Here is a 143,603-nt window from a genome sequence, read left to right as displayed (position 1 = left end):
ATGTAATAATTATATATAATACTATTAATTATTTAATAATTATTTAGTAAACAATTGTACTAATTTTTTACACTTTTTTGGAGATAAGTTATGAAAATTTAAAATTTTTGTGACCTTTGTCTCATCAGTATAATTGCACACCTCAGCTACGTGGCATGAGGATTAAAAGATTCTAAAGACCCTCACGCTTATATGGTATCCTTTCATGCATTTACCTTTAAACCAGGAGTGCTCAATCTCAGGCACATGGGCCAAATGAGGCCTACACAGCCATCACATCTGGCCCATAGGGCTCCCAATGGGTCAGGAATTTTGGCAGTGGGGGTGATGGCAACTAATATGGTCACCTTCCCCTGCCAAATTCCCAAGCCCCAAGTCCTACATGGTTTGTTGGAGCTAGGCTGTGCCTCCTTCCCTACCTCACCCTCTTCCCCCCTCTCTTACAGCTGCATCAGGGCCAGATCAAGCCCCCTTTTCCTGCACAGCCAGGTTGGGGCTGGGCTGACTCTCACCCACCTCCATGTGGCCAGATAGTGCCTGCTGAACCTAACCCAGGTGCCAGATTGGGACCACCAGCCAGATCTGGTCTGTGGATGGACAGCGTACTGCCTATCTTCTCTGCCAGGCAAAAACAGGTTGAGCACCACTACTTTAAACTATTACCATAAAACTAACCAAAAGTAAGGGGAAAAAAAAAATCACCTGAGGAAACTAGATTCCTAGTTTCTCCTTGTGAAATTTTGTGGAACAAAATTCCACAAAAAAGGTCATGGATGACGATTTCCCTTAGCCTTCACTGATGTCAGCATGTTTGGATTTGGCCCAAGAGAAAGAAGAAAACCAGAAGTTATTCACTTATACATTTCCAATATCTTTCCATTTCAAAACTAATGAATCAATTATTGGAGAAATTATTAAAAGGTAGGAATTGGATATATATTAGAAAGATATGCACTGGAATAAAGCAGTTCCTTTGAAAGGTTAAAGATAAACTAAACTTGATCATGTGCAGGGAATCTTGTGGTAGTGGATAAGGAAAAAAGGCTAAAATGTTGATTTGTAAAAGCATCAGGACAGTTCAGGCTGTAAGACTAAACAATACAGTTCTGGGCACTCCAGTACCATACCACAAATGGAAGTAATTTCAAAAAACCGTGAGAATTAAAGATCTCAAAACTTAGTATAAATATAATATAATTAATCTGCAGTGAGGGCAGTGACAATACACTATTACAATTTTGTAAATTTTTTTCATTAAGCCTCATCTTAGCTCTCTCCAAAAATCTAGGAGTCTCAGCTGTAAGAAGAAAACAATCAATATGAAACAGACCCTCCCCCCACCTTTTTTTTCTTAAAGAAAAAAATTAAAAATTAAGCAAATGACATCCTAAATGCAGAGACATTCACTCAGGGTCAAGCCTTAAGTGGCAGAAAACAGAAATTAGAAGTCTAGTGCACTATGCTTCATAACTCTTCCCTAGTGCATGATGCCAGAGAGTATCTTACTTCAAGGGTTATTATCTCTAATTAGATACCTGGCAGGGGTCTGCTGGTTCTGGAAACTAGGTAATAATTTTAATATTCACTAGTCCTTTCTAATGGCAAAACTAAAAGCATAATCCAGTAGCTAGGAGGCTTGTCATCTGAGAGAAAGTTGTGTTCCTATCAAGAGGTTTCAGGGAAGTAAAAGTTGACACCTGAGTCACACAACTTGTTTTCCTCAAGCAAAGAGGCAGAAGTTCCACAAAGTAGAAAGCTTCTTGTCTACTCATTTTAGAAGAAAATGTGGAAAAATGAAGCTTAACTACATTAAAAGGAAAATAAGAACTCTGAATTTTCAAAATTTCTGGCTTAAACTGATCTTTGGGGTTTTGAGGGCCTAACAAAATTGGGAGGGAGGGAAGACTTGCAGGAAAATGCAATCTCTCTCATAGGTAAGTAGATGCCAGTAGATGGTGCTCAAATATACATATCAAGATGTGTTTAGTAGGACCAATAAATCTTGCTGTGAATTGAGCTGTTAATAGAAAAAGTCAGGGGGAAATAGGGTGGATCTCTTAGGGGGTAGAATTTCTGCAGCTCTTTGAGAAATGCTACCCCCCAGAATGGGAGCCAGTCATACATGGGAGGATGCAAAAGTGCTGGGAATTTGGTCTGAGGAGAAAGGACTTCTAGGCTTGTTTCAGGGTGCTGTAGTCAAATGTCTCTGACCCCCAACTTCATTAAAACCATTCACCATGCCTGGATCATTTGGCTGTTGCCTTGAAAACTGTTCCTACTCTTGCAATAAACATTACTTTTCCTTAAAGATGGCTGGCTGATTGCTACTTATCACTGGTGGTAGATGCCCAACATCAATTGGATCTGCAGGATAAGAACAGTTGACTTGCAGGTAGCATAGCCCAGGGCCCAGCCTACAAATGTCAGAGCTATAAAATAAGGATAAATACAGGAAGGAGGGGTATGACAGGGCACTTGGTGTGCATGTCACTTTAAGAAGAGAGGCTGCCTGAGAAGCAGCCTGCAGGTGGTGAGGAGGGTGGATGAGAGAGTCACCTGCCAGAAGGAGGCCAGGTTTGAGGCATATAAGCAGGAGCCAGAGACAGAGGAGCTCCTGGCAGCTGGGCTCCTAGCCAAACAGATGAGCTTACAGCGGGGCGTGGGTCAGCAGGGCCAGAGCACCCAGAATTCTGGAGCACCAAGACGGATGAGCATCAGCAGGGCCAAAAGAGACCCAAGGTCTCAAATGGCCTGGGAGCAGGGCCAGGGTCTAGGGAGACTGAAGGTCAGGGACCACAAACGGAGACCGAGGGGGCCAAGGAGCCCAGGAGGAGCAAGGACTGGGGCTGGGAGCCCATAGCCCAGGAAGGGTATATGTCACTCACCATATCTTCTGCAGGCATGGGAGTGGTACTGGAGATGAAGCCCACTTAATTAACCCTTAAAGCAATGACCATGGACACCTGTGATCATAACAGTGAGACCAGGTTTGGAAAGCCCTGGGGCAGTCTCCCTTTTCTTTAAGCCAGAAAAGGGAAGATTGCCCAAGGAGAGTCACAAGTTGACAAGGGCTGAGCATTTACTAGAGGGCATCATGACCAGCCCTAGGATAGGCACTTGCTGCAAGGGGACAGAAGTGCAACCTGCCCAGTTACTGTGATGTACAAGGGGAGAACTCAGACAGAAGACTCTCATTAAAAATATCCTGGCATAGTCTGCAGTTATTCCTCAAATAAAGAAAAGGCCCACCAATCCAGCAACCTGAAATTAGAATGAACAACGTTTTAAAAATCTAAATCCACTAGGATGAGCTACTTTCTTTTGCCTTATAATATCTTTTATGACAGGTGCCCAGTTCTTAAGAAGTGATTGCAAAACTTGTACACTAAATTAGCTTCTCTTCATACAAGAAAATATCTGAATTGTATATAAATAAATATTGGTATTGAGAAGGTATTAATCCTCTGCTAAATATTTGCTTCCTTTTGTTGTACAGTTAATAATCATGTTTTAGTACCCATTGCTTAGGGTGGGAGTCCTTCATTTAATAATTCATTCAGTAACTCACCTGTGTTAAATGCAATAGCTTCTTGGCTGTTTTCATTCATTTACAGCTCAGGAGCTTACCCTATCAACCTACAAATTGGATTGTAAACTACTTTTCAGATCCCAGTAATCACATTAGCCCCAGCACTTCTTTAATTCTAAGTGCACCCTGAATCCAATCAGGGCTATCCAAGGCTGTCAGTGTTAGCAGTTGATCCTCTGCTGTAGCCATGTTGTGTTGAAATTTGCTTCTCTGACTTGTTTTCTCCAGGAAAACTTAATCCTGATCAGGGGCAGTTTCCATTAGCATTCAGAATAAAGTTCTGGGTCTGAGTGACCTTGAGTATCCTTGGGTTAACTACTAATTGACCAGAAAGACAAAGGGAAGGAACTATTTCATTGTTAGGGTATCAAGTATCCCACCTCATGACAGAGGCAGAGCTGACTATTTTGGTACGTGGGACAAAGTGGAGGAGGTAGGGAGAATATTGTGCCCAGCTTTGATGGGAGGGGATTATCTTACTCCAGAGACTTAAAACATCCTTCCTGCTACTGCTGTGGCATGTGGTTATTACAATTCTAGCTGAAGCAGTTGACCAGGGGCTCAAGAGAGATACTTCCACCACCACCACCATCCCACACACACTGGCTCTTGAGACCCCCTGTGGCATGGACCTTCCAAGGAGGCCACCGTACTGTGATCCCAGGCTAGAGCACCCCTTGCCACCTCTAGTTACATTACAAGTTAGTGTTTAGGGACTTACCAGAAACAAGTGAGCAAGGCAAGTCCGTTTTAAATTGCAGAAGCATATCTCAGAGGCTGAAGGGCCCAGTTCAGGTCCCATTTGAATACACCTACCTTCAACTCTGGTGAAAAGCAGATGAAGCCCTAATACTTGCTCTTGTGGCAAGATGACATGCAGATCCATTTTACTGTGAAGGGGACTTCTACATGTGACTGGTGTTCTCATAAAGCTAGATACTAGGCCTGTGCAAAGCGGCTAGTATTTGCTTTGGATTCAGATACAGCCAATTCAGGGGACAGTGATTCGATTAATTGATTTGAATCACTGTCCTGAACCCATTCAGCTGAATCCGATTCAGAGATTCAGCCGCATCTCCGAATCAGCTCCATCCCCTGCCTGCTCTCCAAGCCCCATCAATGACTGCCCCACCTGACCCCAGCTCCCGGCGCTTAAAAAAAAAAATAAAAAAATCAGATACAGGATCTGGGACTCAGAGAGTGGGCACGGGATGAGGGCTCATGACAGAACCCCCCATGCAGTGTGGGGCAGTGGGGAATCAACCTCCCTGTCTGGCAGCAACCAATGAGTGGTGGGCTTCCCTCCCCACAAAAGAGCCTGGAGCTGGGGATTTAAAATAAATAAATAAATAAAAAAAGCCCAGCCTCACCGGCTCCTGCCAGGTGGGGGGGGGGGGTGATCCCCACTGCCCCATGCTGCATAGGGGCTCTGCCATGAGCCCCCAGTGCCCCAAGGCCTCTGCACCAGCCAGTGAGTGCAGGGCTTTTTAAACATTTTTTTTTTTTAAAGAACTGGGAGCTGGGGCCAGGCAAGGCAGCCATAGGGTAGGGCTGGGAGAGCGGACAGGGGTCATAGGGCTCATGGCAGAGCCCCCCCATGCAGCATAAGGCAGCGGGAATCACCCCCCCACACACACACCTGACAACAGCCAGTGAGTGGGGGCACTGGGAGAGAAGGCAGGGGATGGGGCCTGGCAGGGGTCCCCCCATGGTTCCCTCTCCCCTCCTCCAGCCTCCCCTCAACCACCCCCTAGATGCCAGCATGGAGTCTGGGTCCAGCTCCCTGCTGCAGTGAGTGGGGACTACCTGAATCTCCTCATCTCTCCAAATCAATTTGGAGAGCTTCAAATCAATTCAGACCTTTTAACTGGTCTCCTGATTCAATTCAGATTCAGAGATTTGGCCACCGAATCCGACTGAATCTCATTCAAATCAAATCAGCACCCAAAGCTTCACAAAGCTCAACTAGATACTACTGGATGCAGTGATTTTTGGGTGGGTGGGAGGGCTCAAGCACCAGTGTCAGTGCTGTTAGAGTGAGGTTATAATTACTTATATTAGGTGCAAGTAGACTTGTTCACTACCTAGGCACTAAATATTTGGAGAGGCATCCAAGAACTGGCAGGAGCCAGGTGCTGGATGTGGTATTCTGCAGTACCCTTCTGCCAGGACACATTTGGGTGCAGAATTTTTGTGCATTAGCATCAGCTAACTCTGGGATGATTGTTTTGTTTCAGTTTTTAATGTGCAATTTAAAGGCTTTGCTTAAAAATCCAAGCAAAAAAAAAGATAACTATAAAACCTCTGGCTAGATCATTTTGCAGCTAACCCCCCTGCTTCTCTGTCCATGCAGCAGGTGCTTTCAGATCTCTTTCTTGGAGTGCCCTGCCATTTCTTCCCCATGTAACTGCTGTTATACCTGTTCCTTTAAATCAGCTCCCCTTCCTTAGGTGCATGCCTGCTGAACAAAGGAGAGCAGGGGTTTCTTCTCTAAAGGGCTCAGGTCTTCAATAGCAGTCATCCTAACTTAGCACCAGTGCTCTGGCTGCAGCTGGGGGAAGGGGAGGGGGTGACACAGATCTGTAAATAAGTGGGTGGAAAAGGAGGAGGAGCAGAACAGAGATGAGCTGGAGCAGCTCAGTCTGTGCTCTAAGCACAGCTTCAACCACAGCACCTCTAGCACATATTCCATCCACCGATTCCTTCCAGGACTGCACCAGAGCTGGCAGCTGCTGGCACTGACAACCATGAAGTAGCATTAATAGCAAAAAGGATCTGGTGTAGGTGGCCTGGACAGAACCTCTAAGAAGCCCTTGGAGAGCACCTGGAGAAACCTGCATTGATGACCTGGAGAAAGTATCTGTGGATAAAGCCTCCAGGAGCTTGGACAACCACCCAGAGAAGAGATTTCCCTGACAGAAGACCACAGACTTTCCACCACTTGGGACCCCAAAAGAAGAAACCAGCCCTGTCCAACTAGCAAGTACCCCCAGAAGCCAGTCCCTCCCTTCTGCACACCCTGGCTCCATGGAGAAGGAGGAAATTGTGCTCTCTCTTGACACTAACACCAGTGAGTGTAGTGATGGGGCTAACCAGACAGGCTCCCCACATTGCTGGCCAGGAGTGACTGGAGGTGGCCCAGAGGTGGTGATTGTTCCTGTTCTCTTTGGTGTGATATTTCTGTTAGGCATGGTAGGAAACACCTTGGTCCTGGTAGTGCTGGGACACATCCGGACCAGGGGACGCCCTTCACGGAGTGCCACCAACATCTTCATTCTCAACCTGAGCATTGCGGACTTCTCATTCCTGCTCTTCTGTGTCCCCTTCCAAGCCACAATCTACTCCCTACCTGAGTGGGTCTTCGGTGCCTTCTTTTGTAAGTGGGTTCACTACCTGGCCATGACCACCATGCTGGTCAGCATCTTCACTCTGGTAGCCATGTCTGTGGACAGGTACATTGCTGTGGTGCACGCAAAGCGCTCCCTCTGCATCCGCAGCAAGCGCAATGCTGTCATGGGTGTCGGAGTCATCTGGCTGCTGTCGCTGCTCATTGCCATCCCTGTTGCCCAGCACCAGGCCCTCATGAGTGGCCATGAGAAGGCACCCAACAGCTCTTTCTGCTGGGAACACTGGTCTGATGGTTCAGCTGCTAAGCAGACCTACAAGGTTGCCATCCTGGTGGTGGGGTACCTACTGCCCCTGGTGCTCATCACCTGCTGTTATGCCAAGGTGGGTAAAGGGCTAAGCAGGACTGTGGGTGATGGTCTGAAACATTCCCAAGTTATTTTTTACCTGAATCCACCAGTTCTACAACAGGGTGGGAAGAACTAAAGTGAAGGGAGTGAGCGAGCAAGGTGGTAGTGTAAAAGATTTCCAACTATTTCCTCTCAGACTTTCAGGATTGATGGGAACTTCTCACTTACCTAAATCTCTTACTGATTTATGCTTTACAATTACTTTATGTTTTTAGTAAATATTTCTGTCCTTGTTACTGGGTGATATACACAAAGAGATGGCTACACAGAGGATACAAGCATTGTTGAATGTAAAGGTTAAACAGACTTTTTTCTTAAACTACAATATTTTTAGGTACCAATTCAAGTCGGTTTATAAGTTGATGTCCCTGCAAGATTAAGTGAATTCTATACCATTGTAACAATTTTAAATATATATATAATTTTTAGAAAGAGGCTTTAAAGTAGAAATAGAAGCTATTACAAAGTATGTATGTTTTGGGGGGTTTTTTATATACTGAAATTGCTAACCTCTGCCCTTGTGTTTGTGTGTGATGAGGAAACATCTTTCAATGAAGTGCTTGGATTCCCCTGGAGGCATTTCAGATTGATGCTAGTTTCTCTTCTGCTAGGTTCCCACACTGAGCATATTAGCAAGTGGCATGCGAACCACATTTAATAAATGGATTTTCTTTAATTAATCAATCTAGGTAGTTTCATTTCCTAGTGCCAATGGCCAGAGAATAGTAGCTGCCCGATTATAAAGGTGCTGTAATTGTATTTTGGAAGGTTAATCTAAATGTCATTAGAACACTAAATAGAAATTCTCACATTTATTTTCCATGACTCCCAATTCTGCTACCAATATTGTGAAAGGAGTCTAGCTATCCAATCTGGAAGTCAAAATTACTACTTCAAAATGTGCAATAAGTGGTAATGCAGCAAGTGTCCTACTCTGACAGTATGCAGAAATGACTTTAGAGTACCAGCCATAATAGAAATGCAAATGTAATCTTCAAAGAGCTGATCTAAGGTCACCAAAAGAATTCAACATGCTTTCAATTGGATTCTTTATTAGAGTAAGTACTTTCTAATGAACACTCAGTATCATTGGTGATGTGTAGGGCGTGCACGTGAATCCACATGCACCCCCTGGCTGTGGCGGTGAACCCCTTGTGAAAAGACGCTGTTGACACTGCCAGTGGCACCTGCAAGCGGTCACCACTGGCCACCCTCTTCCCCTCAACACTGCCAGCGGCATCTGCAGGCGGCCCGCAATTGCCATGGGCACTGCCGGCGGTGTCTGCGGGACAGCACTGCAGCCACCTCTGGGAGCTCCCTACTTGTTGCTGCCACCTGCGGGAGCTTGCTGTGCACCCCCAGCCTCTGGAGGCACGCAGCATCCATGCTCAATAATTTTCTCCACAAGAAATGATTCACAAGAAACCAGTGTAAACACTGGAGTTAAAAATTTCAATATGTATTTAACAAAAAATTGAAGCTGATTTTCATTGAAATCTTAACTTTGTAAACTGATTCTTTTTCTTTCTTAACTGTGTATGTAAACTGCAAGTTCATATGCAAACTTTTTTTTTTGTTGTTTTTAGGTTTTATATCATCTTCATACAAAAGTAAAAAACATTTCTAAGAAATCGGAGAGATCAAAGAAAAAGGTAAAATATTTAAGTTTATAAATGCAATGACTCATCTACCTGACTGGTAGCATGCATTATTATAATACAATACATATGATAGTTCTTTAAAATGGCTAATAGTTATCTCACGTTTCATTTGCATTTTGGAGGAGCTTTTATTTATAATGGCATGCCTGCTGAGTTCTGTTAAAAGTTTAATCATGGCAAGGAAGTCATGTTTTAAATTACAATGATTAAGTTTCCTTAGTACAATATAATTTCATAAATCCAGATCTCCAAAATCCAGAATTCTCAAAATACTGGCACCTTTTTAAGCTTCCCCCTCTGCTCCCCCGGACATGGAGGGGGAAGCTTGCATGCAGCTCCGTGGCCAGCTGCTGCTCCGGTTTAAAAAAACTGAAATTTTCAAGTTTCTGGCAGGTGCTTGTCATATTGAATGTAATAGTTTGAATGTTTGTAATAGTTGCCCATTAGCCAGTTTAGGAAGAAGACAAGATTCATCTTCTTATCTAGGCCATTGTTTTGGCCTACGTGCGGAAAGTTTGGGCTTTGCTCAGTCTTAACTCTTGAATTTTATCTTTAGAGGCCTTTAACAAGGTTAACCTAAAAATGACCCTTAAGCAAACATCCCACATTCCGAGAAATCAAACCCTAGGAGCCGTTGAAAAGATTGGAAAGAAAGGTCACTGCAGTGGTAGGGAAATTCCCCAAAGTAACTAAATTCAACAAAAGAAACTGAACCCAGCAGAAATCTGTTAAGAAAGATCCAAGCCCAAATTTGGGAGTAGTGACAGGTTTGGGTAGGAGGGGCCCAAGACAGCAACTCACTCAATAAAAACTGTAACCTACTGTCCCAATTTGGAGGTAACCTCACTTGCAGAACAACGAAGGAAGAATAGCAAGTGTAGGCCGGATCAGACTGATCACCTGAACCACCCTCTCCATGAACACGAATCTCTTAGTTCACGCTGAAGCCACGGAGCACCCGAAAGGGACTGAAGGAAGAGGACTTAGTCCTATCAGTATTGAGGTGAGCCCATTGAACCGTACTGCTGAGGCAAGCCCATTGAACCGTATTACTGAGGCCAGCCCATTAAATTGTACTACTGAGGAATGAAAGCATATCTAGGTGTTTGGCTTCTCAGAAGTCTAGGATTGTAAGTATATTATGAAAATAATAGTATTGATTCAAATTTAACTTTTAGTTGTAATTGTAATTGTTTTAAAGAAGTGCATTTGGAGCATTGTTTCTGATGTATGTAGTTATTGTGTTCTTAATGTTTGTGGTATTTCTTAAAGCTAAGCAGTGTTATATGCATAGCAAAGACATTTAAAATAAAATTGTGTTGTATGAATTAAGTGTGCAATCATTGTGAAATCGTGCAAGTAGCTAAAAATTTCCCCAGCCAGTGCATCAAACGAATCAGTAAGTTGTGTGGGATTTTCTCTGTTCCATAACCCACTAGAGACAGTGCTCAGTTCCAAGTATGCTGGATTTATGATGTTATACTGTATAAAATAGCCTTGTAACTGAACTACAGAAAGTGGTAGTCTCTACACTTGAGCTTGTTGAACTGACCTTTGAATCCTTTGTACTATAGTATTCCTGTAACGTTTCAGCACCTCAGCATGTAGGCAGGAAAGCATACCCAGATTAAAAGGTAGCTCTAGGCATTGAGAAAACTTCAGTTTTCACAGGTTCATCAATAAAATGCTTGCACTCACTCTCTTGTTTATCCAGAGTCCTTCAGTCCACATGAGGTCTGTGTTTGAGAACTGTTCTCTCAAATATCCTCTTTACTTATGATCTCACAGTTTAGTTCTGCACACATTTAATAGCTTTAAACCTCGGTTGACTGGAGTCTTTCCAGCAGAAGACAAGATAGATGTGGACTTTTATGAATCTCTGATTTAGTCAGTCTGTAAACTTTCATAAGCAGCAGTTTGTTTCATCAGATGCTATTTTGCCAACCCAATTTCAGGATTAACCCTTCTTAAATAGTCTGTAATAATAAATTGGATTGCTTGCAATTACTTTGGAGAATAATACATTTGGATAGTTTCCTTCTAACAATCACATTTCCTTCTGTTTCCCTCAGTTAAATATGGATTTAGGATTTAATCTTGTATGCAGTAGCAAAACACTGTCTTCAGTGCAGTAGGATCAGATACACCAGGCATAAATGTTGAAACTTTTAAAGTTAAACAAAATTGGTACTCAACTCTGTGTATAGATACTGACAAACAACCAATAAGAGTATGAAGAAGCGTTTGGACAGGTGGCAACGCACCACCATGATGGTGGGGACACAGGGGATGGAGGCAGCAGCAGTGGAGCAGACAGAAAGGAGCTGCAGCAGGGAGCGGGGCACGGGGGAGAAATGGGCCTGGACCCCAAGCATTGGAAGGGAAGTGGGAGCAGGCCCGGGGGGCATGGGGCTCTACTCCCCGTCTCCCTGCTCTCCTCATCATCATTCTTGACAGGCAGGTGGCTAGTGCTTTAATATTAGCACTATGTAGAGTACATTTTGATTGCTGCTATCTACACATAACCAAAGTGAAGATCATTGTATAAATCTGGTGCCTTAACACAAAGGATGGGGAAGATAGGATAAGTATTAAACATATAGAAAAAGAGTGCAAATGCTTCATCCTTCGACATGGATGTTTCCCCTGAAGTCATAACTTTAGCAACCTTATTAGGGTTGTTTCAAAGTACTGTGCTGAAATAGTCTTCTGTGCTTTAATATCAAACTGTTACTATTGAATCTACTTTTTCTTTAGAAATCTCCCACCTACAGGGGCCAATACCAGATACACAACTTTGTGAGGAGACAGCGGAGGTATAGTTGTAGTATTACCTATCCTGAGTACATGAAGCATTTTAGAATAATAATTAAAGAAAATCAAGTTAAGGTCTTCCTAACAGGATGTTCTTATATGATCTCTTCTGGATTTATTACATCTTCAGAAATAGTATTGGATCTCTAACCAGTAATTAAGATGTTGTTCACTACACTCAGTACAAGTTCCTGATACTAGAATGAGTAATATAAAACTTAAGATCTCCACCTATAAAACAAACTCTGGTAACACTATAATCCAGGAAAGGCAAGTGTCCAGATATATGTTCCAGGCCTCTTGTAAGCCATGCATGGAACCAGTGGTCTTAGTTCAATGTGGCTTTTCCTTGCATTCTAATTTTATTTTGCTTGCTCAGCAAGGAGTTTGGAGTACAGCGAGTTGTAGACAAGCCATAAAAAAGAATAGCATTGTCTTCCAGTATCTGCCTCCCCCTTAGTAGGAACACAAATTACACATAAACTGGTATAAGTGATCAGAAAATGGTTCAAATCTGTAACACAACTGGTTCAGCCTTGGGCTTTTTGACTTCTGTATTTCGCTTTAGTCAGAGCTCAGGGGGGCTGAGCCCCCATAAGAGATGAGAGCCCCACACCCCCTCAGCAGCCAGGCAGAAACTGCTGTTCAGCTCTGGCGGAAAGTGGTCCCTCCCCCTCGTCACTGTCTAGTGCTTTTTTCTGCAGCTGCCCAGAGCCTACGCCTGGGCTTCTCTGCAGCTTCTCTCTGCCACTGTCACCACTCCCAGCACCTCTGAGCCCCACAAGAGTCAATTTGAACCCTGGCTTTAGTGAATTCTCTGCACCTTGGCAGATGAGCTTTTACAAATCAATCCATTTCTTTTGCCAATAGGCAGCAAGGGCCCAGGAAGGACAAGCTTCACCCCCTATAGATATGTCCCACTTCTGAGAGTAATGGGATCTTTCCTAAATCATTTCAGCCGGTCTTAATGTTAATGCTGTGTCACAGGGCACTACAGTGTGCCTGCTCCTTTAAAGGGCAAAAACTGCCTAGAAAAAGAGGGCCCTAGGAGCCAGGCAGAAACCCCACAGGTGCAGATTGCTGTGGCAGCAAGCTAATGAGAGAATTAGCCTGCACCTGCACCCAGTCAGCTGCCCAGAAGAAAGCAGGGCCCTTGGCACATATAAGCCCCAGGCCTGGGGCTGGAGGTAGTCAGTTCTCTGGCAGCAGTCAAGGGGGAAGGAGTTCATGCATGAAAGCTCCACGGACATGCTTGGCTGCCTGTCTGGCTGTGGGTAAGACTAACAGGCTCTAGGAGCTCCTAAAGTGCCTGGGGAGAGGAGGCGCACAATGCTGAGGGAGAAACTGGACCTCTTAAAAGGTGCAGAGTTTGGCCTCCAGTGTCATTGGTATTATTATTGTTAGGTTATAGTCCAGGGGCTCATATTTTAGTTGTTCTTTAATCTAGTGGACCAGGCTGGAGGTATTGGGGAGGAGGAGGAAGCCTCATTAGGGCACACTACTGTACAGAACCCCAGTGCCAGAGAGCACAGCGACAGCAGGTGAAGAGACTCCAGCACCAGAGGGCACAGTTACTGATGCTAAGGGTCCAGTGACAACAAAAGGCTGAACTAAATAGAGGCCTCATCACTAGAGACAATGTCTACATACCATCTGCGAGCATGGGGCATGGTAAAGGAGTAGTTTTGGAGCCACGCATCTAGCCCATAAGGCTTGTGGTGTCTCACAAGGTACTTGCTTGGAACAGGACCCAGCAAGGGGTCTAAAAACCTTCAGGGTTTAGTGGGGTCCTTCAGGACTGTGACTGTGTAGCAACTTGAGGGCAACCTCCCTATCTACTATCTTAACCAACAAAGAATAGCAGGTGAGACTAGAAGGTGCCTGCAAGGCAAAGATGGCATGGTCACAGGGCCCTAGGGGCATCACGGCTGTCTCTAGGGACCCCACCCCGTGACATGTTGCTTACTATGGAACTGGATCATTCACTTCAAAGACCACAGGATAGGCAGCATGTGGAAACACAATATCTTTCTGTCCTTATTTGAACTGCATGTGAAGTCATACAGACTTGAAAGGACAAGATTTGAAAACAGAGTTGTGCATCCTCTACAAATAGTATATACAAATTAGATTGTTTCTTTTGGAATTCCACTTACTGTTTGGTAATGAGCAGCTAGTTGAATTTTCCTGATGTGAAACTAAGGAAGATGGATCAGTAACTATTATGTTAATTTTCTCTGGATCTTTGCCCCTCACAATTTTTTTTTTTTTTTTAATAGGACTATAAAGTAAACTAACTGTCTTGACATTTCTTCTTTCTGATGAACAGTGACTAGAGATCAAATTACTGGATCTCTTGTATTTAGCCACCTGCCTTTTCTCAGATTGAGGGGGAGCTCAATTGTTTTAATAACAGTTTGTAATGCAAGGGATCTGAGACACTCCACTAGCAACCCCAAGAACCCTGGACAGGCTAAACAAGCCCCCGACAAAACAGAAGACGTACTTCCTGGGCTGGAAGCAGCAGAGCTGCAACGATGCACGGCCCTGCCACCATTGTTTAAAAGCCAGCTGTCAGTCAAGTTAGGCAGCGCTGGGCTGATGACTATAGCTACTGGTGCCACTGTAGGGAATTTAAAAGACACCCGGAGTGCTGGGGAAAGGAGAGGAGAGTCTGCCTCTGGGCTGGCTACGTCCAAGACAAAGGCAGATTTGGGACACCTAGGCATCAAGGTGTGCTTTCAGGGCTCAATTTGTATGGAGCCAGGTAGGCTTCATCATCTGAGGCTAGGGAGCAAAGCCTCAAGTAATCAGCTGATCCAGCATCCTTGGGGAGCTGGGAGAGTTGACTGCAGGCTAATACGGGCAACCCTCCAGGGAATAGGCACCTTTTCATTTCTTTCTTTCTTTTTTTTCCTTGATTTTTGTTGGAAGGATGGATAGGACCAGGACAAACCTAAAGCCAGGCCTTAACCCAAAGGTTAACCCCTTGTATGCAAGAGGCAAACTAGCAATCCTAATAAGGCCAGGAAGCACCATCAGGATAGCCTCGGACAAAATCCAGATCAAGCCAGAATCCTACATCATATTCCATTGTCTCAACATCATCAATAGCTGGTATGTGGCTGGGGGTGTAGGGGAGGTGGAGCCCCCTTTGTTAACCACTCTCTGATCCATGAGTACCCCAAGTGGGACCTCTGTATTAACAACACTGAACCCCTCCTATTCATTTTGTTATGAAAGTTGTGGCAGGCGAGTTGAGGGGAGGCTTACCCTGGTGGTGACTCAAGAAAATCCCAGTGTTGGGTAAGCGGAAATGTTACACAGTTCTATAGCCACTTCTGTCTATGCATTCAGGCACCTTCTTCCTTTCATGAATTGCCTTGTTGTTGTTGATGATGATAACAGTAGTGACTTCAAACATTGTTCTGCCATTGAAAAGTTAATCGTTCCTGTTCTTTCACTCTGATCCAGAGTCTTTTCTCCTGATCCTGAATTCACTGCTTCTCAGCTTTTTAATCTATGTCTGAAGTAGAGTGGAAACATGTGCAGCACCCCACTCTACCATTTTTTTTTCTTGCATCCTAAAAAAACCCCACAAAAAACAAACCAAGGTGCATGGGGGGTGTAGTAAAGCAGAATGAAGAAGGAAAAAAAAAATTTTTTCCCCAAAGGTATGGCCACACAGAGCAGGGAAAAACCTATTCTTAATCTTACTCATTCTTCAGGCAGAAGCTAGTCTTAACCCTTTCACAGCTTAATTGTCAAGAGATCTGGCTGCTCAGCCAAAAGCTGAAACTGTAGCTGCTGCTAGACTCCATGAGCAGATGCAGGATTTTGGAGGAAAAAAAAGACAACAGCCCTAAAAACAATATACAGGGCTCTGAAATAGGAGACGAGACGCCGGGAGTAGTTAACAGACAGCTAAAATTGTTTAAGAAAGGCTAGCTGGATTAGTGGAATATCAAGACCATTAAAAAGAGGGATGGTCATTAACACCTGTGGAATAGAACGCCATTAGCAAGAACTGGGCAGATCATAATGAGTCATGAATTACTTGACTCCTTCAGCACTACCTGAATGGAAATGCCATTTCTACTATTGAGCATTTGGTTTTAAACTTTGAGTAGAGCAGAAATCAGAGTGGAGAAGGACTGCATCACCCCACCATGATCTGCCCCTGTTCAACTCTGCTCTTACCTCCTTGCAGTTCCTGGAGGGAAGAGAAGGAAAAACCGAAGCAGCCAATTTTACAGCATCTCCATGCTTCTCTTCTAGGCAGAAAAATCAGCATAATTACCTAATTATGGTGCAAAGGCTGTGTCTGAGACAGAAGTGTGAACATGGTAATTTGTAAAGGCTTGTAGGAAGCAGATGATTCTAAGTTTCCAAAATAGAGAGTGATGATACAAGACGTATTATGGGGAGAGGAACTAAAAGCAATGGTAATGTCATGTATAAAATGCTCAATGTGTAAATCATTGTGTTACTATTAAAACATTACATTGGTAGTAAGAGTTCCTGCTACAGAACATTTATGAGGAGTCTTATAATATCTATATTGCATAAAGTTATACATAGATATGAAGGTTATTGTTTTTTCTTCCAAGTTGTACAAAGAGGGATTTCCTGTTGAAATCAAGATACAGTTGAACAACTATGAAATCTTAAAGTCAATTGTATCTACATAGGACTCAAAGGAAAGCCTAAGAGCTTTCCAGACCGTTCTTTTTCTTCACCCTGAAATGTAAATGCAGTAAAAATAGCAAACCAGATTATAGCATTAAATACAAGGATGTAGAGTTGTTTCCACTAAATATCCTTTTATCATTTTTCTTCACATGACAAGGGATGCAACTTATTGCCCCTCCCAGGTACAACACAAAGCATACAGCTGTTCCCTCAAAAGTTTCAGAACTATATACTTTTATTTCATTATGTCCCAACATGTACCCTTAGAACTAGATCTTGAGCAATAAGGTAGAAATGCAATGTTGTTTCACTGTTGACCAAAATATTTATAGTGCCACTGAAGAAGGAAGGGAGAATGTGGTACAGGTCATTATATTATAAGTCTGTAATGGCACCATCTCCTGGAGTGGCCATGAAGTCCCTGGAGGCCAAGCAAGTCCCTTGCACGCTGTTGTCAGGGCAGTTCACCCTTCTTTTTTCCCACCACACCTTGATGTAAATTGTTAAAGTACAGGAGGCTACCCTGATCTTACACTGACAATCCCCAGGTGTCGGGGGTCAACACCTTAAGGGCTAATTGCATGACTCCATTCCACCCCCATACCACACTCCATGCCTTGTAGGTGTTTTGAGTCATTAATCAGGTGGGACGCTTGTCCCTATGTCTCCAGGCCACTTCAGGCCTTCCTTCCCTTATTGGGGTTTCAGCCTACCTAGCTTCCTCCTTCCTACTCTGGCTGGTTCAATAGCCAAGGCCCACTGTTCTGGACCTGGCCTTTGGGCCCCAGTCCTGGTCTTGCCCCTCTCAGGAACCAGGCCTCTAGCCCGTGTCTCTGCCCTTCTTCAGGCTCTGTTGCCCCATGCTCTGCCCTGCTCTGGGCTCTACAGCCCCACACTTTGTCCTGCTCCGCTTTGAGCCTGCCCCCAGCAGGGCTCAAGGCAATCACATGCCCCTAGACACTAATGGGACCTCCATACCACCCCTTTTGTCCCAAACCATCAGTGTAACTTAAAACCCTTCAGCCTTCTGCTAAGCACCCAAAACCTCATCAGGCTTGACATAAAATGAAGGCCACTTGCCTGCATAATGAGTCTCTCTCTCTCTCTGCCCCAGGTAACTCTTCCTTGTTCCCAGGCCTGCAGAGTTGCTTTCTTCCAGTCCCACTAGAGACTGAGGGAGGCCCCACCATGCTGCTGTCTGGAGCTCCACAACTCTAAGCTGTCTTCCTCTACTGATTTAAGCCCAGGATTTATATAGCTTGGGCCTAAGCCCTCTCCCAGTCATGTGACACCCCAGTCACCTGAACTGACTACTGAGCTGTCCCTTAACCCCTGCTCTGCTGGCTGCCTGTGTTATAAAGACTTCCCCTCCCCTCCCCTCCCCTCAAAGGGCCCATGCTGCTCTGCAGGTACCAGGCCAGGGTTCCCTGTTACAGTCTGTCATAAAGTCTAGCAACAACTTGGATGAATATCCACCACTGGAAATCTGCTTGTCACCAGTGGCGACGCATAGGAGGTGTACGGGGGTGCATGTGCACCCCCTCACAGCCAGCGCTCCCTGCTTACATGACAGGCAGGGGGGTAGGCGGGAGTGCCAGTGCCCCCCTGCAAGTGACAGCTGGGGAGTAGGGGTGCCAAGAGAAGCGCTACTGGGACTTCTGGGAGCACCGTTGGCACTTCTGGGTGCTCCACTCATGCTTCCCGATCAGCACAATAGGTCGCGGGGACCCTTCCCACCCCTCCCCCACCAGTCACTGACTGAATGCTGGGGGGGCATGTGCCCCCCTGACACAGGAGGCACCAGTCGCCCATGCTTGTCACTATTCAAGTTTAAAAATCCATATGTGAAATGTTCGAGAAGAATGGCTTTGGTTAGAGTGGCCATCACTGCAAGGCTTCACAAATTTCTTAAATTATTTCAGACTCCAAACCTGACTGCAAGTCTCTGGACAACTTCTGTATGTTAATTCCCATTTTTTTCAAATAAATATTAATCTCCCTGTAACAGGGTCCCTACCCCCATTACTAGAGGTACAAAGGGGGTCCCAGACAAAGACACTCAGAGCTTTCTCTCACTACTTCTCTCCCTGTCCTTCCCTTTTCTTGCTACCTTCCTTCCCTCCACCTTCTCACTGTGATGTGAACACAACCTTCCCTGTTTGTTCCTGGGTCAGCACTTCCCTGTCTCTCATCTCAAACTGTGCGCACTCCCAATTGCTCCACACAAACATACATGCACATTCACCCACTTGCCTTCATCCCGTGGTCAAGGTTAATGGGCTTGCAGTTGTTGCCATGGCAAAATGCAAAGCTGAGGCAGCAGAAGCCAGATAACGGCCAAGTGCAGGCACAGGCAGGGCTGATTACTCAGGGCAGAAGTGAAAGGGTCAGATGACCCTCTGCCACAAGATGTGAGGCTCAAGCTGGCTGAAGAAGGAAAGAGAGAGAGGCAGAAGGAGCCCAAAGAGAGGGAGCTCCCAAGGCTGAGGCAGGCGGTCAGAGTCAGCACTAGGGAGCGAATCACAAGTAGCAGCCGAGTAAGAACAATGGAAGAGATCGTATGGAGGAACCAGCTACATTCCCAAAGTTAGTTTTATTTTACTTTCAGTTGAGACTGATATAACTGGCTTGGGTGAAATGAACCCTGGCACAGCCTGTGTACCTGGAATTAGACCAATGCTAATGGCTGCAGCTGAGCCTTGACTCTGGGAAGTGGTCTGGATTGGAGAGAAGAGGGACTGAGCTTCCACAGAAACTGAGAGAGACACTAAGAGTAGCTGGGAGATGCCAGCAAAGGCTCGAGGGCAAAGGACTGGCTTTGAGCTCAGTTGGGAAGTGTCTGCTAAGATGGATAAGCTGCTGCACATCCAGGCTTGGCAGCTATGAGCCTGTCACATGCTATGGTACACCTGAAGCCTTGAGTACAGGGCCCAGAGCTACTAGGAGAGTAACAGTGGTCAGGGACTGTAAGGACCCCTGTCCTGACAAAGGCCAACTTCCCCAAAGCGTGTTCTGCTGGTGAGATTGTCCCTAGTCAATGTATTTCATCAAGTTGTGGCAGGAAAGACCACTGACAGTAACAAGTCTGAGGTTAAAGCAAGTCAACCAGTTGAAGGAGACCCAGAGAGTTAACATACAGGCCTCTGCGTTTAAGCCAGCATACACTCCCCTGTCATCACTCTCACATACAAGGATGTTATTTTCAAACTGAGATGCTGCTGAAAGTCCTAAACTGATCTTTTCTCAAATCTTTAAGAGACAGCAAATACTTGTAGCAGTAACAAGACATACATAAGTTGGCTAATACATGCAATGAAAAAATTCCATTCAATTGTTTGTGTGGTCAAATGAAGGCAGTTCCATTTTTTGGATATTGTTTAGATGAATATGGTTTAGGATTAAAAACTGTGGTTGGGGCTGGGAGAAGAGTTTGAAAACACAACTAACCAGAGACTGTTGCCAGCTTTGAACAGATATCAGATTTGGAACATGTTTTATGAAGTGATATAAATTACCCAATTTACTTGAATACACGATGAGGTTTTTTCCCCCAATCTACATGGGGGGAAAAGCCCCTCATTTTACATTCACATACAAAAAAACCCTCATTAAACACATTGTCTATCATTAAACTGTTGCCAAAAGCAGCATGTGCTTAATAATGGAAACCAACTATGTAGCTGATTAAATGCAGCCAGCACTGACCATGACTTGAAAACACATGGTCCATATTGGGTAAACATACTGATGGGGACCTTTTTTATTATTATGAAAGTATCAACATTTAAAACCTGTTTCCATCAGCTAACAATGTGTTATAAAAAACTATATTAATTTTAGGCCAGAAAAACAATAAAGTATCAAAACTTAAAATAGGCAGACAAGGTTCTTTGGGTGAATCTGATATCTTTTATTTTATCTAATAAAAGATATCAGATTCACCCAAAGAACCTTGTCTGCCTATGTCCTTAGACCAACATGGCTACAACCTACACCCCTAAAACTTAAAATATGCTTTCATCACCTTACATTACCTTACAAACGTTGCATCAACTAAGAAGAAAACAAAATAATGTGTCAAAACTTAAAACATCATTCCATCAGCTTCCAAAACTTTGACAAATAAAATCAATCAGAATACATACAACATTTATATATTGTCCAATGATTCCCTCCTTCCCATTAATCCAGGGGCCTGGCCATTTTTGTTTCTTAACACTGCATTATTCCCTGTCATCTTCCAAGCTTATCTATTAAGGCTTATCACCCCTTATCCCATATATGTCTTGTCTTAGTCCCTATCACACCTTTCCCTAGCTAACCCTTGGCCTTCAGCTATAGCTCTTCCACCTTTCAGGCCTCATCATTTTTCATCATCCTATATCTACGAGGTATCTCTAGCCTCTTTTCTATACATCCATCACCTGTTCCTTATCGAGTTCTCTTGTTTCCCACCAGCAATACCACCCCAGTTCACTCAAGCCCAACTGCAAGATATCTTCTACCAAGAATTCCAGTTGTTGCAAGACTTGTAAGTTTCTTGCTTTCGACAGTGCCATGCATAGGCTCACTACAGATTTTCATACTCTTCTTCTGTCCTTCCTCTAGGCCCCAGCCCACAGTCTGCACAGAACCACTTCTAGCATGAGCTGGCTCTTAGCACCCAGCTACTGTAGGAGTTTCTCTGCCTTCCCCCAAACCATTCTGACAAACTGACACTCCCACATCACATGCCATACACTTTCTGCCCTGCAACATGTTTGTCTCAGGTATTTGGCTGTTCTACACAGACCCCCAACTGTAATGGAGCACCCATACAGGTACAGTCTGATATATTAGCAGTCAGCCAACGTCCTGGGGTACTTCTGTAAACTTTTTTCAAAACACCCCTTCCAAATTGTCTGTGCTTCTTCCCCTGTGAACCTCCCCACTGTGGGGGTGGGGGGACAGTTTCCATTTCCCTGACTCAGGACTTTATTTTTTTTTATAGTCAGCCAGCTCAGTTGTGGCTATTGTCTACATGCTTTACCAGTTCACAAATTTTATAATCTTTTTCTACATGAGCAGCATTATCCAGGCCCAAGACCATGAGAGTGACCTTTTACGTATATTGTATTTATGAAATACCATCCCTGCATAGTACCAGACAAACTCAGCTCATTTGGTGCCCTCTTTTACCCCTTCCATGAAGCACAGACTGATATACCTTGCAGAAATAAATAAATACATCTGGGAAACCCCATTCTCCCTTCAATTTCTCCTTGTATAATGTTGTTGTCCTAAGTCTTTCACTTTTGGCTTTCAAAGGAACTCCATCATTTCCCATTCAATCCCTCACACAGTGGTCCATAATGAAGGGAATACCATCACTACCTACAGTATGAGTGAGAGTACCATTACCTTAATTACATGTACCCATCCTATCATTGACAGCTTACAGTTATACCAGCTCCCCAGTTTTGTTTTGTTTTTTCACTTTCCCTTTCACCTTCTTCCAGGCCACTTTGCCTATGAGTCGCATGTCCACCTCCACTTCCAATATCTTGATTTGATCCATTGTGACCTGTAGCCCCAGTTTTCCTGTTCCTTCCATCCCCACCCCCCAACCAGGCACTTACTTTTTGATATATTTAGTTTTGCCCCTGATGCCTTTTCATATTCATTTGTATGACTTACTGCCCATTCTAGAATCCTGCTGTCTCTTGCTAAAATATTAACATCATCCATGTACAGCATGCATTTTGATGTGCACCATTTACTTTGGGGATTGGCACACCCTTGATCATGTGATCTGTCCTGATCCTCTGCACCAACATCTCAATGGTGTAGATGAACTGGAATGGCAACAGGGGACACCCGTCTCATGCCTGATCTGACTTTCACTTGCTCCATTAGATAACCATTCACTTCTACTGTCCACTATGCTTCTTTGTATAAAATCTCAATCCCACGTAGAAACTTTGGTGGAAACCCCATCTTTTTCAGTGCCAAACAGGAACTCATGCTCCATACTTTCATACACTTTTTCTAAATCAAGAGTCAGGAATGCCACATTCAATCCTCATTCCTGACAGTACCAAATCGTGTCTCTTAGGGTCAGAGTTACTACTCTGCCGGGGACTGTGCAAGCCTGGTCACTGTAGACCACCTTTCCCATGACTTTTTAAAATCGGTTTGCTAACACCCTGTCCGTTATCTTATCTTGGTTCGGTAAGGTGACTGGTCTCCAGTTCTCCAACTTTTCCCGTTCTGCTTTCTTGTATAATAGCTTTATTATTCCTGTGTCCATATCTGCCCCCCCACAGCTGCTCCCTCTCCTGACACTCCTAAAACATGGCTAACAAGTCTGGGCTTTGTATGTCCCCAAAAGTCTTGTAAAATTCTGCTGGGAACCCATCATTCCCTGTGGCCTTTCCTGTCTTGAAGATTTGGGTTGCCTCCCATAGTCTTCCAATGTCCATGCCTTCTCCAGCTTATGCCTCTCACTTTCCCCCAAGCTCACCTCTAACCCTGCCAAAAAGTAGTCAACGGCTCCCTGATACAACACTCTACTGTAATATAAATGTTGGTAAAACTCCATCACTGCACTCAATATTAGGGCTGTGCAAAGCTTCAGGTGCTGATTCAATTTGGAGGAGATTTGGCCCGATTCGGTGGCCGAATCTCTGAATCCAAATTGAATCAGGAGACCAATAAAAAGGTCTGAATCAATTCATAGATTTCATACATTTCATAGACATTAGGGCTGGAAGGGACCTCGGAAGATCATTGAGTCCAGCCCCCTGCCCAAAGGGCAGGAAGTCAGCTGGGGTCATAGGATCCCAGCAAGATAAGCATCTAGTTTGCTCTTGAAGGTGTTCAATGTAGGCGCTTGAACCACCTCTGGTGGCAGGCTGTTCCAGACCTTGGGGGCTCGGACAGTAAAGAAATTCTTCCTTATGTCCAGCCTGAAACGGTCTTGTAGAAGTTTATGACCATTCGACCTAGTTGTCATCCCTTGGGGCGCTCTGGTGAACAAACGTTCCCCCAGATACTGGTGGTCACCCCTGATAAACTTATAGGTGGCCATCAGATCACCCCTGAGCCTGCACTTTTCCAGACTAAAGAGCCCCAGGGCTCTCAGCCTGTCATCGTAGGGTCTGCTTCCCTGACCTCTGATCATGCGCGTGGCTCTTCTCTGGACTCTCTCAAGCTTCTCCATATCCTTTTTGAATTGTGGAGCCCAAAACTGGACACAGTACTCCAGCTGCGGCCTCACTAAGGCCAAGTACAAGGGGAGAATGACATCCTGGGATTTGCTTGAGAAGCATCTACGGATGCAAGCCAGCGTTTTGGTCGCTTTACTAGCCGCAGCATCACACTGCAGGCTCATCTTCATCTTGTGGTCAATGATGACCCCCAAGTCTCTTTCTTCCTTAGTGCTAGCCAACATAGCACTGCCGAGCCTATAAAGATGCTGCGGGTTTTTCTTCCCAAGGTGGAGAACCTTGCATTTATCGGCGTTGAACACCATCAGATTCTCATCCGCCCACTTGCTGAGCCTGTCCAGGTCAGCCTGGATCACCCGCCTGTCTTCTGGTGTGGATGCTTTGTGAAGCTATGGGGAGATGTGGACACGCCGGAGGGCAGGGAACAGCTGCAAGCAGACCTGGACAGGTTGGACAAGTGGGCAGAAAACAACAGAATGCAGTTCAACAAGGAGAAATGCAAAGTGCTGCACCTAGGGAGGAAAAATGTCCAGCACACCTACAGCCTAGGGAATGACCTGCTGGGTGGCACGGAAGTGGAAAGGGATCTTGGAGTCCTAGTGGACTCCAAGATGAACACGAGTCATCAGTGTGACGAAGTCATCAGAAAAGCTAATGGCACTTTATCGTGCATCAGCAGATGCATGACAAACAGAACCAAGGAGGTGATAATTCCCCTCTATCAGGCGCTGGTCAGACCGCGGTTGAAATACTGCATGCAATTTTGGGCGCCAAACTTCAAGAGGGATGTGGATAACCTGGAGAGGGTCCAGGGAAGGGCCACTCGTATGGTTAGGGGCCTACAGACCAAGCCCTACGAGGAGAGACTAGAGAAACTGGACCTTTTCAGCCTCCACAAGAGAAGGTTGAGAGGCAACCTTGTGGCTGCCTATAAGTTCATCATGGGGGCACAGAAGGGAATTGGTGAATATTTATTCACCAAGGCGCCTCCGGGGGTTACAAGAAACAATGGCCACAAGCTAGCAGAGAGCAGATTTAGACTGGACATTAGGAAGAACTTCTTCACAGTTCGAGTGGACAAGGTCTGGAACGGGCTCCCAAGGGAAGTGGTGCTCTCCCCTACCCTGGGGGTCTTCAAGAGGAGGTTAGATGAGTATCTAGCTGGGGTCATCTAGACCCAGCACTCTTTCCTGCTTATGCAGGGGGTTGGACTCGATGATCTATTGAGGTCCCTTCCAATCCTAACATCTATGAAACTATGAAACTATGAAACTTTGCCCCAAAGTTTGGTGTCATCGGCGAACTTGGCCAGTCTGCTTCTGACTCCAGTGTCCACATCATTAATGAAGATGTTGAACAGTATGGGTCCAAGGACAGAGCCTTGGGGGACCCCACTGGTCACAGGACACCATGATGAGTGACTTCCATCAATTACTACCCTCTGGGTCCAACCACGGAGCCAATTTTCCAGCCAGTGGATCGTGGAGGACCCAAGGCCACAATTGGCCAGTTTCTCCAAGAGGTGATCATGGGAAACCAGATCAAAGGCTTTTTTGAAGTCAAGATATATGACATCAATCTCTTCTCCCTTGTCCAGGTGATAGGTCACCTGGTCAGAGAAGGAAATGAGATTGGTCAAGCAAGACCTACCTGCAACAAACCCATGCTGGCTATCCCTTAAGATGTTGTAAAATTCAAAGCTCTCTGAATTGATTCAGAAAAGATTTGGAGAGCTTCAGAGATTCGGGCAGTCCCCACTCGCTGCCGCAGGGAGCTGGACCTAGACTCCGTGCTGGTAAGTAGGGGCAGGAAAGTGGGGGCTGGAGGAGGGGGGAAGGGACCAAGGAGGGACCCCTGCCAGGCTCCATCCCCTGCCTGCCCCCCCCAGCTCCCCTGAGCACCCCCTGACCCCTGCCTGCTCTCCCAGCCCTGCTGCCCCATGGCTGCCCCACCCAGCCCCAGCTCCCAGCTCTATAAAAAAAAAAAAAAATGCCCCCACTCATCAGCTTCTGCAGCAGCCTCAGGGCTTCTGGGGGCACATGGCAGAGCCCCTCACATAGTGTGGGGCAGTGGGGGGCAGCGGGGATTGCCCCCCTGCCAGGCAGGAGCCAGTAAGGCTAGGGCTTTTTTTTTTTTTTAAACCAGAAGCTGGGGCCAGGTGGGGCAGCCATTGGGGGAGGAGGGGCTGGAGGAGAGGGAGGGGCCAGGGGACTCGTGGCAGAGCCCCCCACACAGCATTGGGCAGTAGGGATCACCCCCCAGCTGGCAGCACCTAATGAGTGGGGGCTTTTTTTTCTTTTTTTTTTTTTTTTGAAGAGCATGGAGCTTGGGCCAGGCAGGGCAGCCATTGACGGGGCTGGGAGAGCAGGCAGGGGATGGGGCTTATCTGATTCAGAGATTCAGCTGATTCAGCAGCAGCCGAATGTTTGAATCAGATTTGGCCAAATCAATTCAGGACGGTGATTCAGATCACCAAATTGAATCACTGTCCCCTGAATTGGCTGAATCCGAAGTGAATACTAGCCACTTCGCACAGGCCTACTCAATATCTCTTCTGTCTTTGTTAGCTGCACTCCCCTCTCATCCTGCACTGCAGTAATACTTTTTTTTTCTCTCATTCGGGCAAAATAAGAAGACCATTCTTGTCCTTGCTCCACTCAAGCAGCCTTCACAAGAAAGATGTTTCTCTGTCCTTTCGTTCTAAACCACTCCTTCAATATAATTTCTTTCAGTACTGGGAATCCCTTCTCCACCAGTCATAGGAGATGCTGCAGTCTACACTGCAATTTTGTGAACATCTGCTTTTCTCAATCCCTTGTTTTCCCCAGATTCTAAAAAAAGGCTTGTGTTCTGTCTTTAACATCTTCCCACCATCTCTCTCTCCTTGTATACATTCCTTTCATTGCTCCCCAGTCTTCATACTGGCTTCTGTACCATCTGAACTTTTTCATCTTCTAATAGTCTTGTACTTAACTTTCAGTACCCTCTACATGGTGTTCTTTGCTCTCCCACTTCCAACACCATCCTCAGTAGTAGGTGGTCAGAGAAGGAGAACAGTATTCTCTCTGCTGCTCGAATTTTCCAGTCTACAGACCCAAAAATCAAGTCTATGAGGGACCATGAGTGGCCTGCTGCATCCACTCTTTTAAACCTACTATCAGCTCCAGACACTGCCTTTTGGGTGTCCTGAATATGTTATGTTCCTCTGCCATCCTGGCCAGTAACTGTAAGGACCTATCTAATCTTAAGGCATTGTTCCCCATTCTATCCCCTTCCTCCAATATACAATTAAAATCTCCAATCAGTATTAAGGGCAATGCTCCTGGTAGGAGGATTGTCAGTTCCTCTAAGAAGGGGCAGCATGCCTCCCACTCTGCCAGTGTATAAACGTTCAGTATGCTAAACCTTTCCCCTCCCTTCTCCCCGATCCCCTGTAATACTCTTCCCCTAATTATCTCCTGATAGTTTCTTAGTCATAGCTGTAGATCTTTAACTAGTACCACCACACCTGTCACCATGTTATCAATACTGTCCAGCCACATGGATGGCCATGCTTCCATCTTCCCATATGGTCTTTATACTCCCTCTGTCCTAGGATCCCACATTTCTGAAGGTATATCACATCTGCCTCCATCCAGTCCAAATACTGATCCACCCACTTTGCATGATTGGGAATGCTCCTTACATTAACCAATATAAGCATGATGATCATTTTTATCTGAGATATTACCTACAACCCTCCAAGTCCAATCTATGCACTGAGGTCTAGGTCTGGGCATGACTCCACTCCTGATTCCAAACTCAAAACCAATCCTTTCTTTTCCTCTTGTGATCTTCCTCCTCTGCTTTCTCCTTTCACCATGTCCATTGCATGCTTTGCCTTCCTCTAAAAACTCTACCCCAGCACGGCTTTGGCTTCCCTCTTCCGGCCCTGACAAACCTGAGAGCTGTGGGGCTAGGAGTGGGTTGGGAAGGGCCTGGGGGGATTCAAAGGGAAACTACTTTTGTCTGTTCATCTTCTTTTCTTCCCTCCTGCATCTTTGCCTCCTCTCAAACACTTGCCACTCCAGTTTCTGCTTCATGCATCCTCCAGACCACTCCATATCATTGTCCTCTTCCTCCTCGCTCTTCTTCCTCTACTTCCTACCTTTTCCAGAACCTGTCTCCATTTTCCCTTCCCCTGTTCCTCCCATATATGCTAGTGCCCTTCTATTACACCCTCCCAATTTCCCTCTGACCTTTTCTCAGTCTTGATCTTCTCTACTCCACTCATCCCTGCCTCTTATTCCCCTTCCTCCTGTCCTCTCTCTATACTCCCCTCCCCGCTTTCTGTTCCTCCTGTCCTCTCTTCTTTGCCATTCCCATTCTCATTCCCTTTCCCCTTCTCCTTATCTCCCCCTCCTGACTCCTCCTCCATATGCCCATCTCTCTCTCTCCTGCTCCAGCCTATTTTTCCCTGCCTCATCTGCTTCCTCTTCCCTCCCTGTGCTCTCTGTGTGCTTCCTCTTCCTTCATCTGTGCCCCCCCCACAGGGTTTCTATATGCTGTCTCACCCCTAAATGTTACCTCCCAGTCCAAGTTTCTCAGCATCTGTATTAGGCAATTCATATCAAGTACCCAAACCTTCAGCATGACACTCACGCAGAATTGTTTCCTCCTTCCAGCTTTCAAATACTGTCTTCCACCTGGTACAGTCTGTCCTGTCTCTTTCCTTGCTGCCATGCCAAACGTTGCTGCTGCCACCACTGCCACTGCCAATCTGTACTAAGCTTCCTAGCCAGACCAGGCCATCATCCTGATCTTGGCCAACAGGCCAAGGAGCAACCTACCGATGGTAACTTTACTTACAAATTTTATTAAAAGCCCACTTACCAACCTACACTTACAAAGCTTCACCTATTGAGCATCTTTGTTTTACGAAAACTTCATATCACAAAAACAACGACATCTCCAAAAACATACCAGTACATATGTTAAACCCTTAAACAGCATACATCAACTTCCCACAATAGAACCCCTTACAGAACTCTTAATACAGGGTGCTTCTACACGAGACACTACATCACCATAGCAATGAGCTACAGTAACATAGGATTAGCAGGCACAAACCGTGATGCTGACACTACTGCGCAGTAGCAAACTGCATATAGGGTTCGAAATGACCCGTGCACCACTGGGCCTGCACAGTAACAGTAGTCCAATCCATCTCCAGTTTTTTCAGGAGTTCCTTCCACCCCTTCTTGAAAAGTGATGTTGAATTGTTCACGATGCCTCCTGTAAAATCTTTCCCTACCTCTCTTGTTTCTGCTATTTCCTTGAAAACTTCCACTATATCCCTTCCTACCTGCGCCCAAAACGTCTCGTAAAATTCCATAGGAAGTCCATGTGCTTCTGGTGATTTCCCTCTTTTAAAGGTTTTTAAGTACTTCTGCACTTCCTTTAAGCTTGTCTTTTCTTGCATCTTCTTTGCTTCCAACTCCTACTTTTTGCTCTTTAATCTCTTCCAGCAAAACCTTCATCTTCTATTTCCTTCTTCTGATTTTGTTCTTCATAAAATCTTCTCATTGACTCCAACTGGAGGCAAGCTGAGCAGGATGCAGGGCCCAGGGCAAATTAGACTGTGCAGGGTCCCGCCCCCGGTTGTGAGGTAGCCAGTGGCAGATTCGACAGTGCAGTGGGAGGGGTTGCTGAAGGTGCCAGATTCAGCACGGCGGGGGGTGGGGCAAGGGAGAGTGCTGAGTGGCCAGACATGAAGCTGGCAGCAGCGCAGAGTCTAGGTGGCCACTCTGCTCAGCTCTGCACAGGGCTTGGGGCAGTTGCCCCAATTTGCACCCCCAGGGATGGCCCTGCCTCCAACACTTCCTCCTGTTTTTCCACCTAGGTACCACCTTCTTCCCAGACTGCTTTTAGCATTCCTTTGACCATCTTCACTCTAGTCAAAAAACTATTGGGACCACTCTTTGTGTTCTCCCACACAGGGTGCTTGTGCTAAGAACATTCTCTCTCCCATCTTTCTTTTAAACCAGCTTTCTATCTCTTGCCTTGTTTCTTCTAGTTCTTCTCATACCTGTCATCCTCTTGTGGCTTCATTTAGCAGCTCCTGCATCTTTCTTTAAACTCTCTCAGCTCTTTCATTCTTTTCCCCGCAGTTCTTCAACCTTCTTTCCTGAAGCATTCTCCCATCCTCTTCTTCACCATCATCCACCATTCTCTGGTACTCTTAAAATATTTCTTCAGTGTTTTCCAGCCCTCATGCTGTCTCATGTACACTTGAAATATCTCCTCATCTTGTAGCAGCTGTACATTTAACTTCTAAACTTCTCTTCCTCCTATGGGGCTCTTATCAAGACTCATTTCTATCTTCAGTATCTGGTGATCACTAAAAGCCACATGTATGGCTTCTTTCTTCCTTACCCTTATTTCTTTTGATACAAACATAAAGTCAGTTCTTGATTGTTTCTTTCCACTGGGGTCAGTTCTAGTGAAAATGTTCTCCCCTGCCTACACAACTCCTAGTAATTCTTCTTTTATTATATTTGCTAACAATTTGGATGAACTGTCTGAAGCTTTGTCTCCTCCTTCCCCCATTCTGTCACCCACTTCTATTATGCAACTGAAGTATATATGTATACTGATCGTTACTGATAGTATCATTCACTGGATTCTGCCACTGATGTCTTCCATTTGCTTTGCTTTCAATTCTATATTCTTGAATAGCATTGCCATTCCAGCCTCTTTGTTTTCATCTGTCCATAACCACCTGGATGGTCCCCATCTCCACCTTTTCTCAAAACACTTATAATCCCTTTCCCCAGGTATGCCACATTCTTGTAAGAAGATTATGAATGCCCTTGTTTTAACATTGGTTCAATCTGCTCCCACCTATTCCTTGTTAGTACCTTCCTGACATTCATAGATGCTATAATCAATTATTCTTTTATTTTTAAAGAATGCACCTGTCCCTTTAAGGTTCTCTGGTGCTGCTGCTTCCCATGGTTGACTCCTCCCTCTCCCCGACTCTCATGCCTGTCACTTTTTCAAGCTGCCTGATTTTCTTTGCATTCAGGAAGGCTTCCATTTTCCAAGCCTCCCCCCCTCTCCTTTGTGTCCAAGCTGGAGACCATGGGAGTAAATGGCAAGAAGCTCCTGTCTGGCTCTGACTCATTTCCTTCATTTTCAGGTTTGTTTCTCCTGATTTTCTTCTCCTGTATTTTCTTTGTTTTCCCTCCCTGACTCCTGGGCTCTTTTATTTGTTTCACCTCCTCTTTTTCTGCTTGTTTGATTTCTTCTTTTTCCCTCTCTCCCACCTCCATGTCTGGGCTCTCTCCTGATTCCCCCACCCTACTTCCTGCTTCTCTTGTTTCTTTTTGAGCTGCTTCAGTTACAGATATTACACTCTCCTCTTTCTCCTTTCCTCCCTCCTGTGGGGTGTCATCCACCTTTTCTATTTAACTCTCACCCTCTTCTCCCCCACTGTCCCTTTCTGATTCACACTGTTCCTCTAGGGGTCTGATCTTGCTTGCATAGGCTTTGGGACACCTATGAAATAGGTGTCCTGCTCCACCCTCCACCAGCCCTCCCCACACAGCTAGTGCATTTTAGGGACTTCTGGCACACCACTGCTACATGCACCTTCTCTTCATATCTGTAACATACCATGTAGGGACAGTGTGTGGACAGGTGCCCCTCCTTGCTTTATTTCCTGCGTTGCTTTGGTTGCCCATGGTATATTATAAAACTAGAGGTGCACCGATACATCAGTCTGATATCAAATTGGCACTGATATAAAGAAAATTTTCTGTATTGGAAATTAGCCCAATGCAGCTGATAATTTGTCCAATAAATGCCCGTGCACGTGCAGAGCCACAGTGCAGCATGTAGGCAATGAGGAGCACAGCCCAGCAGCATGGAGAACTGTATGTATCTGGTAAGTCTGGTGTAGTGGGAGGGAATGAGGAAAGGGAGAAAGAGGTAGAACAGGCAGGGGTGCAGATCAAGGACCCCGCAGTGAGAGAAGTTGTGGGGCTGGGGCAGGGGTTGGGGCAGGGACTTCCCAGCTGGGGTCAGGGTGGGTGCAGGATGTGGGAAGGTGGCTCCCACAGCTGTGTGTGGTTCATCTGGTGGCTCCTGTCTCTGCTCTTGCCACTTGTCTGAGGTGATACTGTGCGGCGGTTGTGTGCCCCTGGATCTGTGCAGGTTGAGGTGGGGTGGGGAGGGCTGGGGACATGCTCTTCCTGGCCAGGCAGTTCCGGGGGTGCACACTCTCACCAAGCCCTCCTGGATGAGTGGCAGGAGCCACTGGATGAGCACCAGATGAACCACACATAGCAGCAGGAGCCGCTCCACACCTCCCTTCCTGCATCCCCCAGACAAGCCGTGCCTCTGTCCTATGCCCATGCTGGCCCCAGCCCTGACCCCAGCCCCAGCCCTGGCCCCAACCCTAGCCCACAGCTGCAGCCTGCCCCACATCACACAGATCCATGGGGCACACATCATCCCTCAACCCCTGGATGCACTGCTTGTGGCTCTGTCCTGCACCCCTCCCTGCCCCGGCTGGTCAGCACCTACCTCAACCCCCACCCCCACCCCTGCCCCTATTCCCTCCCTCACAGCAGGGGCCTTGATCTGCCCCCCCTTTCCATCTCCTTCCACCACACCAGATTTACCAGCTGGCCTCAGCTCTTCAAGCTGAAGAGCTGTGTTTCAGAAATCGGATTGGTATCGGCCGCTATGCCTCCTTAAAAACTGGTTATTGGTGTCAGCCCCAAAAATCTCTATCAGTGCACCCCTATATAAAACCCCAGTGGACCCCAGCTGGATCACAGATGAGAGATGCTGCACCCCATCTGGACTCCACTTATTTGCTCTTAGCACAATTCATGACCTCCATGACCCCATCCAAATACATGTGTAATATCACTACCAAGATGGAGTAGGTGATGCAAGGATACCAACCTCAACTTTCCTGCCACACCTTGATCTTGAAAAGAAAGGAGGGTCCTAGGGTGTTATGGGTACTTTCATGGGTGCACTCACATTGTGGTGCCCTTCCTTGGGGCTCCTCCTCCCCTAGACCCCATCCACATGCCAACCGATGTTACAATGATGACAGCAGGCCTACTCTCCAGCTACCAGGGTCAGCTGGGAATGACCCACACCCGAGTTTTGATGATGCTGGGGTATGGCTTGGTTTTAGCTGGTAGTTTATCTAGATTGCTCTTGTACCAGTTGTGAGATGTTAGCCCCACTTAAAGAAAGCAAGAAAGTCATTGTTGTTACAAGTTGAGTTAAATCAGCAAAGTACACCCCTTTTGCAATACTAGTTTGGCACCAATTAATTATACAGTCAATTAGTCCCATACTTAATCGATTAATAAAGAATACTTAAATATAAATTCATTTTCTTTTCTCAATCAATTCTTGGGCTGTCATTAGTCCATGTACTCTAAGTCCATGCCACCTTGTTTTGAGGCTGCTACCTCTGGCTCAGACTCAATTATCCATTTTTAAAGAAGAAGAAAAAAACCCTGAAAAGCGGCAGCCTCTTCATTGTACCCATGTCTCTAGGCTTTGGAAGCTGCCCAATTCACGTTTCCCCTCTTGGGGTCTGAGTGCCTAAATCTTATGGGGATTTTCTCCTGGCATTGTCCTGGGTCACTGGCTGGCTGGAAACCCCTTCGGGTCTCCAGGTTGGGGAGATGAGTGTGCTCCCACCTGGTTTCAGTGTCTTTTGGGGCCCTCTGTCCAGGGTTCTCTGTCTTTCCCCTGTGTGTGGCCCTTCTTCTGTTTTTCAAACTCTGCTGGGTTGTGGAGAAGTGATGTCTCCACACTTCTGACTCATGCTGCCTGACTCACAGGGAACAGGTGCTAATAAACCACTGCAGCGGTGTGGTGCACTGCTCCATCCTCATCGACTCTGCACCTACGAGTACATGCCAATCATCTCCTGCCCTTACCGGGCTATAAGTGACCCTCTGCCAGCAGCCCACTGGCACTCCAGGGGCTCTACCCAGTTGAAACTGACTTGGCCCCCTAGCCCCACTGCTATACTATGTGCATCCAGCACCTTCTCTCTACACACATTACTCTTTGCATATGCAATTCCATCCACCTTTCTGTGTCTTCTGCCTCTAATAAATCTGTATACATTCTTATTATAATCACTTGTTCCCTTGATTTTTCCCCTGCTATGAACTTTACACATCTTAATTCCTCCCTCCCACATTCCTCTGCATGTTTCTTCCAAATATTTTCATACCCTTCACTGTTCCAGTAACTAAATTCCCAAGTCTTTCTGTTTTGAAAAGCAATCAGGCTGGTGAGATGTTCTCCCTGCACCTCCAATATCTCAAACAGTACCTTTCCTACGAACTCATATCTGTTCATCGTTGATCCTATCTGCTGCCTGTCACTAGTTTCTATTGCTTTTATCTGCAGTCTTGATCCTCCTTGACATCTCTCAGTGTATCTTCTGTGTCTTCCTGGCTGTGCCGCTCCCAGTGGGCCAGCATTCCATCCCATTCCTGCCACTTCACACCTCTTGTCTAATGTACCTTCTCCTGCTGTTCCTGATCTAGCTTCCATTCTCCTCTGCTCCTGTCTTCCCTCTGGTCTTGTTCTTTTCCCCATCAGCTTCTTTGCTGCTGCCTGTATTGTCATTGCTACTTCTCCTGTTGCTCCCATCTTCTTTACTGTCTTTCTCCTCTGTTTTTCCACTTCTGTCCACTCTCCATCTGTCTCTAGACTTTCTTTTCCACTCTTCATTTCACTTTCCACCTCCTGGTTACTTGCCACTATTGCCATTGTTTTGAGCCTTGGGTATCCCTCCTCTGCTCATTCTACCCTGACACTCTATTGATTGCTATCTCTGCCCTTAAAGCATTGATCAGCCTTTCAGTTGATCATTTGATCTTATCCAAAGAGGCTGAGAAAATGCCTTTTTTTTGGTGTGTCCCTTTAAAAAAAGCAGGCAGTGGCTCCCCCAAGAGGGAATGAGCTCCCCCTGGAGATACTGCAGTACCAGGCCAGCACTCAGAGAAGCTGGAACAAACTCAAACGCCCTCTCCCGCTGCCAAAAATGCTGATGGGAATTGTGCAGCCCTTAAAAAAATGGGTTGGTGTTCCCTCCCTGGCAGTTGTATTGCATCCCTATGACACTATAATGGGTCTTATACCAGGCCACGAGACTAAGACACATTTGTCCTAAACTAAAAGCATGTCTATTGAATCCTAATGGATACAATTCTAATTAAAATTAAAGTAGCAGTTAAAAATGTTAGGTTTGTAGCTAGTCAAAGCAAATGCTCACCACCCCAAGATGTTGTGAACACAACTTCACTGGTTGATCAGGCCATGAAGTCTTGTTTGGGGCTCCTGGCTTTCATTTGTAATGTCAAGACAGGATCTTGAATCAGTGATGGGATCTCTTCTTCTTTCAGGGTACACTCTCTCATCTCTATTTATATACCATATCGCTTGCATTTCTTAATACATAAAATTAACTTAAGCCTTCCTCCTAATATATATTAATAATCTTACTTCTGTTTGCCAAATATGGTTACCTTTAACTGGAATTTTCTATTCTGAGATAATCTTTTCATTCTTAGGTAGGGGTAGGTTTTGCTTTGACTGTTCCTCTTTTACCCAGATTATATTTATTCCATTTAGTTAGCCAGCTTCCTGATTCATTTGAAGTCAGGGACAGTATTTTTCCATCTGCTCCTTTCACTGGGTGCAGGTCTTGACCACAATTCAAGCTAAGCATGCAGCTTGAGGTGAGCCCAAACCCAGGCCTGAAGGCCTCTGGGTGCCAACAGCTGGCACCGGGCCTGGAGGTACTACAATGCCAGGCCAGCACCAAAAGGACAAGAACCAGTCCTTACACCCTCATATTGGTGCCAAAAATGTAATTTATTAGAAAATGTTAAAGTTCAAATGACAACAGGAAATACAGAAAAACCCAAGCAGAGGACTACATAGTAGAAGATGGGGGTAGAGGTGAAAACAAAATTAAGTTACATATGAAACATGCAGCTAACTAAACCTCTGGGTGGGGGGGTAGGCAGTGGGAATGGGAGGGAAGGAGTGCGATACTTACAAAGCAGAGAATATACAGAAGACCTTGAACAACAATAACACATTGTAATAGGGAGATGGATCAAAAACTCCATACAGTTACAAATAACAACACACAGAATGCAAATGCATGGGGGAGTAAGGAATAGTCCAGGATTAAAAGTCCTTGAAGAAAATTCAGTGCAGCCTGGTGGGGGGATGACACTCAGGTGGTCCCCTCTGCATCACTTCCAGCCAGCAGTCTGGTGGGGTCGCATACTGGCACTGTCCTGTGATGTGTTCTACATAGACATCCCTTGACCATAGGATGGTGTTGGACACCATGAGGTGCCGCATCAGCTTGGCATAGTGGCAGGATACATGGCAAGCATGCAGAATGCTCTCATTGCTGGGGTCCCATGCTCTGAGCACCCTGATGATCAGAGCCTCAAATGTCATGTCATATCCCTGGCATCTCAAAGTTTCTGTCAGTGACTGATATTTCTCTCGCTTCCATTTTCAGGCATCAGTGAAAGCTTATCACCAGTTCTTGAATAGGATGGTGACATGTACCATCACAACACACTTGCTGTCCTTGTTGGTCACAACGATGTCCAGGTACAGCTGGTGCTCACAGCCTGGGATGTTGTGGTTGATGGACATGGTCCCTACTGAGGCCAGGATGGCCTTGGCCAATCAGTCCTGGAGAGCATTGTAGCACAGCTGACATGCTCTGATGTGGGGCTTGCAGGTGCACAGTATGCGGGGGAGAGTCTCTGCCTCGTAACCACAGCATCGGCACCTTTTGTCACAGTTCCCATACTGAATGGTGCTGTTAAGCAGCAAACAGTTGAGGTAGGTATAGTGGATGAAGCTCTGGTCTGTGAACTGTGTAAAGCTCCCACTGAGATGCTATATTTGATTTTAAATAAAAATGCTGAGGTGCTGATGCAAACCTACCACAAAGATAAATTAGTGCAGCTCATCTGAATAACATGCTAGTACCCATTGAGTGCAGTACCACTCAGTGCTAACTCCTTTTCAAGTCATGGTGAGCCACTACATTGAATACATTTTAATTTCCTGTTCATGCCCACAGCAGAGCTGTGTCTTTCTTTCTGATTTCCAATTATTCCTGCTTTTTCACCAGTTTTAAATGTCTGACAAACATCTGCAAAAAGGACCCCCAACGGTTCACCTAGAATCCCTTTGTCACTCCCTCTCTCTCAGTCTATCATATATGATTAGAGGAGCCTCGTCCTCCATGGGGTGGAGTCAAACCAAGTTGCCCTCACTCATCTGCATAGAAATTTGTAGAGGATCTCAGGAGGCATGACAAGAACATGTGGTTCCAGTCATGAGTGAGGGTGCTAATTAGCACATGGATCTTTTGTGGGGTGTATCTGGAGTACATAAACATACTGAGCAATGCTGAGCTGCAGGGCCACCATGGCTTGAAATGCTGTCAACTCTGCTGTGGCCCAGCCCAATGAACTATATGAGATCATGAGCCTTTTGGCTTTGGTCTAATATCATGGATATTAGGGTCCTTTGTGCATTTATTGTAATGGTGCATGGGCTTTAAATGTGGTTTAAGGTGTGTGATGAAAAGGTTTTGCTAGATTATATATTCTATATGAATAGGTACAAAAGTGCTGCTTTAAAGTATATTTATGGAGTTCCTGTGTTAAAACTTGCAGCAGTTTCAAAAAAGGTTAAATGCATCATTTCTGAATGAACTAAGTCTATGGGTACCTGTAGTAATTTTATGCAAATTACTACAAGCATGTTTATTCAAGATTAGGGTTTTTAAATTTGCCCCTAACTTTTATGTGTTCCGGCAGAGCTGGGTGTGATAGTAAGGAGTGGGGAAGGGGCTGCCAGGGGAAGAAGTTGGGAATGGGGGAGGGCAAAGGGGCTACCTACCCCCACCCCCAGATTGATTTTCCCCGCTGTAACAATGGGAAGTGGACCAATTCAAGGCAAACCTCCAATAATCAGATTCTGTAACTGGAAAAATTATAACAAATGTATACATTTTCCATATAAAGAATCTAATAATAGGGGGTTGTCTATCTGTAAAGCAGCAAATAAACTAAAAGCACCATTTAAAGGATTCTTTCTAACTTATTGTGGGCGATAACTAATTGGTTTGATTTTGGTAAGTGAACTGAGACTTCATTTGAAGGGTAGGTGGCTCCACTAGTTTTCTAAGCTTCTAATAGGACTTATCCTAAAAAGTATTTCCAGTCTTTCAGTTTCCTTTAACCAATCCTGGCTTAATAGCCATATCCAAATAAATGGATGGTGAAGAACTTTCTCCCAATGCCTTGCTGGTCAGAACCTTAGCAGCAGCTATTCCATCTAGCAAAATTAGAACTTGCAAATCATGAGATCATCGTAGTTGTATTTCAAGCAGATGGTAAATATATTCTACATGAGCTTCATTTTCTGGAGTATGTTACCTTCTGCTCTTCTTGGTATTTCTCACTCAGCAAGTGCTCTTATCTCCCTTTTTCACAGACAGGATGGGATCGATCCTTATTTCCTTTCCTTGCCTGATTCAGACATTTCTCTTATCACCTCTCAAGCATTTCTGAGACAATTCTCAGGACACTCAATTCCTGCATGTACTTTCAAAATGTATTTAAAACATGTAAGGTGTCAATCATTTATAGAATAGATATTGCAAAGAACACTTCACAACTGGCCTTGGTTAGGTATTGAAATGCTTTTGTAGTTCTTAGTAGCTTTCCTTTTCCATAACTAATTAGTCTGCAAGAATGACAAGGGGATTTACTACAAGCCACATCTTAAAAGAATGCTCTGAGATGAAAAATATTCTTTTGCTGATATTTTATTCTAATCTATCTGGACTATGCTCTTTGCTTCATGTCTGGAAGTCTAACTGATGAGATTCAAAACCTCTAACTATGGAATATGCTTGTAATTTCACAGTAAGCAAAGCCTAATTGCCTTGATTGGTAAAATGTAAAAGTAGCATAAAAGCATGCTGTCTTTGAATGAATTGCTAGTTTATGTAAATATTATTATACTCTATATGCATCTTCTATGAGCACATTGAGATGGAAAACCAACTATTGTAATATTACATGTCAGATTGTTCTAGCTCAGACTTGTCCAACATACGGCCTCCGGGCCACCATGCGGCCCACCGAGCCATTTTATCTGGCCCGTGGCAGCAGCAGTGCTGCCACCACGGAGCGCAGGGCCGTGGCAGAGCACAGGGCCGCAGCAGCGGTGGCATGGGGCCACAGTGGTGGTGGGGCTGCAGAGGTGGTGGTGGCACGGAGGTGCGGAGCGCGGAGCCGTGGCGGCGCAGAGTGTGGAGCCGCTGCTATGGAGCGTGGAGTCACAGCAGCAGCGGTGGCACTGCATGGCTGCAGCGGGGCCGCGGCAAGGCAGGCAGGGCCAGCCCGTGGGCCCCAGCCGGCAGGAAGGGGAGGGGAGCTGCTTACCCGCGCAGGGCCCAGGGGAGCAGCCCCGCACGGGAGGGCAAGCAGCGGCCACTGGCACTGCCGGCCCACGCCTGCCTCATCACCCACCCGCTTCAAGCCAGCCTCGCTGCCCTGCCCTGCCCTGCCCTGCCCTGCCCGACCCCACAGCAAGGCGACACCTGCTCCCCCGGCCAGTCTCCCCCTGGACACTGTGGCTCTCTGGGTCCGGTCGCGAGGCCCCGAGGGGGCCGCTTCTCATGTGCTGTTGGGGACGGGAGGAGGAGCCCGGCTGAGTCTGCACCAGCCAACAGAAGCAGCGGCGGAGCTGTGTGCCGCTCAGGATGGGACGAGCCTGCACTGGTCAATCCCAAGCGGCACATGGCTCCACTGCCGCTTCTGCTGGTCAGTGCAAACCTGGCCAGCCTCGTCCCATCCCCAGCAGCACATGGGAAGTCGACTTCAGCTGCATACTGCTTTTTCTGGCTGGTGCCGACCCGGTTCTGCCCGGGCAGGTCCTGCAGCACCATGTCAACCCGGGCATGGCATCAGCAGGCCAGGCGGGCCCGAGGTTAACCCCAGCCTGGCCCCGTGGCTTCTCAGCACCAGGTCAACCCAGTTGTAGCCAAGTGGTTCCTCCAGCACCATGTCAACCCAGGCATGCATGTCATGTCAACCAGGACCATGTCAACCCCTGCAACTTCTTTGGTGTCAAAGGTCACGTGACATCACTTCCTGATATGATACAACTTCCTGTGACATCTTTGAATATGGCTCGCCGGCCCACTGGGTGATAAAAAGTTTGTGATCCGGCCCCACATTCAAAAAGGATGGACACCTCTGTTCTAGCTGTTTTTTGCACCCTGCTAGGGGAGGAGGAGTGGGGGATGAGTCCTCAGGAAAAAACCCTACTGGGGGATGGCAATAGGGTCCGGTATTAGCTTTCTCAGGAACTCAGAAATTCTGGCTGCTGGTGGCATAAAGTGGTCCACCCAGTCCCATATAAATCCCATTAACTTCAGCAAGCCTAGATGTGACTAAATGTGTCAAAAACAGATCACCCAATCCTGAAGTGCTTGCTACAGGAAACCTGAATTATAGTGTAAGATAATTTGTTGCTAAATGTCAGTTTCCAGATCTACCTGAAGTTATAGCATCTCATTTACCAATATTTTAACCTGTGAATTCCACCTCAAATACTTTGGGGCTTTGTGTGGCATGCAAGACTTCTTCAGATCAGAAGCACACAGGCCAGGACACACCCAGCATGCACAAGGGTAAGGAAGGTGTTTATGGAGAGTGAGATACCTGTGAACTTCCTTAAAAGCATTGATCAACAGTCCTCCACTAGAGTCCTAAACTATTAAATTTGAGGCCAAACCACCTGAAAGAAAAAGGAAGAGATGAGATATAGCACCAGACCAGCAAATACAGATCAACATCCAAGCTTGGAGAAAGCCAAATACACAAATTAGGATGGGAGTTGGTGTTCACTGGCAACACATAGGGGGTGCACATGGGTGCACATGCATCCCCTGAGATTGGCGGTGCACCCCTGAAAGAAGCACTGCCAGCAGTGCCTGCAGGTGGTCACCGCTCACCAACCACCACCCCTCCCTTGCCACCAACATCAATGCGGCCGCCTGCAGGAGCTCCCCTCTCACCACCACCATGCCTCCACCACCACCACCTGCAGGCAGTCACCGTGCCCCCCCAGCCTCCAGGACCATGTATTATTTATGTTGGTGTTGAATCCACACCTGGAGTCATCAGGGGGATGTTCCAAGGGGATGCACTGGTACAGTTGCACTCTCATCCCTCTTTGATTCTTGGTCTACCCAAAATTTAAAACCAACTGCCTAACAGTGGCAATACTATTCCTATTCAAACAGCAGTGAGGAAGTCACTTGACCTCATGGCTCATTAGAATCTACCTGATTCCTTCTCAACTCTTCATTCCATAGATGTTAACAACCCTCTCCTTTTTTTAATGTACTTGAGGTTCCACTAATTAAGCTATCCTTTCTTCTGCAATTCTGCTATCAGCTGCTCCTCTTAATATATCTCCTATTGCATAGCCTTTTAGACTATTTCTTAACATTAAAATAAACATTAATTCAGCTGTGGAAACATTAACTCAGGTATGGAAATAACTCAGTAAAGCATTGGATGCATTGTTAAGATATTCAAGAAGGCTAGATTTTGTTTTATGAATCTAATTCTAATGACAGCAGGACTAAAGGAACAGCACCTTTTGATTATTCTTGCCTAGTTTGTTGTGTGTTTACAATATAGCAAGTTAATGCACATTCCAATTAAGTTATATTTATTTTTGCTTGAATCTTGAACTGAATAACATAGTGCCAGGCCCCTAGCTTAAAGGTCCTGGTTTCTTATAACCTGAAGAAAACTGTGTGTTGTGTGATGATGCACCATTTGCACCCTTCTTTTCAGAATCCTAGATCCACCCATGAAGAGGGCGTTTAAGCAAGGAAGGCTTTTGTGAGAGAGTGATCAAGGGCCAGAAATAAGTGCCTAGAACCAAAAAGTGTCTTTTCTAATAGGCTGCCATTAACTCAGACTGGGAGTCAAATATCAAGGCATAGGTTAGGATGAGCACAAAACTCTATCTGCCTGGAGAAGACTCCATCCCTTAGAAGCTTGCTCAGGTTTTTCATAAATACCTAGCACTAAGCTGAGAAAGGGTTCATATTGATTTTGCTGCTTTGTGATTTTAAAAGCTTTTTTGCTTGTTTTTATGTTAAGTCAGATCTTGCAGCTACAAAAGACTATATGGTGACATGTGAGATGAAACTGCAAATCCAAATGGAAAGCTTGAACATTTATGGGCAAGGGGGGTTCTAATTACTATTTTTAAACATTCTAATTTGTTTAACACTTATTAAACTCCAATACTTAATGAGAAGTTGAGAGAGAGGATGTCTCTGTTCAATTCAGCTTATGCTACCTGTGCTTTGAGACCATCAGGATATGCCACAGCAAGTGAAACGTTGATACTTATTTGTAGGCATGCCAACTTCCTTAAGAACGATTTAGGTCTTTTGGTATTTTATATAGAAGATACAAATCCATTTATGAAACTTCATAAATTCAATTTTTAAGGTGTGAAATATTTCATCTTTGAGGGAGACTGGGTGCATCTACACATGCAATCAATGTGATTTAGGTTTACTGCACAGTAGTTTACTGCACAGTAAATCAGCCCTGGGAAGGCTTCTACACATGCACCCTGTTGGGAGCAGATTTGCTCCTTCTAGGATTAAATGGATCCAGGCCTGCTCCTGCCCTGCTCTGTCCTCCTGCAACAGCCAGGGGGACCTGCAGGCTCCAGATGCAGATGCCCAGGTGGCAGGAAGCTCTGGTGGGGGGCCAGACTTGGCCTGGTACGGGCTCCTGGGAGGGCAGGCTCAGCCTGGCAGCATCCTCTGGGAGGAAATTCTCAGCCTGGCATGCAGCTCCTGGGGAGGCAGAGGGAGTCCCAGCCTGGCAGGGGTCTCCAGAGGGAAAGGCTCAGCCTGGCATGCAGCTCCTGGAAGGGCTGTCTCAGCCTGGTAGGGATCTCCAGGGGGACAATCTCAGGCTGGCAGGGATTCCCAGGGGGAACAGCTCAGCCTGGCAGGGGTCTCCAGTGAGACAGGCTCAGCCTGCCCAAGGACACTGTCCCAGGAGCCTGTGGCTAGTACACATGGATGCTCCCCACCCTCCCACCTGGCAATGGCAAGGCACCGTGTCCACAAGGTGCTCAAGGATCACTTCCTCCCCCACTGCCCACAGTAGTTCACCTGGATAGGTGGCTGTGGACCCCAGGCCCAGAGTACACCCCCATAATGACACACAGTCTGGACAGTTTCCACTCAACAAATTTTACTCTCTCCACCACAACATACTCCCTCCTGCCCTTCCTCTCCAACAACATCCTCTGTCCACTCCTTTCTCCCCAATAACAGCCCCTACTCTGAACCCTAACAACCATCAACAATAAAACACCCTCTTCCCCGTGTAGCTATTCACAAGAGTGTGGTTGGTGCAGTGTCAGGGCGGAACAGTGGGCTAGAGGTGCCTATGGCATGAAGCATAGGGAGAGGTCTCTACCCCAGCCTTTGGTGGCATCACCATGGGTGCAAACACTGCAGGGAGCCTGACAGCCCAGGGCCTCAGCCAGGGGTGAAGGCTGGCACTGTCCAATCTTCTTCCCCTCCTTTATGGTGCTGGGCTCAGTGGGGACCATCTCATGTTCAGAGACCACATGGCGGGTGGGTGAGTAGCAGGCAGCAGGCTGGGCAGGTGGCCTGGCTGCCGACGAACCTGGTTCATGAGCAGGGGAGGGGGCCCTGGTCACTGCAGGCACTGTTGGATCACCTCCCAGGACCACTGAGGGGGCCTGGCGCAGGACTGCAGGTGACTGCCAGGTGGGAGGCAGGGCTTGGCCTGGCAGCTGGCCAGTGGGTGGCTACCAGGCAGCAGGTGGAGCCAGAGCCAGGAGCTGGGCAGTGGCCAGCACAAAGGTGACCACCAGGGGTAAGATGGTGTCCAGCACCCAGAAGTCCTCTTCTGTGGCCTCCACTGCCTGAGCCATCATATTGATCTGCTTCTCCTGTGCATCTGGTCGAGGAAGACAATATGCCCTCCTCAAAGATGAGGAGCCTGTCTCAGCATGTGCAGTCCTCCTGGTTCCTCTCCCATTTGCACTCAACATCCTGAGCATTCCAGGCCCATGAGTCTACCAGCTACCCCTCTACCATGACTAGCCAGCCCAGCAGGAGGGTGCAGTCTTGAGTGCACTGCCACTGGAGGTGGCACATGTGGAGGGCACCAGCTGACAATGGCAGTATCCTGGAAAGTGCAATCCCAGTGGTGGCTGGTGCCTTTCCCCTGTGTACAGATGCTGGACCTGCAGAGTCAGGACTGAGGCTCTTCGTGAGAATTTCCAACATTTAAAGATAACATTCACTGTACTGTGGGGCTGTGCACTGCTCAGCCTCAGATCGGGAGTCATGCGTGCAAAAATGCCCAAGGACCATGATAAGGTGGTCGAGCAGCCTCTGTCACAGGCTACTGCTGGCCAAGCCCTCCATCCCTGCTCCCGCCACAGGGGAAGGCGGGCTGCCTGGCATTTCCCACAGGCAGCTTGCCTTCTCAATCCCCTAACCAGGGTGAGCCAGGGCTGACTCCTGGCAGCAGCTACTGTGGCAGCTCCAAACCAACTCCCTCCCTTCTTCTCCTGCAGGCCAGGCAGTTTCCTCCTGTGGCACTAGGCCCCACACTAGCTAGGGTCTGGGGGTGAGGGGCTCCAACCTGGCTGGGATGTAGAACTGATGATGCCCCTACCCTCCCCCCAGCAGCCTCTCCAGAGAGATGGCCCAGGCCAGGGCCCCTGCCTGTGGCCTGTGCCTGAAGCATGCCCCTGCTGAGAGTCCCCTGGGCACACTATGACAAGCTGTTTGAGAGCACCAAGGGGTGCCCAACACACTATTTCCAGGTGATGATGATTATCATGGTGACCCATATGCAGCTGAGAACCTGCCATGGGGCTCTGAGCTTTGACAGTGCCCTAGACAATCCCAGGCTTTCTCACAGCATGTGCTGCCACCTGGAGGGGTACCACTCCCTATGCTATGAGTCCCTGATCCCTGCAGTTGAGGAGGAGCTCACCACTGCCACTGACAAGTTTCTCTGTATGTGACAGGCCCCTGGCTGCCTAGCTAGGAGGGCACTGGATGCTCAATAAAGTTTTATACTGCCTCCTGCCTCCCTGTATATTGTTGGGGGGAACTCCAAGGGGTAAGGGGAGCTCTGCCAGGCAGGTTGAGTAGAGGAGGAGAGGAGTGGGGGAAGGGGGGTCCTGATCCCCCATGCAGGACCACTGATGCCAGGTTTGCAGTCCAGGGGATGGGAGGGTCAGATGGCATGGGCACAGGTGGCCATAGTGCCCCCTTCCCCTCCCCCAGGCCTCCTTCCTGTGCAGGGCTTAAGGGACAGACATGGCAGGAGGTCCCGGTGCCTGGACTCTGAGCCTGGCAGTGGTGGCATGGTCCAGCTGCCTGCAGGGTATTGAGCTTTGGAGGCTTGGCCACATGTGCAGTGGCCCCCTCCAGGAAGGAGCTGTATCTGGCCATGGGTGAGGCCATCCCTGACCTGTCCTTCTCATTGTGGGTGTGCATTGTGGGTTACCAGGGCAGGTGCCAGTCTGGGATGCCCACACTGAAAGACAAGGCCAATGGTGGGAAGTGCTCCAGTTGCTGCAACTTCTGGCCTGAGGGGCCCTCCTCCAGTGAGTCCTCATCAAGGCTGGCACAAGGCCAGCATCCCGCCTATGCTTGAATAGGTATGTTGCCCCTGGCTTGGGTCCCTGGGAGCCAGGGTGCAGTCCAGCTCCTGCAACCCCAGACCACCAGTTATGGTCCATCACACAGACCCACTGAGTCCACAGGGTCTTCACCTTTATGTAGTGTTGCCACCCAAAATTATCATAGTCACACCCCTGCATGCAGGCTGCCATGTTCTCATAAACGTGGGCATTCAACTGGGTGGCCTGGCCAAACTGTCTCTGGACCTCAGCCTCACCTCAGGCCACAATGTGGCTGGTGGTCTCATCTGGCGCACAGTTTGGGCCCTGGGCTGCTCTCCCTGGGGTTGGGGGTACTGCCATCACAAGTGCTGCCTCTGGCAGGGACTCCAGGTGCCATTGGGTCCAGGCACGTACTCATAGCAGTAGGGCATGGTGCCCAGAGACCAGGCAGCTGCTTCCACAGGTCCTGGGTGTCAGGCCAGTGGCCTTCAGGACTGCTAGAGCTGATACATGCCTACAGTGCAAGGGCATGATGCCTGGGGCCAAGGAGCAGCCAGCAGCATGTGCCCACACGAGCACACAGTGCCCAGGGGCAGATGGAAGCTGGCCCAGGCCCCAGTGGTCAAGCGAGTGTCTAAAGGCCATCCAGGGACTGCTAAAGAGCCATCCCTGCCCCATGGCTGGAGGGACTCCCTGGCAGGAGGCTGGACCCCTGCTGGTCTAACTGACCAGGAGCAAATTTACTCCCAGTCAGCATTTACACGTGTGCTACTGTGCATTGGGTAATGCACATTAAATCTACTACCTTTATTTACAGGTTGTAGACAACCATGCAATAGCCTATTTTACAGTGCAGTAACTGTTGTGCACAGTTACCGTGATGCTATACTGCACAATAGATTAATCTACTGCATAGTAAAGCATCTTGTGTAGATGCACCCAGTGTGTTGTTAAAAGCCAAACAGATTAAAAACCTACTCCAATATGGATATTGCATCAATAATGTATGTACCATCAGAAACTCTGACATCTGAAATGCCAACAGACATAACCTGACAAGTGGCCAGAACTATAGGGCAGTCATTCTACTATGGGTTTAAACAAAGGAAAAGAAATTTCCAGGGAACGTGTACTGCTGGGCAGATCATTTGAGCTAAGTATTTGCACAATGCTTGTTCAATATGGACTGTGACAAGAATCTAATCAAAACTGATAAAAAAAAATCAGATTTAGTAGCTGTAGTATAGTAAGATGATTAGTGCATTTAGAACTCTGGTTCTCAGAGAAAATAATACAAAATAGAACAACATAAATGAAAATGCTGACATAGTGTTCTAAGGGGGAAAATGGTATAGCTAAAGAACAGTTACCCTGTTCTGTATGATTTTTATGGGATTAGCCAATTATCATGCGTTCCTTTATTATAAAATGATACCAGTACCCTATAATTTTACTTAGCTAAATTCCATGTCTATTCTCTACTGCCACTGCTGCCCCTCTGTACAGCCTGAAGGATGCAGTGACAGTGGAGAGGAGCCACAGGGCTACCCAGGCACAGGATCCAGGAGGCTGCAGCAAGAAGAGCTTGGCAGCAGTGTGGGGAAGATGGGCACTTCACCCCTGCCCCTAGCAGCAGCTTCTTCCCAGCCACCACCACTGCTGCCACTGTTCAGCATGAGCAGGCAGCCCAGAGCAGGTGTGGGGCAGGCCAAGATTCGCCACTTTTCCCCTGCTCCCAGCAGCAGCTTCTGCCTGGCCATTGCTGCTGCTCAGCATTGGCAGGCAGTCTGGAGCAAGTTCAAGGCGGGTGGGGGTTGAGGCTGTACATGCAGGTTCTAGCTGGTTTGAAGCTGGTCCACTCTGGCCAGGGCAAGTCTGGAGAAGGTGTGGGGTGGGTCAGGATCAGGGCTATGTGTATGGGTCCTTGCCAACAGTGAGGCCAGCAGTGGTGGCAGCTGGAAGGAGCCACTGCTGCCTGGACTGCAGTCCAGTTCAGAGCCACCCCAGCCCCACTGAATGCCTGGGGGCAATGGGACACACCATGGGCCAAACAGCTTCTAGGCCAGGCAGGACTGAGAGACCTGCTGCTGGCTGGACAAAGTCCTTCACAGGCCAGATCTGGTTCACAGGCTGTATTTTACCCACCCCTGTTCTAGAAACTTCTCCTCTTGAGGCTTTATCTGGTTTGCTGAAATGAAAAAGTTGGTTCTTTTGGGGGACAGGAATCACAGAGATGCACACTGATGTGGCTACAATGCTCCCAGTACCCCGTATTTGCAGTATGTCCTGCAGATACACTCAGCATTCTCTTGAGAGCTAGGCTTGTCACCTGAGTTTCAAAGCAGCTTATGTCACTTGTGTTAGAATCTGGAAATCAGCTCTTCAGAGCTATTAGTTTGCCTTTTTTATTTTGTGGACTTGTTGTAATATTCCTTTTCTGAGCTTGATGCCATCCTGACTAAATCCTGAGCCAGAATCCCAACACTACCACCCTATTGAAGTGCTATGGAAGGCATCCTGGAACTTATGACAAGGAGAAGATCCTTAGACTGGGATGCAGATGGGGCTATATCATATGGGAGCCTGTGGCAGGGCACTGTTGGTGCCTACCACTTTAAGGGCTGGAGCAGTCAGCAGCCAGGTGCTTGAGTATAGTGGCCATTTTGAGACCCTGGATATATATAGGGTGAAACAGCAGTTTGCTGCTGGCAGCTGTGAGAGAAGCATCAGCTGGTGGAGCTGAGGCTCAGGAACAGCTTGGAGCATTAATTGTTCTATATAATGACCGTGTCCTCATTTAAAAATGTCATTTTTTAATTATGACTGAAAAAGATAAGAAATGTATGATTATTCTGCCTTTTCCAAAGTAAATGAACAAACAGTTTCCGTGGTAGCATCTTTCAGATCTTCACACACCACTCATTTCTTGGTATACATCTTACATCTACTTTCAAAGCTGGACTTACCTGCAGTTTTTTGTAGCATCATTTTTTGGTCACATATAATTTCTCTGGTCAACCGTTACATTATCAGAAAGAAAGCCAGACACTACCAAAACAACAAAGTAAATGTTATAGGTACTGAAATGACTGTGCTTGGGACACACCATAGGAATCAAAAGGCATAATGAGAATCTATGCTCATAAATTTGTCCTAGCTAGATACATGGGCCTGACCTTAAAAGTGAGATCTTGTGATTCTGTAGGGAAGTCACTTTACATTTGTGCCGTTTATGAGGCATGACAGTGAACCCATGTGATAAGAAGTCCTGTGCTTTTCTTAATCGGAAGTATTGCCTCTGCTTAACTCATTTATTTTCTGTTATGCAAATGTGATAACGAGCTGACTTTTCCCAATAATTTGGCTTCATATAAAATCTAATTCCCTAATCTGATGGCAGTGATGAGTCTCTCATAAAACCTAATCATAGGAACTCTGAACATATATTGGAAATAAATCAAATGCTGTTATTATGAACATGAATGCAACCCAAGGTTTCATTTAATAGTGGAAAGGGCCCCATGGTGTCTTATGTTTTTGAAACACGATGGGGCTCCTTGCTGTTTATGTAGCTTTGTTCTGTACATATTCCAAAATATGTAGTAAACAAAAGGAAATAAATGGTACAACTAGATCTTAAGAGATGGCTTGGAAATTTCTTTCTGTCCAGAGCAAAAAAATTCTTGCCAAGTAATTTTTTTTAATTAAATGAGTTTCTTGGTAAAAGTGAAAGTAAAATTTGGTTTAACTATTCTTGCAAAGCTACCTTAAAAGTCAATGTGATTTGTAAAATTGGCAATTAACATGTAGTGAAAGCCTAAAGCTAAAATTAACAACTGTATAGACACATTCAGACAGCAGTCCCACAATTCAGTTTTCTACTCTTCTGCTGTTTCCTTCTTATTTTATTTTGCAATTATAAAAATAGCAGGTTTCTTCAACAGTATCCTTTCAATGCTTAGAGTAAATGAGGTACAAACTGGGTGCATCCACATGTGCAACACATTCAAAGTAGGCTTACTGCACAGTAAAAATACTGCACAGTAAACCTATGGGAGAACAAGTCTACACATGCTCCCTCTTGGGAGCAGATTTGCTCCCACACTGCTCTGCCCACCTGTAGCAGCCAGGGAGAGCTCCAGGCTCCCCCTGGGTGCTAACATAGGGGCTGGTAGGGAACATGGGGCCAGGAAACAGCTGTATCCTGGCAGGGGCTGGGAGATTACTCCCTCCCCCCAGGAGCTGCCAATGGTGGAGCCTGGGCCGGGACAATGTCCCCTGGCCCCAGCAGCAGGCAGCTCCCAGCCCCTACTCTACAACTGGGGGCAGGGGGCTGGGAAAAAGCTGCAGGGGAGGGACAGGTCCCAGCCCACTGCCCCAATCCACCAATGGGGCTGCTAGCCATGAGCCCCTGTCTGGGCAGGGATTCTCTACTCAGCCCCCACCAGTGGGGCAACTAGTGGTGAGCCCATATCTGGGCAGGCTGCCTCTCCCTGATAGCTCTTTCTAAGCCGCGTGCCTTGATCACTCGGGATCCTGGGGGTCTCTGGGAGCTACAGCCATGGCGCTCCTGCAGCAGGAAGCCTGCCCAGCTGCTGGAGTGTGGTTCTAGCTGGCCAGGCTTAAGTTCTGGGTGGCGTGCGCTGCTGCCACATGCACTGCCTTGCTTTTTTTCAGCGTGAGTTTTTCTGAGCCCAGGTTCTCGCAGAGTAAAAAAAAACGCAACACTTTTCTACAAAGTAGAAGCATGGGGAATGCCTTCATATGCAGGGTGTGGTGCTGCAGATGGGTCTGCAGCTCCACATATCACATGTCCATGCTCATCTGGACACACCCTAGGAGATCTAACAATCATATGAACTGTAATCACTGTATCTCACCATTCACCATCTGGGCAGAGGAAGGGTGATAACAATATGGCAGCGGTATCAGGGAAAGCCTAGGATCTGTCTAATGATGACTACTATTTAATTTTGGAATGAGAAACTAAGGCTAAGATAATGGGAAAGAGCATTATTAGCAAATGGAAAATGATAAAAAAGTGTCATGAAATGCTTATGCAATCATGAATACAAATGCAGTGAGTTATGCAGAAAAGTATAAGCTAAAGAAAAAGTTGCCCAATTAGCCTTGAAGTATTCTTTCAGGAAAACGCTTAGACAAATGCTCTCAAAGGAATCATTAGAAACAACTGCCTTGCCTAAAGTATTACTCTCGGTGAGTGACACAGGTTACAAACTATAAGCCACCCTTGCATCACTTCTTTCTCCCCAGCTCAATTTATGCCTGCTTGCTTTCTTTCCATGCAAGACAATAAGCAGTTCGATCTCTCTCTAGATGTTCAGAGTTCTCTGAATTTTGAAATAAACTCTACACTGAATTGATGGGTATTAAATGCCATAGGAGAATTAACTTCTTATTAATCATACAGTGTATTGAACTGACTTTTCTTTCTTGATTCTCACTTGGAAGTCAAATGGGAGCCCTCTATAAACTTAATTACTCTAGATCCCTGTAATTTAAATAATCTTAGCTTTTTGCATTTGTGGATTTAGAGGTGTTAAAAACATCTAATACAACAGCACATGCACCATTTCCAATACAGGAAGGCCCTCCAAGACTATTTCCCCAAGAAGTTCTGTTTTCAGTACTTTTGGAGGGCCATCTTGTGGCAAGAAGAAGAAGCATTCAAAATAGGAGGATGAGGGCAACTCAGAAATGTAGAGGTTAGAAGGAACAGAACATTGTGTAAATACAGGGTTGCAGACCATAATAAGTGAGGAACTGGCAATGGACAGATATGGCTGGTGCTTACAAGTTCAGAAAAGTTGTATTCTTCCTTACTGGCTGTATTTTCTCCTTTAAAACTAACATTTCAGTTGTCTTGTCCCTTATGGTGGTAAAAGTATTTTTAAAAATGTAAATGAGGTGTAAATTGAGCTAGTGATGTACAACATCCAGCTTGCGGAGCTCTCCATGGGTCCAGAAATCTGGTGGCAAGGGAGTGGTGGTACTGCTCCCCTGCTGACAAATTTCAGACCTGTGGGGAATCCTGGGCCCTGAGCACTAGTTTGGGTGCTCAATATTAGTGCACGGGGCCAGGCAGGGGTTATGTGGGCCACAAGGGCCCATTCCTGACACAGAGGTGATGCTGGGTCCCAGAGCCCAATCCACACATGCAGGCCCATAAGGGAGCAGCGTCAGGCCCCAGGGACCAATCATGGCATGTGGGAGCTAACTGAAGCCTTACAGGGCCCAGCCCAAGCATGTCAGGCTCAATCTGGCCTGCAAACTGGCCCCATGCCACTTATCCTGCCCCCGGAGCCAAAAGTTTGAGCACCACTGGTCTAAAGCAAAAGCTCTGGAGTATGAACTGACTCATCCCTGTTGACTCTGAATAGTGCAAATTAAACTAGTATTAATTTGAGAGAAAAGAGTGACAATTGTACTATGAAGATCTACCTAATCTACTGTGATTAACATCTCATTTTACAATTGGTGGAGCTTGGAATGACATTGACTACAAGTAGAGAATATTAGTCTTGCAACTCTTCTTTATAATCTGAAAAGGAAGAAAGCAAAGTTCAACTACCATATTTCATGGTGTATAAGTCAAGGTTTGAAGTCAAAACATTTACCCTTAAATTTCCACCTTGACTTATACACGATATCAGTACTTCAGCAGGACCCTGTGCTGGTGCCTTGTCACATGGGGAGGTGGCATGCTGGCATCTAGGGGCTTCACCAGTGCCGACTGAGACCAGGTCAAGTGAGGGAGTGGGGGGAGGCAGGAGCCTAACACCCCAGAGCCAAGTTGGGCACCCAAACCACATGCTCGTTGAGACTTACCCATGGCCCAGTGGCTGCCTCACAGGTAGATCTTGGCCATTGGGTAGAGCCACCACCTGATGTCATAGGAGCTTTGATGCTGCTGCCAGCCGCCAGCAGCATCATGACACAGAGTGGCTAGTGAGCTGCCATCAGGCCAGGCAGCCCCTGAGCTCGTGGGGGAGTGGGCAGGCCAGTCTTCCCTCTGTGGTGGCAGCAAACGCCCCGCCCAGGCAAGCTGAAGGCAGGCTGGATGTTGCCCCAGCTTGGTGAGGCCCAATCTAACTCATCCCTGAGACCGGGCTTCCAGCACCTCATGCAACATCTCTACCATCATCTCCCACCTCCAGCATACCAGCCACACTCCTGCCACCTCTCTGCACTACCTACAGGGCAAGCCAGCCCCTTCCTGGGCAGCCCCAGGAATCCTGGTGCCTGCAGGAGCTTGCTGAAGGCAGAAGCAGTGAGGGGCCCAATCCTTTCTTTTGGAAGAGCCTGACTGCCTCTCCTATGGTTGAGGGTTGAGCTGCCATTGAGCTGGGCAGCCCCTGATCTGCAGGGAGCCCTGGTCATTCCACCTATGGTGGTAGCACCCCTTAACACCAGCTGGGCAGGCTTCCAGCAGGCTGATGCTGCCCCAGCACCTTGCACACCGTCTCTGTCAGTGCACCCAGCTACCCTCATGCTAATCTCTTTAACAACTTCTTTGCCTCTATTTTTCTGAACAGGGACCAGGTCATCCCCACCCTGGGATCCCCAACGGTCCCAATGGAGGCACAGCCAGGCCCAGGGTCAGTGAGGACAAAGTTAGGGAACTTCTGGTGGGACTAGACATGTTCAAATCAGCAGGTCCTGATGATCTCCACCCCAGAGTGCTGAAGGAATTAGCAGAGGTCATTCCATGGTGCTCTGGCAAGGTGCCAGAGGACTGGAAAAGGGCCAATGTGGTCCCCATTTTCAAAAAAGGGAGGAAGGAGGACCCAGGAAACTATAGGCCCGTTAGTCTTACCTCAGTCTTGGGGAAGCTCTTTGAGAAAATTATCCAAGTGCATATGCGAGGGACTAGCAGGGGAGATTATGCTTAGGGGCAACCAACATGGGTTCATTAGAGGCAGGTCCTGTCAGACCAACCTGGTGGCCTTCTACAACCAGGTCACAAAAGCCTTAGCTGCAGGTGTCGTGGTGGACGTAGTCTTTCTGGACCTTAGAAAGGCCTTCGACACTGTCTCTCACCCCATTCCCATTAAAAAATTAGGCGACTGTGGTGTCAATACCTACACGGTCAGATGGGTCACTAATTGGCTGGAGGGCCGCGCCCAGAGAGTGGTGGTGGATGGTTCATTTTCGACCTGGAGGGATGTGGGCAGTGGAGTTCCCCAGGGCTCGGTCTTCGGGCCCGCACTGTTCAACATCTTCATCAGTGACTTGGATGAGGGGGTGAAAAGTACCTTGTTCAAATTCATGGACAACACTAAGATGTGGGGAGAAGTGGGCACACTAGAGGAGAGGAACAGGTGGCAATTAGATCTGGACAGGTTACAGGGGTGGATGGATGAGAACAGGATGGATTTCAATACCGACAAGTGCAAGGTATTGCACCTGGGGAGGAAGAACCAGCAGCATACCTACAGGCTGGGGAACTCCCTTCTCATCAGTGCAGAGGCAGAAAAGGACCTTGGAGTCATCAATGACTCCAAGATGAATATGGGCCAACAATGTGGGGACGCTGTCAGGAAGGCTAACTGCACCTTGATCCACAGATGCATCATGAGCAGGTCCAAGGAGGTGATCCTCCCCTCCTCTATGCTACACTGGTCAGGCCACAGCTGGAGTACGTCCAGTTCTGGGCGCCGCACTTCAGGAGGGATGTGGACAGCATTGAGAGGGTCCAGAGGAGGGCCACTCGCATGATCAGGGGGCAGCAAGGCAGGCCCTAAGAGGGGAAGCTACAGGACCTGAACACCTGTTCACCCTCCACAAGAGAAGGTCGAGATGGGAACTGGTGGCTGTCTATAAACTGACCAAGGGGAACCAGCAGGCAATGGGAAAGTCCCTGTTCCCCTGAGTGCTACCAAGAGTAACAAGGAATAATGGCCACAAGTTGATAGAAAATAGATTTAGGCTAGATACCAGGAGGCATTACTTCACAGTCAGGGCAGCTAGGATCTGGAACCAACTTCCAAGGGAAGTGGTGCTCGTTTCTACTCTGGGAGTCTTCAAAAGGAGGCTAGATAGACACCTAGCCAGAGTGATTTGACCCCAGTACTCTTTCCTGCCCACAGCAGGGAGTTGGACTGGATGATCTGCTCCGGTCCCTTCTGACCCTACCAACTATGAAATTATGCCATCACCCCATGCTGCCCTAGAGGCAAGCCTTCCCTGGGAGGTGGCTCTGGTGAGGTGGGATTGACTTATACATCAGATCGATGAAAATCCTAACTTTTTGGATCCGAAATATGGAATTGATTTATACACCGTGTTGACCTATACACCATAAAATATGGTAATCATCTGCACAGAAAATGGGTCACTTAAGATGAAGTGCAAAGTGAGAAATGGGGACATCAGGGTAAAACTGAATCTCGAGATGTGTGGAAAAGAACAATAATGACAGTCCAACCACATTGTGTGCTGGACTACATGCAGTAAAAAGACTGAAAGTGGCAAACTAGGAAACAAATACCTCATACAATCCACAATGCATTTAGATGAATTATCAGGCATGGGGGACAAGGAACCAGAGGACTATAATAAAGCTGTCAAACCGTATTGAACAACTCCTTTCTGGTGACTGGATCATTATATTCTTTGCATTTGTTCTCCCAGGATGAAGTAATTGTTTTCAATGTGAGCTGTCAACTGCTGAATCAAACTCAACAGAGTAATGTGTTTAGAGACAGATGATGGGTCTTCAGAATTTTGAGAAGTGGTTGTTCTCATTTGCTTGAGAGTATACGGTTTTCCATAGGTTTAGAGGTAAATGAAAAAGTTAAGAAATGGATAGAAATCAAATGTGGAGGAGGAATAAGAGACTTTCCACCTGCAGGTATTTTGTAGCAAAACTAAAGGGTGTTTGACTAGTCCTTGATTTGAAGAGCTTTATAGATTATTGCATGTTACAGGACTGCAAGTACTGAAGAACGCTGTTGACGTGAAGGCCTGAGAAGATGGCCATATAAACCACAGAGGAAACAAAGTGGTTATGACTTCTGCAATGCTAGAAAAACTCAGTTTGACACTGCCAGTGCACAGATACATTATGCCTTTGCAAACATGTGAACATATAACTGCTATGACAAAGGAAGTGCACACCTTCATGGTCCGTGTTTAATCTCTAGTAGGTTTACCAACCAGTGCTATATATTTTACACATAAGTTTTGTTCTGCCCAGGACAAATAGGAGTGTCACAGATAGGAGGTACTCTGTCATCTTGTGCCCATTTTATGAGAATATCAACAAGTTACATACTGTTAGAATAGGATCAAGATTATATGGCTTTTCTGTGCATGCCATAGCAAGCATCTACACTGTGTTCAGAAGCCTGAGCAGTATCAGACTGAGTCAGGCACTTGTCAGTTAAATAAAGCCAAGTGCTTTATTAATTACTCTCATTGAATATATCACTGTATAGTCTTGTGAGAATGCTGGCATCTCCAAAACAAAAAAAGAATACCACAGAAAAACAGGCATCTCCCCCCCCATCCCTCAGCTGACATCAGTTCCAAAACCTGGTGATCAGGGATCTGGGTTTTCTGTTTGATGGAAACACATGGTAAAACACGGATTTTCTCATTTGATGGAGAAAAATGCAGGAAATGATAGTTTTCCTCTTGCAGGCTGGCAGGGTTCCAGCCTGCAAGGGGCTAGGGGGAGCAGGAGAAGGGCAATCAACATGGGGTACCATGTGCATGTGCACACGTACAAATGCCCATGGCTGCCAGGCAGCCTGGAGAACAGCTCCCATAGGTAAGTCTGGCAGAGGTTGGAGGGATTGAGGCCCACATAGGGAGAGAGCGAGGAAGGGATTTGGGCAGGGCTGGGCTGCTGTGCAAGCAGTATGTGGGCTTGGGGCCCAAAGCAGGAACACTTTAAGGCCATTTAAGAATTTGAAGTATGTGGGATTTCACTATGCAGAACTTAGCCCAACTAAATAGTTGCAATCTTTTTCCTTTATTTGCAAGCTTTTGGGTTGGCATGATTTCACAAGGTATTTTAGTAGAAGAGAAACATCAGACGGGCTACAAGTAGGAGGGCACAACTGCAGAAGACTGTCAGTCCTTTCTTTTCCCCCCCCCCATGTCTGTGTGTGAAAAGGTATCTAGCAGAATTTGCAGATTAATTGGAATTCAACAGGGCCTTGAACTTGTGACCTCTGGGCTGTCAACCGTGTGCTCCCCCGGTAGCGAGGCCTGGAGAAAAGAACTAAAGACCTAGGGGTTAAAGTTCTGGGTGAAAGAGGCTTGGAACTGTTAGCAAAGATGCTGTCATTATTCCTGTGCTCAAGGAAACAGCACTTGGTACATTTTCTGTAAATAAACAGGATTGCCTTACAGAAATAACTTAATCATCAAATTTGTTTTGCTAACAGGAACCCCACAAATGACCTGCATTTTGCCTAACAGCTTGGGTAGTGCTCTGTTGCAGGGCTGTCCAATTTCCAAATGGCTGGGGGGCCCATATGCCCCATGGGTTGCAGCAGGACTAGCTGTGGACCCCAAGCTGCACACTCCACTGCTCCCCAAGCTGCTGCACTGTCCAACCCCCTGGGATAGGGTTAGGAAGTGGCAAGCTGGAGGAAGGAGGCAGAGCCTGGAGACTCTGGCTACTGTTACAATCAGGAGAGAGTGGCAGTCAGACAAGTCTGGGGGACACAATTTAACCCTTCTTGAGCCATTTACAGCACACAGGCCACCAGTTGAACAGCCCTGGTTTTTTGCAACAGTTTGGACATGCTCATTCCAGTGTCACTGAAAATCAAATCTCTTTTCAAGTGTGGTCATGAAGACTTTGGCAGCAGAGAAAAATAAAGCTTGATAAAACACAGGTTGTTACTCCATTGCAGACTCTTCACCATGCAGCTAGACAAAACAGGTGCTGTTTACTGTTCATCAGACTTCTCAGGTTATTACCCACTCTAAGAAGTTCAGTATTTATACAATACAAAGCCTGTGTTCGTTAAAAACAAATGTATAGGCTCTTCTAATGCACTGGATGAGAAAGTGAAAAAGGACAATTCAAAGCACCTTAGATAATAGGAGGGAACAACAAGAGGCATTGAGGATTAAGACTATAAGAGAATTAGAGTGAGGCAGGGTGAACTAACACATTTGGGAAGCATTGGCGATGCATGTGCACCCCCTGAGATTAGTGGTGCACCCACTGAGAGAGGCACCACCAATGCTGCCACCGGCACCTGCAGACAGTTGCCACTACCCCACCGCCAACACCACCGGCAGTGTCTGTGGGTGATCTCTGACTGCCAGTTGGCACTCCCCCCACCCCTGCCAGCTAACACCACTGCAGCCACCTGGGGGGACTCCCTGCCCACTGCCACCATGCCCCGCCAGCCTCATGCACATTGGAAAGGGAGGAATTCAAAGCTGTCCAAAAGGGGCAGCTGGCCAGCAGACTGCTTCTATTCCTGAGGCCAGACTTCCCCTTTTGATGAATTCCATACAAGAACAAAATGGAGTCTCTCAGAACTCAAAAGGCATTAAGAAATTCTGTTGTCCTAACTTGTAAAGGAACACAAGCACTAGTTAGTTATTACTAATCAGCAGAAACAAGTTTTCTTGTAGTTTGTTTGCATCCTCTTTGGCTGATCGTATCATCCTAAATAGACATAAAGGAAGATCTATTTCAGTTCTAGAAGGCACTTTACACAGGTTAGTAAAAATGCTTTATTCAATTGTTTCCTTCAGGAGTTTGATTGTATTTTCATGTCTCAGCCCTCAGATAGGTGGCACCATACCTCAGCTGAGAGTATCTGAGCAGCCCAACCCAGACAAGGACCCTCAGTAATTTGCTATTTACTTGAGCCTCAGGTGAGTGCTAGAGCAATCTGCAAAAGCAACAGACTGCCTGCTTTGCAACAGCAATTGTACAATGCATACAAGAGCTTTTATTTATGAGTGCTTCTTATTTTCAATGTAGGAGGTAGTGTTATCTGCCAAGTTTACAGACAGATCCATGAAAACAAAATGAAACAACCTCTCCCCCACAAAAAACTAAGTAATTTAATACATTTGGTTTATTATAGGACAGTCTGAACAGCCAGTTCATGAAACATCATAATCCTGGACGATCCAAGTGAAGTAACAGCTCTTCAAGAGGAGCAGCTCTAAACAGTCAATTAATTCAGTGTTCCAAACATTTTTCTTTGTCCTTAAAAACATATGAGGCACCTCCAGTACATCCTGGGTGAGATGTCTGAAAGCTTCCCCTGTAGCAAGCTGAAGAGTAGTTCAGTATGACTGAATGAATAGTTAGTTTAGATAATCCAAAGAAGGAGGTGGAAGAGCAAAGTTACAGCAAAAGAGTGGAGGTTCAACATTTGAAGTTACCTCAGAAAACAGTGGGAGGATGAGACAGCAAGCAACCTTTATGGCAGTGATTCTCTCCCAGTGTGGAGGCACCCTGGGGTGCCACTGAATTGAGGTGTGAGGAGAAAAGCGAATTGTTAGGAAATAAACAGATAAGTGCAGGTTCAGGCTTGTCCATGCCGGGACAACCCCATTCAATTCACAAGAGTTATAGAAAAGTGCCTCAAGTCCAGGGAGGGGTTCTCCAAGTCCATAAAAGGTTGAGAACACAGCTTTAGGACAAAGCAGAAGCAGGCCTGGCAAGCCAGGAATGCAAAGTGCAAGTGTATCAACCGTGTTAAGGTATCCACTTTTTTGCAAAAATCTTGTTGGTCTAATAAAAGATATCATTTCTACTATGAGTCCCAATTGCCATTTCAACTGGTTTAAGAAACATGAGTGACTGGAACTCTCCCACATTCTGTTCTCAGCTCTGCCACTAATTCACTGTGGCTAGGTACAGAAGTGCAAAAGCCCAAGACAGAATTGATCTAAGTTATGCAGTTTTCTGTAAGCAGTGTAGTTTAGATTGGTAGCAAACAGAACACACATTCACCCTTTGGTGGAGGTGGGGGCAGGGGCTTAAATCTTAGACCAGGTTGTGCCCTTGTTAAAGCAGTGTGCATGTAGAACTTCTGTTCTGTTACAGGTATGGACCGGTTTTGTGCCAAACTTCTGTTCTGTTATGACAGGGGATAGGCAGTTATTTGGGCCTACGGGCAACACAGGAAGTTTTGGAGAGCTGTCACAGGCTGGCTCAGCACCTCCCCCCACCCTGCAACAGCTTATCAAACCTCCCTATGTGGGATAGGGCAGTGGGCAGGGTGTGGGAGGAGCTGGCATGGGCACTTACAGCAAGTTCAGCCTCCAGCCTACCCATCTGCCCCAAGGAGGGGCTCAGGCAGACATCCCAATCCTCAGCAGAAACTTGCCAGCTGCATCCACATTTGATACCCATCACTGCTTCTGGTGCAGGGCCAGAAACTGTTATAAGCTGCAGGGACATACTGTAGGTGTGGGAGGGGGAAACAGATACAGAGAGAGGTGGCCCTGCCCACAATGAGTGGCAGCAGATGGTGCTGGAGGCCAGACAAAAGTAGAACCTGGCAGTGAGCAAGCTTGCCACTGTCGGGACCCTTCTGGCTGCAGCTGCCCAGAGCCTGTGCTGGGGTTGTCCTGTGGATGATGTACTAGCAACTCCTTATGGCATTCTGAACCTTTCAAGTGCACAAACTACTTTGGGAAGTGTTCTAAGAGTGCAAAAGAGTCTCAGAATACCAATAAGGAGTAGGAGACTGAATTGGACAACCTCAATTGTCAAATGGTTACACTCAGCACAAATCTGCTAACTTTACCACCCTTGTGTGCCAAAGTATGTGCAAAACCTAACAGGTAGCATACTTCCAGAGGAGATAATGTATAAGTGGCATGCTGGTCACAGCTGTTAGCTTAGCTGCTAACTAAACCAAAGCTTTTAGAGTCATCCCCCACAGCTGGATCACTGAGAAGCCAAGGGACTAAATCTAAGACTGATCAAGATTACTTTAACTCAGAACTCAGCTTTTTATCTTTGCCCCCCAACACTGTTCTGCTTAACAGATCAAAGCTCAGTCTCAAGAAATATACATCAGTCCATGGCATTTTGTACATGCAGTATTTCTCTTTAAGTGTTGGTTTGGACTGATGACTTGTTTGAAAACTTACCATCTAAGACAGTCTCTCTTGTTAGTCTGTGGCTGCTGTAATCAGCTGTGGTGCTTCAGTTGCAGCTCTCATTTAAGCAGGAGGATGCTGGTGAGGAGGAGTTGTCCTGGCAACACATAAGCCACTTATCAATGATCTGTCTGCTGTTTTCTTTCTGCTATTGCTGAGGGGCACTGGAAGTGGAGCCTGTTTATCTCACTTGAAAATTCTCTATTCCATATCATAATACTATCTTCCTACTGATTAAATAGCCTAGCTTCCTGAGACTGTTGCTTTTTCTCCTCAATATTAATTTCTCTCATTATCTCAACAATAAATTAGTCAACAAATTGAGGGCCAGTTGGTAGTGAAGGTGGAATCAATTATGCTTAATATTTATTAGTAATATATGGGAGAGGAATCAGTTTGAGGAGACTGGAATAGTTGACAAAACATTTTATGAGCCTCTCAAAGCCGTCTTTTTCCCCTATTACCTGTTGTACTGGTAGTCAGGATAATTTAGTGACTCATGTTTTTGCTGAAAGATTATGTGACCCAGTATTAATGATATGGGGAACAGGAGAAAAAACAGACTAAATGCTATGCAGCTGTAGTCCTAGAGTCTAGCTAGCAATATCTTTTCCAAGATACTCTACACTGCATCTAATACAGGGTAATAAAGCATGCATACTACTTGTTAAACCCTTACTCCATGCAGTGCTCCACAGCTAGGGAGATGATGATCCAGTTGGTCAGAGAACAAACACCTGCACACATTGGTAGCAACAGCTTTATTCAAAATGGAGACAGCATCAGACTAGCTCCAACAAACCAGGGAGTCACTGTGAACATTAGTTTTTTCCATATTTATACACCTTGATTCATGTATATTAACATTTGCTCCACCTTTGTCCCTCCTTTGTTCCACCCATATTCTCTCATCTCAAGCTCTGCCTCTGTTTACTATTTACTTCATTAGCATGGAATTGCCTATACATTTCACTCATTTACATGCCTTTTTGCTATGAGTGCATGCCTATGACTTTGACCTCTGCTTCCTCTGGTCACTTGCTGTTTCTTGCCGACTCCTTCATCTCCAAGGTCTTACTTCTGCTTTATCTCCTGACAATAGCTGGAGAGCTGTATCCTGTTTTCTTTACACAGTGAGCTATATATCTTACAACACTGTCACATTGTGAGGAAAATGCTTGCCTAAGTGTCTTGCAATGTTACTTTTAATATATCATTCTGCCTTGTGGTTAGCGGCTTTGCTGGGCCACAGGCTAAAGCCTTTCTATTCAGCTGCAAATCCAATGTCCCCCAAGATCCAAATACTGTCACCCTAACACTACTAAACACAAAACTTCTCCAAGATCAAGTGTCTAAAGCCTCCCACTACAGAAGTGCAGGTCATGAAATGCTTTTTACTTTCTGAATAGAGGCTTTCTGTACCTTTAGTCTTATAGTCTATTCATAGTCTGAATAAAACAGTTCCCTTTTGTTCTTAAATGTTAAGAAATAAAACTGCATTTCTAAAGATTTATACATGAACAACACTCAAAATAATATCACCAGCAATTTCAATTTTGCTTTAAAGCAAATAAATGCATGTTTCATGATAACATGAAACAATGTCACAGAGTTTTTAAAAGACTTAAAGCAATTTCATAACTTTGAGAGAGTTATTCAAAGTCTTTTTGGAGGTTACTGTAGGGCTAAAGTTTTCAAAGAGTTTCCTCAGTTGTACTTCCGTAAACATGTACCAGCAGAACACCTGGTCTCAATTAGCAGAGAGTGAGAGTGTTAATTGCTCCAGTTCCGTATCTTCTTAAGATAATGACTTCAGCCAAGCAAGTAGGAACTAGTACAGTTGTTCTCAAGGCATTTTTCTGTAATTTTTGTGAAGTGAGTGGCCCCCATTTAAAAAAGCTAACTTCTTTATTGCAGTGCTTACATCCTCCTTGCAGAGGGGCCAGCCAGTGGGGGTGGGGAACAGCGAGGCAGGGAAGAACCTGAGACTGTACTTATCTTCTTACATCTCATGGTACCTGTAACAGCGCCATCCCCAGTGCCATCTTCCTGGTCATCCGTGCCTTACATCAGGCCTCCTTGGAATTCTTCAGTCCTGCCCTAATCTCTCCTGCCACATCTTGATGGAAATCATTATGCGAGAGGGAGACTGCCTATTATATTGGGTACATTGGGGTCTCTCCTAGAGTGGCCAGACCCCTGTTTTTTCTCTAGCTAGGCCTCCCCATCCAAACCCAGTAAACAGGGTTTGACTCCAAGGCTCTAGCCTTCCCCCCCCCCCCCCCTCTCTCTCTCCCTCCCTCCCTCTAGTGTTTGGAGGCTTGTGACCCCCTTTTCTGTTCCCTTCTGGAGCCCGGCCCTCCCTGGCCCAGAGGCACGGGCTCCGGCCCCACAGCCAGGGGGCCACAAGCTCACAACTAGGGTGCAACCCCAAACCCACATCCTGTCAGTCCAAACAAAAATATAATTGCACCCCAGGTGCACCAGACCTTCCTGGTGTTTTTAAGGTCATTCTTCGAGTGCCGGGGTTTGTGTCCCCCAAACTGCACCCTTACTGGCACTTGGGCTTTCCGCAGCTCTGTCTCACTGTGCACCTCACCGGCGCTGGCATCTGTGCCCCCAAAAGCTGTGTCCTCACTGGCACTGAAGTCCCCACTCCATTGGGGGTCCCCAAAATGAGGCCTTCTCTGTCCCCCAATAGCCTCACCCAATCCACCGGTGTTATACCATAATCACAAAAATAAGTAAATAAATAAATAAATAAATAAATAACTGTACACGACCAAGTAAAGCAGCAGGTCAGCTTACATAAACCTGTTTCCTGCTTTGGCTCCGCAATGTCGGCTACAGTAGCCAGGCTGTGGTGCAGCCACCATCTCTCAGGGGTTTCTGGAGCTTCTCCCTTCCTACAATAGCCCACTCCCCAAGCTTCTTTATACAACTCTCAGACACACTACTTCCCCTTCAGCTGCTGCTCTCTTACTGCAGTTCAAACCAGGGTTCTTATAGTCCTGCCTTTTCCGGTCAGCTGACTAGCCATCCAGGTTCAGCATTTAACCCCTTCCTTACCAGCCCTCCATGCCCAGAAAGTTCTGGCCTTAAAGGGGCAAACCTGCTTCCTCATTACAGGGCTAGGGTTCCCTGTTACAGTACCCTTCAAAGGATTTTGTGGCACCTCTCCAGGTGCCCCAGAACCCTGGTTATGAACCACTGAACTAGCGCTATGTTGCAACAAGTGTATGTCTTAAACAGCATGAAGTTTGAAGAGAGGGACACTGAGAGGCTAAAAGACTATTCGCAGAGTGAGGAGTGAGTCATACTCAGCTAGCATCACAGGCCAGATGAATAGCACATGGCCAGTCCATGGGCCAGATGCATGGCATATGGCCAGCCCCACTGGCTGGATCAGGCCTATGGACCTGCCCCATCATCTTGCATGCCAGATCCAATCTAGCACCATGCCACACTGTCCCCCACATGGGCTAATCTAGGACATATGCTGCATACAGCACCTGACTCCAGCCAGTCCAGGACCCATGCTGCATGTGGTGCCCACTCTAGAATGGCCAGGGAGGGGATGTGGGGTGCTGTGTGCAGCACAGGTCCTAAACTATTTTAGTAACTTTTTTATAGAATTTTGAAATTGAAAGAAGTCAGTCTAGAAAGCAAATTCTTTCCATGTGTTTTCCTTATCCCTTCCACCTGGCTTTCCAGGAGAGGTGACAGGAGGTACAACAGGAACTGAAATATGTTCCTTGCATATGCCCAAGGGCCTTAATATGTATGCAGAACCAAGGCAATGCTTCTGCCCCATGTTCACATGTAAAAACACCAAGAGCAGTCAAAGCCTGGGGAAATAATGGTTTTAATCCCATGCATCATGATCACGTTTTGCACAGGGTATGGATGGAACTACTGGCAGGAGAGAAGTCAATCTCTGAACCATTCATAGTTTTCTCCAGACAAAGTAACCAAGGGCATACAGGACTACAGCCTTACTAAAGTTAAAATATATTTCATCTGCTATTTCCCCAGTATGGACAAGGCCAGCTGTCTAGCTGAAGATGAAAATTAGCAAACCCATCTAAGTCAAATCTGCACAGTGAGGTGATGTGTCTGAGAACTAAAGCACAACCACAGAGCCCATCTTTAAAATAAAAGGATAAAGAAAGACTGGATGAATTGTAGCCTAATCTAAAAAGATCCCAGTACAGACCATCACATCATTAGCCTCTAAAAGTAGTAGGACGGGGTTCAACGTAGACAAATTCAGGGTTCTGCACCTTGGGAGAAGGAATCCACAGCATACATACAGGCTGGGGAGTTCCCTTCTTGAAAGCACAGAGGTGGAAAGGGATCTTGGAGTCATTATTGACTCCAAGATGAACATGAGCCGCCAATGCCAGACTGCAGCCAGCAAGGCCAGCCATACCTTGTCATACATCCAAAGGTGCATTTCAAGCTCGTCCAGAGAGGTGATACTCCCCCTCTATGCGACTTTGGTCAGGCCGCAGTTGGAGTACTGCGTCCAGTACTGGGCACCACACTTCAAAAGGGATGTGACCAAGCCAGAGAAGGGCCACCTGCTTGGTGAGAGGGCAGCAGGACGGGCCCTATGTGGAGAGACCTGAACCTGTTCAGCCTCAGCAAGAGGAGGCTGAGGTGGGGACCTGGTGGCTGCCTACAAGCTCATCAGGGGGAATCAACAGCAAATAGGCAGAGCTCTTTTCTCCCCAGCACCACCTGGGGTGACAAGGAACAATGGTCATAAGCTGATGGAGAATAGGTTTAGGTTAGAGATCAGAAGGCAATATTTTACAGTTAGGGTGGCCAAAATCTGGAACCAACTTCCCAGGGAAGTGGTCCTTGCCCCTACCTTGGGCAAATTCAAGAGGAGGTTGGATGATCACCTGTCTGGGGTCTTGTGAACCCAGCATTCATTCCTGCCTGTGGCAGGGGGTCAGACTAGATGATCTGTTCAGGTCCCTCCTGACCCTAGCTACTATGAAGCTATGAAACATTGATTTCAGCTCAGGGGCAAAAAAACTGCCTTTTTGCAAGAAATTCCAGGATGGCTTCTGTCCAACCTGAACCAAACCCAAATTTCAAATCTCTCCTCAAACCTGCCTTCTGTCTGACCCTATTTGCAATCCCTCCCAGTGTAGCATCATTTTAAATGTATTCTCTATTCCATCCTTTAATTATTTAGGGATAGAGCCCTGGGGGTTCTACTTGAAATACAATTTAAGAGCAGACAACTGATAATTATGTGAACTAGAATTATGAGAATTATAATTATGAATTATAATTAGAATTATGAGAATTAGAATCATGGAGTCATTATGAGATAATTATTAGAATCATAGAATAGAAAGTTAGGGTTGGAAGGGACCTCAGGAGGTCATCTAGTCCAACCCCGTCCTCAAACAGGATCATCCCCAACTATACGATCCCAGATAAGGCTTTGTCTACCTGGGCCTTAAGAACCCAGGATGGAGTTTCCACAACCTCTCTAGGTAACCTGTTTCAGTACTTTACTACCCTCCTCATGAGAAAGCTTTTCCTAATATCTAACCTAAACTTCCCTTGCTGTAACTTAAGACCTTTGTTCCTTGTTCTGTTATCTGCCACCATGGAGAACAATCTAACTCCATCCTCTTTGTAACCACCCCTCAGGTAGCTGAAAGCTATTATTAAATCCCCCCTCAGTTTTCTCTTCTCCAGACTAAATAAGCCCAGTTCCCTCAGCCTCTCATTATAAGTCATGTTCCCCAGTCCTGTAACCATTTTTGTTGTCCTCTGCTGGACTCTTCCAATTTTTCCACATCCCTTCTGTAGTGGGGGGCCCAAAACTGGATATAGTAGTCTAAATGTGACCTCACCAGTGCAAAATAAAGGAGAATAATCCCTTCTCTCAATCTGCTGGTAGCGCTCCTACAGTATGTCATTAGCCTTCTTCACAATAAGGGCACATTGTTGGCTCATATTTAGCTTATTGTCCGCTGTAACCCCCAGGTCCTGTTCTGCAGAGCTGTTGCTTAATCAGTTGGTCCCCAGCCTGTGCCAGTTAATGGATTTTTTCTGTTCTAAGTGCTGGACTTTGCATTTGTCTTTATTGAACTTCATAAGATTGTTTGGTCCAATCCTCCAGTTTGTCAAGCCCTGTCTGAATCCTAGGGCTACCCTCCAGCCTGTCTACTACTCCACCCAGCTTGCTGTCATCCATCACATCCACTGCTCTCCTCACACTTATAGAGCTGATCATTTCATCATAGAAGGCAATCAAGTTGGTCAGGCATGACTTGTCTTTGGTCAATCCATGATGATCACTGATAGTCACCTTTTCCTCCAAGTGCTTAGAACTGGACTCCTTGAGTATCTGCTCCATGATTTTTCCAGGGATCGAGGTGAGGCTGATCAGTCTGTAGTTCCCTGAATCCTCCTTCTTCCCCTTCTTAAAGATGGGCACTTAATTTGCCCTTTTTTCAATCATCCAGGACCAATCTCCTGGTCGCCATGAGTTTCCGAAGATGATGGCCAGCAGCTCTGCAATCACATAGGCCAACTCTCTTAGCATCATTGGGTGCATCACATCTAGCTCCATTGACTTGTACACATCCAGCTTTTCTAAATAGTCCCTAACCTGTTCTTTCACCACTTTTAGCTGCTCACCTCCTCCCCAAACTGTGCTGCCAGGTGCAGTAGTCTGGGAGCTGACTTGCCTGTGAAGACTGAGGTAAACAAGCCTTTTCCCCATCATCTGTCACTAGGTTCCCTCTCCAATTCAGTAAAGGACCCAGACCTTCCTCTTGTTGCTGACATACTTATAGAAACCCTTTTTGTTACCCTTCATGTCCCTTGCTAGCTGCAACTCTGATTGTACTTTGGCCTTCCTGATTCCATCCCTGCATGCCCAAGCAATACTCTTATACTCCTCCCTAGTTGTTTGTTCAAGTTTCCGCTTCTTGTAAGCTTCCTTTCTGTGTTTTAGCTCATTGAAGAATTTGCTGCTAAGCCAAGCTGGTCTTCTGCCATATTTGTTAATCTTCCTTTGCATTGGGATGGTTCCTGTGTTCCCAGTAATGTTTCTTGAAAATACAACCAGATCTCCTGAACTCCTTTCCGACTCCTGCACATCACTTTCCTAATCCTGCCCATCACTGTCCTGAGTGAGTTAAAGTCTACTCTTCTGAAGTTCAGGGCCCTTCCTTGCCTGTGCACTGCTGTATTAATCTCCCAGCAGATGTCGGGATGATTGCAGTGCCCCATGAGAACCAGGGCCTGTGATCAGGAAACTTCCATTAGCTGTTTGAGAAGCCTCATCTACCTCATCTTCCTGGTCTGGGAGTCTGTAGCACACACCCATCACAACATCACCCTTGCTGTTCTCTCCTCTGACCAAACCCAGAGACTTTCAACAGGCCTATCTTCAATATCACACAGCTCTTTTACATAAACTCCTCCTCCTCTCCTCCCTTGCCTGCCCTTCCTGAAGTTTATACCCATCCATGACAGTGCTTCCATCATCCAAGCTATCCCACCAAATCTGTTGTATTCCAATCACATCATAGTTCTAGGACTATGCCAGGATTTCCAGTTCTTCCTGCTTGTTTCCCAGGCTACATGCATTCATGTACAGACACCTGAGGTAACTAGTCAATTGCTACTTTGTCAGGAAGAATGAGAAGGTCTCCTTTGTTGCCCCCTCCTGCTTGTGCTTCCTGCAGGTCACCCACTTTCCCCCTGGCTTTGCTCTCCATCCCTCAGACAACCTAGTTTAAAGACCTCCTCACTAGGTAAATGAGCCTATCTGTGAAGATGCTCTTCCCTTCCTTTGTTAGGTGAATCCCATCTCTTCCTAGCAATTCTAAGACATAGTGCTTATTAAAAAGTTAGTCCAGGTAATGGAATAAGAACTCAAAATGTTGAGACCATACTTAATATAATCCAGTCTGTGGATTTCTTGTTCCACAATTTCAAGTTGGTTTTTAAAATGTTGTTTAAGAACAGCTACTCTGAGGTCAGGAATGGAATTTGGCTAGTATCTCAAGTACTCTAAAATAACAAACCTTACTTGAATAGATCATATTTATTTTGACACTATCCTGTTCTGCTCCTGGCCTGTGCTTCCCTTCCCTTCCCTCTCTGTAAATTATAGTATATCCCTGGTTGTTTAAACTGCTACATTTTTTGCCACTTTTCAATTGTTATCACCCTTTAACAGATTGCTTTTTAAGCTCAACTGAATACAGCACTGTCTCTATTCTTAAATTTGATACCATTCAAGAACTTGCAACTGATGATATTTTAAAGTTTTCTTTTAAGCTTATTTAATACATTAACTTGTAACTGTTTCACTTATCTGAAAAAATCCAGCTCTAAATAGCTTTTCAGTAGCTTCAGTGTTTGTTAAACTGCTCATCAAACTGGCATTCTCTGCTCATTTGACTTCACCTTTTCTTCCCTTGATTACCCTGAACAACAAGCAGTTTGAATGAGTAGTAATAAACAGAGTAAAGTCTAGACAAACATTTTGTGGATAACAAAATTGTAGCACTGAAGATTTACTGACATTTGTGACCAGCTATTTAAGAAAAAAAGAGTGTTTTTCTATCCAGTTAAAACAAGTTGCATTAGCTTCATATTTTATTACAAGCTAAAAGCCTTTCTGTTAATGATTTGTCTGTTGGCGTTCAATATATGGGTTTTGCAAAAGGTACTATTCATTTGATCTATGCAGCACTGGAAAAATTCCTTGCACTGAGCATAAATACAAAAGTGTCTATAGGAAATAGAAGGTGTTTCTGGTATTTTAAAGTGACTGGTGAATTTTTGGTGCTTAAATACCTGTCAAGCTTCAGGAAATTTTAAAGGAGCCTAAGTTTTGAAGGGTGGATACTTTAGTTCTTGCCAAAAATCATGAACTTCAAAGAGGTCTCAGATTTAATACATAAAAATCACTTTTGCTTCTATGTATATTTTATAACAGTTTTTTGTACTTTCTTCTCCCAAAAAGCTCTGGTCAGCTGGTCACCAGAGTTTAATGGAATGGTTTTTACATATCTCTGTATTTGTTTTGAGGTGGATTTTCATCATACTGCAAATGATCGTACCTATATATAAACTACCTGACACAAACTGAGATAAAATACTATAGAGGAAGTCATACTGATTTCACCCCAGTATGCTAAGCAACAGCTATATGTAGGCAGTACAAGTTGTAATAAACTCATTTAATTAATTCACAAGAAAATTACCTCTGTTCTAGGAAAATAATTACATGTTATCCACTTGAATAAATAGTAGGGAACTGTTGACAGAACTGTGAAACTGAACTGCAGAGGTTGTACCAGGCCAGGATATTAAACCTTAAGCCAAAATGAAGGGTTGGATTTAACTGGACTGGATTTTGCTTCATTGTTTTGTTGTGAGAAGTCCCCATACATTAATTCATGTACTTTTATGACTACTAGATATTCACAAACATCATACTAATTAAGCTGATGTGGTATAAATAATGATATAATACTAAAAAGATGTAGTTAGAGAAGAAAATGCTCAGCCTTTTTTTAATAAAAACTGGCTGCTTTAAGTTAAGAAGCATGTGGCAGCAGGGGAAAAGAGAGAGAGAGATGTTGTGGGGAGTTTTCCCTATATTTTCTCTCAAAGTGCAGAAAGTCAAGCCATGGACTCTTTCCTAATCTTGGGTTCTATAGCAATCTACCCACTAATTCCAGGCCATAACTTGGCCTTCAGCAGAGAAGAGAAGCAAACAAAACCAGACCAACACTCACCTCTGGAACCCAGGCCATTCCAGGAACCCTCTTCAGCAGCTAAGAACTCTTCCTACCTATCTCCAGCTGCCTCTTGCCTTCCTGTTTGTTAGTGTTCTGGCCACCTTACTCCTTCCACAGTTCCTCTTAGCTTGTTACCCAAAACCAGCTCTCCATTCATTTTACCAATCTACCTGGGCTGTAGTATTTTATAGCAACTGCTTTCCTCACCTGTTTGATCACATTTGGGGAGGTAATTTTTCCAAGCTACTGCCAAAATAGCAGTTCTTATGTTTTTATATTCTATGAGAGTATTTAGTTATCAAATTATTGTAGAGGCACAGCCATGGTGGCTGTTGTCATTAAACCAGCAAGAATGAAAAGATGGATTAGATGATGTTTTATGGTCCTTTCCAGCCTTCTATATCCTGGATTCTTTGACAGTGCAAACATTTCCACTGATTAGTTTTAATTTTTTGATTTCATTCATTACATTGGTGCTATTTACTGGGTCAGTCTATATGCTTATTTTGCCCAGTCTCCCATGTCACACAGTGGCAGAGAATGGATGCTGAAAGGGAGAGTGAACAGGGTATGACCAGGGTTTTTTCCACTGTTCTTCTCCCACTTGCAGCCTCCAGCATTTAAGGTCTAGGAAGTGCTGATTCAGAGGCTATATCCCTAACTCCTGTGCTCAATAGCTACTGATTCACCTCCCCTCCATTAATTTGTCTAATTCCTTTTTTAATCTGGTTAAACTGTAAGTTTCCACACACCTTATGGCAATGAGTTCCATACTGTAATTCAGGGGTGGGCAATTATTTGGACTGGAGGGCCACTCAATGAGTTTTCGTGAGCTGTTGAAGGCTGTGCGCAAGCACACACACATACAAGTGCATGCACACGCACGCACACACGTACGCGCACACACACACACACACACACACACACACACACACACACACACCAGCTGAGCTGGGGCTGGCACTAGAGCAGCAGCAGAAGCAGGAGCATGAGTCCACCCATGGCTGTAGTGTCTTATCTCTGCTCTGCTCATCACATTACCCAGCTTGGCTGACATGAGGCTAAGAGTTGTGCTGTGCCAGGGACAGGCTGTTACATTCACAGCCCTGTGGAGCTGGGCTGCAGGGGTGGGGGGGAGAAATACCCCCAACTCTTGGCCTCCCCCACCCACTGTGCAGACCCAGCTGGGGGGGGCCAGGGTAAGGTGGGAGGCTCAGTTCCTCCCTTAACCCACTCCCCCTGCTGTGTGGTGCTGAGCAGGCAGGTGGGGGGTGCTGGGTAGAAGCATCCCCACCCACCCACTCTGAACTGCAGGGTCAGTTGGACTTCATCTCCCAGGCTACCATGCGGTGCCAGGGGTGGCGGATGGATGGACACTGCTACTTCCACCCAGCATACCTGGAGCCAGAGCCCATGCTCATGGGCCTGCTGATTGATTCGATGTGGCTAACAGGCAAGCAGCAGCTCTGGGGTCTGCTGGCACCCTGGGCTGGACAGAATCAATTGGTGGCCTGTATACAGCCCATAGCCTGTAATTTGCCCACCCCTGCTTCAATTACATGCTGTGTGGAAAAAAAAAACCACCCCAAAAAACCCAACTTGCTTTTGTTATTTTAATATTTACTACCTACTAGTTCAGGAATCAGCAAAATTTTGGGCAGTGCCAAAAACACCTGCAACCTCAATTTGTAAGATGTTGGTGTGCCAGGTTGCAGATAGCGGGGAAGCCATAAGGGGCCCAATCCTTGTTGTGGCAATGCAGCCCCAGCCATTTCCCCACCACCTGCCTGGAGGCACCCATGCCAAACAAAAGGCCTTCAGGTGCCATTCTCTGGCACCTGTTCTGTGGGTTGCCTACCCCATATTAGTTTCATTTTGACCCCCAGTTCTTGTATCAGGAAAGAGTAAACAATTTACTTTTCCCTTACCATTTAGTATTTTGTAAACCCTTATCATATCCCTCCTCAAGTGTCTCATTTCTAAACTGAATAGGCTTAGCTTCCTTAGTCTCTCCTCATATGGAAGCCCCTCCAAACCACTTATTGTCTTTGTTGCCCTCCTAATTTCTCTAGTATTTTTATATCCTTTTTGAAGTATGAGGAGCAAAACTGGGATTTATAATGGGGCATAATGGTACTATCTGTTTTGTTTACAACTCCCTTCTTACTACTTTCTAACATTTTGTTTGCCCTTTTGATGCCTACTGAGCTGATGTTCTAAAAAAACTGTCCACAAGGACTCCCAGATCTCTTTTCTGTGTGGTAGCAGCTAATGTAGAGCCTATCATAAAGCAGGTAGATTTGGGGTTATTTTTGCCCATGGACATCACTTCATGCTTATCTTCACTAAATTTCTTTTGACATCTAGTTGCCCATTATCTCAAGAGCAGCTTCACAGATAAAGTCCACAAATCAATTTATTCTTGAACTACCTCTATCATTGGAGTATTAGACATCCATGTGTTAGAACTTTGTTTCATAGGAGCTTTGTTGCAGAACACAATATTCTGCCTCCTCATCAGTTTGGTTTAGGCAACCATCCTCCTTTGGTTTAGGCAACCAAGAGAAGTGGAGATGAATCACATGAGTACTTGGATAGGGAACATCCTTAAAGCATGCGGCAAAACTAAAGGTTGTGTTCTTCCTCTTGAGACTGCTGAACCCCAGCACTGTAGTAGGTACTACAATGGGGCTGACTTTATTAGAAGAGAAAAAAGCTAGATCTGCATCTGCAGTAATTTAACTGTGGGTAAGATCTACCTCAAATGATTCCATTGCACTGAACTAAAATATCATTGCTGAATTTCAATGACAGGAGAAGTCATTCTCTGTACTGTTCACAGGAGCTATCATTCAACTCTTGGGGCACATCCCCACATGCAGGGGCATACACTTGAGCAGCAAAAAGTAGTTGCAGCACAAATTGAAGCCACTTATTTTTGTCCCAGTGCACAATCCTACATGTGGCAAAAAGCCCCGCTTTGGGGAAACTGCCATTTTCCCTCTCCTCCCAGCTCCCAGAATGCTGGAGGAGCCGGAGTGGAACTAGAAAGGAGATGCTCTGGCCAGCAGCCTGAGTATCTCCGAGAAGGACTGAACCTCTGGACGCTCCAGTGGTGTGCGCCGTATTGCTTTTCTTGACAGTGGTTTTTTGTTTTGGTTTTTTGCTACTGGGACTTCCCCGTAGCAAATTTTGCCCCCACACTGAAAATTTGCAGCACAGGGCACAGTTTAACATGCCAGATGTGCAGTTTGAGGCCTGACCAGCTGCACATGCCTGCATGTCTGGATCCGGTCTAGAAGAGCAAATTGAGAGGCACTATTCATAAGACAAGTACTGCTGCAGTATAGAATTAAAAAAACCCCCAAAACATGAGAACTTTTAACATTTTAGAACAGGAGTGGGCAAAATGCAGACCACCAGGCCATTCTATCTGGCCTGCAGGGCCCCTAAAAATTTTAGAAAATTAATACGTATCTGCCCCCGACTGCCTGTCACGTGGCCCTTGATGGCTTGCCAAAACTCAGTAAGCAGCCCTCTGCCCAAAATAATTGCCCTCCTCTGTTTGAGAAACACACATAGGAGCAGCCAAAATTACTGTACTGAGCAGGAGGGCGTAAAATGGGTGCCAGTTGACTCCCAACCCCTCCTTACTGCCTTCCTGAAGTACCTTCCTTGCCCAGAAACTGCATGGGAGAGCCCACAGCTCTCCCCTGTAAGCTCTTGTAGGTAGGAACTATCAACCACTGTCTTTATCTACCATTGTATTATGGATTGGATAACAAATCTTAGATATTACTGTAAAATATGTGATTAATAATAATAAAACAATGTGTCATATGGGATTTGATCACTGGTCCAACAGGGGCTAGTACAATCTTTGCCACCAGAAGCTTGGGAATAGGATTAGGGACACAAACCTAATTTATAACTCATGCTCAAACACTAACGATATTATCTAACATATAGTTTTTATCTTTTCCAGACAGCACAGACAGTACTACTCGTGGTTGCTGTCTTCTTGATCTCCTGGCTGCCACATCACATCATCACCATGTGGGCAGAGTTTGGGCAATTTCCACTGAACAATATCTCCTTCACCTTTCGCATTATCTCTCACTGCTTAGCATATGGGAACTCTTGCATTAACCCTATCATTTATGCGTTCCTCTCTGAGAACTTCCGCAAGGCTTGTCGGCAAGTCTTCACCTGCAAGTTCCTCCTGCAGCCAGCTCCTGCTGAGAAGCTGGTGAGGATACGCATGGAGAACTTCTCCACCACCCATTCAACAACTAATGTGTGAACTGGGTATACAAATAAGAATCTCTTTCAGAAGAAATTAAAGTTAAAAAAAAGAATAAAAATATCTGACTCCTACTGATTTAATTCAAGATTAGTATGTGCTTTGTAAGAATAACTCATTCATTATATCAGTGGCATCGCAGGAGTCAGCCCTCCAAAAAGCTGTTGAGAACAGTTCACAGAGCTGGTTGTCATGGCCTATTAAACACTGGATTCTGTAAACCTGTGGAACTTGGATATCCTAGTGATCCTAGTGATGGGTTCTATGAAGTCTTTGGTATCTGTAAATCCCTATAAAGATGTTGAGACAGAAGTTTATATAGAAGGTAGTTTAATCAGAAAGGAAACAACATGGACCTGTGTTGTAAAAAAAGCTGTCAGTGATTAGGTTAAACGCAAGTGGAAATGTAATATTTGCAGAAATTATTTGTAGTAGTTAAGGAAGAGCCTTGAAGTGTTCAGTGATATTGTGTCTTAACTAATGTCAGGGCATTAGTGTTTCTAGGTTGTGTCGGTTGGGCTTATTTTTAATTCATTAGCTTTGATTAGGTCTTCCTGTTTCACAAAGGATTTCCTTAAGAAGAGCAGGAGAAACATGCATGACCTTAACCACAATTTGCTCTTAGAGATCTAAGCATTTCCATTTGGCATCTCCTTATTGCCTTCATACTTCTGGGATTGAATGCTAGTGTTCACCTGAATGCAACTGATAATATTAATTATTGCCTCTAGTACTGGTCTATATGAATGAGAGAGATTTGCTAAGCACTCTTACAAAAAGGGCAAAGCTACTGCAGCCTCTCTTTCATTTACTTTGTGGCAGAAGTGCACACACAATAGTTTATTCACCCATAGCCTTTGTGCCAGTCTCTCTCTCTTTAAAGGTATTGCATAGAAATAGTTTTGTTGGTACACGTACTATAAAGCATGTATACCCAAATGCTTTTATTGGACAGTGTGTCACTTGAAATTAAGAGAAAAGGCCTCATTTTATAGAATTGTACCACAGTCACTATTTGATTGGATCATCCAAACTGAGCACTACTGATAAGAGCTGCTATTTGTAAACATACAAAAGTGTCACTAGTTCATTCTGTAAAATTGGCTGGAACAATCTTATTTGTCACTGTTATGTAATTAAGTCATTTGACAATACTGCATTAAAATACTGTGTGCAGCAATTCGGACTGAGCTAGGATAAACTGACTCACATGCGATGATCTGCTACCGAAGGGATTCAAGAAGTTTGACCAATGGTCCATAAATGTTCTAAATTATCACAGTCTATTAAAGTTTAATCCATTAATGATTTATAAAGGATTAAATAATCATCCCAGAGGCTACTAAGTTACTAACAACCATGTATAATAGTTTAAACTGTTTTGCTTGCAGTCATCTATAATATATACCACTCATGTTATAAGTAAGCTGTAGACATCTATCAATCATTTAAGCCTGTACTATTTATAAACAGTTTTTACCCTCATAATAACCAAGACTTAAATATCCTTTATGAACCTGGTATAATCAGAAACCTCCAATAGAAAACATGCAGGTTTTAAAAAATTTCCCTCCACATAAAAATCTCTCTCTTATCTGTAGTGGATGGAATATACTGTTCTTATTACCTTTGTGGACTATTGATATCAATGTGTAATGATTAGAAGACAGCAGTCTACCAGTTTGAATATAAGACTAGAAGTCAGAAATTAACATCTATGTAACCAAATCAAGCAGAGTCTGTGTGGCTCACTTTGCCCTCCATGGGCTTGACCCCCCCAAGCATGCACATGCAGGGGCACACATTTCCTGCTAGAAAAACAGCATGCCCCTGCATGCGTGCTCTGGCACAAGGCAAAGGAACCCAGATGGGGTAGGGAAGGCTGGGGCCACTGGACCCTGCAGCCTTACCAGGAATCCTGGAGGGCCTCCTGGGGCAGCAGTGGCACTGAGCCAGCGCTCAGAGCCTGGCCAGCAGCCAGTGTGGCTCTGACCAGCCAGGCTCCCGTTTCTAGCAGCACATTTTTTACAGGTTGGGGTTTTTTTGATACCAGGATCTGCATCAAAAAAAACCCTGTCACATTGCAAATTAGCAACAGCACAGTAGCATATGCAGTTTGCAGTATGTCAAACAGCTTTGAGGTGCCGTGAACCACATATTCACACTTGTGGGGGTGCAGCCCATGAGGCAGGGATTTTTGGTATAAAAAGGTCATCGCATAGGAGTGAATGTGCACATAAGGAACCTGCATAAAAGTGAGGGACACCTGTATGAATTTATATCACTCAACTTCTTCAGCTTTTCATATGTGCAGAGCACTACTATAAGATAGTAGAGCCACAATAAAAAAAAAAAAGAATTCTGTCCTGACATTTTCGTTTACCAACCAAATGACCAGGATCCATTTTGTACAATCAATACAGAAGAAAATTGAAACTCTGGTACCTTGATTCCAAAACACCATACTAGTTTTGTGTGTACAAGGTCAGCTCCACCTGCTCAGGTGGCAGACATAGCCATTAAATCTAAGCAGTCAAAAATATTCTGGTGGACTGTTAGCACGTACATGCATAGGCTAATGCAATGGAGTGCTCTGACATAACTTCTTTAACAACTGTAACTGTTGTCCTATATCAGAAACACTTACCCACCTCTGGAAAGAGGCAATCATATCCTGAAATACTCTCTCAGTGAATCTTTTATTATGGACCATAACAGAGACCTGGACTCTAACTGTATGTTGTTTTTTGTTTGCCAAGACTTGTTTTCAAGCTGAAGAACAAACATGCTGCTTCCCTCTCATTGTTCCCTCCCAGTTGACCAAATTTATGCTGCAGACTAGGCCTCAGCAATTGATTTCAGTAAATCCAGTGGCAGAATCAGAGGGTCTGATTCGCTTAGTGCTTTGAGTAATACAAAAAACTAGAACTCTTGGTTCCAAAGTGATACCTTTTATTAGACCAACTGGAGAATCAAAGAAAATTGTCCTTTTCTGCAAGCTTTCAGGATCCAAGTCCTTTCATCAGGCTTTGGGAAAAGTATAGATGGTACAAGATAGTAAAAAGTGATAAACTGCCTGAGCTGGCTGTAGATAACAGAGGACTACAGAACAGACAAGGAAATAAAGCTATTTTAAGGAAGTTGAAATGAGAGGTTTCAGTGCACAACCTCCGACTGGAATTAATATGAGGTTGCTAGTATACGAGTAGCATTCATGCAGAAGCCACTTGAAAATATTAATACTGCTTTAGTCCATTCCATAAATTATGCCCAAAAGGTTCCTCCTGCACACTGCCATGGGTCTTTGGTATTGTTTCTTCCTATGCACATATACAGACAAAAATTTGCAATTAACTTCACAGTGGACGACAAGCTTAATGTAGTCAAAATACAAGGGTCCCCAGGTTCTTTTACTGCATTGCTATTCCAGTTCTCTTTACCAACTGGGAATAAAAGAAATCTTCCAACTATACTGCTACAGCCTGAAGATTCCCCACAACATTTTTCTCACTGCTGTAATGTGAATAGATTACTAGTGTCCAACATCTAGTTTTCATTACAGACTTTATTCTAAAGGCTGTCATGAAAGATGTTACGTCTCAGCTGCGTGTTCTTGGGAACCCTGGCACAGGATGCAGTCTGTCTGGCTCACCCCCCCTCTACATAAATGAAACTGGTTAAGATGCAGTGAGAGACACACCTAAGACCCTCCAGGTAAGGGTGACAAGAGTGAAACAACTGCCCTAGGTCTCATTTGTATCCAAGATGGAATCAGATGACCATTCATTTACATGAGAGATGGAGAACAGAAAGCCTGAAGCAGAGACTGCAGTGAATTCTGGGACCAGAGAAGCAGGGGAGCACTGCATGATGGGGAATCTGTGCTCCAAATGCTAATCAACCCATGTTCTCACACACCCAGCTCAGCATTTATCAGACCAGTTCTAATCTGGATTTACTAAGGACTTTCCCCCTCCCAGACACACACACACACACGCACACACACACACACACCCCTCTAAGTTTAATAGGCATCTCGGGCCGTACATTCCCTGGTCCCACTATGGGAGGCCTATTTAAACTTGATTGACTAAAGCTCGGTTGCCGGGTTAGGGAATGCTGAGGCAAGAGACCGAGTCAGAGGGGGTATGGGCAACATTTGAACAATGGTTAAGGGTTCATCACAGCGTCCAGCCCGTTGGAGCCCTAATCACAGGTGTTGTCATGCTTTTCCTGAGATGACTGGTGGAAGTCCTCACCACAAAAGGTTATGAGCACCCCAATAATTATCTTAAGTCTATTAAAAGACTGTAGTAAGATCTGGAAAAGTCATGCTAAGCTGAGGCTTGTGCACAACAAGTAAAAATCCAAAATCCTGATGCTGCGAGCTATCTATTGTTTCTGAAGAAACCATGAGATATCCCATCAGTATATCTGCTATCCATAGGAATTTCAAGCTGGCTCCCAAGTATTTGGTTACTCCCTAATCTTATGTGTTTCCTGATTATCAATCAGTTTCTTGAGATGTTCCAAACCAGATAACCCCGTCAATAGAAAAGACAATGATTTACACAATTGAGGATGCTTCGAAGCAGCTGAACTGAGGGTATAAAAATCTGTAAAAAGTGTGGGTCCTTCAAGAAAGAAGAAAACTCCTGTGCTGACACCATCCCATCATTCTTGGGATGCTGGAAGAACAGATCATTTCCTTTCAAGGACTGTGTTAGGAATTTTACCTGTCAGCTTTGAGACTCGAGTACCTTGAACTGGTGAGATCCCAGCTCTCTCTCTCTTTTCTCTCTAGGCATAGATTTCTGAACCTGAACTGTATTAGTTAAGCTTGAGCCAAGTTTCCCCAAATACTTAGTGAAACCAGGGTAGTATTGTAATTGCTTGTGTTTTTCCTTTGCATGTCTATTACTACTAGTATATAGTTATGCACAATTTCCCTTGCAAAAAAACAACATAGAAATATCCCACTCTGATCTTTTCAGTAATTAGTCTTTTGACCATATTAGCACTTTCCACACCCCTGAGTTGACAGAGGGGATATAAGCAGGTACACAGAAAGATGGATTAAGTCGTAAAGGATCTGTAATAAATCACAGCTATGAATCAAAATTTTGTTTTCCAACACTGATAGTCGACTAAAAACCCAAAAATAGGGCTTAACTTCCTTAAAAATCAGACAAGTAAGTAATGAAGCCACTCACCAGGAAACAATTCCATTCAAAAGCAATAACTTGCCCACTCACACTGCTATAGGCAGCATTCGGTCAAAGCATTTCCTTTTCAGTCCATGACATAATGCAGGGGAGTCAGAGAAGACAGACTTTGGACAAAATTGTGAAGCTGTCCTCATCCATTAAAATTTATTTCTGAGCGCAGACATGGGAGAGCTCAACACTACCTTTCACTCCCCTATTCTCCTACTCCTTCTCCTCAGAGTGACACACAGTCCGTGATGCTTTTACTGCAGCTGCTTGGAGGAGGGAACACAGAATCTACAATGGTTCACAAAAAATTGAGGGAGACAGTTTTGACTCCAACCCTTTTGACAAAGGAGGAGTTTTATTTAGGTGTTAAGTATCAGCGTGCCACAGCTGGATTCATGGAACTTACATCTTATTTCCAACCATCAATGGCCTACTTGGTGACTGTGGCCAAGTTATTTCATCTCTGGGTGCCTAATGCACTATCTATGACCCCCCCTTTATACAGTGCTTTGATCTACTTGTGAATGGCACTCTGAGAGGTACATTCTTCTCGCCACGGAGATTCTACTTACCCTAACATTTCAACAATTAAAGAGCCTGAATATATAATAAAAAACAAGCAAAAGAACTTTAATAAAAAAGCGTGAAAGGCCTCTCTCTTCAACCTATAAAATACTACAAATGTACTACTGGGAGGTAACCTTGGAGTACAAACTGCTTAACCAGCACTTCCCTTCTATTTTCTTTCCATTGTGTCCTAGCTCCACTTTTGAAATACCTGGTGTGTATTTCCAGGAAAAAATTTCTCAATCTGTATTGTACAGACATTGTAAGACTAAGGAAGATGTTTTTTTCTGCAACGTCAGAGTTCAGATAGAAGGTTAGATTATGGTCCAGAAACTTCCACTACACCTACCTGTGCTGGAGATAAACAAGCCTTAATTTACAATAGTTATATAAACTTTAACAGATATATATAACCTTTAATACACTTGAGGGAAGAGGCAACATATTTCCACAATAATTGTTATTTTAACCTTCACCTAATATTCAGTTCCTGGCTGTTGCTTACCTTCTGGCTGTTCCGATACAATATTAGCAAGGTAGAAACAGTGAGCTAGAAATGGGAGTCCTTTCCTAGCATCTGACACAGCAGATCACTGTGAAAATTCATGCCTCTCTGAACCAGTTCCAAGGGTGCTGCCCCGCCCTACCTTCTGCCTGACATCAGGCTAACATAGCTAGCCACCTATACTAGAACATTAATGAAATATAATTTTCAGGATTATAGTGACTACATAATCCTAACCTATTTTTTATCCAGATACATCTGATTTACATCAAATTGAATATTAATGAGCTTTGAACAAACTGACTCTCTCAATTTCATTGCTTTTGATCTATTTCAAGCCTTCCCTAAAAGCATTTTAACTACCTGTTGCATGTTACTACAATTTGATTTTGCAAAAGTGCAAAGTAATTGCTACAACTGAAATGAATCAATACACCTTAGGGTCATGACGCAACTAAAAGCTTAAATTCTTTGGCTATAACATTTACATTCTGGGTCACAAACATAAGATTGCCAGTATTAAATATAACAGTAAGCCTTTAGTAGGAGCCTAAGTCTAATTCAAACACAAAATTCATTGCTATTTGGCAGTCTGAGTCAAGTCTGTTTCAGGTAAAGGCTCATCAATGGAGGTCTTCATACCCGGGAGACTAGTCCTTCTCCGGGCTGCAGTCTCTATCTTCCTCACCAGGTCAACATCCCATGGATGGGTCACATAACTAATTGCAGATCCAGACTTCTGGCTACCCACACGCCCAACACGCCCTACCCGATGGAGATAGTCCTGCAGGGTGTCTGGGAAGTCATAGTTAACTATCAGCTCCACGCGGCTAGTATCCAGTCCTCGGGAGGCTAAATCAGTGCAGACAAGGATGTCCTTCTCTCCCTTCTGGAAGGCAGAGAAGATACCTGCTCTCATGGCTGCAGGCATCTGGCCCTGCAGTCTCAGGTGCTTGACTTTGTGATTATCAAGGATGTAGCTGAGCCAGTTGACCGTGGGGGCCTTGTTACAGAAGACCAGAAGGGCTCCACTGGAAGGGCTCCGGACTTTGATGAGCTGCAACAGCTCAGACACTTTGTCTCTACCTTTGATCCGGACAAATTTCTGCTGGATGTGGGGTAGGAGGCAATGCAGGCTCTGACTGACGAGCCTGACAAAGTGGCCAATGTCACTAAACTTGCTCAGCAGCCGGCTCAGGCCTCCAGGGAAGGTGGCTCCGACAACCACCAGCTGGGTTTTGACATCCCACGGATCAGCCAAATCCTGGGGGCTGCAGGTCAGGGGAGCATGCGCCAGCACCTCCTCCACCAGCTCCAAAAACGTGGGGTCCAGCAGGGTGTCGGCCTCATCCAGCACCAGGCAGCTGAGCTGCTCCAGGGTCACCATCCGCTTCCGCAGCGCCTTGCACAGGGCCCCCGGCGTGGCCAGCAGCACATCCAGGGAGGGCTCCGCGCACAGCTGCCTCTTCACGCTGCCCATGCCCCGGCCGCCGCCGATCTCCCGCACCCGCAGTCCCAGCGGCCGGCATAGGGAGGTGGCCACGGAGCGCACCTGCTCCGCCAGCTCCCGTGATGGCAGCAGCACCAGGCTGAGGGGGCTGGGCGCCGGGCCCGAGTGCAGCTGGGGCCGGGGCCCCACGAAGAGCCGCTGCAGCAGCGGCAGCAGGTAGGCCAAGGTCTTGCCGCTGCCCGTCTCAGCGGCACAGATCGCGTGGCGGCCACGCAGCAGGACGGGGATGGTGTGGCGCTGCACGGCCGTGGGCCGCCTGAGGGACAGTGCGTCCAGGGCGGACACCAGCGCCGGCTCCAGCCCCAGTGCCCCGAAGGACGAGTCGCCCCCCTCGGCCTGCGGCGGCGCGAGCGCCGGCGCCAAGTCCTGGGCGCGCTCCAGCTGGAAGTAGTCGCCGCAGGACAGCCGGTGCTTCCAGCCCGCCGACACCAGGCGCGGCGCCTCCCAGCGGCCCAGAGTCAGGCGGCTCGGCTGGCTCAGCTCCCGCCGCCGGCTCCGCAGCAGCAGCTTCCCCGCCCGCGTCGGGACCGCCAGCTCCGCCGCCGCCACCCGCCGCCGCCGCCGCCGCTGCTGCTGCTGCTGCTGCCGCCGCGCAGCCCAGGGCACCCGCACCACGTGCTCCGGGGCCGGGACCCCGGCCCAGCTCCGAGCCCAACGCAGTAGCACGAGCTGCACGAGCCCCCGGGGGACCGCCGCTCGCACCGCGCTCAACGCCATGGCCGCGCTCATGTGGGGGTGGCGGGCGCCGCGTGATGACGTCGCTGTCGCACTCAGCGGGCGCGCATGCGCAGTGTGCGGCGGTGACCGGGTGCTGCGGCGTGAGAGCTAGGGCCGGGTTCGGGCAGGTGAGCGCGCGCCAAGTCCCCTCCCCCCTGCCCCGGGGTCGGGCCCTGGGATGCGGTGCTAAAGGCAGCGCGGGCCTGGGGCTCCCCCGTCGGGAGACGGTGCCGCGGGCCGGAGGTTGAACGCCCCTGCTCCAAAGGGTGCGAGAGCAGAGAGTCGCGTCCCCCTCTTCCGTTTTAGTCCCAGCTCCGGCTTCGTTTGCTTGAAAAGCCGACTCCCCCCACTTGGGTAAATTCAGTAAAACCAAAACGCGGCCCCCGCCGGCTCTCCGACCCTTATTTTCTTCAGCTATTGCCTACCTTAAAGAGCCGGTGCCTCAGTCGCACGCGGCCCCCACTGACAAAAGAGCCCCCTAATTAACCTTGTTGCTTGTGTGAGACTCTTGCACTGCATCTCAGAGCCCCAAGGCTGATACCCTCCAAAGCCTGAAGCCAGGAGGAAAGATGAGGGTGGCGGGTCACTTGCTGATGAGATTTGCTGCGCTCTGGAAAAAGGAAAGGTTGATGCCCAGCTCGTCTTTCCATTCTCTTTACAGGTGGTCCTGCCGTTCCTGCTGGTATCTAGCTAGTAAGTAGATTTCATAGACATTAGGGTTGGAAGGGACCTCCGAAGATCATCGAGTCCAGCCCCCTGCCCCAGGGGCAGGAAGTCAGCAGGGGCCATAGGATCCCAGCAAGATAGACATCTGAATGTCTCTTGAAGGTGTTCAAAGTAGGCGCTTGAACCACCTCCAGTGGCAGGCTATTCCAGACCTTGGGGGCTTGGACAGTAAAGAAGTTCTTCCTTACGTCCATCCTGAAGCAGTCCTGAAGGAGTTTGTGACCATTTGACCTTGTCATCCAATGGGGCACTGGTGAACAGATGTTCCCCCAGATCCTGGTGAACAAACTTATAGGCGGCCACCAGATCACCCCTGATCAAGGCTGAAGAGTCCCATAGCTCTCAGCCTCTTATCATAAGGTCTGTGTTCCTGACCTCTGATCATGCATGTGGATCTCCTCTGCACTCGCTCAAGCTTTTCCTCATCGTTTTTGAATTATGGAGCCCAAAACTGGGCGCAGTACTCTAGCTGTGGCCTCCCAAGGCCAAGTACAGTGGGAGAATAACGTCCTGGGCTTTGCTTGAGAAGCATCTATGGATGCAAGCCAGTGTTTTGCTCACTTTACTAGCCGTAGCATCACGTGGAAGGTTCGTGTTCGTCTTGTGGTCAATCGTGACCTTTTCGTCTAGTACTAGCCAGCATAGCACTGCCGAGCCTATAAGGATGCTGTGGGTTTTTCTTCCCAAGGTGAAAAACCTTGCATTTTTCGGTGTTAAACATCATCAGGTTCTCATCTGCGCATTTCCTGAGCCTGTCAAGGTCAGCCTGGATGGCCCTCCTATCCTCAGGTGTGGACGCTTTACCCCAGAGTTTGGTGTCATCAGCAAACTTGGCCAGTCTGCTTCTGATACCAATGTCCACATCATTAATGAAGACGTTAAATAGTATAGGCCCAAGGACAGAGCCTTAAGGGACCCCACTGGTCACTGTGCACCACGACAATTGACTTACATCAACCACCACCCTCTGGGTCCAACCACAAAGCCAGTTCCCCAGCTAGCAGATTGTGGTGAAGCTGAGGCCACAGTTGGCCAGTTTTGCCAAGAGGTGATAATGGGATACCAGATCGAAGGCTTTTTTAAAGTTAAGATATATGACATCAATCTCTTCTTCATTGTCCAGGTGATAGGTCACTTGGTTGTAAAAGGAAATAAGATTGGTCAAGCAAGACCTACCTGTGACAGACCTGTGCTGGCTATACCTCAGGATGTTGCCATCAGCCAGTCTGTTAAGAATGGCCTCTTTCTTTGATAATCTTTTCTAAGATCTTCCCCAGAATAGAGGTCAGGCTGATGGACCTGTAGTTTGCCAGATCCACTTTCCTACCCTTCTTGAAGATAGGCACCGCACTGGCCTTCTTCTAATCTTCAGGCACTTCACCAGAGCAGCAGGAGTTCTCGAAGATTCGTGCCAGGGGCTGGGCTATGATGCTTGCCAGCTCCTTGAGTACTCTGGGGTGTAAGCTGTCGGGGCCGGCTGACTTGAAGGTGTCCAGCCTCTCAAGGTGTTCCTTCACAAGGTCAGCATTGATGGAGGGTAAGGAATCATCCTCACCCAGGGGTTCCTGTCCTGTAATGGGCAGGGGTGCCCCTTGGAACTGGTGAAAAACTGATGCAAAGTACCCATTTAGCAAGTTGGCTTTTTCCTGTGTGTCGGTTGTCAGTTGTCCCATGGTTTAGCAGGGGTCCAATGTTGCTCTTGCTTTTCCTCAGGCTGCCCACATATCTAAAAAGGACTTTTTATTGTACTTGGTACTTGTAGCTAGTTGGAGTTCAGTTGCAGCCTTGGCTTTCTTGGTTTGCTTGTATTCTGCAGGTCTGGACCTGTGCAGAATATTCCTCCTTGGAGGTGGAACCAGTCCTCCATCTTTTGTAGGTCTTACTTTTTAGATGCAGGAGGTCTGCTAGTTCCCTCCAGAGCCAAGGGGGCTGCTGTGCTCTTTTGCTGCCTTTCCTCTGAGACGGAATAGATTTAGCTTGTGCTCCCTTGAGGAACAACCACTCATCCTGAACTCCCCTCCCCTTTGGGTCATGATTCCTTAGGGTCTCACTGACAAGCCTCCTGAGCTTGTCAAAGTCAGCTTTCCTGAAGTCGAGGACTTCTGTATTGCTGACTGACTTGCCAGCTTTCTGGCAGATGGTGAAGGTGATCAGCTCATGATCACTGCCACCCAGCTTCCCTTTGATTGTTAGGTCGCTGATTAGGTCATCCCCTGTAGCCAGTACCAGGTGAAGCAGCGCTTTACCTCTCGTCGGCCCGTTGATTTCTTGCGTCAGGTAGAGCTCATCCACACACGAGAGAGCTTTGCAACCGCTCTGATTTGGCTGAGCGCTCTTCCCACGAGATGTCTGGGTAGTTGAAGTCTCTCATGATAACTATGCATTGGGAGCATGCATCTTCAGTCAATTCCCTGGCGAACTCCTGGTCAAGCTATTGATCTTGGGTAGGAGGTCTGTAATAGACTCCCACCATTGTGTCCCCTGTTCTGTGTTCCCCCACAGATTTTAACCCAGAGGGTCTCCAGTCATCCACCCTGGTTGCCCCCTTACCGGCTTGCAGGGATGCGTAGCTTTCCTTGACATAAAGAGCTACACCCCGGCCCCTTTTGTCCACTTGATCTCTCCTGTACAGGGTATAGCCATCTATACCTGTACAGTCCAGTCATGGGTGGATGCCCACCAGGTCTCCGTTATCCCTATGACGTCATAATTATTTGTGTTAAGCAGGCAGACAAGTTCCTTCTGTTTATTCCCCAATCTCCTGGCATTTGTGTACAGGCAGACAAGTGTCTCTTTAGGGGCCCTTGCCTTGCCCACAGCTCGTTCCAGGGCTTAGTCAGGGCTGGGCTCCTTTAAGTGCCTTGACCTGCTGCCTTTGCAAGGGTTGCTCAACGGGCCAGCAGTGGCAATAGTCCCCCCCATCCCCTGGTGGGCTTAGTTTAACCAGTGGTTAATTTTAAGATTGCTCTTTCCTCACTGGTGTGAAGTAAAAATACCACAATTTTCTCCAGCAAAATTTCATATCTTATTTGTTTCATAGGTCTAGATTGTAGCCATGTTGGTCTAAGGACATAGGCAGACAACATTGTTTGGGTTCAGCCTGAAGAAGGGTGTTTGTACCCAAAAGCTTGGAAAAAAGAATTTTCCCAACTATTTTAGTGGTTCTAATAAAAGATATTGGATTTACCCAAAGAACCTTGTCTGACTATGTCCTTAGACCAACATGGCTACAACCTGTACCCCGAAACACTTTTTTCCAGCCATGACACTCAGTTGTTTTGAGTGTACTTCGCTACTGTAACCTGCTACATGATGGCTGCATCTTCTAACCTGGCACTTTCCAAGGTGGGCTCTCAACTATGCTACTCTCTTACCTGCCTCTCTGCAAGGTGGGGTTTTAGCTGTGTTATTCTCTTACCTGCTGATGGGGCAGTGACCCTACATTACAAAATTCTGTCAGCACAGTTATGTCTGTTAGGGGTGGGAAAAGATTGATGGACATGGCTGACGTGTCTCTGCTGACAAAACTCCCAAGCAGATGCAGCTCTGCCAGCAGAAGGCAGCTTTTGTTAGCTTAGTTCCCCACTTTGTGGGGGACCTAGTTTAGTTCTGATGGAAGAAAAATTCCTGCTGGCTGACCTGACTTCCTCAGTTAATGCAGAAGTTTGTAGAGCAGGCTTTCATTAAATGCCACTGGCTTGTTGCTGTTAGTTGCTGCTTGGCCAAGGTGCATCAGTGATGTTGAAATGTTATTTTTCACTGCCCTGGGGAGAAAACAGCGAAACGGAAACAAGACTGAGCAAAATGATGCCGATGCTATTGCATTGGCATTGTTGGAGCTGTCTATAGGCAGGTTTAAAGCAACAGCATAACAATGTCTTGCACTCATGCAAGGAACCCTTTTAATGAAAGCTTGTAAAGACCAAATCTTCCATAGAAGCTTCCTACTCACCAAGAATGAATGGATTTTTTTCAAGTCTTATTGGCTGTGTTTTTTATATTTTATTATGATTTGCATCGCAAGAATGTCTTATGGTGCAGGGGGAGAGTTCTTTAGGATGGGGATTTGCAGTTCGGTAGTCTTTCTGCACAGTCAGTCACAATGACTACATTAGAAGGTAACATAAGTTGATCTTAGGTACTTCTACATTTTGCCCGTCTCTCTTAGTGGTAGTGCTATGGATAACTGAACTTTCAGAGAACCGAAATGGAAAGGTATAAAAGAAAGTGGAGAAGCACAAAGGTGCAGGAGTTCATGAATAACAATATCGGACATTTTAGGAGAGAGATGAATAAGTGTGTTTTTCTTAAACCAGAAGTCTCTTTTAAAGCATTCACTGTCTCCTTGTACATGCATTGTGTAAGATAATGAATTTTCATAGTACTAATAAGGAAACAGCATTTTTAGTGAATCCTCGTGGACGCTAGGTCAGGCTTAGATCCTGAGTTCAATTATTCAGAGGCACATCCTTTTTTCACGTAATTTAATTGCTCATTTTCTTTATTCTTGAGTCTGTTTTAGTACAGCTGATGTTCTTGGCATTTAGGTTTAGAAATTATGAGATAATTTATATTCTACGGTTGGAAGCAAGAACGAATTGATTTGTCTTTTCTCCAAGATCTGTTTTGCACTTCAACAGTAGTTTAGATTTACCAATGATAATACTTTTATATAAGAACAATTTAACACTTTTTAATGAAAAGAGATCTAGTGAATTTGTTCAGATTGTCCTTCATGTGTAATTTATGGGATAGCACAGAGCAGGGGTGGGCAAAATATGGCTCACGAGGCCATTCTATTCCCCCACGGGCTATCAGCCCTGTGAGCTGCAAGCGGCTGCAGCAGGGGGGGCAGGGGAGGAGCCACTTTTCCCCTGCGCTCAGCTTTTCCCCAGGCTCCTTCCCGGCACGGAGGAAAGTGGCCCCTCGCCTACCCTGTGGCTGGCACCCCGCTCGCATCCTGCGCGGGGCTGTCCGGAGCAGGCACAGGCAGCCCCATGCAGGCTGTGAGCAGCTACAGTGCGGGGCACGGGGTGGGCGAGGGGCTGCTTTTCCTCCCTCCGCACTCAGCACCAGCTTGTGACCTAGCCCCACTGCCAGCCTGGGCCCCACGCCAGCTCCGGGCTCGCCAGTCGGGGCTGCGCGTGGCGACAGCAGCTGCGGCCCCCCCCACTTGCCGCACCAGACAGTGCTACCGCTGTCTGTGAGCTGCCCAGTGCGCGGGCTATGGGCAGGCAGCAGCAGCAGCAGCCAACACTGCCCGGCATGGCAAGCAGGGGGGCCACAGCTGCTGCCGCCGACGGGCAAGCCCAGAGCTGGTTTGGAGCCCAGACTGGTAGCGGAGCTGGGTTACAAGCTGGTGGTGCGCGTAGGGAAAAGCGGCCCCTCACTCGGCCCATGGCTAGCACCCTGCACTGTGGCTGCTTGCAGCCCGTGTGGGGCTGCCTGTGCCTGCTCTGGACAGCCTTGCGCGGGCTGCAAGTGCCTGCAGCAGGGAGCGCTGGCCATGGGGCGGGTGAGGGGCTGCTTTTCCCCACGCTCAGCACCAGCTTTTTTCCTGCCGGTGAGCAGGGGGTCGGGGCTGTGCACTTCCCCCCACCTGTACTGTGGGCTGCGGGGCACTGGGAGTGAGTGAGCAGGGAGCCAGTGGGAGCATGGGGCCCACACTGGTGCCCTGGGGCCAGTGCTGGTGGGGCCCAGAGCAGGGTGGCAGAAGCACGGGGTCCCAGCCAGCAGGAGCTCTATGTAGCCGGGCCAGCTCTCCCCTCTCCCTGCTGGTGCAGCCCAGCCCGGCTCCACAGACCCCTGCCAGCCTGTGCCCTGCTTTGGGCCCCGCCGGTGCTGGCCCTGAGACATTGGTCCCAAAACATTGGGACGTTGGTCCCAAGATGGTGACCAGAGGTGGAGCACCTGTCAAAGGGCAGGGCTAGCCATGCAGCCCTCGACAGCCTGCCAAAACTGGGTAAGTGGCCCTCCGCCCAAAATAATTGCCCACCCCTGGCACAGAGGATCAGATAGAAGGCTTAGACATTTTTTAACTTGAATAAGTAAAAAGCTAGTGTATGAAATGCTACATTCATTAAACTCAGCCTGACAGCTCAGTCCAACAGTTAATGTTTCTCCAAGTGAGAGTAGTTAGTTTGTAAACTGAGTCATTTCAGCAGATGTTAGCAAAAGTCCGGCTGTGTAAAAACTGACTAGGATAAAGAAAATAAAATAGGATTTAGTCATATGTTGTCAAAATAAAAGGGAAGTATGTGGTTCATGGTTCACATTTGGATGAGTTCTGTTTACCAATTTAACAAAGAAGATAAAAAATATGACTTGAAAGATCAATTTCTGAGTCATGGAATTGAAATCAATTCAGTTCTTGCCACTAAGTCTATTCAGTCAGTTTGACCCTGCCCAGAAGCATTTAAGGAAGAGAAGACCAAGAAGGATTATGTATAATTTCATAGATTTCACAGACGTTAGGGCTGGAAGGGACCTTGAAGATCATCAAGTCCAGCCCCCCTGCCCCAGGGGCAGGACGTCAGCTGGGGTCAAAGGATCCTAGTAAGATAAGCACCCAAACGCTTCTTGAATGAGTTCAGAGTAGGTGCCTGCAACCCCTCTGGAGGGAGTCTGTTCTAGGTGTTGGGGGCTCGGACAGTAAAGAAATTTTTTCTTATGTCCAGCCTAAAACAGTCTTGGAGGAGTTTATGACTTTGGTCCTTGTTTTTCCTTGGGGCACTCTGGTGAACAGACGTTCTCCCTGATGTACACCCCTTATATACTTATAAACAGCCACCAGGTCCCCCCTGAGCCTGCGCTTTTCCAGACTGAAGAGTCCCATGGCTCTCAGCCTCTCTTCATAAGGCCCATTCTCTTGCTGTCTGATTATGCACATGGCTCTCCTCTGGACTTCTCTCAAGCTTCTTGACATCCTTCTTGAATTGTGGAGGCCAGAATTGGATGCAGTACTCCAGCTGTGGTCTCACCAAGGCTGAGTACAACAGGAGGACGACATCCTGAGATTTACTTGAGAAGCATCTATGGATGCAAGCATCCGTAGATGTCTCTTATACCAAAAGAGACATGTTGGATGTCGCCAATTCAACTTGGTGACACAGTTGTCCATGGAATTAATTGTAGAGAAGGATCAAGTTATAAGCTATTGTCTGCAGCAGACAGAAAGAAGACTAGATGGATCAGCCAGTTCTTCTGTTGTTAAAATTCTTATGCGTGAATGGGACTAGCACTGATAAGTAAGTCTTAGTTGGGACTTAGAAGTCAAAACACTGGCTGCATACATGTGTTCAAATAATGTGGGAGAATTCTCCCAGGTTTGGTCTCCTGGTCAAAAAACTTACCCAGAGATGCCTGAACACATTTAAATGCTGAGCCCCTGAAGAGCAGAGACCTTGTGGGGCTGATGCTGTGCAGCCAAGGCGCCTCTGTGCACACATCTCAGCCTGCTCTGCAGACTCCCTGTCTACCCAGAGAGAGAATGGCAACAGTGCGTAGGGCAGCCCTGATTAGCTCAGAAACAGGCTGTTTCTTTGCAGTACAGTGTGGGATTGCGAAAGGGGCATGTTCTGCTCCCTGTTTGGCTAGAGCAGCAAAGTCCAGTGCATGACACTTTGTCTCCTTGGGTAGTGGGAGCAAAGTACCTTGGGATGCTATAGGACAGTGGTGTGGCTTCTCTCAGAAGAGATTGCATACAGATATTTGCTGTCCCAGAGGACTCTCTTGGGAGTGATTTAACCGTGGTTGTCCCTGGGTTATTTTTCTCCTGGAACAGCCATCTTTGCTCTCGGAGAAGAATTCTGAACATCTGTACGCTCATGGTTTTTCTTGAAAGATGCATTAGAGCAATGCTAACTATTTTGGGGGCAATGTGTGTTATGATACATAGCAGACTGTTCAGATTCCCTTTCATTTTCTCTTGAAACTTGGATGATTCCTGAATCTGTTTTTAATAGGGCTGTCAATTAATTGTAGCTAACGCATGCGAATAATGCCTCAATCGGTTCTTGCATTAATTGTTTTTAATGTGTTAATCGCACACATGGTTTTGGAGCCCATGCCTTGACTCCACTCCACCACCTTCAGGCTGCCCAGCAGGACAGTGGTGGCAGCACAGAGGATCACAGAGCAACCCAGGCGCAGTCTCCGGGCTGCTGCAGCGGGGGTGGGGGGGCGAGGACACCCACAGACACAGACATACATAAGCAGCTGCAGACTGCATGCTGTGTGTAGAGCAGCGCTGTGCTGCTAAGTCTGTGGAGAGGGAGGGGCAGGGGGAGAGGATGGGGGGGGCAGATTGAGGCCCCTTCATTGAGGGGAGTGAGGCAGGGGCCAGGGGCAGGCACTGGGGTGAATGGGGCCCTGGGACCAGGGCAGGTAGTCGGACAGAGCCGCGGGAGGCTCATCCAGAGGCATGGGGGTAGGGGTATGCAGCACCCTGCTGCCTTTGCCCCGGGAGCCACGCGCTGGCCGCACCATATGTCCCCTGCCCACCTGGCGGTGGGAGATGCAATATGGTGTCACACAGCTCCTGGGGCAAACAGGGCACAGAGCTCCATCTTGCAGCGGACAGCCTGCCTCTGCCCTGCGTACAAATCGGGGGCACATGCCCCCCATGCCTCCCCTTGGGTATGTGCAGTAGTGGGGAGCTGTGCCCCCGTGCCCCTGAATGAGCTGCCCACAGCTCTGTCCCATGACCTGCCCCAGCCCTGGGGTCCCATTCGCCCCTGCCCCACTCCCTCCCTCACCATGGGGGCCTCAACCTGCCTCTTCCCCTGCCCCTTCCCCTCCACAGACTTACCAGCACAGCACTGTGTGTGTGCATGCGTGCCTCTCAGTCCCAAGCCACAGACCCCCTAGTGCTGCCCCCCACTGGACCCACAGTATCTTGCATCTTGCCAGGGTATGCAGGGGACCCTCCACCCCCTTGGGCTCCAAATCCCCCACACACACCCCCCAACCATACAAAGTACCTCCATAATTTTGCATAATTTTGAGTTTTTCTGCACAACGTTTTGAGTTTTTATCTGTGTGATTAAAATCGCAATTAATTGCGACTAATTTTTTTTCTTGCACAACTAATCACAATCAAGCAAACTAGCAAACTTCCTTAATTTCTCCATCTCTGACTGTTTTGCAAATGGCTCGGAAAGGGGAAATTACCTTTTTCCTTGCTAGATGAATGTTGTTCATCCAAGGTGACGTCAGTCTTTTGTTCTTGACTGACCTTAAATTCAAAATGAAAGATTCAATTGTGGATGATGAAAAATAAGTGGGTAATATGAGCATAACTGGCCTAATTCTTTAGAAAAGCTAGATTTCTTTCCTGTATGTAGAATTTTTGGTATTTCATGCTTACATGCGTTTAGCTCTAAACTTTACTAGTAGTTCTTAGTAGAGACATGGTAAGCTAGTATTTCTGTTGTGGTCAGGCAACAGAATTCCTTGAAACTGTTCAGTTAGAACTTGAACTGGAATAGATGTCAACGATCAGCTTGTCACCTGGTATACAGACTTTGGGCATTTATAGACTGGAATAGGTAACATGTTAGATATTGTATGGCGAAAATCAATTAAACAGAGTAGGGAAAGACAATTCAGAAGTAATCTGATATATAAGTACACTGCACAATTTCCAATGTGTTGAGAATAGACTTCTTTAACTCAGTTATATTTCTTATACAGTATTGGCAAGGAAACAGCTATGCTCTGTAGCACAGCTCCACTGAAGCCAAAGTATTCTCAAACACTTTATCAAGCATTCAGTCAGTACTGAAAGGCAATATGTAGAATTAGCATGAGTATCTTGAGTATATTTTATCCCGTTTCATTTAATTGGTAATATATTTCTCCTTAAACCATTCTCCTCCAATTCATAATCTGCCTCTGCTCTTTCCTTAGTATCTGCCTGTGCTCTTTCCTCCAGGTTTTAGCTGGTGATATTTTCCCTGTTTATTAAGAACCAGTGTTTTTTTTTTCTTAATTATCCCCATCCTGTGTTGTCTTACTGCAGAGACTGTGTTAGAAACCTGGCAGCTTCTGATTTTTCTTGATTGTTTCTAATAGGTGTTCCTTGATTCTTAATATACCTGTGCAGACATGCTTTTCAATTTATATTACTTAGTACTACAACACTCCTTATTAATTGTAACATATACTTGATATTGGATTCTATTTTAATATCTTAACATTTTGAGTATGACTTTCATTTGAACTCTTATAGCATGCCTGAAAATGTGTGGGTCCAATTGAGCTATTGAGTAGAAGTAGAAATTTTAGTCACTTAATTTAAAATCAGATTGTATGGCTTGAAGGAAGGAAGGGGTGATAATTTTCCAAAAGCGCTGATAGTTGGCCATTTGGTTTCTGATGAGCACTTGACCATGTGTTAATGAGCACCTACAAAACACTTTTTAAATAAGCTTTAAGAAAGTACATTCTGCAAGCTTTGGGCACGTCTGTGTCTTTCTTACCAAAGCAAACACATATTTAAGAAAAATAAAATGAACGTTGCTTGTAGGCAGAATGCCTTGCTGTATGATAGAGGTGAAAAATTCTGGAATCTCAAATTCTAATCTTTCTAACTTTAGAGACTTTATCATGGCCATTCTAACACCCATGAATCACTGGAGATTTAGAACCTTTAGATTGGGGCAGGCAGTTATTTCAGGCAGAGGGCTGCTTAATGAGGTTTGAGCTATTGAGGGCTGCATGGATAGCCCCAACCCTTGACAGGTGCCCCACCCTCTGGCTGCTATCTTGGGACTGGGCATCCCACCCCTAACCCCTGACCTTTGCCACCAGAAGTCCCTCCCCTTGTCCCCTGGAAATACTCCTTTTGGGAGGGGGGAGTTGCCATCTTAGAACCAGAAAAAAAACCAAATTATACACTAAAAGTCATATATCTTCTATAACTTATTTTAATTTTATTACAAAAAATATTTTTGTCGTGATTTGTGTTTGTGTACTGTATACAGAGATGATTGCATAATAACTCAAAAATAAATTCTTAGTCCTGTATATTGCGGGGGGGGGGAGGGGGGAGTTTGTGAGGGGGTGTGGCTACACGTGGGGGGCAAAGGGTATGTTGGGGTTGTGTAGCATTTGTGAGGTCTGTGTGTGTGGCTCTGGAACACATTGGTCTCTGAAACGCATTGTCCTCTCCTGCAGTCAATGCAGGTGAGAGAGGGTGTGGGGGGGAGAGATGTGGGGATCCAGCCCCCATGGCGCAGCAGCAGGTGAGGGCAGTGGTGCCTGGCTCTGGCCAGCGCTGCACTTTGCAGCAAGGAGCACAGCCCCCACTGGGCTATTTGTTTCCCTGACATTCCCCACACTCATTGGGCACAGGAGGGAAGCCCCAGGCACTGGAGTCATCTCCTCTCCCCGCCCCTCCCCCCACTGCAGTTGCTGCCCCCGCTGCCTGTTAGAGCTGCGTGCCATGGGGGGGGGGAGGGGCTCCCATACCTCTCCCCCCTCACACTCATATGCTGCCCACCTGAGCTCTGCACTGCTGCCACCCCCCTGGGCAACGCCTCCGCACTGCAGCCAGCCCCAACCCCAGCCCTGCGCTCCCGCCCAGCTGCAGCCCTGCCCCCAGCTTCCTTACTTGCTGCCAGGAGGGAGCTGGATGTTGGGGGAGCCTGCAGCAGAAGCCCCACCTCGTGCTAACAGAGCAGACCCTTTTGTCAGCAAAGGTGGGAGTAAGACATAATACGATACGTTGGGGGTAGGTGTAGGTACCTCGCTCCCACCCTCGCTGGCAGAAGGGCTAGGTGGGACACAATTCATTGCGGGGAGCTGTGGACTGGATAAAAGTGCCAGGCAGGCCGGATGTGGACCACAGGCTGTATTTTGCCCACCCCTGCTTTAGATCCACAGGCCTCTGTTGTTTGACGTGACAGCAGCTGCTGCTGTTTACCAAGTGATTGACAGTAGTAGGTTCCAACCTTGTACACAAAGCAGCTCTAAAGTTTGAGACATTTCACTTATGGAACTAGTTTATTGGTCAACAAGGAAGAAATAGTGAGACTTAGGGACCTTGGATTCCATTTCAGGCACTGGATAGGAGTGTATTTTGGTGGTCTCATACTCTTCTGTTCCATCTTTACCCAATCCTAGACAAAGAGGTGTCAGCCCTTATCAAATTTGAAGTCTCTGTTCCCTGGGTTCAAAGTATAGAATTTTGAAAAATTTCCACGTGAAGTGTTAGTGCTGGGCACTCTTATCATAGATGATGCTATAATTATTGTAATTCTGTAATTATTTCAGGAGAGAGATTTTTCAGGTAAGTTTCTAAGTGAAGATGCTGCTTTACTTGCAGTATTTGTATGCTGTGTTTATAATTTTGGGACAAGACTACATATAGTTGTTTTATCATGATGTATCATAAAGACTTGTGAATAATATGCAATAGTTCTTCTAAGGCTGGGAGTGAAATTGTGTGCATTTCTCAGACAGGTGGTTTGTAAAAGCCACTATGCACTATGAAGTTAAATACTAGGGGGAAAAAAAAATTTGTGAGACGGTGAGATTACTCACTTTAAATCAGTTTTCTTTGAAAAAGAAAGGTGACCCATCAACTTTAACTTTTCATACTAAACTGCAGATAAATTCCTGAATTCTGAATAGGGAAAAGTCTTGATTCTTCATGTCCTTTGGATAGAAGGGGAAAAATGTTAAGTTCTATTTTTTTACTTGTTCTGTTTTCTGTTTCAGATCATATAATAGAAATGACTGTGAAAACAGCAACACTCTGTTTCAGAGGAAAGAACATTTTGGCTCCAATGGTGCGAGTTGGAACATTACCAATGCGTCTTTTGGCTCTCGATTATGGTGCTGATATTGTGTACTGTGAGGTATGGAAGGCTGAACTGATGGAGCAGGCTCTATTTTTTCATGATATGGAGACAAACTGAACAAAACTGGTGTGTTACTCCATAGTCACGTCCTCCTATGGCAAAGAGTTTAATAGTTACTTTATGCTCTTCACTTTCAAAAATTATCTTCATTAAAGTGTTAAAGGGAATGAATGACTCAGGTTATTTGGAGAAATAGTCTTATTTTGTTGCTATTTACATACTGCTCTGGTTGGTCATGATAAAATGATCAGTTTTTGTCAGGTTGTGAAATAAAATATTGTGGTTTCAGTTCATTTATTCTGAGAATTACAGATAAAGCCATAGCTGCTAGCAGTATGTCTACACCTGTTGGTATTACTTACTGGTAACCTCTGTTTATGGGATATAATTTCATAACAACCCCATTAACTTCCACCTAATAAAAACTTCTTAATGGAAAAGAATTATTCCCCTTTTAGAGGTGAGAAATAGAAACAAATTAAGGCAGTTACTCAAGGCCATACTGAAAATCTATTGTGGAGTCAGGAGTTGACCCCAGATCTGGGGTCCAGGCCATTTTTCCCTTCTAAGGAAAAGTGCTGAATCAGTTCTTCTGCTAAAAAAGTAGAAAACATTAGCTTCTTGTAGCATCTAATGAGAGCTCCAGGACACTATATAATTTCTCTGGTGAAAAGGCTTATGACACTCTCCAGGACAGTATGATGATCCAGAAAGTTACTAAAAAGAAAGAGGGAGAAAGGGGACTCCCTTTGCATTGACCTTTTAGTAAGAGAATTAGTCTCCTGGCCTAGAGGTTGCTTTTACCTTCAAGCTTCATAATTACCATAGGATGTTTCATCGATGGATCACTGATCTAGTCTGCTGTTTCCCAAAGGGAGCCCAGTCCTTAATTCCTAGTATCCAACTAGCATGTGAAATTTTGTCCCCAAGCTTGCCTTTCTAAAAGGGTTTGGTAGATTTTCCTTGAACATGGCCTTGGTAAGGTCAGAAAGGGAGTGGTGGTTCTGTGAAAAATGAGCTCTTGCTGATTTATGTGTGTGTCTGTCCTTTATATTTTTTTCTGCAAGTGTTCATTTTGGTGTGTAGTTCCTTTTTAATTTCACCTATGTAATTACAGTTTGGTACATTGGATCAAGTGTATCACATTTTGGGAAAGGCATATGTAGGATTTATAGATTCTGATGGATTTATTGAGGGGGACGTTATTTGTAGCATTGGAAATGCTACTACAGTTTAAACACCTATTGTTAATAAAAAGCGGTGTCCCACTTGATGAATCAGGCAAGGTTAGGGGGTTGTTTGAAAGCCTGGATTGGAAGGGTCTGGGATTAAACCTCTTAAAGTCTGATCTTTGTTGAATATAGGCTGAGTTGTTTGATGATTCTTCTAATTGGTTCTAGTGTGGGGATAGTAGTTGACAACCAGGGGTGTGCAGCCACAGGGGTGGGGGAAGGGGGCATTGCTTGTATTGTAGTAGGTTACTTGAGTGTATTTGGGTAGCTCTTTTAAAGATGCAGCTTGTTTTTCTACTGGAGTGTTCTTGTTATATAAAGGCAGATTTTAGACTGGCTAGGTGAGCATCACGAGCATTCTTCTCAGAGCTGACATGGTGGTAGCTGAGGGCCTGACTGTAGATTACATCTTTTGAGTTATGTTTTGGGATGATGGCAGGTCTCATGGATATAAATATGGTGGTCTGGGGAGTTTTTGGAGCTGGTGGCTATAGAGCACCATCTTGGATGTGGATTCTGGTGTCTAGAAAGTTGATGTTAGTGTAGAAATATTCCCGATAAAGTTTGATCAAGAGGTGATATTTGTTACACCTGTGGTGGAAGTTGGTAAGTGAGTCTGTGTGTTCAGTCCAGACTATGAAAATACATAAATAGTAACTGTATGGGTGAAACTAAACAGCAACTACACACCAGAATGAACTCACAGAAAAATATAAAGGACAGAGAGAGGAATGGTTGTAGGAGCACATTTTTCACAGAACAACCACTTCCTTTCTGACTTCATTCTCATCATGCTCAAGGGAAATCTACAAAACACCTTTAAAAGTTGAGCTTGGTAACAAGAATTTGTAAACTGGCTAAACAATAGGAACCAAGGACTAAACATTCATGACACACTATAATCTACTTGATTCCTGAATTTTTCCTACACTTTACAGGTGATAATGACCCTCCTCCCTTTTGAGAGGTCTTGATTTCCCAGTAATCTACCTTCTCCTCCTCTGCAAAATGTTTGTCTACTGCCTCTGGGAATTTTTCCCCCAACCAATTTCACAGCTCTGTCTGCTGTTCTTAACAATCTGCTGTGCTTGCTTTCTTCCTCAGACATGAAGAAAATACCTTACATTCAAAACCTTGTCTGACTCTATCCCAACTATGCAGTTGGTTCCATAAAAGATTTCACCCAAAAAAATCTTTGCCTTTATCATTCTAGTGCTTCTGATGATGCCTGAATACCTTAACTGAAAGAGAAAAAAAAAGGCCACAGAACAAAAAACACATAAACCAAAGCCTTATCAAATGCTGAATGCTTCTTAGGTCCTGTGTAGGTTAACCCAGATCTGCTTTTTAATTGTTTATCTGGGAACAGAATGTCATCATAACCCAAGAATCTTGGTCACAGAGATTGCCAGTCAAAAACCATAAATTGTAAGAACTGTCATATTAGATCTGCAAAATAGAAGTGCTTAATGAGAATTAAGAGGCTTATGTTAGTGAGCAGCAATATGGTAACTGATAACGGAACGTGTAACTAAAGCTAGGAGCAGGGGTACCAGCTCCTGAAAGCTACCAAGAAATTAGTACAGTGGTGTTACTCTGAATATACCTGGAGTATGGTGATGCATTGACCATTTGTTTTACTATTATGAACCATATGGTTATGCCAGATCCCCTCCTACCTTCCAGTTTGATCCCAGACAAGCAAGTCTTCAAGAAATGCCCTACCTTGCGTACTGCATCAGGCAATAGCAACACACTAATATGGCTGTAAGTGCTCCTACAGCTAAATATGTTGTGTCTATTTTGCTACCCTTCCTGGCATTCCCATTAAGTTCAGAGCTCTGCCTCTTTAAAAACTGCTTTTTTCCATTTTCCTTTCCCATTCCACAGTGCTGACATTGATGGAAAAATGCATCAGATTATGCTTTAAAACAGCATTTGACATTGATTAATTTTAGCAGATAAGGTCAAGCAGATTAATCATTACCTTGGGCATGTATTTAATCAGTTGAATTCAAGTAGCCATTACACTCAGTGCTTCCTGGAGTTTAGGATCTTGAATATAATAAACCACTGAAGGACCAAAGAAAATGAGTTATGAAAATTAATGGGTAGATATAGTGCAGCTGGTAACAGTATTTCTCTATGGCAACAGTAGCCTGAACAATAGAAATATACATTCTTCCAGAACTAAGTTGGAAAAAGAACAACAATGATTTTAATGAGATTTTTTTTAGTATAGAAGAAACCAGCTCCTCTGTGCTTCCTAAGTACCAGTGGCTTTCTATAATTTAAAATTTGGTAGTAGGAAAGTGGTAGGAATTAATTATATTAGAAATGTAGTAAAAGTTACAGCACTTTTGTTTTAACTCCTAGGTTCCCATGGCGGTGATGGAGTGAGGCTGGGACTAGGGAAGGGGCAGGGGGAGGGGTGCTGCTCCTGAGGCTGCACAAGGGAGCAAAGCAGAGGGAACTTTCAGTGGGGTGGGGGGACACCAGCCCAGCTGCTGGCTTCTTTACTTTTTGTTCCATCCAGGAAGAGCACATACCAACTGCTGAAACTTCCTTAGCCTGACGAAGGGTTTTTTAACCCGAAAGCTTGCTTAATAATTATTTTCCAACTATTTGGGTTGGTCTAATAAAAGATATCAGATTCACCCAAGGAACCGTGTCTGCCTATGTCCTTAGACCAACACGGCTACAACCTATACCCCATCACATAAGAACAAATTTGTGTATCCAGAACCCACGTAAATTGAGAGAAACCTGTAGTAGGAACAGCCTTATAAGCAATCACACACACAAATGTCAATAGAACTGAGTGAATTAGTCAAGTTGGTGCTAACCTGGTTTATGGCATGTAGTACAGAATGTGTGATCTTTTACTTGGGGCCAGACAGAAATTCTTTTATGGTGAAAGAAAAAGGCAGGATATATTTGTGCCATATTCTAACTCAGTAGTTCTCAATTGGCATGCCACAAAAACCTGCCAGGGGTACCTGGTTGCAGCAGCATTTATCTCCAGCTCAACTGTCCCACGTGCCTCTGTTTTCAGGAGTCACATCAGAGCCAAATCAGGAAGAGCTTTAGCAGGAGTGGCACACGCGCCAGCCGTAGCTAGTCTATAAAGTGCAAATCTACCTTGCCTTCTGCCTGACTTCAGAGTAACACACTAACTACATATATATTTTACAGTGAAGACATTTATTGTCACTGCTTGAATTAATACTTGGAATTAGCCCAACTCATTTAGAAGGGTGACACTGCTAAACATACCGGGAGTAGTTTAGTAGTAGATCATATGGACATGCATAAATTTGGAGCCATTTCAAAAGGGCTGCAGCTGTTATGTTTTAATTGTTAGGTGTGGACAAGCTGAGAATGATACAGAGGTCACTGGCAGATGTTATTTTTGTTGCATCATAGGAACTGTAGAATTCTGTTGTGGAATGGAAATGTGCATTGTGGTACGCCAGCCATTCAAGAGCTTGCTTCCCTGGGTGCAGAAAAAGCTGGAGAAGCTGGCAAACTGGTGTCCCAGTGTGCCCTGCAGTAGTTCCTGTCTCTGGGAATTCCTGAGGACAGCCAACCTTTGAGTACGGCACTGGTCAGCTGGAGACTCGCCACCCACCACTTGTACTGGGACAGGACTACACAACCAACCAACACTGTTGGTCCCTATTTTCCCCCAGGCACTCTCTCCAAGTTCAGAATAGATCTGCACCCTGTGGCCCCCATTCCAGCAGAGGTTGGAGCGACTGTACATGCTCTTACTGTCCAGGATGAGAGTCATGGCTTACCATTGCCTCGGCAGACTGCTCTTGGGGGCAGGGAGCAGTGCATTCAGGGATAGCGGAGGACCTTCTCATGCCCTGTTATGCTCTGTGTAACAGGTCAAATGTCAGAAGTGTTGGATACTCCACACCACAAGAGTTTTTATTTCAGCCAGCAACTTTGTAGTAGATTTGCTATTTTTATCTCAGGACAAATTAATTTAATCCTACAGTTTGCCATGCAAAATTTTCATATAGACCATGACAGATATAACATCTGCCAAGGCCCAAATGTAGTAAAGCTACTCCAACTTTAACAATGGATAAAACAGAGTTAAATTTGAAGCGGTTTTGCTGCATTTGTATTTGTCCTGGCTGGTCAGTGCATAACAATTCAAATTAAATGGCTCCAACTGTACATGAGTCCATGCCCAAGAGAATGTTTATTTCAGCTGTTAACAGGTTGTGCTAGCTCAGACTTAGCCTCTTGTGCTAGCTAGACCTAGCCCCTCCCTTCTTGGACAGAGCAACCAAAGTGTGCTATTTGGGATTCAGTAGGTTTTGGCTAACTGCAGTGAAAACAGGGTATGCACTTGGTGCAAACATATCAGATGTAGCCTCGTTTTTTAAAGGAATTGTAACAGGATGATGAATGCCCATTAATTAGTATAGTAAACTTGAGTGCAACCCCTTTCTGTTTTTAAGTGAAAAACAGTGACTTTTTTTTCCAAGGTTGCAGAAAAGTTAAACAGTGTACTATTTTCCTTGAGTGTACACACACACACACACACACACACACACACACACACACACACACACACACACACACACACACTAATTGTTTCTATTCATAATATCAGTTGAACTTTTGACTATAAGCTGCTATATATATTTTTCTCTGCTTACACCATTTTTCAAAAGCAGATCCATTTAGTTCAAAGGACCAAATCATTTTTACTCTGTTTTGATGGATTCTTTTTTGTTCTGTTTTTCCTACTTTTTTACATATATTTTTGGTCTTTGTTCTTAGGAGCTGATAGACATAAAGATGCTGCAGTGCAAGAGGGTTGTAAATGGTAAGGACATTACTTTTTTAATACCTTTCAAGAACTCTTTCTTGAGGAAAGAATGAAGAATGCACCATTACCTTATCTGGTTGGTAGCCAGGAGTGCCAGAGCAATGGGATACTGACATCCATTGCTACTCATTCCAATTGCTAAGTGATGTAGTGTTGCTGATCCAAGTTGTCTGTGGGGTACTTCCTTTTAAATGGTGTTGTTCTTCAGGTTCTTCCTTGTTACTGGTTGTTGCCCTGCAGGTGCCCAGATTTGTTTTTCCTCTCTTAAAATGCTTCATTAACTTAACCAGCACCTTAGGCTGATCGCATTTTTGTTGGGGGCTGGTATATTAACATAAACAGCTCGGTTTGTGCTGTAGAGTCTAACAGAGTTCTGTACCATCCCATTTTTTTCATAGGCTTTGGCATCGTCTCAAAGTGTAGGTCCTTCTTCATTTTGGTTTGCCTTTTAAAACCATTCCTGGGCTTCTCCCAGCATTTTCTTATACAAACCTAGTAATCCAATCTATCTGCCTACCAGGATTCAATTACACATACCCTACCATGTCCTTTCTTAGTTTCCTTTCCCTTGTATAGAAATGTTGCTCTACTTCCTTGGAATCTTTTATTGTACAGAAACATTCCAATACAGCTTTCTCTGAGGAAAATCTAGGAGCGCTCTCCTCTTTTCTTAGGGGTTTCATTAGTGCCCAGCTGTTCTTACTTGGTTTCCAATCTATCCCTTTACAGAAACTAGATGACCTCCATCTATTCCCGTTAAGAATGACTGATTGGCCACAGGTGGTATAAGTTTTACAGGTCAGGCTAGTACCTGGCCTTGTGGCCCTAAATGGATCAAGCCCCTCTCACTTTCCGACAGAGGAATAAACTGAGGTTGAGAGAGAATTAATTTCATTAAATGTTATTCATAATTACTTAAAGTACTAAAACTTGAAGAATAAGGTCTACTTTGCTTTTAACAATTTAAATGTTAGGTAAAATATTAGAAAATTACATTTTCTTCTTTAAGAATGGATATGTCTATATACTATTTTTACTCGACTAATTCAAGACGACCCCCCAGTAATTAGATTATATGGAAAATGCATAAAGTTGTTGTAATTTTCCAGGTATAGAATCCAATTATTGGAGGTTGGCCTTGAATTTGTCCCCTTCCCATTGCTACAGTAAGGAAAACAAATCTGGAAGGATCAGATGGCCCCCTTGCGCTCTACCCTACCTCTTCCCCCTGCAGCTCCTCCCTTTTTCCCTCCTCCCCTCCCCACCCTTACTGTCTGACCCTGCTATCCCAGAGCACGTGGAAGTGAGGAACAGATTTGAAAACGGTGACCATGAAATAAATATGCCTGTAGTAATTTGCATGTAGGCCTATAGGCAACTTAATATGGGTACCCATAGACTTAGTTCATCTAGAATTGATGCATTTTACCTTTTTTGAAACTGCTGCAAGTTTTAGCACAGATACTCCATAAGTACACTTTTAAGCAGCATTTTGGTCCCTACTTATATAATCTGTGCTCTTTAAGCAGGTCCTTGTGGAAGATTTGGTCTCTCACAGCCTGGCAGCTTTTACCAGGTAGTAAGTCCACAGGTGATGTGATTTCTCTTTCCCTTATGATTTCTCTTGCCCTTACCACGTCCCGTATTTTGTGATGGTTAACCAGGGTCACTAGAGTCATGTCATGCAGTTTGTATTTTTCCCAGAAGCATTTCAGTACCTCTTAGAACCATGGGGACACCAGGGTCCAAAAGCTTCCATTGGTCATGTGTACTCCTGCCACTGTTGGAGCAGCTGCCTTGCAAAATACTCTACAGTAAAGTGAGCTGTTTCGAATTCTGCCCCTTTTGCCTTTTGTAAACCTGGCTCATGTTCTTGGCCCAGAGGAAGAGTAGAATGTCTGGCATTTCTCTGCCTCTGGACCATTTCACTTTGTACGGTTTGGTCCTCACTACTGTCTCCCATGTGGAGTTTCAAAAGAAAACACACATGGCACTCTGGAGTCTGTGAATGACTTGCTTTGAGTAGGGGAAGACTAGGGTGGTGTATAGGAGTATTGGCAGAAGCACCACCTCCAATCAGCAACATGCGCACCCCTGTTGAGAGGCGGTGTGATTGCCATAGTCCCAGCCTCTGTTTGGCTTTGAATGCCACCATTTTCCATGCCCTCTGTCCTGTCAGCTGTGAGTCAAACTCCGCCTCAAGGATCTTTATCCCCTCGCAGGGGACGGATACCCGCAGGGGTGATGGTTCCCTGAGATTGCCCAGGACTAGTTAGGTGCTTTTGCTCACATTGAGCTTGGCCCGTGCTGCTGCACTGTAAACCTGGGTGTGCTGTAGTGCACTTTCCATCATCACAGGTAATTTGCATTATCACAGAGCTCAGAGGTGGATACCTTACCAGATAAGAAATGCCTGCCCAGAAGAGTATTTCATCTACTGACTCTGTGAATTCCTGTGAAATATGAACTTTCATTTCTACCCAGGAGAACTTTTGCAATCTGTTCTCCGATGCCAGATGAAGGATGTTTGTGCCCAAAAGCTTGCAATTAAAGAATTTTTTTTTTTTTTGCAAAAATCTAGTTGGTCTAATAAAAGATATCACCTTTACCATGAGTCCTCACTGCTTGAATGAAGCCTTTTATGAAGGAAAGCTCTTTCTTTCTTAAGCCATCAGAATTAGTGACTTATGCTTTTATTTTTTGACCACTTCTTTTGAAAACACACGAGGAGCAGGTGTGCAAAGTAAAAGTTGCAAATTCATAGATTCATAGATGTTAGGGTCGGAAGGGACCTCAATAGATCATCGAGTCCAACCCCCTGCATAAGCAGGAAAGAGTGCTGGGTCTAGATAACCCCAGCTAGATACTCATCTAACCTCCTCTTGAAGACCCCCAGGGTAGGGGAGAGTACCACCTCCCTTGGGAGCCCATTCCAGACCTTGGCCACTCGAACTGTGAAGAAGTTCTTCCTAATGTCCAATCTAAATCTGCTCTCTGCTAGTTTGTGGCCATTGTTTCTCATAACCCCCGGGGGCGCCTTGGTGAATAAATACTCACCAATTCCCTTCTGTGCCCCCGTGATGAACTTAAAGGCAGCCACAAGGTCGCCTCTCAACCTTCTCTTGCGGAGGCTGAAAAGGTCCAGTTTCTCTAGTCTCTCCTCGTAGGGCTTGGTCTGCAGGCCCTTGACCATACGAGTTGCCCTTCTCTGGACCCTCTCCAGGTTATCCGCATCCTTCTTGAAGCGTGGCGCCCAGAATTGCACACAGTACTCCAACTGCGGTCTGACCAGCGCCCGATAGAGGGGAAGTATCACCTCCTTGGACCTATTCGTCATGCATCTGCTGATGCACGATAATGTGCCATTGGCTTTTCTGATGGCTTCGTCACACTGCCGGCTCATGTTCATCTTGGAGTCCACTAGGACTCCAAGATCCCTTTCCACCTCTGTGCCACCCAGCAGGTCATTCCCTAGGCTGTAGGTGTGCTGGACATTTTTCCTCCCTAGGTGCAGCACTTTGCATTTCTCCTTGTTGAACTGCATCCTGTTGTTTTCTGCCCACTTGTTCAACCTATCCAGGTCTGCCTGCAGCTGTTCCCTGCCCTCCGGCATGTCCACTTCTCCCCATAGCTTTGTGTCATCTGCAAACTTGGACAGAGTACATTTGACTCCCTTGTCCAAGTCACTGATGAAGACATTAAAGAGTATCGGTCCAAGGACCGAGCCCTGCGGGACCCCACTGCCCACACCCTTCCAGGTCGAGACCGATGTATTATGTATATGTAAATAAACCAATGTATTTTTACTTGCAATTTATGATTTATCATTTTAACTAACAATCATTATTTTGCACAATCACTCGATGAACTTAATTTTATTAAATGCGTAGTGTGCCTTTTATCTTTATATATCCAAATTCCTTAGTAATGAATGAGCTTTCTACTCAATAACCTAATTGAGATAAATCTAGTAAACTGTGCCACCTATGCTAATTTAATTTTCTGATTAAGACCAAGAATATTAAAGCTCATAGTCTTTGGCCTGGAAGAAAGTAGCTAAACTATGTCATGAAACATGTACTAAAGCACCTTTGCTAATAAACTTATGGCAAGAAATTATTACCATTAATATAGTAGGCTAACGGTACATTCAGTGCTTGTAATTTTTAAAATTGGAGCTCTCTTGTCTCTCTCCTTTTTATCAGGCTTGAAAGAGAACCAGTCTATATACTATTTTAAGGTACATATTTCTTTGTGACTTTCACAAGAAAGTAGCTGTACAATCCAAGAAGACCCATATTTAACTAATGTGGAATCATATATAGCAAACTGGGTCGTGATTTTGGTTCTTCTAAATGTTTATGCTCTTGCACAGGGGTTCTTAACTCCCGGCTCATGGACCAGATCCATCATGCAGGGCTCGCTGTGGGTCCGAATATTTGGCAGTGCAGGAGCGATGTCAGCACTTGCCGCTTGCCTGCTGCCAAATTTACAGATTTGTGGGGAGCCCCACGGGCAGGATAATGTAGCTCTGTGTGATACTGGGCATGCTGGGCCAGGTGGAGGCAGTGTGGGGCCCAATTGTAGCACACTGGGCTGGGCTGGGCAGGGGCAGTGTGGCATTGGGCCCATTCTGGGTGCATGGAGACGGGGAGACTGTGGGGACAGGAGGCGGCAACTTGGGGGCCCAATCTTGGCAAGGCAGCGCAGGGTCGAATCTGGCCCACGGACTGGCCCCATGCTGTTCATCTAGCCCTTGGGGCCAAACAGCAGAGCACCTCCAGTCTAGCAGCAAGTCACTGAAAAGAAATGAAATGGGTAACCAGGTGTATGGCAACATGTAGAAGTTAAGCAACAAGTACTGTAGTGAAAAGATTGAAAATATGGAGTAGGAACAAGATAGATCATAAGTCTTAGTGCACAACTGTGGCACTGTGTTGCATAAATTACCTACGATTACCTACGATACATTAAAAGTTTGATTGAGAAGGCTTTCTGATTCTTTTAAAAGCAGAATAAGTTTGAGTCTTAAATTATGCACTGAAATGAAATTCACCCCTGTGTGGAAGATGCATGCGAGGGTCAAAGCACTTCTTCTGCCTTTATGCTTGGTCTTAAATAATGTGAAAATATTGGTTCTTCAGTCTTATCAGTATTGCCTGAATGTGGTCATCCTGATTTCTAAAGAGTTGCAGTTAGTGAAGTATCCTTTGATGACTACTATTCACATTTTGCTGAAAGAGAGCAAATATGTTAATTTGTTTTTTCCAGATATCTGTCTTTCATTTGTATTTATAATAAACTGTCACTGGGTTGTTCTAGGTGGTGTCTGTCAGCTAATCATGCAAAGATCACTCCTGCCTAATACAATTATTTAACATTCCATCTAATCCTTGAGATCAGTTTACAGTTCTCTGATATTTGCTGGAAAAATAATTGTTTTCCAGCAAATTCTATCATCACTAACTATAAACAGTTTCATTTTTATGCTTCTGCAAGTTCTCATAGAGCCATTTTCTTCTATGATTTCATTTTCAGCTCTATACCAGCCAGTCCTCAGATGCATCTCAGAAACCTTTGCGCTACTTTTTATGAGAACCAGCACAGTGCTGCTGGCATCTGAGGACAATTTGTGAATGGTTAAGGGAAATAGGAAGAAGAGGCTTGACCTACTCTGAAAGTCAGCAGTGACTTTTTGTATTTCAGGAGAAGGTCAGTCCATGGGTAGACTTTAAAGGCAGGGTCCCACTCAGGGTCTGTGATTTACCTTTCACTTTGCATTTAAATGGATGTAAATACGTTCCAGTGTTTCCACAGTAGCTGTAATAGTTTCCCTTGAAACAAGACAGACAGACAGACAGTACCTCAAACAGTAAGACTTCAAGCCATTTAAAGGTTTACAGACCAAAATCAGTACAGTATCTTAAACCTGCTCAGGTAACCACAGCAGAACCAGTACTCAAGAGATCTGTCAGTGTCTTTCTTCCATTGGTAAGAACACACTACCTGATAGCCTGCCTCAACTTCCTGCATCCACTTAAAAAATCTTGATTGGCTTAGAGTGCACTAGGGTAGTATACAATTGCACAAAATGCAGAGGCAAGAAACTAAAAAAAAATATTTACCCTGCTGTTGCTCTTGGAAGGGTTAGCCAGATTTTAGCATTAACTGATAGCGAGCGCAAAAGATTTGCTCTAGCCCCTTAGGGAAAATATTTCCTTTGTAATTAGATTTCTTCATTTGCTTTCATAAACAAGTGTGTTCTTTTACATAAATAACAGCTTACTATATCAGACTCACAAAATAGGAAATTGAAGAATAAAATAAACTTTAATTCTAAATGTTTTTACTTGCTCTTCAGTTTTTAACACTTTTGATTCACAAGTGAGTGAAGGATGGGAGGCTGACTCTGACAATTGTACATTTATATATATGGAATTTTAATTCTAGTTTATTTCACATATATGGCTCAGCTCTGCATTGTTTCTGTGCTGTGAACTCCCATCAATTCCTAACAGGAATGTGGGTTGGCTTTTAACTGTTTGATTAGACCTGGATAGATTTTTGTGAGTCTTCTGTAACATTTTTGGAACTTAAATGTATTGATGTTAGCTTCAGAAGTGAATATTTTATTCAGGGGAGCTTACTACTTATTCTCAAAAAAATAGAGAATAATATTTTTTTCAATCAAAACTCACTTTATAAGCTTTTAAGGTCTGACATTGAAATCTACATCTTCTGAAGTTTCTTGGTAGAATTTAGTTTATATGTACTGTGAGCTTTTTAACTGCTTTATGTGGCTGTTGTGTAATTATATTTGTTGGGTTTTTTCTCCCATATCCGTGTGTTTCTCCTATACCGTGCAGATATACTTGGCACAGTGGACTTTGTAGCTCCTAATGAAAGAGTTGTTTTCAGGACTTGTGAAAGAGAAAGAGACAGTGTTGTCTTTCAAATGGTAAGAAACAAACAGCAGCTACCTTACCAATTTCAAAACTTAATTTGTCCATCACTATATTATTTAAGTATGTCTACATTAAACTCTGTGTTGGGGGTTAGCAGATCCCAGGTTTTTCAGCTAGGTTTTAATCTTTTTGGAAACTAATGCTGATTGTGTTATATACAACTAGTTTAGAAATCATGCAAACAGCATGCTATATTAATACGTTTTCTACAGGAGAGGTGGCACCATTTGGAGAGGTATGACAGTTATTGGTTTAGTTATGCCTGCTTATACCTGATTACAGTAGTGCTCTATATTTGTGTCTGCCACTTCCAAAATGTAGAAAAGATGCAGCCCCTTGCCCAAATAGTTTACAAACAAGGTTCAAACTAAACACAGGAAGAAATGAAGTGGATGAAGTTTGCAGCGTTATCATAACAAGGCCATTGCCACACCTTATTACACTTAACACATGATTTGCCAGTTAGTCATATCTTAAGTTGTGACCCAGCCACATGGTAGTCAACTAATGGCATCATAAAACAAGGAATAAGCCACAAATGTATTCTACAAAAACATATGTAATAACTTTGTGGTTGGTTCCTATTACTCTATTAATTGAGCATGTGGCCAGGTGCACCCCCATGACTGAGAGCCCTGTCAGCTGATCCCAACCATCAGATCACAGTAGGCTTCCCCTGCACCAGCAGTAAGGTGTGGTGGGCTTTGATGTTCAATCCTGTAATCATGCTTCCTGCCAAGTACATGTAGCATGGCAGGAAGCACAATTGTATGGATTGCACATCCAATCCCATCGCACCTTCATGTCTGGCAGGGGCTCAAGTGTCTTATTTTAGGCCAGTGATTCTCAACCATGGTGCACTGACAACCTAGTGTGCCTTGAGATCCTTTCAGGGGTGTTGTAGGGTGCCATGTAGTAGTAACTGTTAGGTTTACAAATGTGATTCACAAGATAAACCCAGAGATTTCAAAGAGTAATCTATAACATCAAAAACATTCTGTCCTGTTGTGGGCTGCCTGAGTTCTTTGTACTCAAAAAAACTGTCAAAAGCAAGAGCTGGTGTTTTCTGAGGGGTGTCTTGAATCCAGAAAGGCTGTGAACCACTGGTTTAGGCACATATAAGCGTCATGGTGGTTCAGATAAAAAATGCCTATGTGAGGAAAATGTGATTTCAATAAATATAAAAATAGTTCTGATAATTAGCTTGAAACAAACATTCGGTCTTGTAATATGCAGTTCAATATTTCTGTTAGATTTTGGGTTCTAATACTACAAAGATAGTATGCTTAAGTTTTGTACTGGAGTTCAATAGTTCAGTTATGCTTTTAACTGGCTTTTTTGCTGTATACTAATTGAGTGTATTGTCATATTATAAATATACACACTCTAAAGTGTATGTAAAATGTATATACTGTCTTTACTTGCACAGAGTATTTCCGTTCACTTGATTCTATATTACAGTATTGATTATTATAACCTTCTTACCCCAAAGGGATCAGCAGATGCTGAGAGAGCCTTGGCTGTAGCTAAGCTTGTGTAAGTACTTATGCTAAGGTAATTTCTCCCCCTGTGACCCACTTGAAAACTAGCTCACTTAATAATTTTATCTGTAAATTTTACTTCACAGTTTTATGTGAATGCGATTGTCATTTGAAACCAAACGTGTGGTACGGTCAAATACATTTTTTCCCCCCCTGGTTTCTTTTTTTATTTTTCCTATCCAATTCATTGGCTTTTCAAGACTGAAAACATATTTTTAGAGATAAGAATTAATGTGTGCATGGCTAGGAGAGCCCCTGGAGTAAGGAGTGTATTAAAAAAAACTGCATCAAGGTGCAGCTGTTTTCACCATCTGAAAAAATCACTAGTGGAACAGTATGAACTGGTTGCAGTCCTGTAGCTATTTGGAATAAAGACTTTTTTCAAGACAGTAGCTGCTTAAACAACTTATTAAGGCTTGGACTGATGGCCCTTCACTATTATACTAGGCATGCCCAGTCTCTGTTCCCAGTGTTATTTTCTATGGCAGGGGTCAGCACCGTTTTGCTATCGGATTGTAAATTTCTGCCCCTGGAAAGTTCAAGATATCTGCAGACACCTGGCCCCTCTGCAGTAAGAGTAAGCGCAAGCAGGACAGAGCAGAAGAGATGGCGGCAGAGGAGGGTGCTGCAAAGGGACAGGTGGCTCTGTGCAGTGGCATGCCTCCCAATCTTCATGCTGCAGCAGGCTGGGTCAGACCTTCCTGGGCTACGTCCAGCCTGGAGGCTGTAGGTTGCCACCCTCTATTCTATGGGTTCTGGGCACCTACTAAAAAAAAAAAAGAGTATGTTTTAAAGACTTCTTATATCCTTAATTATTTTAAAGCATTCAACCAGATACAGTATGAACATAAAGAGAGAACTTTATATCTCATACATTTTCTATTTTAATAGAAGATAACCAGATAGAGTTTTGCCTCCTGTAATACCAGTGAATATAACTTAATCCCACACAGGATTTATTCTCAAAAATCAATCAAAACCATGTACTGTAAAGTTTGGGCTTTGGAAAAAGTTCCTAATCAAGTTTTTTTCCCCTTAGACTTAAGGAAAATGAGCTTTTGGAGCTTTCCATGAAGCAAATGCAATTCTTAGGTAGATTTTGAAGTGGCTATGCACAGCACTGTTTTATCTTACCCATAATTAAATTTAGTGAGAAGATAAAAGATTGAGGGGCTCAGCTGAAGTGTCCAAACTTAAAATACTTATCTGATTTTCTTGAGGATGGATAACTCACCTGAATATGGTCTGGTCAGAAGCTGTTTCTTGGTTTTAGTCTAGAATATGTTTGGAGGTTTTGTTGTTCTTTTCTTCTCAGAGAGAATGATGTAGCTGGCATTGATGTCAACATGGGCTGCCCAAAAGAATATTCTACTAAGGTAAGTGATTTGAAACCCTTTAAATATTTTTTTTTCACAGCAACTCATGTTCTAGCTTTCTTATTATGGCAAGTTCTTATATTTGTTTTTCCTTGCTGGGAATGTTACAAGTGTTTGTTATTTATGTTCTTAATAAGTCATTTGGTACTTCACTGCAACTCTGAAAAGAGGAAGCAGTCACCTTCACATCCTTATTTTTTAATTATGAACTGTGTCTGTTGTCTGGCTTGTTAGAAGCATCAACCAAATACTTTATTGTTGCTCCCTTTAGTGTAAGCAGCTAGCTAGTATTCAGAGCCTTGTAGGAGGAGAAATTGATGACTCAGGGTGTTTTTTGAGAGCAATCATGTTTGTACACAAAGTTCTGTTTCCCTCAACATGGCAGGAACAAACAACGGGGGTTGCTCTCAGCCCTAAGGTTCTGTTCAGCCACCAGTCTCTCTTGGCTTCCTTTTAAGGTGATACTAAAGTGCTCTACTCAACATCTCCTGCCTTTTCCAGTTGCTTTCCTTCTAACTTGTTCCTGCCCCATACATAGACACACAAAGCTGAAATCTAATCCCTAGTCTCTTTCCACTATAATTAAACAAAGGGACCTGCACTTTCTTTCTTATTTCGGTTGAATGAACTGCAGATAGTACTCCCTCTAGTTTAACATAGATTGAGGGGTTCCAGCCAGCCTACACCAAGTAGGGCCATATGTCTACCCAAGTGCTTTATCAATATAGGAATTCCAGTGTTCTGTACCATAAAAGCTGTGCTATGTATTGATATAATAAAAGCACTCTTAACCATGAGCAAAACAATCTACACTTGACAACAGTGCAGCTTTGCATGTAAAAATCTATACTAGTGGCTCCTGCCAGCACAGCTACGTTAATCAAGAATCTCACCTCTTTGTACATGTGAATGTGTTGTGTGCACAGGGCGTACAGTGTGAATTAAAAACAAGCCAGAATGTTATCAGGATAAAGCACAATGCCACATTTATTGGAACATAAAAAATGCAATATGAAAAGAATAAAGAACAGTAAGGTTATTTGCTTCACTCATTCCCATGCATATTCATTCATTCATTCATTCATTCATTCATTCATTCAAAAGAGAGAATCACACACACACAGAAGATAGTCTTGCAAAGGTTAAGGTGCTACCAAGTTTCAAAGTTGCTCAAGGTCAGTCTGGTGGCCGTCCAGGCTGAACAAGAGAGTTGGGAGTCAGGTGTTGTTGGACATGCCCAAAACTCCTTCTTGCAGGTGGAAGAGACCCAAAGTCTTGTCTTTGTGTTCATTCTTTATAGTAATAGCTGTTCATACAAGTCTATGGATTCCACTGAGTCAGACGTGAAGGCCATCCTCTTTGTCCTTTTGGCAGGCTGGGATTGGTAGGTCATGACCTTCTGGCTTTGTGGTCTGCAATCTTCAGGGGCCATCACTTGCAGTCTTCAGCCATCAGGATGGAGCATGATTTAGTGTTTGGTACTCCTTCACTGCTTACTTGATGTCCACTGCAGCCCTTAACCATTAAACCACAGAAGGCTATTTTCACTTCCTGCAAGAGGCCTGTCTTCCTCCATTGCTGTCACATACGTTCATCATTCATTCTTTCGTTACCTCTTTCCACATAAACCAAACATATCCACATACACCAGACATACTGCAAACCCTTACACAAGTGTTTTCCTTATACTAAATTTAAGTTCTAAAGTCATGAATCAAATATGTCTAAAATCGTGAGACCAATATGTCAAATGAATTTATGGTAAACAATAAGAAATTTAAAATAAATGGTTAATTCCAAGCACTAATAATGACTTGTTGCAGGGCACTAAGGTGCCTGCTCCTCTATAAACAGAAACTGTCTAGGGAGAGAGCCCAAAGAACCAGACAGAAGCCCACAAGTGCAGGTTATTATGGCAACAAGCTAATGAGGAATTAGCCTGAACCTGGTCAGCTGACCGGAAGAGGCAGGGCCCTGGGCATTTATAAATCCCAGGGCTGGGACTAGAGGTTTAGTTCTCTGGCAGCAGCTAAGGGGAAGGAGCCTCCAGGGAAGAAATGCTCAGGGACTGCCTGATATGGTGCATACTGGGCTAATGGGGGCTCCAGGAGCTAAACAGGTACCCAAGCCTACAAAGCACTTAGTGCTAGGGAAAAATTAATCTTTTAAAGGGACAGAGCACACCTTTAACCACGTATATTATGTTATAGCCCAGGGGCTTGTGTTTAAGTTGCTGTTTATAAATACCAGTGGATTGGGCTGAGGCTATTGGGGAAGGAGGAGGCCTCTTTGGGGTCCCACTACGGTGTGGGGACCCCATCTCCAGAGAAGGGCACAGCGATAAAGGAGTGAGCAGAGCCCAGCACCAGTGTGGGGCACAGAGATGGGGGTGAGCAGAGCCCCAGGAGAGACAACATTTAAATGCCATCTGCAAGGCTTGGGATGTAGTAAAGGGGTGGTTTTGGAGCCATGCATCTATCCCATAAGGCTGAGGGTGTCCTGTGAGGTATCCATTTTGAGCGGGATCCAAGAGCCCACGTGGTTCATCAGGGTCCAGCAGGACCATGTCCAGACAAAAAAGATCAAGGGCAGCCTCCCTGTATTATTACTAGCAAGATGTGGCAGGTGAGAAAGAGGGTGCCCGTTGGGCAAGATTGGCACGGTCAAGGAGCCCTACGGGTATCGTGGCCATGCCTGGGGACCTCATCCCATGACATGACTGATCAAATTATAGTAAAAAGTAAATCATAACTTTATTTTAATGGTTAAATCTTTTCCTTATATAAAAAGAGAAATAAAATAAACAGTCAAAGCAATTATAGTCAATAAGAAGATAAGCAATCAAAGCAATTATAATCACTGCAGTACTACAAATGATGCAGCTGTGCTGGCATCTCTCAGGAAAAGCAGTCCAGAGGATGACAAACAAAACACAGAAGTTTTTCTGCAGGAACCTGTAGAATGGCTGATGTTGGGAAGGCCAGAAGTATTTATGTAAATGACCCCAGATTTCAGTTCATCACAATTTCTGATTGTAGGTCAGCAACATTCAGACTCTTAGCTTGTTTATTATCATTGTTGCCTAAAAAATCTAGTTGAGGGCCTCAGCTTTCTTTAAATCAAATATATTGAAATTTGGCATTGCTCCTTCAGAAATTGTAAAGTGGTTGAATTCGCCTCCAGAGCATCCTTATCAGAATTAGCATAAACATTGATCAGCATCTTAATCTCTGTCATCATTAATAACAAAAGAAAAAACATCTGTATTCTACTCTACCGTGAAAAAACACCTCAAATTTTATATGCAAAACAATATTTGTATGAAATAAAGGCAGCAAAGAAAATTAATGCTGTTTTCTTCTGAGTCAATAATCCAGTATTATGAGAAGTAAGTATTTATGGAAAAAATCTGTAGTTTGTAAATTAAATACCAAATACTTGTTAATGCCAGTTGATGATTGCTTACCAAATACAACTATATAAATAAAATATTTACTAAATAAGAAGCTTACTTGGAACGTGATACTTCAAGAAGATAGTGAAAAAGTATCTGAATGGAATGATCAGTTTAATTAAGATGCAGTTTAGATCAATTACCATTATTCCATTTCCCTTTTTCTTATTCCCTTACCTTATTCCATTATTCCATTTCATATACTAATCTGCTTGTGGGTTATTTGCAATGAAGCAATACTTCTTATGGACATATATCAAAGATGCAACTAACAAAATAAATAGAAATAATATATTTTGATTATGGAAATATGTTCTTGATACCTCTTCTGTAGTTTGAATGTTGGGTGGTAGGAGTGGTTTTCATCCTGAGCATCAGAACTGAAACACATACAGACCTTTTTCTTAGTGGTTTTATGTGGGTGCTCAGGCAGGATACAAAAGTAATCAACTTAAATGCTGGTGGGGTGAGAGAACAGTCCTTTTGAATTGAGGCGGTGTGCTCTTGTCCTTAGGGCTCAAATGTACTTAAATGCTTCACTCAGCAGAAATCTATGTTTGTATTTTAAGATACATGAAGGGAAATTTGTATGGAAATGTAATGTTACTCATCTGGTGTTTACATATCCCTATGAATATAATCACTGAAAAATCAAGGAAAACCTAACATTTTTAAGACAAGAATATATACCACAATTGAATCTGTCATCTTGGCTACTGAAAATTTACTTGCTATACTCTCTTGAGGCAAATTCATTTTTGCTAGATGAGTAAAATGTCTTCTCCTAAGACATGCACTTTAACATGGCAATGTTTTGGACCTGGGCAAGTAACTTTTCCTGTTGGTTTTGCAAGCCTAAATTCAGATGTGAGATTTAAAGGATATGTTGGGAACAAACAAGTTGAGACATAATCCTCACATGCATACATCAACACTAGGGGCCTATTCAATTTGGATTTGGATTTGGCCTAAACCAGGGACAGTGACTCGATTTGTTGATTCGGATCACTGTCCCTGATTTCAGGTTCAGATTTGGCCTAATCGAGATTCGCTGCTGATTCGGACATAGACACAGCTTTAAATGTGTTTTCTACATACCTTGAGGTACCAGCGCAGGAGTGCAGGGGGGCCCTTCGCATGCTCGGTGGCAAACCTGGAAGTGGACCAGAACTAATTCCTGTCCATTTCCAGGTCTTCTGGGGAATGCCAGTAGCTTGCCCCCCCAGCTCAGCAATCGGCTGCGGGGGGACCCTGCGTGCCCCCCCAAACCCAAGAGGCACCAGTCGCCAAGCTGGGGTCGTGCAGGGGGGGCCACCTGTGTGCTCAGCAGTGAACCTGGAAGTGGACTGGAAGTGCTTCTGGCCCTCTTTTGGGTCTTCTGCCAAGTGCGCTGGGGAGCCCCCCGGGATGCTCCATGCGCCCCAGCATCGCAGCATTCACAAGCCACCTGCTACCTAGAGGTATGTAGGCACAGATTTAAATGTTTTATGTCTGAATCACCGAATCTCTCCGAATCAGAACCCTCCAAATCAATTTGATTCGGAGAGATTAAAGGGTCCTCTGATTTGATTCAGATTCAGAGATTTGGGAAAACCAAAGCTTCGCACAGCCCTAGTTAACACTAAAATAGTTCTAAATCTTTTAAAGTTACAATACATTAAATTAATCAGACTATAGCTTTTAACATTAATAAGCCACTTGAGGTATAAATAGAGCTTTTAACATACCATATTGCTTCATTTTCATGTCAGGTGTACATGCAGAAGACAATGTAGAAATGTTGCAGTGGTTGTCATAGCAAGAGAGCTTTGGTTCACTCTGCATGACTCATGACTTCGGTCACAGAGCACTTAGGTGCACTGCTCCTAAAAAGGGAGAAAACTGCTAGGGAAAGAGCCCTAGCAGTGAGCAATGAGCCCGGTTGCCAGGGCAACCAGAGGAGGTCAGCTGACCAGAAGGGGCAGGGCCTGGCTCCCATATAAAGCCCAGGGGCTGAAGCCAGGCTAGCAGTTCCCTGCCAGCACCCAGGGGGGAAGGAGCTCCCTCAGGGAAGAGAGGGGAAGCCTGACTGAAGGAGCAGTGCCTGACACGGCTGAGGGATGGAGTATTCCCCGGTAGGCTTGAACGTGGTTATAGCCGGGCGGCTTCCGTTTATGTTATAGCCGAGGGGTGTTTGAGTTGCTGTTTGTCACCGGTGGTTTGGGTGAGGCTTTTGGGGGTTGGAGGAGGCCTCATAGGGGACCCACAGCAGTGTGGGGACCCCAGCGCCAGTGGGGGCACAGCAGTCGGGGTGCACTGACCCCAGCCCCAGAGGAGGGGACAGCGTTATTGAGAAGCCCCAGAGAGGACAAGGGGGCCGAATTATAACAGGGCCCGGACAGAACGACATCTATTCCATCTGCGAGGCTTGGGGTGTGGTAAAGGGGTGGTTGGAGCCACACACAGCCCATAAGGCTAGGGTGCCCCTACAGCACCCATTGCAGAATGGGACCTACGATGGGTCTGGGAAACCACGGGGTCTTAGTGTCCATCAAGACATGACCAAGAGGGCGTAAAAGGCAGCCTCCCAAATATATTGTGTCATCAAAGATGTGGCCGGCAAGAATTTGAGGGTTCCCTTGGCCCAACTTGGCATGGGAAGGGGGCCTTGAGGAGATCACAGCCCTCCTGCAGGACCCCGCACCGTGACAACTTCATTCTAGAGAGTTTGGTTACACACTTAAGATGGCCCTGCTGTCTTTGTTATCAGCATATTTAATAGATTTCCTGTAGGATGAATCTTTCAGGATTTATCACATACAGAATGAAAAGACAAAACATCTCTATAGATAATTAAAAGTCATCATTCTGTATCCTTTGTTTTGGGTTCTCTTGCATTTTATTAAGTCTGAACCCTGCCCTGTTTATTGGTGTTTGTTTAAATATAGCCACATTAACAAACCCCTTAGCTATATAAACGAAAGGGCTTCATTATAACCACAGCTTGTGCTGCTGCCTCGCCAGACTAGTTCAGTAGTAGCCTAAGGTAGCTCTTCCAGACATTTCAGATTAAAATGAAGCATTTATTAAAATGAAGCATTCATTAAAAGCATTAGAAGCATTTTGCAATGTTAGGTAAATGTACAGTTTCTTCGGAAATTTAATTTAGCTGGCCTATGAATAGACTTAGCTGTTTGAAATCAGACTTTTTAGTATTACAGTACTGGTTTAAAAGCTTTGCCGATAAACGCCAAGGCTCTCATTGCCAAATATGTCTTTTATAGTGTGTATTGCCTTGACAGTGAACAGATGCAAGTTTTCAGTATAGCTTGGGCTTTTTTCAGTTTTTCAGCCAGCAAGAATAGGATGTTTGTGTCTAAATGGACTGTTGTTTTCCAGGGATAGAAACCCTTCCATTAGTGAAACTGATGGCTAGTTTGAAACTCCCTTTGAAGAGGAAGGGAAGGAGGGGGACTTATTTTAGGTCACTTGACTTTAATAAGATGGAAGGAAGACAGACTTGTATAATATGTCATTTGTATGGTAGATTAATCAAAGATCCTTAGTAACCTTATTTAGGGAGGGTTAAAGGTGAGTTAGACATGCTTTCAAATCCAAGACATTCTTTCTCAGGTCTTGAATTCGAAAGTTTATCTAACTGTCCCAGGAACATAGTTGGTCAGAAATCCTTGCTTCTTGCATAATTGTTGGACCTTCACAGCCCCAAAATCACTCTCTCACAGTACCTTTTAAATATGAGTAACAATATTCCTTCACAAAGTTTGCTTTCTTTGTGAACTTTGGTTATTTAGAACTTAAGACATGTAGGAGTTGCTTTGAATTTTGGTATCTTTACTTCAGTGGTCCATTTAGTCCTGTATCCTGGCTCTGGCTCCTGTCTTTGGGCTGCTGAGGATCTGAGAGTCCAGGCTGGCAAAGAGCTGGGAGCCCATTAGCTGAGGCCCATTCTCAGTCCTTTATTTCTAATGATAGCAGGGAAGCCAGCAAGGAAGTTTCTGTCAAATGTTGTTGTTATGGACATTTTTCCCAAGGAACATTTCTAATAGTGCAGCACTGTGCTAGAAAATTTCTAAAAGTCTCTAATCCTACACAAATGTGCTGCTCATTTAAACAGCTGTGTCCATATAGAGTGGATGATGAGGGGGGAAGCAAGTTATAAGACAAAACATTATATATTAAAAATATTAGTAGTTTTGTGATGTCATTTCATTTGTATTTATTTCCTTATGTTTCACACAGTAGCAGGACCATTGGTTTGTAGGACCTATAAAACCCTTTGAGTGTTAGGGACTCTATATACATGTCTGTTATTGGCATAATCAGCAGAGACAAATTGGCTACAGAAGCTAGATGTGGGGGATTTGTTTGTTTCAGGGGGTTTTGTGGGGGTTTAGGGTTTCTTTAAACTTCTGGCTGCTTTTCAAAGAAATAGAGGTGGAAAAAGCTTGGTATTTGATGCTTGAAGTTGCTACTTCGTTAGCCTCATGGAATTTTAGGCACAGCTCAGCTGAATAAGAGTTCAGCTATACACTTTCACTGAATACATATCCAATTTGGATTCTTTTCTAAATGGAAAGCCTTCTGTGAACTAGTCAGCAAACAAAACATAAGAAAAATATTTCCAAAGTTTTTTTATATGGGAGGCTCCAATTTTTACTGCAGTTTACCATTAGACAAAATAAATCTCATAAATGTGTCGAGCTGAATGTTTTCAGTAAGTAACATGAATAACATAAATATATTTTCATTCACTTCCCCAGGGAGGTATGGGAGCAGCACTGCTCTCTGATCCTGACAAAATTGAGTCTGTAAGTATCCAGTTTGGCAGTTTTAAAATTCCATGGAAAATATGATGTTTATGTGTACAGCAATTCCTTTGATACTGGGATTATTGAAGTTAGGGAAGGTTGAGTGGAAGGCAAATTTGGAAGAATAAGGCATGGAATATGTTTTGCACCTTCAAATGAGAGCCCCACACACCGGTTATCCAGCACTGTTTTCCCTGCACGACTGCAAGGTCTGTTATATTGTTGCTTGCTTCCTTTCCAGTTTTTAAACTTGCACCATTTCAGGCTACAGTTGGCAGCATTTTTTGGTTGCTGCTAACCCCTATTTGCTGGTCAGAGACCTAACTGAACTCTTTTGGCTGGACACTTGTCAGACTGCTGTATTTAGGCCCTCACAATAGGGTTTTGCACTTTTAAGCTTCCCAAAGCTGAGCAAAGTCCAAGTATTGTCTCTGAAGTATTTAGTACACTCTTCTGTTTTACACCCCCTTTGAAAAACTGAGATCCTATATAGATCCTTACTGTTGGTGCTCTTAGATGAAAGCTGAATCAACCAGACGTTCCATTAGTTTAACGCACCCTTTTTTGACTTACAGTTCACCTCTTCAGGGACACCTAATAATTATAGCACATAACTTTAGAAGTTTTTCAAATTTCCCAGACCAACTGCTCTTCAGATACCACAAGAAAATAGAGATCTTAGACAAAGTAATAAAAAAAAAATACACATTTCTCTGCCTCATTTTGCTAACAACTCTTGAGTATCAGTCTTTCTAAGGATTCCAGGGTCCATCCTTTCCTATACATGGCTTTTCTTTAGAGTTACAGAGTATAAGCAGACCTCTCATTTCTGCCAGGAGAAAAGCCTTTTGTCCTGAAATCCTACAGACATACTAGCTAACTATCCTGCTTCTTGTTTGTCCCAGCTTTGGGTTCAGATGAGTCAAGACATCCTCAAATGAGATGGTGGTGTTCAAATTTCTGAGCATGTTCAAAATAATAAGATTTACATATGCTTTTTGTGACCTTGTTCACCACCCCCTTTGCTTAGATACTGAGGACCCTTGTTGAAGGAATTAGTAAACCAGTGACCTGCAAAATCCGAATTTTGCCCTTGGTAAGACCATTTTATTATATTTCAAAAGTTGTATTTTATTATTATTTAGAAATGTTTTATTTCATACAGGATTTAAAATTGGTTAAAATACTTTACAATGTAGTGTGAGTAATGGTGAATCCAAGTCCCTAGCTCACAGGCAGCATACTCATGAGACTCATGAGAACCTCCCTCTCTTCCCTTCCTTCAGTCCTACCAAACTCCACAACATTGCTCTTAGCACCAAGGGAAAAAGTTCAAATTGAATTCAGTATGCTATTTTAAAATAGGGGAAATAGCACCTTTGGTGCAATGTTTCTGTTTGCAAGTGGCAATGTTCCCAATGAACTTATGCAAACTGCACAGGTGAATGTAAAAAACATGCTTAAATCAAAGTAATTGTCCACATGTGGCATTTTGGCTGGTGAATTCCACTTATGGAAAAACAAAAGAAAAGTGGTATTTCATTTTTCAGAAGTGTCTGATTTTTTTTTTTTTTAATTAGAAATGAAAACCAAAGCCTCAGAGTTTGATTCTCTAAACTTTGAGGTTATTGGAATTCAAAATTTTGATTCATGCTATCTCTACAATATGAGTTTCACTGTTTAAATTAACCACAGCAAAATACATTTCTCCTATATTTTGGATACGTTACATTACCTGAATCATAATCTATACCATCAGATAGGTCCTTCTCCTGGGAATTGAGTGAACTGTCACTTTTCATTAAGACCTTGTACAGTTCTAAAGATGGTGAAACAATAATAACTATTTTTCAAAAATTGGGGTTTTTTTTAATCAAGTTATTTGAAGCCAAATTATTCAGCTCTTACTAATAATTTGAAATAGATTACTCTTACATCAGCGCAATTGTTCATGGAGTGCTGCTCAGTGTTAGGATTACAGAATGGAGGTGTATCAAAGGTATTATAGTGAAGCATTCTCTAATTCTGTATTGACTAGGTGATAAGATATATAGCTGTAGTGAGGGCCCTTTTTGTTTTAGATTTCAGCACTATTTATGTGAGAGAACCATATTAATGAGGCCATGAGGAACCTCCAAATTGAAATAACATGTTTTCTATCACTTTTTCCCAGCTTGAAGACACAGTAAGTCTTGCAAAAAGGATAGAAAAGACTGGTGTTGCTGCCATTGCAGTCCATGGAAGGTAAATGTGTTTTAGTGAAGAAAGACACTTTTAATATTACTTATTAGGAAGTAGAACTCAATAAGATACAGCCAGTAGTCAATCTGCTGCTAGCATGTGCTTCTGACTGAAGTAAGAGGTATTAAATAATCAGTACCTTAGAAATCAGGTTACTGATTCAGGGGTCTAAATGTGGTTGTAAGAATTTTACTTCATGCTACTATGTTTCTATAATTTTAGTTTCATAGACAAAATAAGACCAGTTGCTAACAGTAAGAGATTAACTGTTTACTGATGTTTTTAAGCTGAAGTACTAGCTGTATATAGCTGTAACCCCAGACAATTTGTATAAGGAATTACAATAGCAGTAAAGTGTTTGGAATGACAGAATTCTTCCCCTATTTATAGCTTTACACCATGCATGACAGTATAAACTGCAGGTAATGTTTGCTAAGAGTTGACTTGCACACAACTTCCACCAAAAATCTTTGATCTTTTCTTTTTTTTCTTTGTTGAAAAGGAAGAAGGAGGAGAGGCCTCAACATCCTGTCCACTGTGATATGATTAAAGCCATCTCTGAGGCAGTCTCTGTTCCAGTTATAGCTAAGTAAGTTGGACTAGTTAGTCATTTAAAGGTATCTGAATCTAGCAAGTCACATTCCCAGCAACTTATAAGCAAAAATAAAGTGGAGAAAATGTAAGGTATATAGGGACCTATATAGCTATGGCTCTAAGTAGTCTGTGGTGGTGGACTTCCAAAGCTGGACTTCTGAAATAGTATTTATTGTAACTGGTTTGGAGTTCACAAATAGCTCCTTAACTATGTTTCAGATGCCACTGCTGTCATGTCACAGCCTTGCACTTGATGGTTCTCTCCTTGTTAGCCCTTTTGCACATGGTGGCATGAGCTAAGTTATTGCACACTTTAGCATGAAGAAATGGCATCCAGAATAAACTGACCTGGTTTTCAGCAGCATGTGGATGTCCTAAACCAGGGTGGTGCAAAGTGAAGGTTACTGTGAAGGCTATAATTGCAAAATAGAGTTTCCAGCAACCTACAGTGCATACTTTGATTGAGACCTTCCCCGATCTGTTGCATTCCTCAGTTGCCCAGATTAAAAAAAAAAATGTGTAACCATTTTTCTTAGTTTTTATACATCTAACATAAACATCAAGTTGTATGAGTGCTTCCCCTTCTGTCTGTAGGAGATATGTGCAATTAGAAAACAAACATGCCAAAGATCCATTGTTGGGTTGGGGGGGGGGAAGGTTTCTAATCAATCAACACATCATTTCAGCTCTTTTCTCAATGCAAGGCTTTTACATAGAGAAGTAAACAGTTAAATCCTGTTTTGTTAACCATGTTTTTAAAAAAGAATATGCTATAGGTTGATTTCATTGTATATATGAATTCCTTCCAATAGAAGATTGTGTCTATAGTGCATTTTCTTTTCTGATGGTCAAATAAATCTGACCTTACAACTTTGAATGCAGCATATCAAACCTATGTTGAAAAACAGCTTTATTGTAAACTTAACAGGTCAATTTTTTTGAGATACCCCTTGACCTTTTAACCATGGTTAGTAAACAACTGAACCTGCAAAGAATGTGTGTGCAAAAGGAAAAAGAAAAAGGCAATAAAGCCTGTTTTCAAATTTGTCTTCTGAAAATGGAATGTTCATATAATCTGTTCATAAGGGTGGTAAAGCAAAGTACTGATTTTTGTTTTGTCATCTTTTTAAGTGGGGAGAATCTCATTTTAAACAGTCATCACAGCTTTTTGGTGGGCCATTTGACACAATGTCCTCAGCCAGCTTTCCAATTTCTATCATAAAGCTGCCATCTGAGCTGGTATTTTGTTGGCAGTATCAAGCACATAATGACTGAGGCCATGTCTGTGTAGGAAAGGTTTACCAATTATACAGGGTTAGTTACGCAGTTGGACATGTAGACCCATGACAGTCTCTTACTTTGATATGTGAGTGCCTTTTTCCTTAGAGCTTTCCCAAGGCAACATAAGCTTAAGTGAAATAAAAGCACTTTTAAGCTGGAGTAAAAGTGTGCCACAAGTTGCATGAGGTATGTCACATGTTTGTACCTGTATAATTTTCTCAGTTTAAATTCATGCCTTATGTTATAACAAAAAATTATTGAAAGTAACCTGTGCTTCCCTCTGGAGCCCTGCCAGACCAGGGCTGAGGCAGATTGACAAGATGGTGAGCAAAGTTTGCAGTATCTCTGCCTGGGTTGTATGTTTTCCACTGAATATGTACAGGGATGAATTTTCCAGATTCAGCTTTTTGCACCAACACTAACTTTGCATTTGTTTAAAAAAGAGGCCCATCTGTGGCCATTAGACATGTTCTTTCTTCTGATAACAAAGCACTGTAATGAAAAGATATGCCAGATGCTTGGCAGCATTTGTTACTTGTTATACAAATAATTCAGTAATTAAGCCCAAAGGGCTCCTTACTTGAGTTTTTAGTCCTCATATAATGGCTTTCAGTATGCCTGCTTTAAAGTCAGTGAGCGTGTTGGATCTCTACACCAGTGGTTCTCAACTTTTTGAGACTCAAGAGACAGCTCCAGAACTTTCTCAGAATTTGATGGTGTGGCAGGCCATAGGGGGTGCTCCTGCATTGAACCACTCACCTCACTGCACCTGAACACCTTCCAAGCTCTGCGTGCCTCCCTGGGGGCACCTCACATCCAGCCAACCCCCTTCCTGGAGCACACCCGTAAGCCTGGGGGTAACACCGCCACCACCCAGAGTCTGGACTGATCTGGGACCTGCACCCTCTGGGAAACACTGGCCTAGTAGTCCTTGAGGGTACTTGACCCACTGCAAGAACTTGGGGTGCTTCCCTCTGTCTGAAGCACAAATAGTGGTCTCCCTTAGTCAGCCAAACCAAGGGGACCCCAAGACATAATCTAGACCCTCTCGCAATAAGTCTCCCATGCTAGATACAAAGGAAAACTTTATTGGTTGCAAAGAGTAGGTTTGGAATAGGGTACAGGGTGGAGCAATATCAGAGAAATACCTTTAGAGCAAACAGTGGCATGGTAGCCTTTGATTACGTATCTGTGTTACTGCAGGCTGTATCTCTAGTTAGTTCTCAAGTAGCTTACTAACAAGTATCATCCAGAGGCAGGTGAAGATTCCCTTTGGAGGCAAGCAGTTCATTGAGCATGAGTTTGAAGAGAGAGAGCGCGTTTCAGGTGGTCCCGCTTCTCTCTGAGTTCTCATCATGGCTACTGCCCCTTCTTCTGGGCAGTCCTTCACTTATAGCCCTTATGACCTCATTTACCTGATCCAATGAAGGCCAGCAACTGTTGGCTGCCAGCCAACCAATTTGAAATGCATCACCGGTTACTGGGTAGACTGGCAGAGTTTGGCCCCCTCCCAGTCATGTTGGCATTGCTCAGAACAATAGAGAGTTTAAGCCCCCCCCCACACAGGTATATGATGCCAGTCACTAGGGCAGAGAGAGCAGGTTTCCACCCTCCCTTAGGAATGTATCCAGCTCAGGTTACACCTCAGGGTTACCTGAAGCAGATGGGACCAGAGGAGTCTTCCCTCTGCAGTGACCATAGTAACTAAATTGTTATTAGAGTTTGGGGAGAGACAAAGATGGTATTCTGCCACAGGCCCAATTTAAAAATACTAATGTAAATATCATATAAAATATAATGTTATTAATTAGCCTGTTAGTAATTGATTAGATAATTATAATTATTTTCTGTTCACCTCACTGCCACATCCAGGTGAAACTGTGCTGAATGCCTCTTCCAGAGCCATATCAGGAAGTGGCTACTGCAGGAATGTGCACTCTTGCCAGAGTCCTTCCCAGCCCAGTGCTGCACAATGTCTCCCAGAAACAGATGCATGAGACAAGTGGAATTGTTCTGTTTCAGGAGGCACATTGAAGCCAAATGGAGAGGCAGATGCAGGAGAAAGCCATGCCTGCCTGAATATTATGTGGGCAAGCACACAAGTTCTCCTGTAGCTCTTCCCGTTTTTGCTGCTGTTTGCCTTCTGAAAATGTAGGCATGGAGCAGTAACATCCCGTAGCAGCAGCAGCCTGGAGATAAATGTTGTTGTCATCACATAGCATAGATGCTTTGTGTGCCTCTGTTTTCAGGAGGCATGTTGGAGCTGAACTGTGAAGAACTACAACAGAAGCAGTTCACCTGCCTGTATAATAATGTCATGCAGGCAGGAGCTGCTTCTCACTCCTAAAAACAGGGGCAGTTTCATCCCACGGTGGCATTGCTGACCACGCAGCACCTTTGGCATGTTCTCATGGCATCCCAATTGATAATCACTGTGCTAGACCCTAAGTATATCCTATGAACAAACTGTATCAGAAACAGAGGTCTTCATCATAACTCTATTAACATTGAAATACATTGTCCTCTACACTTCTTAAACATAACTTGTGGTGTCACATTAATAGTTGCGGATCTTAACAATGATGTTCCTTTTCAGTGGAGGATCTCATGACTTCATCAAAGAATATACTGACATTGAAGCCTTCCAGCAAACAACAGCGGCGTCATCAGTAATGATAGCTCGAGCTGCCATGTGGAACCCATCTATTTTCAGAAAAGAGGGTCTTTGCCCCTTGAAGGAAGTCATGCAAGAATACATAAAATACGCAAGTATTGGGAGACTTCTACTTGTACTTAACATTGCTTAGAGATGTTAGGTGATGGATTATGCTGAGTGCTTTAAATTTCTTGTTGCATTTCAATGAATAGAACTTCTGTCGTATTTTTGCCCATTGTGCAAAACGGAATAGTTACAAATTAGTTTTTCAAATTCTCATTCTGAAGACAATTTTCTTTTGAATACAACTTTTTGTTTGCCTGTGTGCACTATATATCAGGCATGTTGCTCAAGAGGACTTCTGCAGAGCTATTACCATGGGCCCCTCTAGGCACTGAGGTAAAGGTGTGATAGGATGTAATGCATGATCCACACAGTTGTGCCTCCTGCCATGGCATGGCACAATTGTGGCACAGATCCTATCATGCCTTATTGCCAGTGAAGGGGGAGCCCAGGATCATGATCCTGAGCTTCCCCTGCATGAGCTCCCGCTGCTGCAAGCCTTGTAGCTGTTGAGACTCCCATCTGTGGCAGCAGCCCACAGGCTGCTGCAGATAGGAGTCTTGTCAGCTGACAAAGTACCCTATTCACAGCAGCCCATGGGACAGTGCTATGGCTAGGAATACCTTCAGCTCCAGGACTCCCAGCCACTACAGCACATGGTGTACACCCATGGCTGGGAGCTCCGTCAGCTGACAAGGCTTCCAGCCACAGGGGCACAGCTGTGCTACATGTGTATATAAAGTTGGATAGAAACCAGCTACAAAGTGAGTACATATTTTCCAGCTCTAACTTTATAGCTGTGTGACCCTTTTAGGGCATGATAGTTAATTTGCACATGTAGCTGGTCTAAATCACACAACCAGGTAAATGTGTAATACATGTAACATGTAGAGGCGGCCCATGAGTGCCAAAGCTGTGCTGTTATAACAGTGAAAGTCCTGGTAATACTGAATGAAGCTGAGAGAGAATAGAAAGATGAATTCTGTCCAGGTAGTTGTGCAGAGAAAACTGTTCTCAAATTCTTTGTTTATTTAAAATAACTTTCAAGTACTCTGTCACAACCCAAAGTTGTGAGTTTTTGTTTGTGTGTGCTTCGGCAAAGCTAAATTATGTTCCCACTAAACTTACAGCTTCCTTGCATGCTGGAGTTCTCTGCTGCGGGAGAGAACTCCAGTGCAACGGGGGATTTCCCGCCAGATTTGCAGCTTCTTTGCATGGTGCATTTCTTTTGCATCTCAGAGATGCACGGTGCAAAGGAGTTCCTGCCATTTGCGCCACATTATTGGCCGATTCTGAGTAAAGGCACACATGGCGGCTAGCTATTGGCTTGCTAGCCGTACAAAAGGCTTGGGTGGTTTCCGCCCAAGTCGGAGAGAAAGGAAAACTGGAGAGAGAGAACTCGCCAGGAGGAGGAGACTTCGCGCTGTGTGAAGATCTCCAAGCGATGTGGACCCTTACGGACCCAACGCGCCTTTCTTAAGCAGGCAACAGAGGTCTAAACAGCCTCTGGCCTCTCCCCGTCGCTGAGCACAATCCTAGACGTATCCCTTTCCTATATACCCAATTTTCGAACCCACAGAGCTTTAACAACTCCGAGGCCTGGGAACCGAACAGAGCCCACGGAGCTTCGACAACTCCGTGGGAAAGAATTGCCAAACCCGCGGACCCTAAACAACTCCGGGGCCAAAGAACCGAATTTGTCGTAGTCCTCCAACAAGGATTTAAGCGGAGCTGTGCCTGGAAAGCTGTCCAGCCTACACCACTACCATCTTTTGGTGTAAATAAATGATCTTTTAATCAACCACTACACGTCCGTAATCAATTCTAGTTCGCCACGGTCTTCTCCAGCCCCGCGTGCCTGGGCTGCTGGCCACAGCCCGCGTGCACAAAGACAGGCCCCGGCTAGCCCCCGGTCGGCCCGCACATACTCTAGAGAGCTAGTTTCCTATTACAGAAAATATAAAGTTGTTTCTCTAATTTTTGAAAAAAAAATTAAAGAGGGAAAAGTGGTCAGTAAAAATAATATTACACCGTCACATTATAGTTTGGTTTATAAGATATCTAGCATGTAATATTTATGGATAGAAGTAAAACAGATTAAATTAATTTGACCTTGGGGAATTTAATAGTGCTGTTTTTTTTCCTAGTTTAAATGTTTTGAATCATCACAAAAACAAATTACTAGGGCATTGCTTAGAACAAACAAATTACTTTCTTAAAAAAACCCACAAAGTTCAACATAAACCAGTTAAAAATCTAAAATGTGTCTTCATCACTAAAATAAAAAAATATTTTAGTTCCTGTAAAATGTGTGCCAAAAATCATCCCTGCACGTATTTCCATTGTGATCAGAGTTATATCAGAGGTGAATTTGGCTCAGTCTGTTGTCTTTTCTTTGTTACAGTCATTAAGTAGCAGTGTTCCTAGAGTGATAATTGTAAAACAGATGATATCTTGAACAATGACTTGTGTCCTGATGAGGCAAAATGTTTGTGCACATGAGTAATGCCAATAACTTCAGTAAGACTATTTACATAAGTATCTTACTGGATCAGAGCCTTTGCTCATAAGATATTATATGCATTAAGTGCAAAGATTTACTTATTTTTATGCCAGTCCTCCTCCCTGAAACCTGTACAACTCTGACCTACTTAAAACATGGAGGGGAAAATCAAAGACTGCCTAATGAAAAAATCAAGTTAGTCAAACTTTCAATGTAAAATGTATCCATTTTAGTAGTAAATATGCAAATTGTTGTAAACTACTTTCTTGTCTTGTTCACAAGCATGTAAGTAACCACTGCATTTCAGTTTGGACTTCTTTTCCTGAAAAAAACTAACTATGTTAACAGATACAAATAAATGACTGAGCTGGCATTGGTATCCTCCTGGGAACTGTCTGAACTCTACTGCATATTCCATAATCCATTTAGAAATTCAGCAAGAAGTATGTGAATGGATAGTTATTAGATATAATGTTTATTTTGGTGTATTTCATAGATTACTTGTCTCTTTCTTTCAGGCAGTGAGATATGATAATCACTACACCAACACAAAATATTGCCTGTGTCAAATGTTAAGAGAACAGTTAGAAACTACCCAAGGAAAGAAGTTGCATGCTGCACAGTCTACTCAAGAAATCTGGTAAGCTGTCTTGAGACCAACAGTCTGTCTCCAACTATACTAGCATTTCAGTGTTTCAAAGCAACATGCAAGAAACCTCTAGATATAGGATAATTTGCTGCCCATATTAGTTCTTCTCCTAAGACCCACAGAGATTGGCTTAACCCCTGAAACATTCTACATGTTTCACTGGCTAATACATTGAGAGGCATTTACTTTGCTGAATCACATGTTTTAATCCAAGGATTGTAGGTCCACCAACTGTTTGGGTTTGGTAGCATGAAAAATGGCTCCAAAGTGGAGGCTTATACACTACATGTTGTTTTTTTCCAGTGGTTTATAAATTACTGTATAAAAACATAATTTGCACCGAAAAAACTGCATTCTACTCATCTTTGATTTTAATGAGCAGAATAAACTATAAAGCCAGTAATAATATTCCTTTGCACATTTACAACATAAAAAATCACCAAAGGGTTTTTTTTTTTAAATCACGCTGATTTTTCACCTGAAACACTAGGTCATGATAACACTCTTTGGCTGGGAGACTCTCTTATGTTAATTGGAAACAATTTTGACAACATATTTTTATATATTAGTTTTGATAAAACTTTCATTGAGAGCGTTTCCTAAATCAAGGAAGGAATTTCTGGTCATAGGGAGGTTGAGAGGGATACTAGCGTATCCTGGTGGTCAGGAAGTTGGAAACTCAAGTTCGAGCTCATACTTTGAATCACAGTATGAACTTGGAACAGTGTATCTGAAAGCCCTGGGAGTGGTCAGTGCCTTACTTTTGGCAGCACACACAAATACTATTTGTAAAATGAAGACTTGGTTGTAAATACCTTGTTTTATATACTTGGCTTGCCAGTGTAGGCACCTCCTTATTTGAACATAATCAGTTTTTGATTGTTTCTCCTCTCTTTTTTTCGGCAATCCCTTACAGTCAAGGATGATTGTCTTCTATGAATGTCTTATCTGTGGGTCTGAAGATGGCTGATAAGGCCAATATGGGATCAACACTCTGTTGCAACTCGGGCACTTGTTTCTGCGTGGGATGGGTGGCTCTGAATTCTTGATTTGGTCCGCAACATGCTGTTTCTGTTGCTCCCACTTTTCTGTCTCTTGTTGTCATTGTAATGTTTCAGAGTACTCAGATCTTTGCAGCAGACTTTTCCTCCATTTGGGTGGTCCTGGACGATAGTCTCAATATCAGTTTTTGATAGTTTAGTGCTATGCCCTATTGAAACTGTGAGCCATGAATGGAAGAAGGGACTATTATGCATGTAAAAAGAGATTGTCCAGGAATTAGTTTCACAGCTGGTTCTTCCAGCCAGTGTATTTGAACTGTTATCTCCTCAAAACAGAAGAACATACAGTTCTTATTTGAGTAAATATCTTTCTCTGTAGCTAATATTGTTTAATACTGCTACCAAGTGGCAGTGGTGATAAAATGCAGCCATGGAAATTTTTAACTTGATGCAGGGCTCTCATTCCCATTGAGTGCTAGAGGATATGCTAATATATTTATGCCAGAAAAAAGTTTTACACAGCTCAGCCTATAATTATTTCCTAGTTAATTTTACGGAGCTTTGTCTCCAGTATTATTCACCTGTGATGTAATTTTACTCCTACACCAGCAAGGGCCATAGTAGAGAATACAGGACTTTTTTTACTTCTGGATTGCCTAACCCCATGGTGAGCAGCATTTATATGAGAAACTGGTTAAAAAAACAAAACTCAGGTTTATTTACAATATATGCATTGACTACCTTTTTTGCTACTGGTAGCTCTGCGGATCTGATTGGCGCTAGCTGTCTCTACTGGTTTTCTCCTGATTTCATGCCTCATTGGAATTGTAAACTGAATTGAGATTGCAGAATCTGTGTTTTTGATGGCTTCTACCTTGATTTTCAGAAGCCAGCTTGAGGCTGTGCGGCAAACTGAGAGGATTATTTACCTTTTTCCTTATAAAGTGAGCAAATTTTGTATGAAGTCACAGAGAAAAAAATATTTTAGACCCCTATAACTATCTGTGTCACTTGGTGGAATTTAACTGCCCCTTAACATAATTTTCTAAGTAAATACAACTCATTTAGGAAAAAAAAATGTATTTCTACTAATTAGATATGAAAGTTTTTATGTTGAACTCTAACAATGCTAACATTTTTTTTTTTTTTAATAGCCAAGTCTTTGAAATGAATGGTTTCTATAAAGAAACAACAGCCATTCTGGAAACTAAGAAGGTATCATTAGAAACTAAAACACAAGATGAAGGGGATCAGGTAGAAGACACAGATGTAATAAAAATGGCTGTTCGGTTTGACAAGTAAGTATGCAAATTTTATCATTCATTACCTTTTCTGACACTTCATTTACACTTGTATCTGATTTTGCTAGCTGATAGAATTTTCCCCACTTTATCATTCTGGAAGTTGACTGTTCAGATATTACAATAGTTACTGGATAGGTTTTGTACAGAGAGGCATTTCATGCAGAATTTGATTAAATCAACATCATCATTTTTCTCACATCAGTTAGTTTCTAAGTCAGACAGTATCAATGATCCCTATTCTGGCCTCACTTTCCCCAGTTTTTAATTAAATAACACAAAATCTTGAGTTATAGTAAGGTCTAAGTGCATGCATGCCAAAAAAAACCTGATAAAACTTTGTTATGTCTTTAAAACTTTATAGAGTGAGATTTAATAAAGCCATGTTATAGTTTTCTAATATTTGTATTGTATTCTACAAGGAAGTTCCTGCAGGAATGTATGGTGTACACAGTAGAAACCAGTCTCAGGGTCTCCTCCCCTGCCCTCCCCCCCCAAGAAAGCAGGTTTTTATAGGAAATCATTTAAGTCACCACTAAAGAATGTTTAAGAAAGATATATATCTACTTTTCAGTTAGCACCATTTCGTTGACCCCCTTCTTACACCAAGTGAACAGGAAGATGGGGAAGAAGGACTTCTCTGGGAAATAATAGATAATGTTATTTTAGATACCATTTAAAATGTGTTATTGGAGCAGACTTCTGAGAAAGAAATGGAGGGCTTATCACTTAGAAGTTTTCAAATTAAAAAGAAAATTAAAAACTAGTAAAAAAATAAATGAATAAATTACAGTCCTGTATGTATAAAATTAGCTGTGTACCTTAATATATGTCTGGCAGAAGGCAGGGTAGAGAGACACCTTAAAGACTAGCTCAGGGGTGCTCAACACCCCCCCACCCCCAGCCTGAGAAGCCATGTAATCTGGACCATGGGGCTTCTCCTGGGTCTGAAAATGTGGTGGCTGATGGCCTTATCCTGGTGTGTGGGGCCAGGCAGTGGTAGTGCAGGGCCTGAATCTGGTGCACAGACTGGCCCTGTACCACTCATCCAGCCCATTGGGACAAAGAGAGAGTATCACTGGACTAGCTGAATAGTCTATAAGGTGTATCTCTACCCTGCCTTCTACCAGACTTCAGACTAACACAGCTAACTACCTCTCTGACAATGTGTCTCTTCTACTTATGCAAACCCATGCAATATGCATGAGAGAATTCTGTATTTCTGTATGGTAGGATACCTTTGTGTTTCAGTTTTTCCTTTGCCTCTCTAGGCGAGAGTATCCACCACAGATTACTCCGAAAATGTATCTCTTGGAGTGGTGTAGGAAAGAGAAGCACCCTCAACCTGTTTATGAAACTGTGAGTTCCTGCATTTCTCCCCCAAAGTCCATGCCAGTTCTTTAGACAGTACATTATGCCATGATGTCTTGAGACTCTCAAAAAACTGGCTTAATTGATTTGAAATAAAATGAGAAGTTTATTAAAAAGTTACTCTTACACTGTGGTTGTTTCGATACTGTTCCTAGACAGCTTGTATGCATGACGATTAGCATGACATCCCCAGAAGTTATGGGCATATTTCTGCGGCATAGAATTGTGTGTCTTTAGGCTTGAAATTTAACTTCTTTTTAACTTCAAGTGACAAAGTATCTTATTTGTGTTCCTATATTGAATAAGTGGGTCACTTGATAATCATGAGAGTGCTGAGTTATTTAGTTTGGGTAGATACCTGGCAAGCTTCTCCCATGAAATTCCGTCAGCATTGTTCAGTTGTTATCTGCAGATCCCTCCCATTGCTGTGTCAGTCTTGACTACTTAGAAGAAAAATGCCAAGTGTGCAATAGGTCTATGACAAGTACAGTTAGGGCTTTTGATGAGCTTTATTAATTATACTTCACAGAGCTTACTTATGGAATTCAAGAAGCCTTAGACAAAAAAGATGAACTCCAGTTCAGTGGATCCTCAGGACTGTGTCTAGATCGTAAGCACTTTTAAGTGCACATATAACAGCATATTAAAGATTATAATTTTGTGATGGTACTGCAGAGATAAGCTAGATAAGAACAATTGTTAGGTTCCTATATGGCCATTTCGGAAGCATCTGTAGTTTGGACAAGTTATTCCTTGAATGTCTTGAACATGTAAGGGGAAATTTGTAGCTTAGAACTGTAATATTTTATTTGTTTCTAGTGTAAAGACAGGACTAATAAGGAATCTTGATGATGTTTCTCATTTTATAATTTGTAGTAGTTTCTGTCAACTGGCATCTTTAATTCTTTTTATTCTCTAGGTTCAAAGACCGCTAGATAAATTATTCTGTTCAGTTGTCACAGTAGCTGAGCAAAAATACAGATCAACTTTATGGTAAGTCACCTATGATATATTTTGCAACTAGACTTTAGTAAAATTATAAAATTTGTAAATTTAGTAAAATTGTTTCTATGGCATACTCTTGTACATTTAATACGCAAGAGTGATATGCAAGAATGTGGCATGTGCTTGCGCACTTAGACCTGGCAAAGAAAGAATACTAATCTTTACTCTTAGAGCTGCCTCTGAGAGGGGGAAAACCTTTGAAATTTTTCAGAACAATAGGATGAGAGACCTGTGCCAAAGAGAAGTAAGTCCCACAGTTGAGAGCTCTTCAGAGTCAGAGGCATCTTCTCCAGTGGAGGAATCTTAGGAGGTGAATATTATATTAGCATAGATGTATATCACAATTGTCCACAAGGTGGTCTGTGGCAGAGACTTGTAATGCTGAGTATTTTAAATTGTGCAGCTGGAAAAAACCTATATTCTTAGGGCTAAGAGCTTTTCATGGAGAGAGCTTTCTCAGTGATACCATGCTTCTTAATCCTACTTGCTACCATCATAAAATCCCCTCAATACACAAAGTATATGAGGGAAGAAAGACCATCCTTCAAACAATGACTTCTACCTAGCAGCAAAACTTCCCTTTTTTGGGGCTGAGGACAAGAATATCATCCAGTTGGCAACAACATCCATCACACATTTGCCCTAGAGCACTTAATGGTCTATAGAACAAAAGAGCTGTGCCCTAGCAGCATTCTTATAATCTCTATCTAGTATTTAGTGATATATAGTGCTCTGTACATCAGATTTGATTTACTTTGTAATTGCATTCATTTTATTAAACAGATTTGCTAAAATGTTGGTTTGTTACAGTATATGAGAGAAAATAAATTGTAGATATACTGTAATTAAATCAATTGATTCTAAAATACCTTTACATTTGCATTGTTAGTCCTCTGTTTCACTACATTTACTGTACATGGTGTGAGATCTATGCACACTTTTCTGTGTAATTACTAGAGATCTTCTGCACACTCATTTCTTCTCACTTGGAAGCCAGGAGGAGCTCTCTCATTGGGAACTAGATTTTTCAAAATTCAGGGCGTGCTAGATTCGACTGTAAATCTGGAACTGATATAAGAGTATTTACAAATTCATAATCTCTTAGAGTTATTCTGCTCTCTCTGAATATTATGAATACCTGCAATAATCTAGTGAAATAAAGAAAACAGAGTATAAAAGCACCAATGTAGCAACCTTAAAAAATGTTCCCTCTCCCGAGACTATTTAAAACAAACAAATAATAAATGTGTGTGAGGTTTGAACTAATACCCAGATTAATTTATTGGACAGTGAGACTGAATCTGAAACTTCAGTGTTATAAAATTCTTAACAAATAAAGCAGTTTTCATCCATGTAACATACGATGCACCTTGATGAGTAAGCATTATGCTCATTCTATAAATACATTCAAGGCACAGACCAGCTAACTTGCTTTTTGGAAATCATGCAGTGAATCAGTATCTGCATCAACAGTGCTGTATGATTCCACAGTAATATTCCGTATAATTTTATATAAATTCTAGAAATCCCTAGAGTTTGTCTCAGACATTTCTGTCTAGGATTGCACCTGGTAAATTGTAAATCTAAGTTCAACCATTAGACATACTAAAAAGGGATAGATATAGGCAACAGACACCAGATTATTTTGTTATTGTTCTTACAGCACTCTGATTGTCAGTCGGCATGAGAGACATTCCATGCTCAACTGAAGAAAAGATTTGAGAAGTGAGCCTTTTAACTTGTGAAGTTTCAAGACTTATATAACAGCCAATTCCAGAACCTCATTGGGGGCTTTCGGTCCAGATTGAGTTCTGTCTACTTTTTATGTTGACTTCATTGTACTTGTATTCATTCAGGGGATGAATTTAGACTTGGGTATCTTTCCATAAAGGTATCCTTTAAAACTGTCTGGGCTTTAGTTCAGATTTATAATGTTAGTGTTAGTTTAGCTGAGGACTACAACATTTGTCCCAAAATCCCATTGACTTCATACCTTCTGAGAGAGATCGTCTTGACTGACAGATTTGGTCCAATATTCTTAGAAAACATTTTCCTGTTTACAATGGCACGTGAACCCTGCTAGCTGAGCAAACCCAAGTACACCTTTGAAACTGAACTTTTTTGTTCTCTACCTGTCAGACTGCCAGAAAGATCCCACTCTGTTGTTTCACTGTGTTGCATCAGACTCAAGAAATTCTTTCAGGCAGGCAGTGTAATGCTTGGCAGTATTCGGGTTTCAGTTCTACTTTTACCTGTGCTCTGTTCTGCTCTTCAGGGACAAGTCAAAGAAGTTGGCAGAACAGGCTGCAGCTATTGTCTGCCTAAGGACACTGGGTCTCCCAGAGGGGAAGTTGGGTGAGGGAGAAAACCACCTGATTAAAAAACGCAAGAGGGAAGACCACAATCTCATGAACAACAGAGAACATGGAGATGAACTTATTGAGAATGCATGTAAGAAAGTTCATTTAATTGAAGGAACTTCAGACTCCAGCACTTCTGAAATGGCACAATGAAAGCAGCATGAACAACAGACATTCCACAACTATGCAGCTCCTGATTCATTCTTTGTTTGCACAGCCTGCTGTTATATTCTATCTGCACTCTGTCAGAGACAGATAAGCTGCCCAATTGTGAAAACCTACTGTATAGGGACATGTTTACTTTTTTTTTCTTTGCTTCTTTTGGTGCCTTTCAAATGCAATAAATTAGCAGCCTGGATTTTAAAACAAAAGGACAAGGAGACTGTCCCATGATGAGCTTCTTTCTACAGTAAATATTTTTTATTTAGTTGGAGTGGTTTTGTTTAAAATATTTTATGCAGACTCATGATAAACTAACAAGATGGTTCAGACTGCATTACCCACGATCTACAGATAGAGTCAATTATAGAAGTAAGGTGGTGCAGTAACAAACATTAACTGAATAGATTTGCTTTTAATAAATTAAATTACATTGGTACTCCCATTGAACTTCATATGTGGTTTGCAGTCTTGTATTATTATCATAAATTAACCGAGCCCCTCCCCCCCTTTTTTTGAAGGGAGAATGTTGTAAAATACAATACCAAACTTGAAAATATAATTGCATTATTTTATCAGGTTTTACTTTTTTTCCCTGAAAATAACAAGTGAAACAAATTACCATCTTTCCTTGAACTTCAACATAGGATTTTTTTTCACTCTGGCTGTTAAAGTGTGCCTTTTGTCCCTAAATAGTGACCTAGTTGCTTCTGCATTTAGCAGATAGTGTTCATGGCCCTAATCAGCAAGAATCTCCTCTTCATCTGGCAGTGTAATGTCCCAGTTACATTCTGTCCATGAAGGGATGATACACATCCAGAGTGGCTTCCATTGCACAACCTGGAATTGTGCTTGTTTGGCTTATGCTCCAAGACGAGATTCTTAGTATGCTAAAATAAAATGCAGGATTTGAGACTGGTTACACTTTGTTGGAGTTTGGGCATATTTCTCTAACATGGAAGGATACCTTACAAGTGGTCAGCTCTTGCCGGAAAATATCTGTAACAAACCTACTGCAGTGTATCCATAACCCCTACATTCTTTTGTATGAAGAACATTCAAAGCAACTTTTGCCATTTATGTAGTACATCTAGATAGCCCTTCTATTTAAAAATAAAATAGTTAATTTTAAATGAAGTGGCATCTGAACTAAACCATTGTTTTCTAATAGAATAGAAATATTCTACTTGGATAATGTTCAGACTTTTTAAATTAAAAAGATATGTGTGTATGCATATTTATGGTTGCTATTTAAATTGCTAAATATTTTTAATAAACCCACATAGTTTGCATTTAACGGAAAACAATTATAATTTGTTTCCCGCTTATTTTTCAGACTGCAGTAAAAACAAGTTTAAAACCTCCTTTCAGAATTGTACGCTCCAATTGCATATAATAGTTTTAGTCACAGATCAAAATTACTTCCTTCCAAGCAGCAATAAAATGTACAACCTCCAGGAATAACCATTCTTCTATTGAGATTACTTTCTTAGCTGAAGTTTCCATCAAGACTATTTCAAGACAATCATCAGTTTCTCTGGGTGCTCCTGATAGAGTGCAGGTTTCAGCACCCAAGCAATACAAACTGTCTGTAATCTGTCTCTGATGGCAAGGTCCAAATTTAACTGTAGTCGCAGTTAAGAGGAATGGTATAACTAATACACCTTGGAAATGAATTGGCTTAATGCATCCTCTGAGCATTTGCCACCTTCACTGAGGGCAGGTCTACACGTGAAAGTAATAGGACACAATAAACTCCAGCGTATATTGAGCAGGAGTTTATTGCTCCCAGGCACCATGTTTACACGTGCGCCTGGGACCGCAGCATGTTGAGCCAGGTCAGAGCAGCCCCGTCTGTCAGGGGGCCCAGGGAGTCAGCCTGGGGCTACTCTGAGCCAGCTCAACATGCTGCAGAGGGGCTGGCTGGGGCACAAGGGTGCTCCAGTGTGGGGCTAGCCAGCAGGCAGCCCCTACACTGAAGCACCTTTGTGCCCCAGCCAGCCCCGTCAGCATCTACATGTGTGTTGCTGTGCACTATATAACACTGTCACGGAACAGTGCTTGTGTTTACAAGTGCTAACCTACAGTGGAATTAATTAGTTTCCTGCAGCCTAATAGGGCCGCATGTGTAGACACTGAGACTTCACCGCAAAGCCAATTAGGCAGCTCCACAGTAAACATCTCTTGTAAATGCTCCCAGATTCTCTGCGTTACTCAGCAGTTTTCTGGCAAAATACTCATGGTGCATGCTTCCCCAGGAGAGGTTGGCTTAGGCAAATTATACTGTAAGAGAGTGGCTAAATTATCTCTGAAGTCCAACTAAAGATCCAGTTACCCAGTTATTCTAGTTAAAAATTAAAGGTCACACAGAATTATGCCATATCTCTAGATGACAACAAGGCCTGGCTATAGAGACCAGCTTTCAATCAACCAGACTTCACTTCAACCCTTTCACAGCCAATTGGCATTCAACACCATTTGATATTCATTAGGGATGTGCAAAGCAGGCCCCATTTGTATACGGATTCGGCCCAAATCAGGGACAGTGATTCAGTTCATTTATTTGGATTACTGTCCCTGATTTGATTTGGCTGAATCTGAATCTGAAGGGTCGATGCCAATTGGAGAATCAGCGATTTGGCCATAGGCGCAGTGCACCCACCTGGCCTCGTATAGGCACTCCCTAGTGGCCTCAGAGCGCACACCCGGTGCTATCCTTGAGGCCTGAGCGAGGGGTCATGTTCACCCCTGAGGGAGGCCCCGACACTCGCCTGCCACAACTTGGTCTTCTTTTCTTCAGTGCTGGGGTTCCTCCCTGGGGTTCCTCACAGGCCGGGTGCTGCCCTTGGCGGGCGTTCTTGGGGTTTCACCTCCCCTACATCCCAGTCATGCACCAGCCTTTGGGACGGCCAGATGATGAGTCGCCAGCCAATCCCTCAATGTTGTCACCTGCCCTCTTCTCTCCCTGTTCGTCTTCGCCGTCCCTCTGCCCTGTGTGACTCAAGGCTGTCCTTGTCACCTATGGGTCTCAGGACCGTCCTTGTCACCGCATTCCCTCTCCGCCTGAGGCATAGCAGTCCCCGGTGCTGCCTCGGTTTTCCTGTCTTGACCCGGAGGGTCACTTGGAAGCTCACTCCCCGGCTTGGGCTCTGCACAACCTCCAACACAACAACGCCACACAAAAGAAATGAGAAAAAAAAGAAATAATCAGGGCATGGGGTCTCAGCCTGCCCCACTCACAGATCCAGTGTCTGGGGTCATCCAGGTCCCTCAACACTGTCCCTCTTGACTCGGCTCCCCTGTAGTCCTCTTAAAGATGCCAGGACCCTTTCAGTGGGTCTCTGTCTGGCCCCCTGCCGGGCTGCTGGTATATCCCACGTACAGCCTGGGGATCCCAAGTGCAGCCTTGCCATCTGGCTCTGTTGCTGCCCCCAGCTCCATCTCCCTGCCGCTAGCTTTCAAATCAGCTGGGCAGCGATTCTTGCTTGCATTATTGGCTGGCGCTGTTCCCAGCCAGAAATAAAAGCAGCTGACGAACCACGTGGGCAGTTCATCTCGGTGTAGCTCCGTTATTCCTGAAAATGGTAAGCGTGCCCCTTTTTCAGGGCTTTTCCTTTCCTTCTTTGGGCAGGTCAGCCCTGCCTCGGGTCCCACTGCAGGCAGGTGCTCCAGGGTCTCCGCTTGTGTCCCCTGGGGGACACACAGCTTTAAATGTTTTTTCTACATACCTCAAGGTACCAGCATGGCTTGTGAAAGCTGCAATGCTGGGGCGCATGGAGCATCCCACAGTAGTGTGGGGGGCCCCCCACGTGCTCAATGGCGAGCCCGGTAGTGGACCAGAAGTACTTCCGGCCCACTTCTGGGTCCACCGGGGAGCGTGTGCGGGGCCCTCCTGTGCCCCACTGGCTCGGCGATCAGCTGCAGCGGACCCTGGGTGCCCCCCCCAGACCCAGGAGTCTCTGAGCCAGGGGGAACATGGAGGGGGCCCCCTGCACGCTGTCCAGCGGACCCAGAAGTGGACCGGAAGTGCTTCTGGTCCACTTCTGGGTCTGCTGCTGAGTGCACTGGGGAGCCCTCCACGCTCCTGTGGGACACTCCATGCGCCCCAGCATCACAGCATTCATGAACCGCCTGCTACCTAGAGATACGTAGAAAAAACATTTAAAGCTGGGTCTATGTCCAAATCACCAAATCTTTACGAATCGATTCGGAGAGATTAAAGGGTCCTCTGATTCAATTCAGATTTGGAGATTCAGCCAGCGAATTGGGCTGGATCTCCGTTGAATCAAGTCAGGGACCAAAACTTCACATAGCCCGAATATTCAAAGCACTGCTCTGTGGAGTTGAAAATCCAACATGCAACCTATCAAAAGAAGGGAGCAGGCTTTGAAAGCTCTTTGCTTCAACTACCCACCCCAAATCTTAATTTATTCACTGGTTTTGTGCAGTCTGGGAAACCTTTGTATATATAGATTTGTTCTGTTTCACAAGTAATGTGTAATGAAAAACCTTCTTTCTTGTATCCACAGCTATCTTCTCCACTGCATGTGACATCATTTTAAATTACATGACATGAATTTAAGACAATTAGGGACAAATGGTAGATGGGTTCTGCTAATTTGATCCATATTCTTAGTGTATTGCTGAATATCTAGCAATCAAAATGTTTTCAAGGTAATTATTTAAATGAGTAACTGGTCACAAATAATTTTATCTACCTAATGTATAACATCTGTGTGAGCGAGTGAAACTAGAAGTATAATGCATAATTACAGTTGGGTATGTCTAAGCCAAATGGTATAGCATCTGTAAATAAGAAAATGAAGAACTGGTTAATTGAAAGGAAGGCCTGAGGCTAAATTGAGTAGTGCTGTACATGCTGGTCAGAACATTAGCATAAACAAAGGATAACTTACTTTAGATACCTTACATCTGTCTCAGAAATGCCTTTTAATCTACTTACAACTGATGTGTAAATACTATACCATTTTTTACTCCTGACTTCATCTCTCTGTGGTAGCAGCACCTACATTTACCCTGTCTGAGTTTTTGCCTTTGTTCTTAAAACAGTTTCTTATACAGGGGAACAAACTGACTTCCTTTTAGAAACCATTCTATTTAAGGTATGAAGAACCTTAACAATTTTTAAAAAACCCAGACTGGTGGCAGAAGTACGCTACAGTTCGTCAGCTTTATTTTCTTTGGCTAAAAGCGGACCTATGTTTATACCATTTATGAGCTGAAGGTGGCAGATTTTGTTTGCACATGAATGCTGATTTGTAGCCTGTTAAGGTTACATCCTCTGTACTTCTCTGTTCCGGCA

At 44.5% G+C, this 143,603-nt stretch overlaps 4 protein-coding genes and 1 long non-coding RNA gene across 18 annotated transcripts; 3 read left to right on the top strand and 2 right to left on the bottom strand.

The window, feature by feature from the left end:
• Positions 1-6,251: 6,251 nt before the first annotated feature.
• On the top strand, positions 6,252-12,238 carry LOC109280191 (galanin receptor type 1). Its single transcript, XM_019497444.2, has 4 exons — positions 6,252-7,318; positions 8,931-8,996; positions 11,763-11,821; positions 12,199-12,238. The coding sequence occupies exons 1-4, from the start codon at positions 6,617-6,619 to the stop codon at positions 12,236-12,238; spliced, it is 867 nt and encodes a 288-aa protein (XP_019352989.1). The 5' UTR covers positions 6,252-6,616.
• Positions 12,239-30,755: 18,517 nt separating this feature from the next.
• On the top strand, positions 30,756-75,941 carry LOC102559250 (galanin receptor type 1). 8 transcript variants are annotated; one of them, XR_001372867.3, is made up of 5 exons: positions 30,756-30,899; positions 36,297-36,391; positions 36,525-36,628; positions 58,316-58,411; positions 74,444-75,941. XR_001372867.3 is itself a non-coding variant. In XM_019497476.2 (2 exons), exons 1-2 carry the CDS (start codon positions 30,852-30,854, stop codon positions 74,759-74,761), a joined length of 366 nt encoding a protein of 121 aa, XP_019353021.1. In that variant the 5' UTR covers positions 30,759-30,851; the 3' UTR covers positions 74,762-75,941. The 8 variants fall into 8 exon arrangements, 1 of the variants encoding a protein (XP_019353021.1); XR_002093507.2 differs by having other exon boundaries at positions 36,297-36,628; XR_002093508.2 differs by lacking the exon at positions 74,444-75,941 and adding an exon at positions 58,627-59,304 and having other exon boundaries at positions 36,297-36,628.
• Positions 57,211-65,478, bottom strand: LOC132243588 (uncharacterized). Its single transcript, XR_009455246.1, has 3 exons — positions 63,470-65,478; positions 60,653-60,758; positions 57,211-58,199 (listed from the first exon to the last, which is right to left on the bottom strand). It is a non-coding gene; the product is annotated as an uncharacterized LOC132243588 (long non-coding RNA).
• Positions 75,942-77,696: 1,755 nt separating the features above from the next.
• On the bottom strand, positions 77,697-83,308 carry DDX28 (DEAD-box helicase 28). The gene has a single exon (XM_006269312.4). The coding sequence runs from the start codon at positions 83,286-83,288 to the stop codon at positions 81,630-81,632; it is 1,659 nt and encodes a 552-aa protein (XP_006269374.4). The 5' UTR covers positions 83,289-83,308; the 3' UTR covers positions 77,697-81,629.
• Positions 83,309-83,332: 24 nt separating this feature from the next.
• Positions 83,333-139,593, top strand: DUS2 (dihydrouridine synthase 2). Of its 7 annotated transcripts, none has more exons than XM_059713771.1 (17): positions 83,333-83,404; positions 83,938-83,969; positions 96,726-96,865; positions 102,904-102,949; positions 109,819-109,910; positions 111,410-111,453; positions 112,774-112,834; positions 121,049-121,096; positions 122,127-122,192; positions 123,270-123,340; positions 123,840-123,926; positions 127,809-127,981; positions 130,957-131,074; positions 133,239-133,382; positions 134,657-134,744; positions 135,676-135,749; positions 138,037-139,593. In XM_059713771.1, exons 3-17 carry the CDS (start codon positions 96,740-96,742, stop codon positions 138,272-138,274), a joined length of 1,476 nt encoding a protein of 491 aa, XP_059569754.1. In that variant the 5' UTR covers positions 83,333-83,404; positions 83,938-83,969; positions 96,726-96,739; the 3' UTR covers positions 138,275-139,593. The 7 variants fall into 7 exon arrangements, 6 of the variants coding, with proteins under 6 accessions (XP_059569754.1, XP_059569755.1, XP_059569758.1 ...); XR_009455245.1 differs by lacking the exons at positions 83,333-83,404; positions 83,938-83,969 and adding exons at positions 84,597-85,539; positions 135,973-136,071 and having other exon boundaries at positions 138,037-138,123; XM_059713772.1 differs by lacking the exon at positions 83,938-83,969.
• The last annotated feature ends 4,010 nt before the right edge of the window (positions 139,594-143,603 follow it).

The sequence above is a fragment of the Alligator mississippiensis genome, chromosome 10 (assembly GCF_030867095.1).
Source record: "Alligator mississippiensis isolate rAllMis1 chromosome 10, rAllMis1, whole genome shotgun sequence".
Lineage (NCBI taxonomy): Eukaryota > Metazoa > Chordata > Crocodylia > Alligatoridae > Alligator > Alligator mississippiensis.
The sequence above is the reverse complement of the archived record's forward strand: the minus strand, read 5'-3'. Positions and strand labels throughout refer to the sequence as shown.

Coding starts and splice junctions, on each gene's coding strand:
- LOC109280191 (XM_019497444.2), top strand. CDS start 6,617: ATGGAGAAGGAGGAAATTGTGCTCTCTCTTGACACTAACACCAGTGAG. Junction 7,319..8,930: donor TCACCTGCTGTTATGCCAAG/GTGGGTAAAGGG, acceptor TGTTGTTTTTAG/GTTTTATATCATCTTCATAC. Junction 11,822..12,198: donor TTTGTGAGGAGACAGCGGAG/GTATAGTTGTAG, acceptor TTGCTTGCTCAG/CAAGGAGTTTGGAGTACAGC.
- LOC102559250 (XM_019497476.2), top strand. CDS start 30,852: ATGGCAAGAAGCTCCTGTCTGGCTCTGACTCATTTCCTTCATTTTCAG. Junction 30,900..74,443: donor CTCATTTCCTTCATTTTCAG/GTTTGTTTCTCC, acceptor TATCTTTTCCAG/ACAGCACAGACAGTACTACT.
- DDX28 (XM_006269312.4), bottom strand. CDS start 83,288: ATGAGCGCGGCCATGGCGTTGAGCGCGGTGCGAGCGGCGGTCCCCCGG.
- DUS2 (XM_059713770.1), top strand. CDS start 85,428: ATGATGCTTGCCAGCTCCTTGAGTACTCTGGGGTGTAAGCTGTCGGGG. Junction 111,454..112,773: donor TTGGCTGTAGCTAAGCTTGT/GTAAGTACTTAT, acceptor TTTTCTTCTCAG/AGAGAATGATGTAGCTGGCA. Junction 127,982..130,956: donor AGAATACATAAAATACGCAA/GTATTGGGAGAC, acceptor TCTTTCAGGCAG/TGAGATATGATAATCACTAC.